The sequence below is a fragment of the Podarcis filfolensis genome (assembly GCF_964270895.1).
Source record: "Podarcis filfolensis genome assembly, chromosome: 7".
NCBI lineage: Eukaryota > Metazoa > Chordata > Lepidosauria > Squamata > Lacertidae > Podarcis > Podarcis filfolensis.
In genome coordinates this window covers 38,226,430-38,370,608 of record NC_139603.1, presented here as the reverse complement: position 1 = coordinate 38,370,608, position 144,179 = coordinate 38,226,430, and the positions used below count along the sequence as shown (strand labels likewise).

The 144,179-nt window shown below is 40.5% G+C and overlaps 3 protein-coding genes across 6 annotated transcripts in view; 1 reads left to right on the top strand and 2 right to left on the bottom strand.

Annotated features, from left to right (window-relative positions):
* The window catches only part of CBLN2 (cerebellin 2 precursor), an 8,478-nt gene extending 7,789 nt beyond the window's left edge, over positions 1–689 (bottom strand). The window contains exon 1 of one of the 2 annotated variants that reach the window (XM_083624170.1): positions 232–689. The gene's annotated coding sequence lies outside the window, so the exon portion shown is untranslated. Of the gene's footprint in view, positions 26–231 lie in introns of those variants that run through there. The other variant, XM_083624169.1, reaches the window with a different exon arrangement.
* A 42,259-nt stretch (positions 690–42,948) lies between these two features.
* On the bottom strand, positions 42,949–140,380 carry NETO1 (neuropilin and tolloid like 1). Of its 3 annotated transcripts, none has more exons than XR_014550135.1 (11): positions 137,579–140,376; positions 130,657–130,710; positions 128,778–128,915; positions 120,546–120,794; positions 80,712–80,753; positions 80,435–80,562; positions 69,529–69,757; positions 53,028–53,141; positions 48,814–49,372; positions 46,593–46,681; positions 42,949–43,537 (listed from the first exon to the last, which is right to left on the bottom strand). XR_014550135.1 is itself a non-coding variant. In XM_083622613.1 (11 exons), exons 1-10 carry the CDS (start codon positions 137,604–137,606, stop codon positions 46,607–46,609), a joined length of 1,602 nt encoding a protein of 533 aa, XP_083478739.1. In that variant the 5' UTR covers positions 137,607–139,836; the 3' UTR covers positions 42,949–43,537; positions 46,593–46,606. The 3 variants fall into 3 exon arrangements, 2 of the variants coding, with proteins under 2 accessions (XP_083478739.1, XP_083478740.1); XM_083622613.1 differs by having other exon boundaries at positions 46,593–46,667; positions 137,579–139,836; XM_083622614.1 differs by lacking the exons at positions 42,949–43,537; positions 46,593–46,681; positions 48,814–49,372; ... (1 more) ...; positions 80,435–80,562; positions 80,712–80,753 and having other exon boundaries at positions 69,626–69,757; positions 137,579–140,380.
* On the top strand, positions 55,213–61,428 carry LOC310767355 (tigger transposable element-derived protein 2-like; the record flags this gene model as incomplete). The annotated part of the gene is made up of 5 exons (XM_083624221.1): positions 55,213–55,518; positions 55,647–56,185; positions 56,216–56,465; positions 60,532–60,603; positions 61,307–61,428. The coding sequence occupies exons 2-5, from the start codon at positions 55,664–55,666 to the stop codon at positions 61,426–61,428; spliced, it is 966 nt and encodes a 321-aa protein (XP_083480347.1). The 5' UTR covers positions 55,213–55,518; positions 55,647–55,663.
* Positions 140,381–144,179: the final 3,799 nt, after the last annotated feature.

The window sequence follows — 144,179 nt, the reverse complement described above, 5'->3', positions numbered from 1 at the left end:
GCCCATTGCCAAGATCACCCCCTCCCTCCCTTCCTCCTTCCCACCCTCTCGCAGACACATTCACACCCGCCACTGCTTCTCACACCAGATAAACCCGAGCATGACACACACACGCGCGCACACAACCCAGATCTGCCCTGGACAAATTCCAGCGCGCGCACACACACCTCCTCTCTCTCCCCCCCCCCCCCGTCAATTTCCCCCGCTTGATGTCCTGTAAGCAGCGGCTACCTGGAGCCAGGCATAGGCTGAATTTCACCCAGAACGAAGGAAGCGATCCTTTTTGGCTCTTCTTTAAAAGAAACGCGCTCTCAGAAGCTGGTAGAAATAGATCTCCACATGTCTTCTTCCTCCCCTGCCCGCCCTCCCCTTGCGCACAGACCACCGTCAAATGTCAAGATCGGCCACGGAAGAAGAACGCTGGCAAATATCGGGAAAAGACTAAGCAGCAGCCACGGTCACGAGGCGTGGAAGTCGCTCGTTTACAGAAGTTCCGTTTCTGGTCTGGACAGAGAGGGGCAGCTGTAGCGTGTGAGCGGGGAAGAGGGGCTGTCGCTTTAAAAAACCTCAGGACACAGGGGTTGCTTAGGCGCAAATGCCTTATTAACTTTGGTTCCTGCGCCCCCCCTTATTTTTTTTTTCCTTTTCCCAGGGATACCCTATCAAGTCTGGAATTAGGTGTGCGAGGACTGGAGGGAGGCGCGTTATATTGGCCGGAACGGAGAGCGGCCTAACTCCAAAAGTGGTTGGCGAGCGCCACCTAGTGGCACTCGCTGCCGTTGCCTACGGAATGCTCTCTACGGGGCTTTCGGAATTAAAGGGATGGAGCGTGCCTTATGGATGTGGTTGGATTGTTTGGGTTAGAGAAAGAGCATCAGGAGCGGGATTCCCGGGGAGAACAGGAGGAGGATGAACTTTCAATTAAGCTCTCGCCTCCTCCCTCTCCCCCGCTCTTCCCTCTCCACCTCCTGCAATCAAGGGAATCCTGCGCTCGCAGATCTTTTACAAAGCCAAAGGCTGCCATGATGATATATGCTGCAGTCAAGGTTATCATCAGTTGTTATTGGCTGCAATATATATATTTCTCACAGCTCAGCTGGTGCAGCTGCTGCGGAGCAGAGTAGTTGGTGCTGAAAAGCTAGAGAAAGGGGAGACTGTGGAAGAGAGTGAGCCTTTTGTGCTAATGGCTTGTTTATCATGCCACCGGTTTCCCTTTTCTCCCCCAGGTGATTTTAGCTGCAATTTTTTTTACAATAAAAATAGAAATCGGTGCTATTCCTCAGAGAGAAGCATTAGCGAAGGTTTTTCCCAACTATCCATGATGCCAGTGCAGATAATGAACCTATGTCCCTTGGCCTTAAGTATCAATTTGAGGCACAATTTGCCCTGGACTCGCCTGCAGAACTTGTTAAATCTTGTGAGGGTTCAGCTCCGTAAGAATGAAAGTAACAGTTAGAAAGAGTAAATCTGACTGTGTGCAAAGTGTGTGTGGTTTTTTTCCAGGCCAGAGATTGACTCCAAGCGGATTTCAGAAATCTGGGGTGGCAGGTAGAGTAGGGTCTTCCTGGCATCTTGTTAAAAAACAACAACACCCTGTAATGTGATTGGGCTACTAATCCATCAGATGAGGAGCACTTGAAGGAGCTGGGTATGTTTAGCATGGAAAAGGGGAGACAGATATGATAGCCTTTTTCAAATGCACCTTGAGGGCTGTCACATGGAAGAGGGGGCATGCTTGTTTTCTCCTGCTCTGGAGGGTAGGATTCATGGGCTAGCCAGGGGATAGGGGGGCGGGAGGGCCAGTTGCCCCCAAAATCAATAAAATTCAATAAAAAGACATAGCAAACTGATGTTCTGTCCCCACCTAACAATAGGCCTGCCCCCCCCCAAAAAATTCCTGGCTACGCCCATGGTAGGACTTGAATTACAAGAAAGAAGATTCCGACTAAACTTTCAACAAAACTTTCTGACAGTAAGAGCTGTTTGGCCGTGGAACAGACTCCCACGAGAGGCGGTGGACTCTCCTTCCTTGGAGGTTTTTAAACAGAGGTTGGATGGCCATCTGTCATGGATGCTTTAGCTGAGATTCTTGCATTATAGGGGGTTGGACTAGATGACCCTTGAGTTGCTTCCAGCTCTAAGATTCTATGATCCTATGTCTTATCTCAAATTCAACAGTTAAATCCCAAGCAATTAGACCACTGACACCATTTGAAAAACTGATTTTGAATATGACTGAACATCCATTTTTTATCAATTTTGTACAAAATACTGACCTAGCCATTGGACAGTGTTTGGCTATTAAACTGTAAGGTGGGTGTCCCCATTGTACACACATAGTAACATTGAAACAGGTAAAGGTAAAGGGACCCCTGACCATTAGGTCCAGTCATGACCGACTCTGGGGTTGTGGCGCTCATCTCGCTTTATTGGCCGAGGGAGCCAGCATACAGCTTCCGAGTCATGTGGCCAGCATGACTAAGCTGCTTCTGGCAAACCAGAGCAGCACATGGAAATGCCATTTACCTTCCCACCGGAGCGGTACCTATTTATCTATTTGCACTTTGACGGGCTTTTTAACTGCTAGGTTGGCAGGAGCAGGGACCGAGCAACAGGAGCTCACCCCATCGTGGGGATTCAAACCACCAACCTTCTGATCAGCAAGCCCTAGGCTGTGTGGTTTAACCCACAGCGCCACCCGCGTCCCATTGAAACAATTACCTATGACATAGCTACCAGCATCTAAATATAGGGTGTGGAGGCTAAAATCTTACTGTTTCTTCTCTGAAAAGGTTCTATGTTGCTTTCTTTGACCCCTTATTTTTGAGCATCAGGAATTGTTATAAATCTTTACTTTCTCAAGCAGTCTGATGGGAGGTTTAGTACAAAACACTTAGAGGGCACCATGTTGGAGAAGACTGCCTAATACCACATAAAAGGTATTTTCCTTGAGGAGCTTCCAGTCTGAAATTCATCACAGAGGAAGCTGCAAAGAAAGGAGCAATTAACTTTGGGTTTATCCAACCTAAAAAAAAGCACAGTACTTCCTGAAATTCAGGACAGACATGAGGACCAGAAAGGAATCATTTTCAACAAAACTGTGGATTGCATTCCATGCATCAGTGAAAGAGCTTTCTAGACTGGATGTGGGCTGGACAAAAGTATCTTTAGCATTATGAAAGTTACATTTGACACAATAGACTGACTCATAAAAAAAACCCCTGCTGTATTAAGATAATTCTTGGAAGTGGCTGATCTGGGAATTGGTAAAAAATCACATCACCACGCAGAAGAGGGAAGAGCAGAGGCTACATTAAAAATCTGCCCCAGACCCCATGCTTCAAATTCACTTTGCCATATGCTCTGCACATGCTGTGTTCATAAAATGTAGCTCCAATGAGTTATAAAACTCTGCTTATTCTTCAGGAAAAAATGATGAGGGATCCACGGTGGGGAACCATTACAAAGCATTTACTACTTAGGTGCATTTCTATAAGTGGCAAAGTTCTTCAGTAAAAGTGAGTCAGCGCCAGAAATAAAAGAAAATGGTCTTTTATGGGTTGATCCTGTGGATGAATAACTTCATTGCACTGAACTGCTTTATGTTTTATTGCTATTGGTTTTTCAGTATACTGGACAGCAAGTTGCAGTCTATTATAGGCTCTTAACATCCAATAGTAAAGAAGAAGAAGAAGAAGAGCAATAGGAACCATCCTGGTCAAGCTCAATAGATTTCCCTTGCAAATCTTTGAATATGAGGTCCCCCCCCCCCCCAAACTGGTAAGTGATGGCATCATCCTATTCATATCTACTGAGTTCAATGGGCCTTAATTCCAGATAAACTCATATAAGATAGTACTCTGTTCACTAACAAGTGATGCTTACACAGTACACTATATGCTGGGTTAAGCACATTGTCACAAATGTGAATACTTTCAGGCCCATTGTATTGGAAGGATATTTCATCCTTATACTCTATAACTTCATTCTCATGCTTCCATGTTTTGCATTTAAGTGTGAGCCACAGAGATTCTTAAACTGCATTGCAGAGTCTTATTCAAAACCATTAATCTACCCAAACAAAGACACCTTAGTTGAGGCAGACCTGGACCCTGATACTCATGACCTCGTGCATTTGTGAGCTACTGGAAAGTTCTAAATTGCTTCCATGGTCAATGGGCACATTATGAACATCGGGTTAGTACTCCAAAAATCAATCAAATGGGTCAACGTAAAGGAATAATCCAAATGCTGTTTGCACATGGTATAACTTCACCACATGAACATTCAGCACAAATTTTCATGAAATTGGTTGGGGAATATAGTCTTTTACAATTATTAGAACATCCAGGCATTACATCTGGTTTTTGGTCTGGTGATAAACCTTTCCAAAAGTGATGAATACTGCATGTTGTTAGCTTTAACATCCACCCCTAATCATGGGCAGGGGGGCATTTATGTCACTGCTTATATTTTATCATCTCCTTTGGGGGAAAAACTTTGAAGGCAGTGGCTACTGCAAGTTTATTCTATCCACTCCTCTAAGCTAAGTGAGGTAGTACTCTGAGCTCCAGGAATCTGTCCGCTCTGCTCCATTGGCACATTAATCTGCAAATGTTTGCTTTAAAGAAATCTTCTCCAAATGCATATTTAATTTAGCATGTATTAAATTATGTATTTTATTTCAGAAATATGCCTTAAAATATGTATTTTGGTACGTTTAAGCTGACGAGGCCTGTGTCGCACAATATTTGGAGAGCTGCAAAATCTGAGTGGATAACTAAGTTTGGGTATTCACATCAGCCTATGAAGTGTGGGCAAGGAACCTTTTGCAGAAAAATTCACAAAGACTGAATTCCTCACGCCTTCCTAGATTATCCTATGATACTTGATGCATCAGTTGCCCCTGAACATCCAGCCTCAGACCTGAGGTTTCCTACCCCTGGAGCAAACGATGGGCTAGTTGAATTCTCTATTTTGATATGAACTTCTACAAAGGTCCTCTTTGGGTACCCCTTCTCCACCATCACATCTGCAGTATGTGATGACTATGACTTTTATGTGGTGGCATCCAGAATATACAATCCCCTTCCTCCACAGAGACGATCACCTGACACTTACTTAGATGTCATTTTAGCTTACTATTCCCACTGGTGTGTTCATTGTACCACCCTGTGTCCCAAATGCATCATTGTGCCTAGAGGCCAATCTCCCCTCGGTAGAATTATGGATTTGGCGCAGGTCACTTAACTTCTGGCTTCACCTAAACTCAACCCCCCCCCCCCGGTCTAATATCCCTAGTGCAACAAGACTTTCACAAGTGTCTGGTCTAAAATTGTCAATCAAAAACTTCACTCTTGTGGTTTATCCCCACAACAGCTACTCGCCGTGGGTTATAGTAAAGCAAACAGTCTAATTTGCCAACGCCTAAATGATATCGAGCGTCAGAACAACTTGGCCACAATAAGGAAATTTTGCCCATGGTATGACCACTTTCCATCCTTCCACTTTAATTCTTTGGCACCCTATCTGTATAATCTAGCAATTCCAAAATATAGATGTGCCTTTACCCTGGCAAGACTGAATGTGCTGCCCTTGGCTGTACTTGAGGCATGATCCCAACAGATTCCACATGAAAAATGCTTGTGTCCCTGCAGAGATGGCAGCACCGAATCAGTGGCACATGCCCGCCTGGCGTGCATTCTTTACAAAGACCTGAGGAATGAGATTATCACTCCTCTTTTATTGTCCATTCCGGGTCACCCAACCACTGCCACAGTGTCATTTCTCCTGGCAGATCAAGAGGAGCAGATGACAGCAAAGGCTGCAAGGTTTCTAGCTGGAGCAATCAGAATAAGGTCCACTATTTGATTGCTGATTCAGGACCCTATACTGTGTTTTATATAATCAACTTCTTATTTTGTTCTGTGTACATCACAATGTTCTTTTGTTGCTATGGGTGATGGCTGACGCAAATAAAGTTTCATTCATTCATTATGTTAATTGTATATCTTGTTGTTGTTTTCTCCAGCACCTGGTTTATATTCCAATCTTTTTTTTTCCTGTTGCTGATATTTATTTTTACTTCCTTTGTTGTAATATTCTATGCAGTGATCTCGTTATCAGCGTGAATCCCTACATAGCCAAAATGACACCAGCCACACATGAGAGGATGGTAGCAATCAACTTGGGAAGATCCAAAGGTTTGCAGAAGTACAAAAATCTCTAGTGGGGAAAAACTCTGAGGCATGAGACCTCCAAAACAGGTAAAATGAAGACTGAGCGTGCTCAGTTGCCACAGACTGCTGGATGTCTGCTGAAAGAAAGAAAGAAAGAAAGAAAGAAAGAAAGAAAACACACACAAAAAATAGGAATTGGGGGTGGAATTGAATATCCTGAAAGATGCACACAGGAATGTTATATGTTGCAGATCCCACTTCTTGTATTCTGTATTTTCATTGTAAGTGATAAGAATGTTTGCGGTGGGGGGGAATAACAAAGCTTCAATTTATTCTGCTTTACAATATTTCTGAAGTGGTCAGAAAGCAACAGCTCCCCAAAGGGCCAATACAGAAAACTTTGAAACCTTGTTATTAGTATTCCTCATACAAGGATGTATCAGCTTTTTCAGACTCCTGCATGTAAAAGCATATTCACAGAAGACTTTCCATGAGCATTAGCAGTGCATACATATAATCCCTTTGGCTTTCTGTGCTACAGAGATGCTAGATGTCGTCATAAGCATCACATAAATTCAAATCCGTTTGTTCATTGCTTGTATTCACAATCACTTTGGGGAGTTCTTTCTCCACCATTATTTTCAGTCTGCTATGTCAAGACAAAATGTATTTTTAGGTATATTGAAAGGGAAAGTGCAAAGTGAGCCAAACAATTAAGTGACGATGTCTTCAGAACTCCAAACTACATCAGTACTTGTTAAAATGTTCTGATCTGAAACACATTGCAAGGAAGGTAATGTACTTAACAGTGTTGTTATGTTAATTTGCTCCCTTCTCTGTGGTCTGCCAATTTCAGTGCTGCTTCCCATATAAAGCAAATCAATAATTTATTTGCTCCTAATAGGTGGGGGGGGGGGAGGAAGTCGAAATACGTTGTGCTAACTCACTGCAAAAGTGTGGGAGGGGCAAAAAGTTTGCTTCAAGTTTATTTGAATTTTCTGATGAAAGTTGTAAATTTGATTTGGATTTGAATGTCAAGATCAACAATTCACAATCCAAATATCTTAACAGAATATCACATTTCAATATATGGTCCGATTTTCTCCAACTGATATATTTTGAATTGCGCCTATACTTAAAGAACATAAACACAATGTCCTGCAGCAGAAATTGAAGAATTTTGATTAACCACTGAGATTTAAACAGATTGCAAAACCAGGCTCAATTCCATTTCAAAACACAAGACCAATTACTATAATTTTAGGACGAATGCATTGAGATTGTGGAGAAGGCATGATCTTGTACTCTACTCCACCCAAAGGGTCTCAGATGGACACTATTCATTCATTCATTCATTCATTTAGTATACAGGTACCTACTGGAATCTGAAGATCATAGGGTAGTTCACAACATAAAAATACAAAATGAGAGCACAAAATACATAATAAAACAAAAACAAACCAATAACTCGCCTCCCACAATAATCAATAAGATGAACAGAGTCAAATGAAATACAGTGGTGCCTCAGTTTACAAACTTAATCTGTTCTGGAAGTCTGTTCTTAAACCAAAGCCATTCTTAAACCGAGGTGTGCTTTCCCTAATGAGGCCTCCCGTCACTGGTGCCCTTCCACCATTCGGCTTCTGTTCGTAGACCGAGGTAAAGTTCACAAACTGGAACACTATAGTGGTACCTCGGGTTAAGAACTTAATTCGTTCTGGAGGTCCATTCTTAACCTGAAACTGTTCTTAAATTGAGGTACCACTTTAGCTAATGGGGCCTCCCGCTGCCGCCACGCAATTTCTGTTCTCATCCTGAAGCAAAGTTCTTAACCCGAGGTAATATTTCTGGGTTAGTGGAGTCGGTAACCTGAAGCGTCTGTAACCTGAAGCATCTGTAACCCAAGGTACCACTGTATTTCTTGTTTTTCAGAGTTCATAAACCGAATAGTTCGTAAACAGGGCTGTTCTAAAACCAAGGTATCACTGTATTGAAGCAGGTGAAATAAAATCATAACTGAATGACTCATCACAATTAGGGTTGCTATACGTCTGGGAAAACCCAGACATATCCTTTTGTTGGGGGGGACAACATGCCCATCTGGGCAGATTTTTACATGTTAGAGCAAATGTCCATGGGGGTGGAGTGGGGGAGCTTGGGAGGGCTTGGGCTCAGAATCAGGCTGCTCTGCATGCCTCGGCTGCTGCCAGTTCAAGCTGGGAAAGAGGCATACAGGCGCAATAACTGCAGCCCCTCATATCCCCGTGCCTCTTTCCCCAGCTCAGACTGGCAGTGGCTTGGGCTCTCCTTTTATTGCTCTTCAAGATATGGCAACTCTAATCACAATCTTCAACTCCTCCCAAAGGCCAGGACAAAGCAATGACTACTTACTATGTCCGGGGTGTGTGTGTGACGGTTGTGACTCCTTCATGCTCTGTCTTCTTCCTCAGAAACCAGACTATGCTTGCTCACTGGCTCCTCCTGGGGGGGATTCCCCAGGGCCAGCAGTATCAGAAGCAGCCTTCCCGCCAAAGAGGGCAAATTTGAATGGGCCAGTCATAGGTCCTGATCGGAGGGTGGTGCCCGGCTGGCCGGCCAGACCAGAACATTAATGATAAAGACCAAGGAGAAAGAAAGCCTTGCATCGAAAATAGGAAGCTGTTGTATACAGACTGAAATCATTGGCCCATCCCCATCCCTGTGTAGACGGATCTATAACAGCACAGGAAATCATATCCTGGCGAAATGGACAAAATGAGCTCTGGGTGATTGTGTGAGTTCTCTTTCTTAAGAGAAAGCTTGTGTTTTATCCATGATCCATCAAAGCACAGTAAATGCCTTTTGAAACAGCTTAAATCTAGGCAATTGCCAAGTTACTAATGGTGTGGAATTCCTCAGATCTATCAAATGAGAACTAAAATTGGTGGTCTTACTCCTTAGTGGTCTTGCAAAGTTCCAGCTGCTAATACATTATGGGATGGTATCCTGCTGCAATGTATTATCTGGATAAAGATAGATGCCCTGATCAACAGTGTACATAAAAGATTAACCAGTGTGACTTAATGGAGTCCACAAGTGACTATCTTTTAGCCAAAGTTTGCTGCATAAATCATAGATCCTTGCCTCTTTCTTCCAGCCACTCTCCAATTCACTTTGTTATTCCTACCGTAACCTCGAGAGACTTGGTTTTTCAAAATACTATTTTCTCTACAACATCATGGCATCTTAGAAGGGTAAACAAAATAATGTCAGCTCCTCCTTTCTGTCAATCAGCCTTATTCCCATTTTTAAAAAGCCTGAGCTTGCTAAACCAATGCTGTCATTTTTATCATCCTTGCTGAGCTCATTTAGTAAAAGGCAAAATCACTTTCCCATGCACAGCCATTATACTACTATGTTATGTTCCAATTAGAGCAATCTGAATCAGCTATCTCTTTCCCTTTTGTAAAACAGACAAAATCACATGTGCCGTCTCGCCTTGGCTTGTCAATTAAAGTATTAGCAACTGTCAATCAAGTGCTAGTCTTCACTCTCTTTGTGAATAATAGGAAGTAGATGTATTCCACAGCTATGGGTTGGAAATATGATTTTTTGCCATCTCAGAGCAGACATTCCAATAGAAAATTGGCAGGTGAAAAATCTTGCTTCCAGCTATTTTCTTTAAAAGCAAAAAAGAAGAGATATGCAGAAACTGAGCCATGGGAGAATGGTGAGATGGAGCGATTGAAGTCAATCAGCATTTATATTCAAATAGTATTATATTAAAGCAGGTGGAGTAGAGAGGTAGGCAAAGTAAATGACTTAATTGCTGATGGGTGAATGTTTTCCTCCATTTTTGCGTCAGATTGGCCCTGATCCACATTCCACATGGGAAGAAGGAGCTTAAATGGTTCTTTTTTATTGGTAAACCCAGTTTGCATCTGTAATACTGACCCTTTCAGCTGCAGATGGAACAGATATGTGCACACAATGGGTAGCATTCAATTTAATTTATATTCAGAGTAGTGCCATTGAAATGGACTTTAATTTAGCCAGACTACCTGAAATGACCAAAACTGTACCTATCCCCTCACAGCTTACCCAGACCTCCCTTCACAGCTAATCTCATCCCACACCCTCTCCCACCACAGCTTGCCCCAAGCCGTTCAATTCTCCTATCACAGCATTTCACCAACAACCAAATCTGTCCAAGCTACAAGCTACTAGTGAGAGCTGTACTTAAGTCATCTATCAGCAATTAAGGATCTCATCCTTGTAATTCCAAATGCTGTACAACCCATGTGTTTCTCATGGAGAAAGCTACCTTCCAAAGCACCAGGATGGGTAGAACATACTACATCAAACAGGACATCACCTGCAGGTCATGTAATACATTTAGTATCTTCAAATGCAGAAAAGTGTGTCATGCGACTAGGGTTACCCTGTCTCCTCTTTTTCCAGGTCATGCCCTCTTTATCAGGGGTAAAATTTGAGACAAATTGCATTTCTTTGCTTTGAATGGCCGTCATAGCATCCTTTTATTTGCACTTCAAAATATGGGTATGACATATCCAGTACATAGATAAAGCGAGTGCTTTTTTTCTTTAAAACTGTTTAGGGGCACTCTCATTATGATTCAAGAAAATCACCATTTTATAGTTCAAATTAGGGGAAATACCACACATTCACCTTCCACACTGCTTCACACATTAAATGCTCGCTTCCGTCTGAGACTCAGGAAACACTGGAAAAGGAAATGAAACCGCCATTGGAGGTGGTAACAACGAAAAGGGGTAGCAATGGAACTGACAATTCACAGTGCTAGAGAAGAAACCATTAAAAAAAAAGTTTTTTCTCCCATTAGATTCACAGAATGTTTAGGGGTATGTGTACCTCTGCATACCCCCAGGAAAAAAAGCACTGGATAAAGCTACAACTGACCTATGCACATTTTAAAAACAACAAATTGGTGATTTTGACCAAAAGAAAAATGTGGAGCAATCTGTTGCAATCTAATTCTGAGAACCATAGCCTGTTGGACTTACCAATAACTGCTTCTGGATGCACACAATGGACGCACTAACACCCCATGACCTCAAGGGGTGTACCAAGATCAGCTAATGAAGGCCCCCTGAGTATGCCAGCCTCAAATCTCTTTATCTGTCACATTGGAAACAGCATCCATTTTATCCAAGCAACTGATGAAGGTGGAAGCCAAAGTGTTTTGCTAGAAAAAAATCTAAAAATTCTGCTTTGTTAGTCACTGTAATAAAGATATGCTTGTCGTGATTAACTGCATCCTACCAGGATCCAGAACAAACTTGCCTGAAAGGATCTGTACACATAACCTTTAAGGAGCATTTGCAGAGTATAATGTGCATTAAGAAGGAGAGCCAGTCCAAAGAGCCTGCAAGCACTTACAGCGTTATATGGCTGTGTAACCATGGCCTCTCATTACAGAGCAATGGATGCCCATTAAGTGCTAAGACTGACCACATTAAAAGCATTATCATCATCATCAGAGCAGAGAGCTAGAAGACTGTTATTCATCAGTGACAACCAGAAATGAAGCTTGAAATGCTTAATGTTATGCATTAAGGAATGGAGTAATGTTGGCAGAAATCATATTGCTTGTGCTCACATTCCTGTGTACCCATAATTCACACATTAATCTTACCCAATGTACATTGCTATGTGCCAGGATGAGAAGTACTTGGCATTCTTGAAGCAAGCTCAGCATTGTATCAAACGCTGCATAAATCTTTCAGATCACTGAAGGTGGTGGAGAAAATTAGACCAATTAAATGTCACCCAAAAGGGTAACTGGTAAGAGCGGCTAAATTGGAGTTCACTCACATACTCAGTGCAGTTACAGGTGTAGGTTAATATGCAAGGGAAATACCAAAGGGCTAATATAATGGAAGCCAGGAAATTAATTTATATATGGGAGTGCAGTAAAATGATGACTTTTCTCGCAGTGACATTTCAGAAGCTGGAAAGTTTTGTTAATTTGATGGAGGAATTTGGTCACTGCACAATAACATTCCTAGAATGTCCAATTTATGGACTCAAAATTTCCCACCCTCGGTAGTAAGGGAGATCATCCTATTCCTCATTTCCTTGGAATCTGTTCCACGATTGCGTTGATCAAGTATTTAGTGCACTGGGGTGGGGCGAGGAGTTCTGTAGAGGGCTTTGTGTTGCGTACACCTTAACTCATCCACAAAACTGATAATGCTCCCCCCAACCCATCCTTTCTTATTTGAGCATGCTTGTGCCAATAAGGAACTGGTCTCCTTGTCACCTGAAGATGTCTGCTACACCCTTTAAGTGGATGCCGTTCTTTATCTTTCTTCGAACATTCTGCAATTTTCAAGGCATCTCAGTCTAATAAAATACTTGTGGACATACGAATGAATGGCATTGCCTTCTACAGAATCAGAGCCAGGGTCCATCTAGCCATGTCTACTTCAACTTGCGGAAGCTATGCAAATCAGACAGAGATCTTTCTGCTGTCTAAAATCATTTTCAAATAGAGATGCCAGGAATTCATCCAGGGGAGACTGGTCTGTTAGGGCAAATGGGGCACCTCCCCACCAGCCTCAATCTGCCTTCACCCAGCCCCTACCTGCCTGCCTGTCTTTTTTCTTACTACCAGTCTAGTGAGTGACATTGAATGTAGCCTTCCTCCTCATTAGTCTCAGTATTGCCCTTGTACAGATCAGGGAGGAGCAGAGGGGCAAAACTGAAGTTAGTTTGCTCCACCTATTGTTGGCCTCTCTGCCTTCTGCCCTACCAGCCCCAATGATCACAAGCCACCACTCGAATAATCCTAGTCCTTACTTGGCTCTACCAGTAAACTAGCATCTTTCAGCTGCTATCCTGCACAGCGGCTTGCTCCTTTTTCTTTCCCCCCCCACCATGGGCTGCATCCATCTGCTCAGAGTAGACCCACTGAAATTGATGAACCAAAGTTAGTCAAGCCCATTCATTTATATAGGTCTGAGTATGATTAGCATTGGCTATAACCCAATGTGTTCCTCCTAAATAGTGGTGCGATCCTTTCGCCTTGTTCCTTTTCTGTTCTATTTTTAAATGAGCTTGTCCCGATGTCTGGCCAATCATACTGTGCTGTCCATTTCATTGTGTAATCAATAGCAACCCTCTACCAATAATTTCAGGGGGACGGACTACAGCACCCCAATACATTTTAGGGATTGGTTCATTTCATCCCCACACCCATTACAAAATGAATAGGATCCCCCCCTCCCCGGAAAGTTCTGCTGAAAAACCACAGCAGCCACAAGCTGAGAAGGTCAAGTATAGCAGCCATCATATGATACCTTATATACAGCCACCCATAGCACTCCTTCAGTAGTGTCTTCAAAGTATGTTCCTTGGAGACCAGCAGCATATTCTGATGTGCTTTGTCTCAGCAATTTCCTATTGCTCATATTTTTCAAATAAACTTAAGGACATTTTTTTTTTATCGAATCATCTTTACAAGTTTGAGCTTTGTTTTCATTTAACATCCTTCCAGCTCTTGGTATGCTGTTCAAGCAATCTTCATGTACCAAGTGTGCACTGGGGGGACATTTGAAATCACTTGCATTAGGCCCAGTGAACTACTAAACTATGAGACATGGAGCAGATAGCAGTGAACTTTTCCATCATGCATACTGTAATGGTGTAAGGGTGCAAGAAAGGCTCTCCCTGTCCTTTTTAACTCTGAACACACCCAGCTCACATCAACATACTTTAAACCACTGTTTATATATACCAGGCAAGTCCAACAGGTAGATCGTGAGATACTGGTAGATCACTGGACATCTGCAGTAGATCACTGGCTCCCCTCAAAGAAGCTCAACAACTTTGGCTTCCCTAAAAAAAGCTTAAAATTTTTGCCCTGTACCCCAAAGAAACAGGGCTTTCCTCCCTCCTAAAAAAAGCCCTACAACTTTGACCTGAGCCCCCCAAAAGGGGGTAGATCACTACCAGCTTTAAACTGTGTGAGTAGATCACAGTCTCTTGGGAGTTGGCCACCCCTGATATATACAAAGGGAGCGTACATCATCGTGAACGATACTGTGTGATCACGACTACAGAGTCTTTATTGCTTGTATTCATACAACATGCCCTTCACTAAATTATCCCAGGGTGGGATTAGGGATTTATAAATCTGTTCATGTTGATTTCTCACTTATCTTTTTCTGTTTTGTAAAGTCCTCACAAAAATTCATCAGAATTTTAGTGCATTTCTCGTCTACTACATATATTTTTTGTATACATTTTTGTCTAATATACACATTTTTGCCAAGAAGTTACTTCAGTATGGTATATCTTTGTGTGCCATTTCCAATAACAGCTGCATTTTTATCCACCTTTTACCCCAGTGTATGAATTCTTATACATATGACTTGGCTGGAGAGCTGCCTTACACAATTTGTAGTAGTGCAAATTTCAAATCATGTCTGTCATTCATTTCACATACTTTTTCAGAAAGTGCAAATTAGAAGGTTCACCTTTACATGCGAATTGAACTGATTTTGTCTTCCCTCCCTAGCCAGGACCAAGGTTGGTCCCAGAGAAGGGCTTAGGAGACTTTCAACCAGCTTTCAATTCCTTGTGCAGCACAATAATGACTGGACCGTGGAAGGATTGGCCTAATGTGGAGGCTGGTGACTGAAGAGTCAAGCAGTCTTATGAGCAAGCCTTAGAAAATCCACCAAGGTCTTTACTAGGGCTTTTTCTCAGCTGGAACTCACAAGAAATCAGTTCTGCCACCTCTCAGGTGGGCACCATTGCCATTCTAAGAGAACAAGGGAGGTGTTTCTGGTGAGTTTCAGCACCTCTTTTTCTAGAAAAATAGCACTGGTTCACCTTCCCCGAAAAGCTATTCCTAAAAGTAACAAAACTCTTATTTGCCTCCCAGAGTGCAGAATACTTTAGGAAATAGCTAATAACCTGTTATAATTATCAGCTAGCAAAGTCAAGCACTTGATTAGGAAAAAAAACCTGCTTAGACCCAGGAGGCTAATGAAACATATTGCTCAGGTATTCACTTATTTTTGTAATTAATTTAGCATTATGAGGGAGATCTGTCTACTTCTTTGACATTTCTATGAACATATTATTTTGATACCCCATTTCACTAGGGATAGCTATAGGGGAAATGCAAGAGTCAAATTTTGATTCTGCTTTTTGGAATGAACTCTACTCCATAATTGAAGAAGCTGTCAAGATGCATGCATATATATGCAGCCGGCTGAGATGCAAAAAAAAATTAGCACTTCCTTGGCTCATCAGAAACATCACATCTGTTTTGAGGTGGGCATTAATGGTTCAAAACTTAAACACTGCAGAAAAGTGGTGCTTTGAGTTACTTAGCTATTGGAGTGGTTTGAAATGCATTATATCCTTATGAGCTAAGGACCATTGCAATAATATCCACCTGGAGAAAAAATTGATTTCTAGCTACAAGACTGAAAAAGCTGACTATTTCATGTTTTCACACAAGAAAAATACCTGTAGGATGTTTCGGTTTGTTTTATTCTTCATCTACCTATGTTCTTTTATGGGAGAAAAAATCACTGAAATATGAAGAGAGAGTGAATACCTAAGGCAAGGGGGGAACCATATGTCATATGTCATGGATGCTTTAGTTGAGATTCCTGCATTGCACGGGGTTGGACTAGACGATCCTTGGGGTCATTTTCAACTCTACAGTTCTATGATTTTGCAAGGGATATATGATAGATTATATTAGCAAAAACAAGGTCCCAACCTCACGTCTAATAACAGGAAATGTAGAGACAAGGAAACTTATCAGTTAAGATAACTAGGCAGAGACCAGGTTAATGCCCCTACCATCTCTCCCCTTCCTTCCACAATAAGACTGGAAAGAAGAAGAAGAACAAGAAGAGTTTGGATTTGATATCCCGCCTTTCACTCCCCTTCAGGAGTCTCAAAGTGGCTAACATTCTCCTTTCCCTTCCTCCCCCACAACAAACACTCTGTGAGGTGAGTGGGGCTGAGAGACTTCAAAGAAGTGTGACTGGCCCAAGGTCACCCAGCAGCTGCATGTGGAGGAGTGGAGACGCGAACCCAGTTCCCCAGATTACGAGACTACCGCTCTTAACCACTACACCACACTGGCTCTCTCTGGAAAAGGAAAGACAGGGAGGCTGGGGACAGTAAAGAGCTTCCCCTCCTGCTGGGCACTCAGCAGGGGCACCATCTAAGGGGGGCCAGCCCTCCATATTTTCAAGAAAGGAGCCACCCCTCCAAAAAAATATTCTGTGTCAACCCTCAAAAGGACTTGCCAGAACAAAGATGCGTGACTCTAGGGCATCCTTTTGAGGATCACCAGGGATGCAGAAGGGCGAAGTGTCTTAATCAGCAGTTACTCAGTATAAAATAGTAGTATGTCACAAGGCTGATAAAGAATGAGGAGGAGTACACAAACAGGGAGGATCAAAGTCTGAAACTAGCTGGTTGGTTATCTTTCATAGATGAGCTGAGAGTTTTGCTCATACTATTGTTTTTAGTTCAAAACCATAAGAGTATCTACAGTACACCCCTCTTTCCCAAGGAGGAATGTTACAGCCAATGACATATATAGGTGAATGTGCATAATACACCAATCAGCCTTGTCAGCATAATGCAACACTACACAAAACAGAGTCAGGAAATTAGTTGGGGAACACCTAGACCCAAACAGACCCTGAATCCCAGAGAAGGAATTTAGAAGCTAGACACAGAGCTGATAGAGATGTTGCACCTTGGATGTGAGGGAACATGTCCATTGCTGTCCAAGAGCCTGAACAACTGATGAGACATAGCAGAAGGGCCTTGCCTATAGCCTCATGCACAGTGTGCTGCTTTATGTCCTATGCTTTCTTGAAGACAGGTCTAGAAACAACTTAGCTAAGCTAGGAGTGGCTGCTGGGACCATATAACACTGGTCCTAAAAGATCTACATTGGTTCTCAGTACATTTCTGAGCAGAATTCATAGTGTTGGTGCTGACCTTTCAAGCCCTAAATGGCCTTGGTCCTGTATACCTGAAGGAGTGTCTTCACCCCTGTCATTCAGCCTGGACACTAAGGTCCAGCACTGAGGGCCTTCTGGTGGTTCCCTCATTGTGAGAGGTGAGGTTACAGGGAACCAGGCAGAGGGCCTTCTTGGTACCCATGCCCGCCCATCAGATGTCAAGGAAGTAAATAGCAGCTCACTGAGTTCTGGGGGGACGGACATTTGTGGTACTCCAGCCTTGATCACTGCTGCCTTGCCTACCAATCATGGTGGTATCTAGAGCATAAGAGAAAATTATGGATTATGTAGTGTGAACAAGTTAAGTCAGCATAATAACTGCAAGCAGTACTAAAATAAACTCTGCTCTGCTAAAGCAGCATTGCGTCTGAAGCTCTTAACATAAAATGGTACCACATAATCAAGATCGTTGATCATCATGACTAACACAACTCAAAAGGTAACTATCTTAAATAAAGATTTTTGTATGCAATTTTTATGTCCTTGTCTATTATTTGACTTTATTACAAATCAGGATTTTTTTATATGCCAACTCAGTTTAATATGAGCCATAGTTTCCTTTATAGCTGCCTTCTTAAAAGACAATCGCTTTGATTGTGCAAGGAAACATTTTTAACACTAGGAAGAAAATTAATGGGACTTGAGGCAGTTACACTCTAAGGTTCAATAGTCTCAAGTAATCGAAAATATTAATGATTACTTATGAAGCTATATATGTGAGAGAGCTCTGAACAGAATTATCTGTACAGAAGATGACACATTATGACCTTTCTCTGCTAGAATGGGGTCACATTAAAATCACATACCTTGTAGAACTTACTGTTATGGTCCGTCCTACCCTGTTGTAACAAGTAGAAAGATAGCTCTCTCTTAAGTTCCTAGATACTTGCTCCTTACAGTATTTAAAATTATTTAAAATTATGCTATTATTCTGGTAATCACAATCTCATTTCTCATAGAAACTTCAGACAAAGCAGTAAACAAAGCAATACAAAAACACAATTTAAAATTTTAAACCAGGGTGGAGATCATCTGGCCCACAGACCCACCTTGGCCTGCCAGGGGTTCAAATTTGGGTCTTGAGGCTGTTTTCTCCAAATCATAGCCACCCGCCCCACTCCTGACATCATATGTGACAAAAGGCGTGAGGCAGGTCAAGACATAGCTGGCAAGGCACAATCCAGAGCCCTAACATGTCCTCCCAATTATGGATTAGCAAGGGAAAGCAAGCTTTGGCTCTCCTGCCCATCGGGTGATGGGAGGCACTGTCAGGAGCCTGTCCTACTCTTGAGTAGGACTCTGGTAGAGACACATGCCTGACTGGCATATTCTCTCCCTCCTGGTTGATCGTTCGGGAGCTTCAAAGGCTTTCTTCTGCCTGAACATCACAGTGACTGATGCCAAAAGACACCAGCACACTCAGGGATCTGCAGAGTTTGCATAGTCCACGTAACAGAACTCAGTAGCTCAGCATTTGGCTAGGTAAAGGTAAAGGGACCCCTGACCATTAGGTCCAGTTGTGGCCGACTCTGGGGTTGCGGCGCTCATCTCGCTTTATTGGCAGGGTCATGTGGCCAGCATGACTAAGCCGCTTCTGGTGATCCAGAGCAACACATGGAAACGCCGTTTACCTTCCCGCCAGAGCAGTACCTATTTATCTACTTGCACTTTGACGTGCTTTCGAACTGCTAGGTTGGCAGGAGCAGGGACCAAGTGACGGGAGCTCACCCCATCGCGGGGATTCGAACCGCCAACCTTCTGATTGGCAAGCCCTAGGCTCTGTGGTTTAAACCACAGCGCCACCAGCGTCCCGCAGCATTTGGCTAATCTACGTTTATTTACATATAAAACACTTGGAGCATTCTGACTTAGCTCCATCCTCTTTCTCATCAGACAGCAAAGAGAGAACACAAAGGACAATAATCCCACTTCATGGAACGCAGTAACACAAACATCCTGTCTCCGTCACTTCTCACTCTGTGGAATGAAAACATACACCATCATGTGATAGACAATAATCCCATGACTGCAGACATGGGGAATGAATCTCCAATAGGCACAGCCAAAACCTCCTAAATTGACTGCATGAGCCAATTCTCCACAGAAAACTTCAGCTTTACTGCCCATCCCCTGGGGAATGTGATGCCTTATGAACAAAGTACAGGGTTGGTTTATACAGTTCTTCAAAGTCCTGACCCACCCCTACAAGTTGAGCTAGTGAGCTAGCTCTACTTCCACTGGTTCCAGCCCTACACAGGAGGATGACTCCAACTGCAGACAAAGTCACACGACCTGTCCGAAATCAGCTGCACAATTTGAGCCTATATGTATAGGACTTTATATGCATACATCGTTTATCAGATGGGCTGTCCCTTCCTGAATAGTTTTAAGCAGTGTGCTGGTTTTATGCATGTGCCATTTTTGAATTATTGTCTGACTCAGTCCCCTGTTAACGGCAGTAGCCCACCCATTCCAGTTAGCAAGCTGCTTTTGAAACTGGCCTTCTGTGGTAGACTTTATTATTATTACTGGCATCCAACTATCTCGGGAGACAAGAGTGCCCCCGCCCCGGGGTGGTAAAGTCAAACCATTGGAGAGTTACAGCACCTGCTTCTTATGTCAAGAAGTTCACTGGGCAATCTGTCAGCATGCCTTAGATACCTCTGTGAATCCTAGATGAAAAAGGTTTACTAATATGTGCATGCTCATTTTGAGAAGATATTTTAATGGTGCAATAGACAAGTTGTAGTTAATGGACAAAAATGTTTTACAATATTCACATCTCTTGATGTTTGAGTCTCAAATGTTTTCACATGAACTTGAATCCCAGCTACATACACCCCATGAGATGCTAGCATGCTCCCAATTCAACCTTCCCTGACAGCATAGACAATTGCAAACCTGTTGCAAATTTCACCACCAAGTTTTACATTGCTGCAATTACTAGTCATGCTCTGTCTTATTGGCTGGGTCCTTTATTACAGCTCTGACCAGTCACTGGGTGTCTCCACTTGTTTCTGTTTTGCAAAAGGGATTCATAAGCATACCGGAACATTAGCTTTGTGCAGTTAAAGTGAATCTAAGCATGTTCTCACCCAAGCACAACAAATCCACTTTGCAAAAAAGAAAGAGACTTTTTGCACCACAGGAAAGTGACAGGCACTGAAAGGGATGGGATGAACAAACAATGAGCAGGAAGAGCAAGCAAATCAGAATGGATGCTTGATAGAGACTAGGCATGGTGAAAACACAAAGACTAAATAAATTGGTCACCATGAGGAACCCACAAAATCTTCCCATCAAATGGAACAACTTGTTCAGTCAGAAAAATGTCCTTATGTGAAAGCTTGCTTAAATCATTCCAGTTTTAGGATTGCCACCCTATGCACCCATTCCTGAAATTGAGTCCCAATGAACATGATGTTCCTTTGCTTCTGAATAAGCATGGATATGATTGGAATGCAGGTTTTGCTTTTTCTTATTCCACAGAGATTTGAGACACTCACAAATGACAAGATTAGCATCACTGAAATTCAAGCACTTCACTGAGTGATAACAGCGGCCTCTCGAGAACCACCAGTTCCTTCATTTCCTCCCTAATGGACACTCAAAAAATTTGAAAGTGATTAATATTTTCTCTGAAATGTTCAATTACTTTCCAATACATTTCTTGCCTCTGCCTGGTCAAATCAGGAGGAGGCAAGTTAAAAACTGTGTGTGTGTGTGTGTGTGTGTGTGTGTGTGTGTGTGTGTATTTCTCTGTGTGTGTGTCACAAAAGCCTGCTTGGCACCCAAAACCATATTTGTCAGGACATTCCAATGCATATTTCCTTTTCTGCACCTAACCAATCACATGGTTAATCTCTCTTATGGATCATGTGGTTGGGAGGGTGGGGGGGAAATATATTCATGCAGACATACTTAATGTACATAAGCAAGACGCATTTTTATATTTTGGGAACAATTCATGTTCTTACGTAGCTGCATTGTTTTATATTTTGTGAATGTCCCATGATCATATTATAAAATAGCTGTGTTCTATGTTCAAGCATGGCTAGGAGTTGTTTCTTTTTGTTTTCCAAGCTCAGAAACAAGCTTATCAAGCACTTCTGAGAACTAAAGTTCAAACTTTTCACTTTTTTTTTTTACTTTGAATCCATGTTTCAGACTTGCGAGCTCCATTGATCATGGGAAGAGTTGCACATTTTAGCTTTTTGAGAAAAGACATCAGCATATGCTTACTAGAATATTAATTTGCAGGCTTTTGATTTATTTCATGTCCTAACATAGCCTCAGAAAAACGTTCCGGCTTTTGCCAAGCACTGACATGCATAGTTGTGCTTGCTGACAATAAGTTTGCAACATATACTCATTGAGCAAGCAGGTGCTGCCCTCTAGTGGAAGATTATCATCGCTTACCAGCTATTGTCCAAGCTTTCTCTCTTTTCTTGGCTTGCCATATTACACTTTGCCATATTTAGGATGGGTCTGCATGTGAATGACTTCTAAAATGCATCTTTGAAATATGTCCAACTAGAGTGGGGAAAAACACATTCCCCACCAAAAATTCTCCCATTTATACAGATCTGGAAGATTTCCAAAGGCCAGGCAGCTGGGAGACCTTTGGATGTTGTTTGGGCTAAAAATATTCTGAAATAAAATAAAGCACATTTAAATGCCCAACTGAATAAAATTTTTCTTAAGCTGGCACCCAAAAGGCCATAAAGAAATGGTCCCACATAGCAGTTTTAGCAGAGGCCTACAAGTTTCAGAAGATTGGCGGTACGAATCCCCGCGATGGGGTGAGCTCCCGTTGCTCGGTCCCTGCTCCTGCCAACCTAGCAGTTCGAAAGCACGTCAAAGTGCAAGTAGATGAATAGGTCCCACTCTGGCGGGAAGGTAAACAGTGTTTCCGTTCACCAGAAGTGGCTTAGTCATGCTGGCCACATGACCTGGAAGCTGTACGCTGGCTCCCTCGGCCAATAAAGCGTGATGAGCGCCACAACCCCCAGAGTCGGCCACAACTGGATCTAATACTTACCTTTAAGTAAAAAAAGGTAAAGGACCCCTGGACGGTGAAGTCCAGTCAAAGGCGACTACGGGGTTGTGGCACTCGTCTCGCTTTCAGGCCAAGGGAGCTGGCATTTGTCCACAGACAGCTTTCCAGGTCATGTGGCCAGCATGAGTAACTGCTTCTGGCGCAACGGGACACCGCAATGGAAGCCAGAGCGCACAGAAATGCTGTTTACCTTCCCGCCACAGCAGTACCTATTTATCTACTTGCACTGGCATGCTTTAGAACTACCAGGTTGGCAGAAGCTGGGACAGAGCAACAGGAGATCACTCCATTGCGGGGATTCAAACTGCTGACCTTCCGATCAGCAAGCCCAAGAGGTTCAGTGGTTTAGACCACAGCACCACCTGCGCTTAAGTGGAGAACTAATGGTACAGAATCCTGAATGATGGCAGTTGTCAACTCCATAATGATTCGGGCTCCAAGAGGAAGGAATCTGGGTCCGATTTGTAATGGAAGTTTGCATTCCAAAACCCTAAATTCCCTACCCCTCAAAAAAAAAGTCGCTGTCACAAACTACAATGCAGTTGTTTCAGAAGGCAGCTGGAGGACAAGAGAAGACTCATTCTGTAGACAAAGTGAGTCAGGTAAATATATGGATGGAAATGTGAAGAACATGCCACACATTTCTCGCACAGGATCTAGATGAAGAAGAAACCGGTTTGAGTCTATGATGAAAGGGCCAGCAGTCCTTGTAATTTCTCCTCATGTACCATAATCAGAGACAATTTTAGCTGAATGTTGGTACATGAAATAGTACTTCAGTATAATTTGCCAGAGATAGGGATTGGGGATCTCTAATGCTTTGCATTTTAAAACAGATCCTTGAACAGTAAAATAAACCGAAACACGTCTACTTAATTTTTTTGTAGTGCTATTCTCCAATGAAAAAAATTGTACAGAAATACATATTTTGGGTGAAGTGTGCATACAGATGCATACATTAAGGAATATAGCATCCACAAAAGACTTGGCCACAGTACTCAGTGCTCTGGTAACTTCCAGACTGGAGTATTGCAATGTGGTCTACATGGGGCTGCCCTTAAAGATTACTCAGAAGCTTCAAGTGGTCCAAAATGCAGTGGCCAAGTTACTGGCTTGGATTACCTTTTGGATTCATATAACTCCTAATCTAAAACAGCTGCATTGGCTTCCAGTTCATTTCTGGGTTCAGGTCCAGGTGCTCAGGTTAGTATTTAAAGCCCCGAATGGCTTAGTCCCCAAATATTTGAAAGATTGCCTCCTTGCCCATTGCCCCTCCAAGGTTTTAAGATAACCAAAAGAGGTAAATCTGACATCTTAGCTATCCAGCTTTCAGTGAACGCTGAAGACTCACCTCTTTACCCTGACTTTGACGTCTGAGATGTGTTTTCAGTGACCAGACTATTCCTGTGATTGTAATCTGTTTCAACTGCTTTTAATTTGTAATTGTTGTAACCCACCCTGGGACCTGCTGGTGAAAACTGGGCAGCAGCAGCAACAACAACAACAATTTGTAGTAGTGCAGTAAAAGGGATTGCAAATGTATATATCAGGAGTGAGGCATACTAAGTTACTGATTTATTTTTGTGACGCCTTAAAAAAAATCAGAAACTGAAATGGGGATGTGCAAACTGAACCTTAAAGTAAAGGTAAAGGGACCCCTGACCATTAGGTCCAGTCATGGCCAACTCTGGGCTTACGGCGCTCATCTCGCTTTATTGGCCAAGGGAGCCGGCGTACAGCTTCCGGGTCATGTGGCCAGCATGACTAAGCCCCTTCTGGCGAACCAGAGCTGCGCACAGAAACACCGTTTACCTTCCCCCCGAAGCAGTACCTATTTATCTACTTGCAATTTGACATTATTTCAAACTGCTGGGTTGGCAGGAGCAGGGACCGAGCAACGAGAGCTCACCCCATCACAGGGATTTGAACTGCCGACCTTCTGATCGGCAAGTCCTAGGTTCTGTGGTTTAGACCACAGCGCCACCTGCATCCCAACTGAACCTAAACTGAAACTTAGCTTGTAACAAAAAATGAGAAATGGAGATCAAACCTAGCCTGTGCAGTGTTTTCTTCTCTGTAGTAATCCCTAGTATGTCTGAAGTATCTCTGGTCACCTGGATACTCAAACAGGAAACATTAGTACACTGATGACACTAAGCTGTGTTCTTGTTTTCTGAGTCAGGTGAAGCTGTGGAAGTTCTGGATTGGGACCAAGTAACTGTGGATTAATCCTGACAAGATGGAGGTGCTGCAGGTAGATGCTTCTGACAAAGTGGACTTTGAAGTATCTTCAAGGATATCCCACATACACAGTAGTCTATCAAGAATCCTCTCCAGGTGCTGACACATGAGGTAGGGCAGTGGGGATGACTGTGCTAGTCCCATCCATCTCGTTCTTGTTGCCCATCAACTTGTTGCCCATCTTAATCAGTGAACTTAATCAGTGGGCTCCTTAAGCCCCTACCACTTGCTTTTAGAACACAAGAAAATCAGGATTGCAAAACTTGTAGGATGACGGTGGACAGAAGTAGCATGTTCACTCCCATTGACCCCCTTCACACAGTAACTTAGCACCTATTGCTAATACTTGAAAAAGACTAAGGATGCAATCCTAAAGCATACTCACCTGGTTGTAAGCCCAGTGGGACTTCTTAGTAAATGTGCATATGATTGCACAGTGTGCTACCAAGCCAAAATGACAGGATCTTGCAGCATCAGATGCAGTTGGTGAACCAACCAAAGTTGGTCAAAGGCGCCCCCATCTCAAGGTTCATTCCACTTTATTTCAGTACACTTATTTACTTATTGCTCCATAGGGATGCAATGTATGGGGACATAAAGTCAATTGCACAATGCAACATTATGTGGGGGATAAAATCCTGGGAGGATAAAGTATAAATGAATTAGAAATGCAAAAAGAAATGGTCCCTTGATCAATAAAAACAAAGTGAAATTTGTTACATTTTTAAAATTGACATTATCACCTCTCTCTGCAGAGCTTTTTTCTTTTCTTTCTTTCTTGGGATTTCTTGTGAATTACAGAAATATATCCCCTTCTTTGCCATTAGGTGTCTCTGCTCTACTTAGGAAAGAAGAGGACTTCCTCGCACCAAAGATATAAATTAATTATTGCTTAGAGCTATTTTCTTTTTCCTTTTGTTTTATCATATTGCACTCGATAGTTATGGAGAATTAACACTCACAGTCTTAGAGCAATTGTTTGAATAGAATCTTGCAGCACATTAACAAAACAGCTTGGAGGAACATGTAATAGCTGGGGAAGAAAGGTACACAAAGACCAAATTGATCTTTGTTTTGGTTCTTAGCTTGCAATTCTCTTAATATATCTTTAAAACAAATATCCTAGTGTATTCTAGAGTAGTTGAATAGAACTAGGGAAACCCTGTTTCCTCTCAGGCACAAAGCTTACTGGCTGACCTGGCACACTCTGGAAAGTATGCAATAACAATTGCTTGACACAACATTGTCTAACCTCCCCACAACAAATCATAGTAAGTGTTAAATAAACAGTTATTCTAGAAAGCAGCAAAGTGTTTATTAATATGCAGTCATCATAACTGAAGAGTGAACTGCAAAATTCACATATGCTTTTACTTAAGTCAGAATGATCCTGTCCCCTGCAACATATAAATGGATAGGATGTAAAGATTTATAGCATATTTACAGGCCAAGTTGATTGGGTCATAATAATTGTATACAAAAGACAGGCTTCATGCATATGTCCTTCATAGGGGTGGGAGAAAAAATTGATTTAGTTTTCATTTAAATGCAAATCTATATTATTCAAAGTTTTCAAAACAATATAAATCCCAAACCAAAGCTATCTTTTGAAATTTGCACTTTGCTGAATTTTTCAATGCAGCTTTCCATCCTTGTAATGTATATGCAAATGCACAAAGCAGGGTAAAGTGTGAATCAAAATGCATATATTAGTGAAAATAACATTTAAAAAAACCAAGCCTGCATATATTAAGCAAAATGCAAAAATGTGTATATTGAGAGAAATTTGCAGTAAAATGAGGATGATTTTTCATAAGGACCTTGGAAGAAAGAAGAAGTATTGCAAACTGATGAGGAAATGTGGATTCCTGAACTTAAGACTGGAGAAAAGGATAAAAGGAGATAGCAGTTTGGCCCAGCCTTAATGCTTCGCACTCGCTTCCTCTCTGATGTTTCTCTCAGATTTGTGGCTGGCAGTCAATTATTTCAGACTCCCTCAGTCCATAGTGATGAGGGCAGAGGAGAGACTGGATGAAGCAATCAGGAGAGCTGTTGATCAACAGCTGAACTTCCATGACCTCCCCATTTAGTCTCTGTAAGGCTGCCGGCATGAATTTCACAACCTGATTCCAGCCTCCCTAATCCATTGTTTAATTTGTTCAAAGTCTTGCTTTGAAATGGAAATGATTGGAGCCAATTGCTGTAGAAGAAAGAAGCCATTTTGAAAGCTTCACCTTTCATGGCACTGCACTTCCGTGGTTGGCTGTTATTTGCTCCAGGTTGAAGGGAGGGAAAACAAGCGTCAAGCACGCCATCTGCTCCTTTTTAGAAAGCAAATGAGCAACATGAACTGTGGTTAATGCTGTTGGTGTAAAAGAGAAGAGGGGTGTTATAAAACTATTCACTGACAGATATAACACACTTTAAAACATGAATGAGCCCAATCAGTACAAGATGTATCTTTTACTCACCATCTGTTCTTGAAAGATGAGACCACAGCAAGTTAATAAAATTCGTGCCAGCAAAATATTGGTTCTGTACACTGAGATAACAGATTGGCATCAGGCTGGGCTGATATTGGAGACAAGCAAATATAGAGGCAGGAGGAGAGGGGAGTTAGAGTAGAACAGATGGCCAGTGGTACATCAAGCCAGTGCCCTTGACCACAACTCAGGATGAATTTTGATGCACATTAACGACTCCTCTATGGGTACTGATTTCATGATTGAGAAGCTTGTTCAAGAATGCTGGGTCGGGCATAGGCAAACTCCAGCCCTCCAGATGTTTGGGACAATTCCCATCATCCCTAGCTAACAGGACCAGCAGTCAGGGATGATGGGAATTGTAGTCCCAAACATCTGGAGGGCCAAAGTTTGCCTATGCCTGTCCTACAATCATAAGAAACAGTCATGGTTTAATTTGTCTGGTGGAAGGTGGGGCGGAGCCAGAGGTGGGTGGGACAAGTTGGTAGGACTGAAGAGAAAAGAATGTAATTGACATCCCAAATAGACAAAAGGCGGGAGGTTTTCTTGCAGACTATCAAGCCTGAGATGGTAGCATCCTTTGAAAAATCTGTTAAGGTTGCCAATGCGAAATGTCATATGTTCTATCTTTTGCCTCAGTTAGATTGTTAAAGAAAAAGTGTTTTAGATGCATTGTCTATGCATTATAACACTGTGACATCAGATGGTGGTGTGGAGTTTCATTTTCGCCAACGCGATTTCTCATACAAAGTTACAATGCATTTTCCTGAAATGCTTCTTTGATGTGTCTAGATCCAGCCTTTGACCCGAAAAGTTCGATGGTAGACCAAGGGGTAGCAAAGGAGAGCCAGCAGTGCAACCCATTTAATCCATAGATGAAAAGCAAATTTAGTGAGCCGTTTAATCAACCAATGCAATGAGTGCTTTTGAAAAGGGTACGTTTAAAGGAACATCATCCTGCAGTGTAGATGCCAAAGTTACCCAGGGTTTGCTATCATTAACCACAGTAATAGGAATGAGCTGTCTCAGCTGACAAAAACCAACTTCCCCACTGCGAAGGTTGGCATAGTTAAGCTCTTCTATATGGGTGTTTGCATTGAAAAATGAAAGCATTCAGCTTTCTCTGCCAATTATTTTAATGTGACATAGGGAATTATACTGGCAACATTTGAAATAAAAATATAAGGAGTGGAAGGGTTATCATTTTAACTGCCATTACTCTACTCATTACCCTATAAATTAAGCTCATTCCACATTAACAGGTCATTATTGATTGCCCTCCAAATGCTTCCATAATTTACTGCATACTGTCTATTTAGGTTCTTTGTCACTTAAACACCCAAATATCTAAAATTTACTGCGTGCTGTTGGAACATTAGATACCTTGGAAAACTCTGAATTTTTGGGATCCACACTGTAGCATATCACTTCGTATTTGGAGTAGTTAACTTTTGGCCCCAATAATAAGCAAAAATTACTTAGTTCCTCCCTTAAAGCAATAAAAGTGCTAATGGATTTTGTTGTAAAAGCAGCCTTATCATCCATATAAAGCCTTTTGTCATTGATGTTAATCCTACCTGACTGCACAGCCAATTCAATTCTTGCTGTTAGGGGTTCCATAACAAGGGTGAATAATAACAGAGAAGGAGGCAGCCCAGCTTCATAACTCATTGGATTTCAATTTGTCTTGATTCCAAATTATTGATGCATATATTAGCCTAAGAACTAGAGTACATTTGTTGCAAAATTGATACAAATTTAGACCTGAGTCCAAATTTGTTTATTACTCTAGAACTGAGGTTGAAAGCCTTAAAAAAAGGGATTAGTATACCCATTGGGTCCATGGTCTTTCCCAGATTTAAGATTTTTAATGGCATCAGCAATGTCTTCTGTAGAGATATGCTTATCCAAAGATGCCCTGTCTACCTTTCCCAGCAAAGGAAGATGCCATTTTGAAATGGTGAATTTGTTCTAGGGAAGGTGAGCAGAATTTTGTGACCAGTTCGCTCACTGGGGCAAGATGGTTTGAGCATTGTTACGTTGATCCTGGCCCAATTGCACTGACTGCCAGTTAGTTAATGGGCCCTGATTTGGTGCTGTTTTGACCTATAAAGCCTTAAATGGCTCAGGACTGCAATACCTCAAGGACCACCACTCTTCCATATAAACCAATCCAGACCCTGCAATCATCATCTGGGGTCCTTCTTCATGTGCCACCTCCATGAGAGGTCCATAGGGTGGCCCCCATTTGTGAATTGCTCTCCCTAGGGAGGTTCATCTGGAGCCTTAATTACGTATCTTTAGACACCAGGCGAAAACATTTCTCTTCAACCAGGCCTTTGACTGATTAACATGTTATGGCCTTTTAAATGTGTCTGTATGACACTGGGTTGTTGCTTTGCTTTGCTTTATTTTGCTTTTGCTTTATTATGTATTTTGTGTTTTCATTTAGTATTTTTATGTTGTGAACCATCCTGTGATCTTTTCTGAAGCTGGATAAAGGTTCCAAGCTTATGGTTAATAGATTGGGGGGGGACCATCCTAGAATGGATGGCACCATAGGACAACTGGTACAAAATTTAATTCATCATCACAGATCTGCCAAAAGTTTGTGGATTTCTGTAGTTCTCGATATGACTTCTGTTATTATTTATTACCACTATTTATTACATTTGTATACTGCCCTTCATCCAAAGATCACAGTATGGTTCACAACATAAAAATACTAAATGAAAACACAAAAATTTCTTTCAAAAACAACACTAAAGCTAAAGCTTTCAACTCCTTCCATTTTTTATTTGCTTATGTATATTACATGATCCATTGACAATATAAATTTGTAATAAAAACTTATGGATTGCTCCAAGGATCTTACTTGTTCATTTGTCCTTTTCTTCATTAGAAACCTTTCTTTGAAGCATGTACCCCATTCTACCACTTTCATAGACTCCCATACCTCTGGTGTATTGTTTTCTATAAAGTGCAGAGTTAGGACTGCTGTATGGACTTATGTGTGATTTGGTCAGTAACCCAAATCAGATTAAAGCACTCTGTTGGGGTTGACCATTCATGGGGTGTAAGAGAAAATGTAGTTTCCACAGAGGCATATCATATACCAGTTTGGGCAGAGATGACTGTATGCAATGGAGTTAAAGAGATCAGGAGAAAACCATTGCAGGGCTGTGGCACACGTTTGAGGGAACTATATGTCAAGTTTGGTCCCAGGGTGCAGCTCACCCCATATGCCACAATCATCTCAGGCCTTCAGAATTTTCAACACCAATTGTCCTCTCCTCTTTTTTCTGTCTTCTGACCTTCTTCCCTTGTGCTGGGCTGCCCTCATCCATGTGAAATTTGGCTGAGACTTTGGGCTGCAGGTTCTTCACCCATGTTTTTAAAGAACAAGACATACAATGCATTTCTAATTTAATTCAACAGAAACACAGAAATAGTTGAGGCTTGAATAAGCCAGCTACAAGTTTCCTTTTAAAAATTGCATACCAGTCATACATTGTGTTTGAAGTGCATTGCCTTCAAGAAATATGAACAATTAGAAAGCAATCACTGATCACTCAGCAAAATTTATTCTCAATGAAATTCATCAGAATAAACAAACAGTAAGAAGTTTTCTCCAAGGAGTGATTAAGGACTTGTGGACCACTGCTTTTATTTGCTGCTTTCTAAGTGAGCATAGAAGGAATGGCACAGGGAAAAAACCTTCTGGTCACTACTGTCTGGTCAGCCATGCCTGGCCACAATAAGGTTTCTCTTCTTCATCAGCAGTTTCCTCAGCTGAACATACTTTACTGTATTAGGTTATTGGAACATATCCAATAAGAAGACACAATGGGCCATTTGGCTGATCTCCTGTCCTGCAAACTGCCCAGCAAGCAGATATCTGGCTCTTCAGCTACCACCTTGAGAAAATAAATACAGTTCATGCCAAATTAAAAAGAAAACATTACATAATTCAACATTTTAACAGTTTGTCATGCCCATTTCAACCCCTCGCTCCAAGTTGTGACTGGGGAAGGAATCTCCTCCCCTTCTGCTATCCCTCCCCCTGCCAAAGTGATGCCACTGTTCCAGAGGACACAATAGGGTGACATTCAGGACATCTGTGAATGAATGTCTCTGTCACAATCTCTTTCCTTTGAAACTAGAAAACAGACAAGAGTGATAATAGTGAATAAATTCCTCTCTCTTTATGCAGAGGGATTTGACAAAAAGCATATGGCATGAAGGATAAAATATTTAAAATGATATCTTTTTGTTCACAGAGAAATATAACAACATGCAGAACAAGTACATGAATCAATTTCATTTTCCACACACAGTCAGGATACCTCACTGAAAAGTTTGCCTTTTAAGAGCTTGTCTTATTTCAAGCACACAGATCATATAAAATGTTCCTTTTTATATTGAACTCACTTCCCTAAGGCTGCTTTCATACCTTAGCCCTTTATATGCCTGATTATACCTTTGATTGTTGTCTCCAGGGAACTTCAATGCTAACCATTTCATGTCTGTCTTTCCTCCGGGTTAGTGAAGAGAGCAGTTCCCTCTCACACTCTGACACTTCCTCTAAAGCCATCGCCTTGTCCTTCAGATGTGGCAAGTCTGACTGTGAGATCATGACAATCCTTCCTCCCACTTTAGAAATGCCATTGTCCCTTCCAATAAAGAGGGAAGTATGAAGGGATCTGAATTTGAAAAAGGTCGCTCTCACATCTATCTGTGTTTGGGAAGACTAAAGAATTTCATCTAAAGCAGATGTGGGGACCCTTTGGCTCTCCAGTTGTTGCTGAACTACAACTCACATCAGCCCCAACAAACACAGTCTCCCTCCTCTAAGCCAGTGGTTAAGAGCAGTGGAGTCGTAATCTGGTGAACTGGGTTTGCTTCCCCGCTCCTGCTTTGAGATTCCTTAGGGTAGTGATAAAGTGGGATATCAAATCCAAACTCCTCTTCTTCTTCTTCTTCTTCTTCTTCTTCTTCTTCTTCTTCTTCTTCTTCTTCTTCTCCTTCATCCCACCCCCAATTCCACTTCTCTTCCCTTGTGTGGCTCACCTTTCTTACCATAGAATCTTAGGACAGAAACTGTGTCTCATTATTTCATTGACATAACCCACTTTGGGACACAAAATTTTAGACTGCAAAGCAGGATAGAAATAGGAATTAAATTAATATGTTTTCCAACTTGAGAACAAGACAAATGAACTATAGAATTTTACGTCTTTGTCCTACAGAAGACATACCAGCAGTTCCAGGTAGGTATGCTGTTTGTCAATGGGTAAGGTTGGAATGAAAGGAATTAACTTTTGAGCATGGGCCAAATCAAGAATTGATGCAACTGAGATATTAAACGCATGGTCTGTCAGGATAAAACTGGTAATAAATTGACATAAGGAACCATCCATTCTATTTACTGCTACTTATTCTTTGGATCTTATTATATTAATCCTTTATGAGTATTAATTTTGGCTGTTTTATATTGAGGATGAGATATTGAAGAAAGTACAGGAGAGAAATAAATCTAAAAACAGAACTGGCAGGGTTATGTGAATCTATCACTGGGGTTACTTTACAGATAGAGTTCCAATGCAGAATTCTCTGAACACTTTTGTTATGCACAAATTAAGTTACCTTGGCTTGTATTCAATGCAATGCTAAGGCTAAAGTTCCATCAGTGAAAACTAAGGGCAAAACTAGATGTTCCATAAAGGCAAGCAATGTGCATGCTTTGGTTATGTAAATAAGTATTGCAAGCAGCTGCCTTGCTAATTTGAAATGATCTGGCATCACTGTATCCAGAGACCAAAGTATTTCCCACCAAAAATCCCCACCCCAAAGCTGCTATACACATTTACACATTTAAGAGAGGAAAGCTCTTATTTTCTCCAAGTTCCTATCAGCAGAGAGTTCCTCAAAAGGCAAATAACAACTTCAGAGAGGAGTTTTCCTTTTTTTAAATTGGGGCCATGTCAGGGAATGAAAGAGTTAAACTTTTCCCTCCCCATCCTCATGGTCCAGAGGCTTCTCAGGCTCCCCCTAGGTTGCTTTTGGCATAACATAACCAAAACCATACATGTACATTAGTTGCATTCCATCTCATCAAGCTCAGCCCCAAATTTACCTCTTTGGAATTTTGAAATAGTATCAGGCATGTTGACACAATTTTCTATAAGGAACAGTAGAAGGCAAAGAACTACCACTATAATACATCAGCTCTCTTATTTTGATTTTTCATATTGGGGTGCTAACAGAATAGCAATGCTCTTATTTATTGATTTATCATTTATTATATTATTTTTAATCCACACTCTCATAGAAGTGTATCAATGAAAGTATAGGAACATCAGGACCCACAGAACTGGAAAACCGGGACCTATCAGTGTTCTGAGTGAAAAGAATGTGACTGTTATTTCTTCCCCTACGCAGTATGAAATCAAAGAACTTCCTTCTAATTGGGTTAGGTACATGCTACAGCCATTTAAATGGAAATGAGACTGGAGTTATTTGTCAGCAGTGAAGAATGGTCTTGCAGGCAACTACCTTGCTAATTAGAAACCATCTGGCACCACAAGAGAACACCAGCACTTCCAAGGTATCCACAGGCAAAAAGGATGTGTTTTATCTGTTAAGATAATACAAACACCTAACACCATATGTTAGGGCTTAGGTAATTAATATGCTAAATTGGCTGGATCCTAACATATTTCTTCTAGGCTTTCTCAAGAAGTGGTTTCAGTTTAAATGATTGAAAACAAAATAATGCCATCCGAAAGAAACAGTAAAAGAATGCCAACATGGCAACATCAAGTTTATATTTTCAAGGTACACCAGGGATATCCTCCATTTGCGAAGCTTCCCAGAGCTAAGAGAAGGGGTCAGCAACCTTTTTCAGCCATGGGCCAGTCCACCGTCCCTCAGACCATGTGGTAGGCAGGACTATATTTTTTTTTGGGGGGGGGGAATGAACTAATTCCTATGCCCCACAAATAACCCATAGACGCATTTTAAATAAAAGCACACATTCTACTCATGTAAAAACATGCTGATTCCCCAACCTTCCGTGGGCTGGATTGAGAAGGCTCTTAGAATGGCTAAGAGCATTGGGAGGGGAAGGGAAAAGGATTTAGTTTACTAATGATGGGTTAAACCACTTCTGCAAATATATGTTCTAAAGGTAGTTCAAAGTAGACTGAATTATATAGTTTATTGGACCAATACAGGCCACTGCAGACACATGCAAGCTCTAAACTTTCTTTGTTGGGTAGAATGATGAGTTCTGCCATTCTGCCTAATTCTGCCCAATGAAGGGTTATAGGGAATTCAAATGCTCAACTATTTCTGCTCAACCTAAACATCCACAATTCAATATTGCCTGGATCCAAAAAAACACATGATTACTTCTGCACACCCAAGGGAGCTTTGACACTGGGCTTCTCCATGATGCACAGAGGAGGATTTTAAAAATAATTTGGACTATGGAATGTGGGTTTGCAATTATGGGGCACAGAAAAGACATTGGATGTCTCCAAGAATCGTATTATATGTTTGTACATCACTGAAAAAGCCAGCTAATATAGGTTATTATACACAATTCTTTTTACTTAGAGGGTGTACTGTATTATTTTAAAAACTTTTACTTTTCCAAATTTTGAATCCTGCACAAATAGGTGGCAAAGCCCCAATACTTAAACCTGTGCATATGAATTTAATCTATCTACATGCTATGCAAGAATGTAAAAAATAGAGATTTAGATAAGGTGCCAAGGTGCCTGTTAGATTTTAAATCAGCAGCTGAACAAACTAGGCAAAATTGATGGTGTCTTGCCTGCTATTTACATGCTGGGTTTTATAGTATTGTATTTGTTCTGCTCAGTAAATTTGAGAAATTGATGTCTTGTTCATTAGTCTGTAAACCTTTATTAACCGCAAAGGATGCAACTCATAGATATAACACTGACATTAGTTATATTTGTTCATAGAAGCAAAAACAAGAAGAGTCTTTTGGTGACTTATGACCAGCACATTTATTGTAACAATGAGGCTTACTTTCACAACACATATCCTTTCTGAGGTAAGAAAATTAGCACATTGCCTGGAAAATGCTGTGGTTCTAACAATCAAGTTACAAAACAGTTACTGTTAACTACGGAAAGTAAAAATCAAAGCAAAATAAATAGTTATTAATTTCCCAGTCTTCCTATAAGAAACCCAGGGGATGGGATCTCCTCGTGATGTATTACCCCATTTTAGCTCCTCCACAACATATTCTAGTAAGTGGGAGAAGCGCTGAGCAAAGGTCCCCTCTGACATTTGTCAGATATTTTTTTCTCCACGATGGTTGGGAAGGAAATACTAGGTGTTGGGGGAGGGGCTACCAGCTGTTCAGCTGTGAGTGGCAGTAATGCTTACATGTTAAATAATTAGGTGTTCTTAATTCCAACATTTATTTTTCTAATCCACGGGTGTCAAACACAAGGTCCGCGGGCCGAATCCGGCCCGCCAGACCTCGTCATGTGGCCCGTGTAGCCGCCGCCGGTCGCCAGCCTTCACCTTTTATTCTCGCTTCTTTTTTTTTTTTGACACAAGAAAGTCGCCTCTTCAGCGCATGCGCGGCAGCCTACAAGCCAGAGAATGTCTGCCCTCTAGCGGCGCCGGCCGTTCTACACAGGAAACCTCCACTTTACATGCATTCAGGAAACCTCCACTTGTTTTTATATTGAGCGCATGCCATCCTGTGATGTGACAGATCCAACGGCTGCCTGAACCCTTCTCTCCTGTATTGTAAGTCCTACAGATACAACCGGCCCTTTGAGGGTGACCAAACTGCTGATGCGGCCCCCGATGAATTTGAGTTTGACACCCCTGTTCTAATCTATAGAAGTTATGCCACAGCTCATCAGAGCACCTACTTGCCCTTCAGCTTCTGGGGTCTGAAAATGCCTCCAGGGAGACATTCCATGATGACCCTGTGTTGATCCGAGTGTTGAATATGAGGAAAAGATAGCTGTCCCCTGCTCTGTTCTCTGAGCTCAAGGCTCACAGGAGACTCAGCAGTTTCTCATTCAGAGGCAAAGTCAGTAGTTGAAGTCAATGATCTAATGTGAGGCAAGAATCCAAGATACCTCAACAATCAAGGGCCTTTGCTGAAGGAGCTGTATGCATTGTCAGTACAAACACCTAGATTCTTATATATCATGATTGGGCCTATAGTATAGAAAGCCCATTCTCTATCAACGATTGAGAAAAGCATACCCTCCAACATTTCTCCAATGAAAATAGGGGTGTCCCATTCCATAATGATAATTTTACTATTTATACCCCACACATCTTACTGGGTTGCCACAGCCACTCTGGGCAGCTTCCAACATATCTAAAAACATAATAAAACATTAATTTTTTTAAAAAAAAAAACACACCCCAAAACCTTCCCTATACAGGATTGCATTCAGATAGCTCAGGGGTCGGATAACTCCATATCCTCCAACATTTCTGCAATGAAAATAGAGACATCCTAAGGAAAAGTAGGACATTCTGGGATCAAATCAGAAACTGGAATGGCTTCTCTAAATCAGGGATGTCCCTGGAAAATAGGGACACTTGGAGGGTCTGGAAAAGAAATTGGTTTTGAAAAAAATATCAAAGGGAAATAGAAATATTAATTAATATCTAATGGGTGGAATAGTGCTTACCTTACTTTTGAAGCAGTTTGTAAGCATCCTTTTTTTCATTCTACAAATGTTTTCATCAGTAATCTATGCTGGGCAGCCTTCCTGGGTGCCCATGATTTTCATTTAAAGCCCAGGCAAAGGCAACATTGTTCCAGTGGGGCTTTTTAAGATCAGGAAGTGGAGGCAGCCAGGGAGGCTACAAAATGCTGGAGCAATGTTCACAGGAAAAGAAATCCTCATGTTCCCTCAGAATGAGGCAGAGAAATGAAAGCCTCTTCATAGAACAAAGCTTTCTAGAAATGAAAGGAGTTGGATGACTGTTAAGAGTCCTCACATAATCTTGTAGTCCTTAGCTCTTGGGGAGTGGAGAAGAATGTGAGAGACTCTTACTCTGAATTGGAGGACCCAGGAGGCTCCTAGCAGCTCTTCCCCCAAGGACAAATCCTCATCCTTCTCTGAGTCCTCTCTCTTAAGCTCCTTTGGGAAGGTTTTCCCCAGCATAAACACACACTTGTATAGGGAAGAAATCAGGGGGATAAAATCTGATGAGCCCAAGTTTGTAGCTAGTATCTTAGGCATGCCTCTGTTTCACTGGAGGGCTCATCATTTTCCTCACAGATCTATTGAAGATTGCTCCCATATTTCACACAAATGTCTTAATTCTGTATTATATCATTTTAAAAAATGGGGGAGGAGAGATCATTGAAAGCACTTTTGGTGTTTAACTTTCTATGCGAAACTATCACACTTTCATTTACTTTCATATTTGTTCTCAGCACTTTCTTTTTTCTGCTGCAGGTTTTAGGAAAGGTTTTGGCACAGCACTAATTAAAGGACTCTCTCTAAGCTCCCTTACTGTGCACTAATGTACATAAATGCCTTGCTTTAAAAACAGTTGTGGAATTAAAGCACTCTTAAGTCCATTATTGCATGTTAATGAGTATGCTAAATCTCTTCCTTAAAGTGCTGTTGCTGGGCGCTGGTGTGCATAATTGCCTGAGTTGTAACTCAATCTTTTAAAAATTTTTTTAGTGTGTATCACAAAAAAAATAGCCCTGTTTAAAAGTGTGATGATTTTGTAAAGGTCAGCTCACCAGGTTGAATCAGCAGGAATAGAAAAAAATGCACTTAAGGATTAGAGTGGTGCCTGTACATTATGGGTTTTTAAAAATAAGGATATTGGATTATTTCACATAGAATTGGGAAGAAAGAAACTAGGAAATAACTTTGTGTACACCTTCAGTTTTTAAAGCAAGAGGTTAGGAGCAACATGCAGTAGCATTTCTGGGAAAATTAGAATTCTGGAAAGAGGAAAAGAAAGTGGCAAAAACCACAGCTGCCAGTAACAGCAGACTTCTTAGTGGGTTGGTTACTGCTGCTTAGTGGGATGGAAAGTTGGAGGGGCAAAGTTGTGTGGTGTTGTGTTTGCAAACACACTGACAGGAGGGCAACATTCAATTATATATCAGCAAATTCAGAAAAGAAATACACTGGCAAATGTAGGATAATAATTGATTGATGCAACATATACAACCTCTTCACAGACATAGAATCATAGACTCATACAGTTGAAAGGGACCCCAAGGGTCCTGTAGTCCATCCCCCTGCAATGCAGGAATCTCAGTTAAAGCATCCAAGACAGATGACCATCCAACATCTGCTTAAAAACCTGCAAGGAAGGAGTCCATAACCTCCCGAAGGAGTCTGTTCCAGATAAGAATGGGTGTTCAACAAACAAAGGACATTGTGTAGCTTCCTCATAAACTTTATGCAAAAAAAATCAGGATTAATGTTCAATAAACAAGTCATTTAGAAGTATCCAGGGTCTTAGACTATCTCTTCTACTGCTATATGTCTCCATCTGGATGAAACACAGTTTATTTCCATACTCCAGTCTCTTTCACTCTTCTCTTGAAGGTGTTTGCACTGCACTGTACAGGAAGAACTGATGAGCAGTCTAGACCTGCATTAAAATAGGTGATGAACAAGCCCCTCTCTCTCTCTCTGGACTCTATTAAAGAAAAGTTAAAAGTACATTAGCTCAAATAACCAGGAGCCTCCTCAAAGCTTTGGAAATGTCACTGTTTGAATGCTTGTTTTGAGCAGATACGATGCTGGCAGTGGGATATGCTTGTCAACTGTTCTATAATTTGCAGACAGTTGAATAAAAAGAAATTAAGAACAAAGGAAAATTAATGCTGACTTTTCTTTTTATCATGTGTTTGTATAATAGATGCTTTCTGAACATTGAGTCATGGTAACTGAATGTATTTTCTGTCTGGATAAAACAGGGCTGATAGTTTCAGCAAATGGACCGGAGAATCCTTTTAAGTCATTTTCCTTCATCATGGCAGATGAAACACACTTTGCTATGTGTAGCATGAAATACCTGGAAACAGATGAAAGCTGCCTCTGTTCCAACCTCTCCAGTTAGTAGAAAGCTTCTTGCCAGAAGTCCTGGCACACATAGGCATTTTGAAGATCTGATGAGGGTTCATTGCGTTTTGGAGCAATGCAAATCCATAAGAAATCCAGGTATCCTAGGGCTGTGATCTCTCTCTCTCTCTCTCTCTCTCTCTCTCTCTCTCTCTCTCTCTCTCTTTCTCTCTCTCTCTGTGTGTGTGTGTTGCTATTCCATATACAATTTGTAGTTTTAAAAACTTTGTAACACATTACATTTGCTGCAACAGTTATGTGTTAGCACATTTGCAGAAGATTTTAAAGTATTTCTAACAAATCACGCTGCCACATTTATAAATCTCCTGGAAAATGGGGACAACAGAAGGTTAGTTATTTTTAGGGGACTTTAAAAATGTCTGTGAAACTCACATTTATTTGACACTTGCCCAGTAATTCAGCAATGTTACCCACAGATGGAGCATACATTTCAAAATGTCATTGAATGGTAAAACAGAGCTGGCGGAAAGTTGGCATTTTATACCTTATAACTTTGAAATGTTTTCAGTCGTGTATCTTATCCAACTGCATGCTTGAAACTTTCAAGTTTCAGTTTGAAATCTGCTCTGAGAATGCTCAACAAATCTGACTTCAAATCTTCAAATCCAAGGCACCCTCTTTAGCAGATGTACGGTGGGCAGGGCAGGGGGAGGAGAGGAAACAGAAGTCCTGGTGCTCAGGTGAAACCTCACTGGGTAGCTTTAGATACAGCCCTTTGATTTTGTCTGAGCTCTAAGTACCCATCATAATGGATTTTCCTCTGCTTGATGGGAGACAAACTCACATGTGGACTTTGAATTCACCCATCAACTGTGACTCTTACATTTAGTAAATATGATTCCACAGTAAAACAAACAAACAAACAAACATCACCTCATTCATATATCTATAACTTTTGAATCTGTTGCCTTCCATGGTTCTAGATTCAGGTAGGTAGCTGTGTTGGTCTGATGCAGTCAAAACATACCGTGCATATATATATATATATATATATATATATATATATATATATATATTGTCCAGCAGCACCTTAGAGACCAACTAAGTTTGTTCTTGGTATAAGCTTTCGTGTGCATGCCCACTGAGTCAATCACCCATCTCCTACTATCCTCCTGAGAAAAGCCCCTCCCCACCCTCCCACTATATATAGGGTCTGGTAACTTCTGTTTCAGTGTATCTGAAGAAGTGTGCATGCACACAAAAGCTTATACCAAGAACAAACTTAGTTGGTCTCTAAGGTGCTACTGGACAATTTTTTATTATATATATATATATATATATATATATATATATATATATATATATATATTGAATCTGTGATAGTCTTAAATACCCCAATACAAACTTCTGGAATACTGAAATTTGTCCCATTCCTTGCCTTTCAGAGACAAGCTAGATTGCTGTATATGATTCAGGATATCTCCAACAATGTTTAGCTGAATATTTTGGAGGCTCACGAACATGTGCTATATGTTTGAAACATCAATTGTAACATTTTATAAGACTGTGTGCAAACAGGCATGAGAATGAATTAAACAACTTACCACAATTTGCTATCTTCTTTGGGGTTGACATATCTTCTTTGATTCATGGTCTTCATTAGGCTATGCTGCTGTCTTATCCTGCAGTCCAAGAGAACGTTGGAAATACTTTCTCTGTCTCTAATCAATCAGAGGATAATTTGGTTCCTTTTTAAGAAGTATCCTTACTAGTGTGCCTTCACAGTGTCTTCAGTGCTGTTCATGTTCCTCGGGGCTGTTTGAGATGTTAACATTTGTTTTGCAAGTTCTGATCATATGGGTTAGGTTCTTGCTATTATTAGAGTGATAGCTTGGGCTCACCAAATAAAATACAAGGTTCGTGGCCTGTCCTTCATAGCAATCTTTCATCCTGTGTCATGAAGTTGCAAGAACCAGAAATTGTGTCTAGTGAAGCTGTAAAGCTTAAATATTAAAGATGTGCAAGGCTCATGTCATATTAGAAGGTGTGAAGTGGACATTAGTGTTGTACCTTGACTTCCTGTATTGCACTAATTCAAATATTTCCTAAAGAGACACTCTGTGAAATTAAAATGGAGATTACAAAGCTTATGGTTTTCAATATGTTAATGTAGTTGCAGTAAAGGCAACGCTACTGCCCATAACATCCATTATATAACCTCTGTTGAGGATTTCTTCTATTTATCTCAACCCCTTGCCATCACAACGTGCTGTGGAAAGAAAGGATAGGAAAGAGAGGTAGACAGCAATAGGGTTTTTATAGCACAATGGCATCTAAATCCTCTGGTTCCTGATGAATTCCAAGTTCTATCTTCCCCAACTATTGCCCATGTTGACAGGTTGTTTATGGGTGTTGGAGTCTAACAATGTCTAGAGGGCCACAGTTTCCCCACCTCAGAGATACACAAACTAAAATAGCAGCAAACCGTAATGGAAGACTTAGGTCAGGCATCCCCAACCTTCAGCCCTCCAGATGTTTTGGACTACAATTCCCACCATCCCTGACCACTGGTCCTGTTAACTAGGAATCATGGGAATTGTAGGCGAAAACATCTGGAGGGCTGCAGGTTGGGGATGCCTGACTTAGGCTTTATAAAACTTGCTGCTTAGAGATTTGACGCACTTTGGGCTCCACTCTTGACTCCCTTTAACAGCAGCAGGACATGCAGAAATGAAAGCAAGCAATGCTTTTACTATCACTTTCATCTTCCTTGCCAGAACCATTTTCTCTGTAAAAAAAAATTTTTAAATGTGTTTGATGTTGTATCCCACCCTGGAATAATAGGGTGAAGGGTAGATAATAATAATAATAATAATAATAATAATAATAATAATAATAATAATAATATGTTGTTGTTGTTGATGTGTCAAGCTGCTGTTAAAACACAAAAAGCAGGGCTAAATAAAAAGGTGGAAATTATCTAGATACTTAATCTTACCCTTTTGATTTTCCATCGGTGAGCTGAAGAGGAGAGCTATTTGATCAAAGTTAAGACTTAGCCAGCTTCTCTCAAAAAACCCAGCAATAATAAATTAAAAGTGAAAAAGTGTCCTGCTCTATGAGTCCATTATAATAATCACAATTTACTCAACTGCTTTATTTATAAAGGCAGACATTAATAATGACTACTAAAATGCAGTTAGAGAGTTAAACAAATATGCCCACCCCCCAAAAAAAAAATTCTTAAAACTCTGCTCTTGAATTTTCCATATATTATTTGGATGCCACATATTTACAGAATATTCCATAAATATATGATATCTGCATATAGCACCCAATGATATTTGCTTTCAATATTTTGGTAGATGTTATTTGAGAATAAATAAATAAATGATAATTAACAATGGACTACATTTAGTACCTGACAGCATTTTGTAATTATCATGCAGTAGTATGTAGAACATTATAGCTTATCAGAGTTCCTATCTGAAGCCTGCCAAAATCAAACCACCAAGAGTTACCAACAAATCTAAACTTAATTGCTCCAGTATCAAATTTTGAGTTAAAATTACGTGTTCAAAAATTTGATTATTATTTTTTTCATTAGCGAGATGGCAAATATCATTTCAGCTCTATATGCTGCTGCCCCAGTTCATTTGGGAGTCTAATGTACACAATGAAGCAGTCTAGTTTGAGGGGGTATCACACCTAATTCTTAGTGCACATAGCCCTGTACACAGCTGACATATCACCAATCAGCTGTTTGAGAGGAGAAGCATGAGGTATATTCAATTGGAAAGCTCACTGGCCATTTTGAATACGTTGCTGAAAGCTTATTTGTTTCAGTAAAAGAAAAGAGTACTACAAAACTCAGTGTAAGAAATTATTATACATTGTTTTATGTATCTTTATATAAAAAGTTACAATTAGCAAGCATATGACACAAAGAAATGGATAGGAACAGCAGTAAGTATGGATGCATGCTTTTTACAATGTATCTCATCAAAGGGATTTTTGTTGTTGTTTGCCAACTCAAATATTCAGCAACATACATGCAAATCAGTTCCTCGTTGTTGAGTTCAGTCATATTGTTAGATTTATATATCCAACAAATATATCTACTGAAGTGATTGTGAATGGATAAATAGTACCTGATTTAATCATTTTATTCCTGAAACTGGGTTATCTTTTCTTTGTAACAAAACAGAACAAAATAAATATAAAGAAATAAAGAAAACAGATGATGACAATAATAAGAATAAATGATAGCAATGATAGTAATTAGAGTCTTATTGCCATCCATTAATTTTACTCATTACTGACTGATGTGTGGGGTTTTTTTCATGAAATTGGAATAGCTGGTCAGAGTCCAGAACATCTCTAGCTTGCAGTTCCACGGTCGATATTTTCACAATTCATTGTAGTATATTCAAAAGCACCCAGGATCGCACTATTCCCAAGCAGTCTACATAATGAAAACAATGTACATATAACAAGTTCAATGTGAATAATTGTCTTTGACAGGACATATAATATACAAGTACACAATGAATGACATTATTTTGGTGCCTTTAATTCCCTCTCTTTTTCTAAAAAATCAATTTGTACTCATGTAAGCCCCTTTCATACAAATGTCTGCATATTCCAAGTATTTGTGGTGGTGGCAGTGAGAGGCTCACTGCACATGTAGAATATCCACACTTGGGCTGTTTGTAAACTGCTCTATATTGCAAAATAAATGTGCTCTTAATTAAGATGAATGACTAGAACCTTGAAGACAGCTAGGCATATAAGTGCTTCATTGACTTCATTGTCCAGAAGACTGCAGGCGGCCTGATTGTATGACCTGCTTTTAAATAGACAAAAGGGAAATGTTGTAGACAGAAATGTGGCACCAGGACACAAAGTCATTTAGGGTGTTGTTTTGGTATGCCAGTAATTGGAAAAAGTGTGATCGCAGTAGTACAACGGTAGTCTGACCTCCAAAATCCAAAGCACAGGTAAGTGATTGTGACCAGCAACTCGACTGGCTGGTAGGGCAGTGCAAAAGTTCTTCAGTTTCAGGTCAAAATAGATCTCAGACTAAAGCACATGTAATTCCATCTGAGCCAAATTCCAGAATAAAAAAATAGCTGTCAAATAGAACTATCTATAAGAAGGTAAGAAGAAATATTTGAAATTTTTTGGTGTGAATAAAAATAGTTGACTCAAAGTGAGAATTCTGTCTCTCCACCACCACCACATTCACTCAAGGCCTGAAAATCCTGGCTAAGTATTTTTTGTAGTCAAAATGTTTGTATGTATAAAGCAAAGAATGACTTACGACTTCTCCCTTCTCCTGAAAAATCAAAAGCTTGTATGTCTTACTAATAGTTATACATTTTGTTTCTATGTGTTTCACTACATAGAATACACATCCATCTGAAAAAAAACACCCAAACTGCAGCTCAGATACTTATAGTGACTATTTGGTGCTGTTATGTGTGGGATAACCAGCCTCATATAATCAACATGCTTAAGTCTAATTAATATATGAAGGAGTTAATATCATAGAGTAAACTGTCCTGCCAGACTCAGCTATATCCACTTCCCTTACCTTTGGAGAAAATGGGTAATCAAGCCTATTGTTCAACCCCCAGTCTACCTGAGAAGTTCAGGGTATAAAGAGGTTTGAGCTGGTGGCTCCAGCTCACACTGCATGGCTTTCATGAGTCACTCTTGAGATCCTATACCAATAATTTAGGAACTTTCACCACTCTATAACTAAGTCAAGTGTTACTGCCTGTGCAACTTTTTATGAATGCTATATGGAAAAGAATATGAATCTGACCTTTGGAGAGTTTGTAAGTAAACCATTTTTAACTTACCAAACATGGTCATTTTCAACGCTAGGGAAGAGGGAAACTTTGGAACTCACTTTAAAGGGCATATTTTAAAGGTCTAATAGCCTATAATTCCATTCTTCACTTTGCTGTATGTTTTGTGATTTTTAAACCTCTGCTGGGGTTCTCTCACCAAGGAATACTTGCCCAAAGTTGAATCCTGGCATCTAGGAATTATCCTTTTATGCCTATTTTTCTTCCCCATGTACCAACATTATGTTTCCTTTCAATAAGAGGAAAGGTCAGTGTGCTCAACAGGAATAAACATGGGGAGTTTTCCCTAGCATAAAAGTTGTTGTTTTTGTGTCAGTCCACACCTACAACAGAATAATATGAAGCCTTAGGTTGTGGCAGTAATAGTTTTGTATAGAAAACTGTCAACTAGATGCTGACTGTAGGGATGTTAAGGGGGAAATAAAAAAAATAAAATCATGTGTCCAAACCCTCCAGAAAACTGTAATTAGTACTAGCAAAATGAAAGTGCACATCAGTATAAAAGGAACAAGTAGATTAAATTCTTACAAGCTGTTAACCAAGCCCTTTTCCAACATCATAAATTCTAAATGACAATACAGTGAGATAGCAGATGTCTTCATATCTTAATTTAACTAAGCATTTAAGTGGCATCAAACAAACAGCCTGATTCACAGCTGTTGGCAGCAGAGTGTGACCTGGTACCAGTGCTGCTCTCACAGCAGGGACAAAGCACTGTGCATGATCCCCAGCTGGGAGTTACAAATTTATCCCCTGGCAGTTCCTTTCTGGTTGGTTATTCAAGGTAGAAAATTGTTGTTTAGACTGGAGATCCAGTGAAAATTTTGCTGCTTCCTACATATTCCTAATAGCTGGGGGCCATGCATATAGCACATCCAAAACAGTAATGCAGGGAAGAGACAATTCAGGGCATTAGACAGTTGTTGATCTCACTGCAACAACATTGCAAATATATGCTTTGTCATGGTCAGACAGCCAGGGTGGTGAAATGCATAGAGCACTGAGCTTGAAAAGGAAATACTCTGGTTTAAATCCACACTCAGTCCATGAAATTTGCTAGCCAGTCCTGAGTAGGACATCACCGGTCTTATTTCCTTATGGGGCTGCTATGAGGATAAAATTCTCCATACATTCCTCAGGAAGCATTGGGTACAACTATGGTCGATATACTGACAGATCTAAATTCAGAGCTCCCTAAATTTAGAACTCCCACAGCGTGGATCAGGCTGGAAGTTATTACCTATTGAAACACTTTACACAATCATTTTCTTAAATAAAGGGGGATGTTCATGCCAAACACTTGTTTAGAATTCAAGCTTGAGATGCAGATTATACTTAGCAAGGATGGTCTAATGCAACTGAGGGTACCAATTTAATTTATTGTATGCATTGTTTAAGTTATAGCAGCTTCCTGCCTATAATTTTAAATTCTTTGTATGCCGAAAGCTTAGCACCATTTTCAAGCAAAGCAAAAGAAAATGAAGGAAAAAACATCAACCCCACACACAGGCACACACACACAGGCACACACACACACAGGCACACAAACACACACCAAATGATATACAACTACTAGACATTTTCAAAGAAAACAAATGGAATGCAAGAGATGATGAATTGGGAACTATATATTTGTTCACTTACCTTCAGTTTGCCTTTTACACCCTAGTTGTGTTGTACTCAGATTCATGTTTGTTTAGAGACCCAATGAGGCAGAACCTGGAATGTTATGGCTATTTCATTCAACATAATAATGTTTGCATAGAAAAAAAAGAAATATATGCATATACATTCTTAAATGAAGAATACTTTACAAACCCTGATCAAATTGATCCAAGACACTTAAAACTGGCATGCAGATTGACAAAAGTAATGATCTCATAAACAAGGTCAACCCTCAAAGTGCCCCATCAACTCATCCCATTTCAGGTTGGCAGGGCTGAAGTTGACAAGATGCTTTGAGGTTTTTGGATACCCCATGGCCTAGACGTACAAAATGAAACATTGTGGAACACATGAACAGAACATTAAAACACAGAGAAATAAAGCATGCATATGAAACACAAATCTATTTTTTAAAGTTCTGGCTGTTTCCAAATAAGTTGTAACATAAGTATTTTTCTTTTTGCATTTACTTGCAAATTTTTAATCATTCTTATTTACAAGCATTCAAGGTGCAATACACAGTAAAAGAATCTCCGTGCTAGTCATTAAAACAGAAATCATGCCAGACTTGAATCAGAAAACTCTTCTCCACTACATTTTTTTCCATAAGCAAATCTAAAAGAATATCAAGCTGAAGCGATAAAAATTACCCTGTGGTCTAAATGCCAAATAAATATGACAAGCAGTGGTACTATGGTCAGCTACAGAAATCATACTGTATTACTTTGAAATATTGTCATTTATTACATAGAAAACCATGTTTCATGGAAAAGGAGTTTCTCCTCATCAAACTATCCAATTCAGGTTTTCTTGAATATAACTGAAAAACTGTAGTGGTTAGTGTTATACTAGGAACTGAGAGACTAGGGTTCAAATTCCCACACAGCCATGAAACTGACTGGGTGACCTTGTACTAGTCACTAACTTTCATCCTAACCTACCCCACAGGATTATTGTGAGGATAAAATAGGGGGGGGAGAGACTTTTGTACACCACCTTGAGCTCCTTGAAGAAAAAATAGGATACAAATGCAATAAGAAATAAACAAAAGTAATCATGTGCATACTGATTTTTAAAAAGAAATCCCAACTAATTTTAGCAAAGAAAAAGTCTTTGGTATGGTCCAAGTACCTGCATTTTCTTCTAGTTTTGTATTTAAATAAAATTAAAACATGAAAAAATATTGACATCAGTATGGAGATTGAGTTATTTATCATGAACTGAAAGAAGGGGTAGAAACAGATGACCAAAATTGTGTGACCTGAGAGATCCATAATTAGGAAAAGGCTTAACCCTTTCCTCCCTTTCCCCCCACTCAAATGGCAGCTTTTAGATCTGGATGTGGAGAGACAGATACAAATGCCCCCCATTCCTGTCATCACAGAGCTCATAGCTGCTTTAGGATAGGAGGGAAAGGTCATCAGGAAAAGATGAAGGAAGGAAAGGAGTAAACTTCCTTTCCTGGATTGCCACTCCCTTGGTTGTCAAACCAGAAGTGTGGGGCTGCTGATTAGGAAAACAAAACAAAACAAAAGCTAAGGGTTGAATCCAGTGCTGAGTACAATGGGACTTCCCCATCCTTTCCTCTCCCTGTGGACCCTCAAAACCTGCTCTGGAGTGTCCCCAATCCATTTGGAGGAGATTTTGAGGGTGTAGCAGACAGGAGAGAAAAGTTTCATAGCAGAAGCCTCATGCGCTAGCAGAACAGCAGCACTAGGTGTGATCCCAAAGCTGCAACTGCATAGGCAATCCTTCACATGGGTTTCCTGTTTCACATCTAATTTGGCCCGGAAGTGAAAACAAGCAGAGCGAGAAAGAGTCCAAGAAGCACATTCACACAGCATGTTTTGATCTGGTTCTCAACTATGGCTGTGAAGGGGTTCCCATGCAAAGCTGTCATGGATCAGAGTGACAACCGCTAGTCGGTGTCTGAGGATATAAACGTTTGCCAGGACAGCTTTGAATTCTTGGCAAGCAGTTTCTCTGCCATTGCTGTTTCCATGCAGTGTTTGCATGATAACTCCCAGCACTCCTTTTAGAGCAATTGCTACGGATAAGCTCATCACAAGCTATGTGAATGGATCTTAGAAAGTAAAAGAAAGTAAAGAACCGATATAAATTAGAGAAATAAAGAGGGAAGAGTTAGGCTTGAACCCAGTCCTCATACAATAGTCTTCATCAAAAATCTATTGATACTGACCGCTGGACAGCTTTATCATGTCTGGATAGCCTGTGACTCGTGGTTGGTACCTCTTCGATTTCATCTATCTCGCACGCATCTGCAGCATCTTGTGAGTAGCTATGCTTCATTACGAGGATATTTCTTCTGTTCATGGGCTGTATGAGAGGCTTTACAGGCTGGGGTTGAATTTCTGTCAAGATAGGCGTATCTCTTGTGCTGAGGTTACTACGGCTGCCCTTAGTGCTAGATAACTGTGATCCACAGTGGTGGTCATGAATGCATTTTGAAGATGATCTCCGCAGTTTATGATAATTTTCAAAGTCATCTGCAACGTCTGCAAGGTCCGCTGAAGCTCCTGTCCCTCTAAGAGTGCATAACTCATAGTGAGGAGGCTCAAACACCTCCTGGAATACTGTTTGATCAAAGTCTGCTTTCCTCTGGACATATTTTTTACGAGGCTGCTTGATTTGTACTATAACAGAGATAATGATAAGGAGGACCACAATACAAGAGGTCACCCCAATTATTGTCCCACTGGTATTAGTAAGCTGGTCCAGTATGTTGGCTTTTCTTTTTTCTGTTTGATGGGGAAACATAAAAACAAACAAAGAAAGAATTAATATTCTTTGTAAATAAACAAATAGTTGCCACATTGCTTTTGGCAATTATCACCATGATTCTTTGTAAGCTAATATAAGAATGGCTAACTGGAACAGAAAGTTGAATAGGCAGGACAGTCCTTTATCTTGATGGTGAGGTGATTCACAGTGCCAAATTCCTTCATGCAGTTGGAAAATTGATCTACCTCTATAGTGGGATTCACATGAAACCGTGCAGTTACAGGAAGGAACCTTTCGATTTTTCTGTCTCAAGTATTTCTGCCCTGCTTTTCTTTACAAAAATGTTCAAAGGACCTAACAAAAATAACTAAGGGTGCTTCCAGACAAGTGTTTTTTGGAGAGTGTGGGTGGATTTGGTGTTTTCCAAGCATGGAAATTTCTTGCAGCGTCCAAATGATGCTGTCATCAAAATTTCAGCAAAGATCCTCCCAATTTAATCCAGATTTACCCTTTCCATTGAGAATCTAAGAAGTTAAAAAAAAAGCCATCTCAGTGATCCATTTACACTATTAAGCCCCTGTCTGGAAGCACCCTAAGTTTGACAATATAATCTGGTTATAGCTGTAACTTTGCTGTCTAGTGTGAGTTGCTTATTAGCGATATTCTTAGATGTATGATGACAACCTTCAGTATGCGAACTAGCAGCAGCTTACGGTGATTTAAATAGGAATGCTTCCTTATCCTTGAAAACCACCTCAGCTACTAACATTGATATATATGAAATCACTGGTATTAGTTAACACTCACCTGTCTCAGGTGGAAAAGCAAGAATTATTACAAATAAGATTTCAAGTAAAGGGGGTGGGGAATCTTTTACTATGAGCCGTTGCATACCTTTTTGTTATATCATACATTCCAAGCTTCATAAATATAGATCTTCATAGCATCACTGCTCTAGACCCAAAGGATAATCTTCACAGGCTTCTTGTCTCAGCCTGTTCATTCTGGTAGCATAAATTGCACTTGCTCTGCTCCACTGGCTATGTATTATCACTATATGCTGAACTGTCTTCCAAATACTGCCAAGTTTTATTATAAGAAAAACAGAGGTTTTGCCCACAAAACTGAGAAGTCTACTAGACTGAATGACTCATTGACACATTTCTGTTGACACTACCATTGCAGGTGCCTCTCAATGGGAGGAGGAACCACTGGTGTGAAGATATGGGGAGCACTAGGAGTGCAGTCCAAGAGGAATGCTGGCCAGGAAAAAGCACTGAACTTTCAAGTCTACCTCATAGCTCTATGTGAAAGGTTGAACCCAGAGACTATAACTAGTGTAAGTCCTCCTTAAAAGGGCATTTTTGGAGGGTGGGGAACAGGACCATATAGGGAGGACTTGAGGATGCTATGTTTAAGGTTGAATGCTATGTTTAAGATCAGTTCTTTGCACAGCAAACTAAAATGGTGAAGGATTTCTATTCATTCAGAGTGATATCATATACCATTAAAAATGTTTTCAATTTAAAATAAGTAGCAATGCTTAAAGTGGCAGGATGCTTTCTTCTCCCTGCAGGAAGGAAAAAAATCAATATTTGGCCCTTACTATAATTTATTTATTACTAGAATGCCTAAGGAAAATGAGTCAATGCAACCCTAAGTTCTGTGAACAGAGATAAATCAAGTCTCTTAATGTGCTTAGCATATTAGAAAACAAAACACACAGAAACAAATAGAAAAGTATGTGGAAATTAAATTACTTCCTTGGGGAAAGTTAAGGCGTGTACTGATAGGAGATGCAGAAAGATAGGAGATGAGGGTGCAAAGTTGGTTTACAACTAGCTCTTTAGAAAAATTGTGAAGCACTCCTGAATGGCTTTTAAACAACGGAAACTGAAAGGTTTATCAGGAGCTCTGTGATAATTTGAACACAGGCATTGGTGTGTTTATCTGTGGTCCCTGCCTCTGTTGCATTTTTTTACTTATTTGACTATGCACTTTTATATCCTATTGTGATTTTAAATTGTTGTAAGATGTCCTGAACCGTGCAAAGGCACTATGAAGACAGGACTGAAAAACTTACATACATACACTTTGGCTTAGCAGACAGTAAGAACAGTATGCCATGAAACCCTTTTCATTGAAGGAAGCCATTTTAACAGCCAGGTATGCGATTCCCTGTTTGATCTGTCCTTTATATCCCTTCTCACACTCAGTGAAAATATCAGACCAGCACATAAGGTTCACGCAGACATTTATCTCCATGTACAGACTAAATGCTTGGAGATGGATAAATGCTTGGAGATGGTTTCCTCAGCCACTCTGGGTGGCTTCCAACAAAAGATTAAAAATACATTAAAACATCATTCGTTAAAAACTTCCCTAAACAGGGCTGCCTTCAGGTGTTAGATAGTTGTTTATTCCTTTGACAACTGATGGGAGGGCATTCCATGGGAGGGCCATGCCTACTGGTCCTGCCAAAATATCATGTTCCTGAGTCCAGCAACTATGCATGTGGCACTACATCTGAAAAGACATAGGCTTTCACATGTCCGTGACCTGCTCACAATGAGTTCCTAATCACACCTGACTGCTAATTCCTCCTAAACCCAGTCCTAAGAGCTACCAGTTACAGAGTGAATATATCTGAAGGGGAAATAAAAACAGTATGCAGAATTCATACATTCCCTAATGGGGTAGTTAACCTCCCTGCCTCCGTACTATACTTCCTAATTAAAGAAGAAATAAGCTGGTGATGTTTGCCACTTTTCAAGAACAAGGCATGCATTTACACAGCATTTCATGGCATGCTGTGAATATGTTTCAACTTTTAATTCAGCTTGATATCCCTAGGAGACACGTCTCTGAAATGAAATGCATTTTTAGAGCAAATATTGATAGCTGCTGACTTGCTGGCAGGCACCTTTACTTGTGATCAGCATGATATTTTAAAATGTATCTCCATGACACAGTAGGCTGCTGCTGCTATTGCTGCAGCTACAGATTAGTTTCAGGGTCTTAGAACCATTTCATGAAGGTTTGGTAACATCATCAGCACCACTTTTCAAAAGGAGAAGGCAATTTATGCGACAAGTCTGTTTAGTCCATGTCACGTGTGAATTGTGTGGAGGGGTTCTACATGTTGAAAGGGACAGATACCATGGACTCAGCTACATTAGGAAGAAAAAGCATTTTATATGCGTTATTACACTGTGACACCAGATGGTGCTGTGAAGTCCCATCTTTCTCCAACATGATTTCCCACTTTGATGTTTACAACACGCTTTTCTGAAACACTTTTTTGATGTGTCTAGGTCCAGCCCATGATAGGAAATGTGTATCTGAAATACATGAACTCATTCAGACAGAATGGAAAGAAGATGCATGAAGCATATAATTGTGCATCTTTTCTGTCACTACTGTGTTAAAGCTTCCCCACTGCTCTACATTTATCAAATCCCTGTTCTGGCTTTGTTCTATATAGCTATACAATCTTTATATATCAGCTGTTTACCTGCATCCCATCACTATCATGAGTTTGATTGGCAGGACCCATTTAATAGTGGCATACATTCATCACAGTCAACTTCCACTTGATAGCAAAGAAAACATGGCACTAATGAGCGTAAAGTAGCATCTTTCTAATTCCATGTCCCTATACTTATGCATTACCTTTGCAGTGGTTTTCATCCCATGGATACACACAGTTCTGGAGTCCATTGCAGACCAATGTATTATTAATACACATGTTACTATGGCAAAAGAATGTGTTGGCTTCACAGGGGGCTAAAAAAAAAAGGAAGAAAAAGATGCATCAGTAGGACTCATAGAGTACTTCCAGCCTCCCATTCAATACCAATAAAGATATCATATAATCCAATACACCGTAAAGCAGAACCTGGATTTTCCAACTCTTTTTTAAAGGTGTTTAGCCCATGTAATTGTAAATAGAGGCTTGAAAGTGTGTAGACAATTCTAGTGTAATCCCACAGAACATAAAGGGTCCCAAATAGAGAGAGAGTTCAAATATAGTGGCTTCACTCTGCCCTCTGTAACTCTTTACAAATCAAGTCCTTTATTATGGTTGTCAAGGCTGCCCAAGGTCCCAGCTCACAAAGGACCAACGCTGCTTTCTAATTAAATACAAAAGTCTTTATTGAAGTTCAGTTTCACTTCCAGAGCTGCAGCGCGCAGCCCCACGTCTCAACTGTCAGACCGCTGATGACCCTTCTGAATCTCCTCCCCCTGTACACCAATTTAAGACCCTAGCCTTGCTCCACCTTTTCCGCTGCTCCTTCCTCCTCTGGGTCCGCCTGCCCGCCGGGGTCTCGCCCTTCCTAGCCTCCTCTGACGCTGATTCCCCTGAGCCTTCTCCCTCCCTCCGGCGGGCTTTAGGAGCTGGTTCCCCATCCGGGTCTCCTGCTGTCCCGCGCGCCTGTACATTTGAACTTGGCGCGCGCGCCCAGCCAGCCGTTTTCCTCCTAACCGTTTCACTGCTGCTGTCACTGCTTCCCCCTTTGGGTGGGCTAGCTGCAACTGACCTCCCCTCCATTCCCCCACTCTCCGATGGAGGCGTGGTCAGCCCTGACTTACTCTCCCTCCCCTCCGGAGGAGACGCTGGCCCTGACACATGTGACTCTTCCCCCCCACTACGCTCTGGTGGGGAAACTGGTCCCGATCCTCCACTGCTGCTTTGGGGGTTCCCCTCTGGCTCCTTGTTTCTGGTGCGTCCCCCCTGGGACCCCCCTTGCCCTGACCATCGGAGCCCCCTTCTGGGAATCTTCTGATTCACTGGAGAAGCTCATGGAATTTCTCGGGCCACTGTCATAGTCCCCTACGTTTCCCTCGGATTCTTCCCCTTCGCTCTCCAATTCCTCTCTCCCCAGTGCTCCTGCTCCTGATTCCCTGACAATGGTCATAGACCAGCATAAGCAAAACATCTACATAAAAAACTCTTTACCATGATTAGCAGAAACAGAAAATATGAAAAAACAAGTAATGCAGATTTACTTACTTTGTATCATTTATATCGACTTCAGAATTTCTCAGCACAAAATTCATTTCATAATATATAATTCATGGCCCTAACAACTCACATTAAATGCCAAAATGAATTGCAAAGGTTCACCACTTCTTAAACTGTAGTTCTTATAATGGCCAGCTGGCATTATGAATATGTGTGTATGGGAGAGAAGGGGTAATAATAAGGCTTTTCTGGAATTCAAAGCAGTAAGTTTCGCCACTGACCTCAGTAGGATGCAATGCTTGTAGGAGAAAATTGGGGTCAATGAACTAACAGAGTTGAATAGCTCGTCATAAGGAGTCCTTTAGTGGCATGTTCAAGCACATATATTTTATAATAAGTACAGCTACAATAAATGTTTGCCCTTCTGATATTGCAGGAACAAAGATTTTCACAGTCCCTGAGCAGAAGGTAAAGCATAGTTGCCTAAGGCTCACAAACTGGTAGAATCAAGTTGCTAATATTACTAAAGCCCCAAGATGAAAGTGTTACTGGAGGCCATATACTTCATTTCAGTCTTCACAGGGAAATCCAATGTCCTCAATGAGAATTTTACAACCCAGTGGAGATTGTTCAGCAATAGAAAATTCCCAGATCTAAGTTAAGGTTATACCTTCAGAATGACAATCCATTTTTCTCTTCACAGAGTTAGATTGTACAGTAATACTGGCTATCATTTCCACAGGCAGCACAAGGACAAATAATTAGAATCTTTTTTTATAAAAAAAAATGTAATTGAATGCTTTTATCCAAAATTTGGGATGCAGTTATCCAACCAACCAATGTTTACAAAAAATCCTATATTGGTGGGAAATGTGCATAAGATTAATACAGTGGTACCTCGCAAGACGAATGCCTCGTAAGACGAAAAATTCGCAAGACGAAAGAGTTTTTCGTTTTTTGAGTTGCTTCGCAAGACGAATTTCCCTATGGGCTTGCTTCGCAAGACGAAAACGTCTTGCAAGTTTGTTTCCTTTTTCTTAAAACCGTTAATACCCAGGGTGCATTGCTTGAAGAGGTGCAGTTGTGACTTGACTTCAAGGAGCAACTCATAGCACGCGGTGTGGTAGCCTTTTTTGAGGTTTTTGAAGACTTTGGTGATTTTTGAAGCTTTTCCAAAACTTCTTTTGCAGCCATTTGGTAAGTTAAACTTTTAAAACTTTTTTGAGGGTTTTTGGATTTTGGGTTGGGGTGTTTTCTAGGAGGTTTGGTGCTTTTGAATTTTTTGGATGTGAAGCACTGATTTTTTTGGCGGGGGGGTTGCGAAGGTAGGAGCTGTGCTGCCATGGGGCCCAAGAAGACTGCTGCTGCAGAGGCCGGCGAGAGGAAGAAGGAGAAGGTTACGCTGGAAATGAAGAAGGAGATCATCCGGAAGCACGACGGTGGAATGCGTGTGACAGACCTCGCCAGGGAGTACGGGAGGAATCCATCGACCATCGGGACCATCCTGAAGATGAGGGAGAAGATCCTTGCGACTGATGTAGCCAAGGGAGTCACCAGGATCATGAAGAACCGCCCAGCTGTTCTGGAGGAGGTGGAGAAGTTGCTGCTCATCTGGTTAGAAGAGAAGCAGCGTGCAGGGGACACAGTGACTGAGGCCGTCATTTGTGAGAAGGCCAAGGCCTTGCACGCAGACCTCGTCCGGCAACAGCCAGGAACCTCAGGCGAGCCAGAAGTCTTCAAGGCAAGCAGAGGCTGGTTTGACTGGTTCAAGACGAGATCTGGAATCCACAGCGTGGTCAGGCATGGAGAGGCTGCCAGTTCTGATGTTCCTGTGGCTGAAGACTTTGCAGCGGAGTTCCTGGAGGTTGTGACGACGGAGGTCTACGTTCCACAGCGGCTGTCCTCCAAAGAACTGAGGGACATTAGCCAGAAGTGGAAAGATGTGCAGGCTTTTGCACAGCGGCACCACCCTGACAAGGACCTGACACGTGACCTTGCGAACACTTTTGATACGAGGGTCATGTCGTCTTTCAGGGAGGTGCTGAAAAGGCGGATGAAGCAGCAGACCATGGACAGGTTCTTCAGCAAGAAGCAAAGAGTGGAAGAGGAACCTTCTTCGAGTTGTCCCCAGAGTCTTAGAAAATGTATGTACAGTACTGTACACTTTGGTGATTTTTAAACTTTTTTTGACCATAGGCACGCATTAATTGATTTTCAATGCATTCCTATGGGAATCCGTGCTTCGCAAGACAAAAAATTCGCAAGACGAAAAAACTCACAGAATGAATTAATTTCGTCTTGCGAGGTACCACTGTATATAGATGGCAGGAATAGGGGGGGAAATGCATTATATTAAGAGAAATTGTTTGGAAATATGTGTACACTAGTCAAAACTGCATCTGAAAGGGTTTATTAGAAGAAATTCACATTACAATGCAGAAAATTAATGAAGTTTTTAAAATTCATCATCATCATCATCATCATCACCACCACAAATTCCTGCAGAAAAGTGGAGAACTGAATTTAAGATTGGAAAAATGAGAAACTGAAATAATTTTTTTAAAGTTTTCCCATTCTCAACTGAGACCAAACCCCTACTTTCACATATTTGCTATTGGGACTAAATTTACTTGTGATGATGTACAACAAAGATATTGGGACCATAATCAGTATCATGTTTTCATGCTTTCATGTTTTGTGAAATCGCTCACATTTTGCACCATTCCTCAATGTTAATTAAATTTATGTACCATGTGATTGTATATAATGTATAGTTCAGGCAAATCATTTTTTTATTGGACAGAGAAAGCCTCTGCAATAAATTATGGCGTGATCATGCAGTTCCTGTGCATAAGTAGCTTCAATTTTATCTACTTATAAAATAAATTTGCCATAGTTTACATTGTTCAATTGTGTACTTTAATGTGGTTTGCTTATTTGCTTTGTGAGCTGGCTAGAGAACCTCCGTTATGGAACTTCTATGTAGTTGTAATAAAAAAACTAAATAGAAATAAATAATGGGAAGGATGCTGAAAAGGCAATTCCTTTTTTTCTTTTTTTCCCAATCCCTAAATTTTGATTCAGCACTAGGAGTTATTAGGAAAGGAATTTAGGTACCATTATAGAGAATGAACTTTTTTTCTAAATAAAAGCTAAAGAGTGGAAGCTTTTCAATTAGGTGATAAAGGCAAGCAAATGGAAATTAGAGGGTTATGTTCAGAGGCGGGATAGCTTTGATTAGCAGATGTTGGCTACAAACCACAGATGATGGTTTGTGAGTTTCCCAGGGGCTTCTTGCTCAACACTACTAGAGAGAAAAGAGTAGATTAGACATTACTGCGGTTTAATCCAGTACAGTAGTTCTTATTATGTTCTGTTGCAAACATCAGACACAAGGTGGCAAACTTACTCTAGAGGATCCAAAATTGTAATTTAGCCCTTAGGATACGAATTAATCTGATCATCCCGTTGAAAGAAAAACAGCAGTCTTTGCCCACAGCTGTTTCTTTTTAAATCTCTCCCTATGGACAGTGATTAAAAATATGAGTGGTGCTCCAGGTCTGGATCCTGTTAACCACTGCTTAGCCACCTTGATGACCTATTTGTGTTTTTTCCCATCAGTTACAAATACACTGTTGAGATCAGTTTCGCGCGTGCACACACACACACACAATTTTTATTACTGCTAACTTCCACTTTTAAAAATAAAACATTTACCTTTCAATTTTTATATTTCCCTCCTCATTTTTTCTCCACAGTATACAATTCAAAAGCCTTATATTTTCACTCAGTTACTATTACTCTGAACAACAGCACTGCATAATAGTGTTACTGTCCCTGTTAGAAGGTAGCTATGCACAATTACAATTTCACCCCCTAACCAAGTCCTTGCTAATCACCCTATCACTCTCCTTCCCCAGGAAACATACAAGTCACGAAACTAGGAGAACTTGGTATGTATTATTCAACTTCACTCGGAAGTCCTTCAGGCTTCTCTCAAGGTGCAGCCATGATTTTCAAACTGGTCCAGCGACAACTATTGCCTCAGGTTCCCAACAACAAGCTGCACAGAGCCTTGCTCACTACTTGACACATGTCGTTCAGCTCTTTGCGCCAGTTTTATCAGATCCTATGTTGGATCTTCAGCTTCCCTTCAGCTATCAACCTCAACTCTTTCTCCTGATTCCCTTGAGGCTTCTGCCTAAGTCCTTCAGTGTTCCACACTAATAAACTTCAGCTCCAAAGCTGCTACCCTTTTTGACCAGTACTGAAACTGCCCTTATATTTACACCAGATTTAAAAAACCCCACATTTAAAATGTACAATGAAACAAGCCCATTAAAAAGCATAAAAACCAAACACTTAAAAAGTAATTAAAACAGTTGGATCAAGAAGCTGAAGGGAATGCTGTGCCTTTCAAAAGCCAGCAGAATGCCAATATGGACGAACCCTTTAATATCTCAGCAGAGAGGGCATTGCACAACACTGGCACCACCAGCCTGCCTCCATGTTGCCACAAACAGATAACTATCAGGGCACAGCAAAACTAAGTGGGCCTCACTTAATGCAGTGGAAAGGGAAAGGGAAATTTTTCAGGTAACATGATGTTATGAAGCCAACACTGGAAATGTAGGAGAAGAGTAGGGGAATGGTGGTAGGTGGCAGTGGCAGACCTTGGGGTCTCAAATTTCAGTGATGTCTTGTGCAATGCCAATATACACCTTCCATTGTATATTGTTGAAGCACCCCCTGCAGCATCCCCAGGGCTCTGCACCAAGTGCAACCAAACCAGTTGCACTCTCCTAAATCCACCTCTGTAGGTGGTTGACTATTTATGGAAATAAAGAGCAGCTACAGGTGAAGAGATGTCTCGTTTCTCCTCCATAACATGAATACCTGTATCTTTTATACTCCCTTGATTGTTTTCTACGTCACATTCTTTAACAAAGATTCTGGTTTGTTCTTATAATTTGACTTGGAGAGAATAACAATCATCAATAGTATCAAACGGAATAATGGGAGGTTCAGATTTAGGTCATCCTTATAGGGGTGCTATGGCTTATACTTTTATACATTTCCTTCCTAGTATGTAGTCATTTATACTTGCCTTCCTTGAATTATTATTTCATTTTCTGCCCAGCCTTTTAATTTATCTAGGTGCTTCTGAATTTCAATCTTGTTCCCTGTGCAGAAGAAATCTTTTCATAGAACGGAATAATGTTATAAAATGTAAGTTAATGCAGTGAAATTCCAATTTAATAAAGGTGTTTCCTGGAACCTATTCAATTCATATAGTACAATACAGCAAACAATGAACCGTAATTCTGTTTTCAGAAGTTATATCGAAGCCTAATCAAAATCAGCATTATATCTGCACGAAGTCACTCTTTGAAGAGCATGCCCTACTGCAACTTTCCCCAAACTGGTGCTCCAGTTGGCTGGGGGCCGATGGAAGCTGTAGTCCAAAATATATGGGAGGGGCACTATACAGGGAAAAGGTGTCCAAATACTGATTTCTGAGTTTCTACCGTATGTCCCCCTCGCTACAATAATTCATTACCAAATATTTTTCAATTAGCATGCATAAAATACATTGTTGTATTTGATCCAAAATTGGATCAAGATACATCTTGCAAGATCAGAACGGCACTTCTACTCCAGTTTCTCTGCTCCAGTGCAGCTCCCCATCACTCACTTTTCCAGCAGTTCCCTTGACCCTTGGGAATGTTTTTTGACAATGCAGGAAAATGAAGTAGACAGAGGAGCCAGGAAAGTCCACTGCACAAGTCCACTGGAGTTTCCCTCTCTTTCTATTTCTGGTTTCAGCCCTATGAGTATGTAATAGCCTTCAAATATTTGCAGGGCTTTATTTCTGACAACACACCAAATACATGAGCAAACAAAGAACTTCCTCCCAAACTGCTGGACAGATTGGCAGTAAATCAGACTGCCACAGAAGGTAGTGGTTTTGTTAGAGGCTTTTAAGCACATAGACACCTATCAGGGATACAGTGGTGGTGGATTTCCTGCATCAGCAATTGGTTGGACTAAATGACTTCAAATGTGACCTCATAATTTGAATGGACTTCAAATTTCTTTTTTCTCTTTCTCACAAATTGTTTGTGTGTGTGTGTGAAAATGGTGATGTCCTTGAGATGGTATTCTTAGAATAAATTAGTGTTAATTGTACTCATGGAGTTGCTGCTTTAGCAATGAATGCTTTGGATGATCCTTTCCACAACATGATCATAACTGAAGAATTTATGCTGCTGGAGAATAAAGGTAAAGGGACCCCTGACCATTAGGTCCAGTCGTGACCGACTCTGGGGTTGCGGCGCTCATCTCGCTTTATTGGCCGAGGGAGCCGGCGTACAGCTTCCGGGTCATGTGGCCAGCATGACTAAGCCGCTTCTGGAGAACCAGAGCAGCGAATGGAAACACCGTTTACCTTCCCACCAGAGCGGTACTATTTATCTACTTGCACTTTGACGTGCTTTTGAACTGCTAGATTGGCAGGAGCAGGGACCGAGCAATGGGAGCTCACCCCGTCGCGGGGATTCGAAATGCCGACCTTCTGATTCTCAAGTCCTAGGCTCTGTGGTTTAACCCACAGCGCCACCCGCTGGAGAATAAAAGGGGTATAAAAGAGTTCTAGAGCCATATAAAACAAGAACCCTCAATAGTTCATAGTAGGAACTTGATCAAATTCCTTCTTGGGATTTCACATTATGCAGATGATGTGCACATGAGTTGTGCTACGCATTTTCCTTCCACACTTCTGTGGTCCCTGTGTGAAGTGGAAGCTCAGGCATCATTCTCCACGGAAAAGATTAACAAGTTCCTCTTCCTATGATATTATAGAAGGATGCAAATAAAGTATACCCAAAGAGGCCCTGAAACATTCTTTGTTCCTGGTAATTATCCAATTTTGATGTGCTCAGCTCAAAAAAGTTCATCATTATTTTGTTTTTCCTTTAACATCAAGAACAAGAATTAACGGCATCCTCTGTTTATAAAGTTGCTTCTTCCAAAATGAATAGTACACTGGAAACAAAGGACACAGAAGCTAACCATGTTCCAAGTTCAGCATGCATTGGATTTTCTTAGTGATAGCAAAACTGTGAGAACTTAAGAGTTACGATATATATATATATATATATATATATATATATATATATATATACATATATATATATATATATGGCTGAAGAAATTAGGCTTCCAGATAAGAGTGAGCTTAAGGCAATTCTTCTAAGTGGCAAGAAGGTCAAATACTTTTCGAATGATAGGTATCAAGAGACTGACTACTGCTAACCAACTGTCAAAGGTAATAGAATGGATGTCTGTTCTGTGGTGCTAATAAAGGGATTTCCTCTGATCCCCATGCCACCAATGTAATAATTTTCCTTTAGATTTAAGTGTAGGTGTTTGTGCTCAGAAGTTAAGCGCTTTGGGGGAGCTGTGGATGTAGCATGTCTGTCATTAATCAGACTGAAAAACAGACAAAGGGAAGAAGAAAGTGGGGGTGGTGGAAACAACTATAATATTTTTGAGAACAATTTCAAAGTGTCATAATTTAAAGAGGCATGTCACCTCATTCCTTCCCTCTTTACTTCTCATAGGTTTCAATCAGGGATGTGGGTGGCATTGTGGTCTAAACCACTCAGCCTCTTGGGCTTGCTGATCAGAAAGTTGGCTGTTTGAATCCCTGTGACAGGGTGAGCTCGCATTGCTCTGTCCCAGCTTCTATCAACCTAGCAGTTCGAAAGCAGGGCACTGAAAGTTGATAAATAGGTATACCACAGCGGCAGGAAGGTAAATGGTGTTTCCACGCACTGCGGCACTTGTCACAGTCCTCCATGCGCCAGTAGCAGTTTAGTCATGCTGTCCGCATGACCTGGAAATCTGTCTGTGTACAAATGCCGGCTCCCTTGGCCTGAAGCAAGATGGGCATCGCACCCCATAGTTGCCTTTGACTGGACTTAACTGTCCAGGGGTCCTTTACCTTTTTACCTTTTACCATAGGTTTTGGTTTCAGGTAGTGGGAACAAATGTTTCAAATAATGCATCAAAGTTTTTCACATGTAGAACTTCCTAAGTGCATGGAAATGGTAAGTTTAGTTAAATGGATTAGATAGTGCTTGGAACATTAAAACTGGGGACAGAAACTGATGTTACGTAGTATCATCAACAGGAGCTATATGAGTGAACTATGCATCCTCTGGCAATGCTTCCTTTATAATGTATGAAAGGAGAATTCACACTGAACTAGATGGTCTTCTAGGTCCCCTTCCAACTCTACAGTTCTATGATTCAATAATTCTAAGTCTCTTTCCAAACACACATGGAATCCATGCATTTCACCACAAGATAAACAATTTTGCAGTTTGCAGACTGTGTTATTATTTGCACAACATGCAGACCCATGATTTTACCAATAGTCCATATACCCAGCTTCCTCCTCTTGCTTTGTTTACCACCCAGCCTGATGGAGAATTTAAGAGAACTTGTAAGCTTGCACCCTATTTTGTGACATTCTGGTTGGCCTAATAAAGATACTGCCCTACTTTGGATTTTGGAATGTTTCTTATGCCTCATCATAGCTATCTTTACATTTTTATGTATTGTGTTAAAGGGTACTGTTGGTTGGAGCCAGATTTTATATAGCCAGTGCTTTTTTTCTAAAAAAGAAATGTTTAGGGGTACTCTCATTTTCCTACTCATATTGAAATACTGCCCCTCAATGAGGCCAAACTTAGATTCACAAAATGTTTAGGGGTATGTGTACCCCCGCGTACCCGCACAAAAAAACACTGGACATAGCTGGTTATACTTGTGAAATAAGGACTGGTGATGGGGCTCTTGCCCAATTACAAAACCATTTTGTCCTTTAACACTCATTTGCAGACACTTATCAAAGCAGATATTCCTTTTTACCATTACCATTCACAAATGTCAACAGCAGTTCAAAAATACAGGCATTCATCCATAGACACAGATGCCCATTCAGACAGGAGGATATGAATTCTAAAACCATCTGGGCTGACATGTATCCTTTAGGTTTTAAGCTCCCCCCCCCCTTTTTTTTTCCTTGAAATATTTATAGCCAACCCTACATTTCTACAGACACCAGAGCGGAGTTCAGAGCATGAGATAAGCATCATATGATGACCAGCTATTAAGCAAATAATCAAAGACAAATAAAGGCAGTTAAAGCAGCACCATGAGCTAAACTATCACCAACTTAAAAGCCCTTTGAATGCACAGGAAAACAGATTTTAACTTGGTGTCAAAATGATAACAATATCAGCACCAGTCATACTCCTAAGGGAGCTACTGTGACTGGAGCATTTTTATCCCTTCTCCTCGCATGGCATCCCGCCCACAAACAAACCCTGCTGCTAGCAACACTTTAGTGAGTATTTTTGAGTCCTGATTCAACTTTTGGTAAACAGTTCTTCAGGCCATTTGGATAACAAATGTTGCACTGAGCATTAAAGAGTATCTGGGGCTTATTTCTCCAGATGTAACTACAGTTTTGGGGTGTTACTAAAAGAAAGAGTGTTAAATGTGTTTTGAAATAGCAGCTAAGACAGCCTTCCCCTGCCATCCTGCTCCCTCTGCGTCTATTTGAGCTCTATCAAACTGCAACAGTTAATGAAGACAATTGATAGAACAGTGAAATGCCATCTGTCACTACTGTTGCTCTGAATGGTCCAAACCTTCTCTCTCTCTTTCTCCCCTGAAGTCCCCTGAAGAATGGTGTGTGCCTACGGAAGCAGAAATTCCCACACTTTTGCTCTCATTAATACAGCAAGCCTCCCTGGTGGCATATCAGTCATCTGCTTTATTTTCTAGCACACATCATTTGCAATTAATATTCAGTACAACTGACACAGAAACAACTAATGGTGTCATTAAGTCCTTCAGACCAGATCTGCCAAAATACACATACAGATTTCACTGTGGTCCGAGGAAACTGAATGCTGTGGGTTTATCACAAAGCACAGCCAAGCAGGTAACAATATGGCTCCATAATACAAGTGACTTGTAAACCTTTGCTAAGATGGTCATATGCCCTGAAAAGAGCATGTGCCTACTGGACTAGTAACCAGCAAAATAATAAATAATACATGGTGACAAGTATTTATATAAAGAAAATGTTATTTGTTTCAAAACATACAGCTGAGGTGGGAGCAATCCCTTAGAGGATCTCTCAAGAGCAGAAAACAAGAAGATTCCTGTGCTCTTTTTTTGAAATTGAAAGCCGTGCAAAAATATTCTCACTTACATCCCAAGCATGAACTGGTGACCGTGTGCTTACGCTTCAGTTTTTCATAAGTACTGAATCCCCCAATGCCGTCAGGGTTGTTTCTAAGGTAACAGAATATGATGCCTTTGATTTAAATGAATCAGATTCTGGATATTCAGGATTGCTTCAAACACAGAAATAAACAAACAGCAATGGCGTCAGAGTAATACAGAGTATTATTTCTGAAGCCAGCTTGATTTATGAATAGCAGCTTAAATTACTTTTCAATCTGCACCATACAAGAACAGGAAGAAACACAATTCCTGTGCAACAGGATGCATCAGATTCAAAAATAAATAAATATCCAGTCCAAATCTAGTGAATATGATGCTCTAAAACAGGCATCTTCAGAGACTTGCTCTCAGTCACATACAAAATGCCAGAGAAAATTTCATGTCAAATGATTATGCATTTATTTAAACACAGATAGGCTTCATGCTAGTCAGTTTGCTGGTATTTGCACCTTGGGACTACCACTTCTCATTCAGAGAACCCTCAGTTGGATAAATATTGATTCAAAATACTAACATCAATTTGCATGGGACTCCCCTTCCCAAGGAACCAAATCATATTATCTGTTCACAACTGGGTCAATATCTTTTGCTCAATGACTGCATCCTTTCAGTCTCATTTACACTAATTATTTAAAGTTGAATTGCTTCATTCCAGACATGGCAACTCTTTCCCTTTGGTTATTTGACTTCTAACTGCCTGAAGACAGTTTTTCCTAAGTTTGAACAGTATGTGAATTTCCCCACTAGAGGAAAGAATATTTTGGATCATGTGTATTCCAACCTGAAGCAGGCATATAGGGCAAATTCCCTCCCCCACTTAGGTTCATCTGACCATTCTTCACTTTTTTATGTCTGAAGTATATCCCCCTTAGGAGAAGAATTCAGCCAGTTATAAAAACAGTTAGAATCTGGCCAGCTTAAGGTGGAGAATTGCCTAGCTGATAACAACACGAAACAAGTGTGGCAGGGACTGCAGTATCTAACCAACTACAAGGGCAATATGAGGAACACGGTTAAGGTTGATGATTTGTTGGCAGAGGAGCTGAACATTTTCTTCACCCACTATGAGGTAAAAAGATCAGGTATCATAGCGCCTGCCTGCCAGCCTACAAACTCTCAGCCCCTTATTCTATATGACCATCAAGTGAAAGCTGCACTGAGGGTGGTGAATCCCAGTAAAGCTGCTGGTCCATATGGGGTGCTGGGGATAGCAGTAAAAAACTGTGCCAATCAACTAGCAGGGGTCCTGACAAGGATTTTTAACATCTCTCTGCAAACGGCTTGTGTTCCATCATGTTTGAAAGCAGCCAAAGAAAACAGCAACTAACTGCCTAAAGGACCACAGACCTGTTGCATTAACATCTGTAGCAATGAAATGCTTCAAGAGATTGGTCCTTCAAAACCTTAGGACATGTTTTCCTCCAGATTTTGATAAACATCAGTTCGCCCATAGGAGAAATAGGTCAACAGATGATGCCATAGCTACAGCCTTTCACCTTGCAGCGAGTCATCTGGAGAGACCGGGGAATTATGTTAGAATGCTATTTATTGATTATAGCTCGGCTTTTAATACCATTCTTCCGGACATTCTTATCAAAAAGCTGATGGAACTAGACCTTTCTTCTACCATCTGTGAATGGATTAAAGACTTTCTGAGGGATCGGACACAAACAGTTAGGATTGGGCCTGAAGCACAGCACTGGCACCCCACAGGGATGTGTGCTGAGTCCCTACCTGTACTCATTGTATATATATGGCTGTATTTCATCTGATCCATCCACTGTAGTTATTAGGTTTGCAGATGATACTACCATAATGGGTCTAATTACAGGTGGAGATGAATCAGCGTACAGGGATGAGGTTCAAAAAGTATGTACATTGTGCTTAAAGAATAACTTGCACTTAAATATTAGCAAGACAAAGCATATGGTTTTGGACTTTCAAAGGAAGAGAGGGGAACTAGCCCCGTTGTATATCAGGAGGGGGTTGTGTGGAAAGAGACTCTTCCTTTAAATTCCTGGGAGTTTACCTTAGTGAAGACCTCACTTGGAAAAACAATATAACTCAGGTGGTTAGAAGGCCCAACAGAGACTCAATTTCCTCAGGGTCTTGCGAAAGAACAATATTAAACAACAATTGATGACCTCCTTCTACCTGTCCACAATAGAAAGTGTCCTCTCATATTGTATCACAGGGTGGTATGTTGGCTTGACAGCCACAGACAGAAAGTCTTTACAGAGGGTGGTGAACACAGCACATGATATCATGAGCTGTCCCCTGGGCCCGCTAGATGACATCGCAAGGGGTCGTTGCCTTACGAGAGCAAGAAAAATTCTCAGGAACGATTCACACCCCGGCCAGCACCTCTTTAATCTTCTACCTTCGGGCAGGAGATATAGAAGTATAATCAGTCGTACCAACAGGCTAAAAAACAGTTGCTACCCGTGGGCTGTTAGGCTGCTGAACGGAAAATAATATAGTGCAGCTGACTTTCGGGGTCGGTGTGTTGTGCAACAAGCACACAGAGTGCAATGAGATTGAGTGTTTGGGGAGGGAGGGAGGCTCGGTTAATTTCATTGTACACAGGTTTTACATTGACAATAAAAAATTTTTTTTTTCCTTCCAGTAGCACCTTAAAGACCAACTAAGTTAGTTCTTGGTATGAGCTTTCGTGTGCATGCACACTTCTTCAGAGGAAGAAGAAGTGTGCATGCACACGAAAGCTCATACCAAGAACTAACTTAGTTGGTCTTTAAGGTGCTACTGGAAGGGAAAAATTTTTTTTTGTTTTAACTATGGCAGACCAACACGGCTACCTATCTGTAATTGACAATAAAGGTATTCTATTCTATTAAACATAATATTTTGCTTTAATTGTAACTATCTATATAAATTGCACTAGCACTGAATCTCTACTGGCACAAAACTCACTGGATGACCTTGGGCCACTCACTTTCTCTTGGCCTAATCTGAGCAAAAAGTAAATAAGTCCCAACAGAGACAAGCTAATTAGCAACTAGGGCCTACATACCCAGATAATGCAAATTTAAAGAATATAAATCTGGCACTGTAAAATTATTTTATATCACAAATATAAACAATTACAAACATAACTTGAAATTATTCAATAAAATAAACTGAAATGCATTTCATCCTTATTCAGGGCTATTGCATGAACCAATGCATTATGGAAATTTTACAGCCTAACTCCGCCTTAGATCCCACTAGTCTTAAAATAGTCTCTTTAAGTGAATCAGATGGTATAGAAGGATTTTTTTCCCCTCCAATCGCTCTTCCTGCTTTGCTCTGGGAGCAGCTTACATTCATCCCAGATTTTAATTATCAAATTCTTTGAAACGTTACCCAGGGATGTTGGGGAAATGAGATTTTATTTTATGTTAAGTTGATCCACAATTAGGTTAGCTTGAAGAAGTTGATTAACAGTGAATCCTGTGCATGTTTACTTTGAAGTAAGTCCCATTGAGTTCAGTGGAGCTCCCTGCACAGTAAATGTGTGCAATTCTGTACTCATTTACCTGGAAGTAAGTCCAATTGAACTCTGTAGGACATACTTCTGTGTAAACATATAGGACTGCACAATAAGGCTACACTCCTATACACACTTACCTGGCTAGGAGTAAGGTAACTGAAAATTAAGATTTACTTCCTAGCAGATATATATATGCTTGCACTATAACATTTGGTACAGCCCAGCTGACTTCAGTAGTCTTGAAGCACATTAAATTTAAGTTTTATGAATTTAAGTATTATGAGCTATAGATGGAACATTAGGGCTGCAGTCCTATATATACTTACCTGGGAATAAGTCCCATTGAACTCCATATGGCTTACTCCTGAATATGTATGAACCAGATTACACTGCATGTCTATAAACCACAAAACATGGCCTACTTCTGTAACATGGCAGCTACTTCTGAAATAGTCTACAAAGTTTGTATTTCTGATTTTAGAAAGAGATGACATTACAGTATTAAGTGCACTTAAGATAACTGATTTCATTGGGATTTAAGTATGTCCTATATCTGTCTGCTTTAAACAATGGAAACAAAACTATAACTTCATTATCTGCAGCATGATTCATTAATGGAAAAGATAACAGTATCAGTGTGAATATCAACAAATAATGCTTAACATCACTATAATTCTACAATATTTGCAAGTTTTATCTTGCACAAGCTCTGTATACCACCCTCAGTATATAAATAATATGGGGAAATATAGAGGAGCCTAGTAGCTTGTTCAAAATTACAAAGGTCACCATAAGCATTAGAAATCTATACTTCATTTTAGCCACCCCACCCAGTGGGTGCAGTTCAGAGGAATGTGACTTCACAGTAATTCCCACAGTGTCTTTCCCCTATGGCTCATGAACATGGACACCATTGCAGGTGTGGAGAATGGCAGGATAGCACCCATTGCTCATATCCCCATCCTGTCTTCTCCTTCCATTCTGCAAACTCAGAGCAAAGCCAAGGTGCTATGGATGGGGATTTGGATTGTATGCCTGGGCTCCTCATCTGCATAGCTGCCAACTTTTCCCTTTTCTTGAGAGGAATCCTATTCGGAATAAGGGAATTTCCCTTAAAAAAAGGGAAACGTTGACAGCTATGCTCATTTGCCATAAGACCTGATGCATGTATCACCAGGTGTGTATATCAAGGGTAGAAAATCCAGGTTCCTTGATGCCATATGGGGGATCCTTTCGTGTTCAGGTACTGTACCTGTGGAGAATTGGATATTTAAAAAAATCCTACTTGGTTATTTCATGTTTGGGTGCTCACTCTGTATGAAAGAAAACCATTAAGTTGTTTTTTTTTTAAAAAAAGACTTGAATCATTTGACATCCTGATAAAGCCTTACGTTCTTGGAAAGATGTGAAGAGCATCTGGAATCGGCTGCTTCGGCTGCCTTCATCTGCCCACATGCGGATTACTCCAAGACCTGTGCGCAGCATCACATCATTAGCAACAGTGCTGCAAAACTTAGCTTTTAAATCCTCCACTGAGCTACTTCCATCATAGACAGCCACAAAATTCCTTTTGCATTCATTAGAATTCTGCATTTCATAGTCCAAGAACCGTAAATATATCTACGAAACAAAAAAAACAGTGAATATGGCAGTGTAAACCATCATTGGAACAAGAGGCATTTCAGCAACATTATTTCCCTTTAGAAAAAAAATCCACAAATCCACTGTTGTGTAATCGAACACTGGTTGTGTTTCTGCTCTGGGGAAAGTGCAGGATTATTAATGGAACTGAGCAATATTTTTAAAAAAGTAATTTCCATTGGGATGACTATTTATTCTCCCTCTAAATATGCATATGGTCAGCACATGCATGATCATCACCTGCTGACACATCAAGTAATTACTTGCACGTGTGAATCAGCCATAATAGCAACAACAAAAATCAAAATGGAAGGCTTTATGTATTACTGAATCTGGAGCAGAAAGCTAAAAAGCTTTTTACTGTACTTTTTAAAAATTTGTGGTTTTTGCACTCTGAGAAAAAGAACCAGGAATGCAATTGCAATTTCATCCCTTTATTCATGGGGAAAGTATAAGATCTAATGTTTGAGAACCCAGGAATCCTTTGGAAATAAGACATTGGTTTTCCTTTCATATTTCCTCAAGCAGGGTGGGTTCTAAAGGGTTAAAAAAGCACCTTGTTGTTAACATCTCTGTAATTTCTGATGTAGTAAAACATCAAAGCTGTTCCATTGACATAACTTAATTAATTATTTCGTACATTTTATATATTATGAACAGTTTCCAATTCAGTTCACAGAAGAAGAAGAAAATCATTACAAATCAAAACAGAAATAACAAGTAAGCAACCGTAAGACTGAACAGGTGAGCACTTAAAAGCAGCAGGTTAAAACAATTAAAGCTGCAATCTTACATACACTTACCTGGAAGTAAATCCTATTTAATTCAATGGGACTTACTTTAGAATAGATATTGATATGATTGTGCTCCAAAACTGAAAACTTTAAAAGTGTTGGTTGGAAGATTATTATTTTTTAAAGATTAGCATCAAAAAATAGCAAAGAGAAGAGGGCACTACAATAAAAATGTCTTCTCTCCAGTTTCCACTCACCTCACCTCAGAAGGCGGGGCATGTGGAATACAACCTTGTTTGATGACCTGACACAAGCAGTTTGACGTAGGAAGAACAGACATTCTTCCAGATACACAGGCCCAAGCTGCAGTGGCGTAGCGTGGGTTGTCAGCACCCGGGGCAAGGCAAGTAATTTACGCCCCCTAACCCGTGGATTTGCACCCCCTAACCCGTGGATTTGCGCCCCCTAACCCGTGGATTTGCCCTAACCCCAGATGTTGCGCCCGGTGTGGCCAGCCCCCCCCTGCACCCCCCACGCTATGCCACTGCCAAGCTGTAAATGGCTTGAAGGTAAAAACCAAAATTCTTGAGTTGTATTCAAAAATAGACAACCAGTGCAGTAGTTATGCAAACAGGTGCATCTGAATAAAATTTACTGTCTTCTACCATTTTTAAAGCCAAGTTTCAAAGCAATCTGTCAAGCTCCAGCAGAAGGCTATTGAGAAGGGCTGCAGGGCTGCTACATTTATGATAATGATAGTTGAGAGACAAGCAAACTTTGTATCTACTCTCCTTGAACTGTTTCTATCCCAGATCTCATTAGAAGAACTTGTAACAAAGTACTGGAACCCGAGTTTGCTTATTTCCTCCTCTCTACCAGTCCATTTTATATTTGTGTCATGTTGCTTTGGGTGTGTTTTTGTTGTTGAAGAGCCAGCTTAAAAAAAAACACCCAACTTCAAATAAATAAATAAATTTATAAAATCCTACATACAATGTACATAATTTGTACAAATTAAATATCAGATTTCCTGCATTCAACTGTATCATTTTATAGTAAAATAAACTATATATTATTGTTTTAGCAAATTTGCTTTAACTGTTATCCAGAGTTGTCACACATCTGTATGGTGTGTGTGTGGTTTTTTTAAAGTGTAAATGTACATGGAACCAATTGACACACAATAATCAGTAAACTGTATGACCAAAATGAAAGAAATGAAAAGATGGGGGGGGGGAGAGAATGTGATCATTTGCTTCTATGGAGTATAGATCAGGCATAGGCAAACTCAGCCCTCCAGATGTTTTGGGACTACAACTCCCACCATCCCTGACCACTGGTCCTGTTAGCTAGGGATGATTGGAGTTGTAGTCTCAAAACATCTGGAGGGCTGAGTTTGCCTATGCCTGTCTTATATCCTGTGTCTGATTCTGATTATTAGACGGGTGTGCCAATGAAATGTATGAGACTTCCACATATTTCAGAGAGGATACCAATGTAAGGAAATGTAGAAGCAGGTGCTAGGCAAAGGAGAAAGATGAGGGGGTTGAGAGAGAAGGGGACAGAGGAGGTGTCCAAAGGCAAAAAGGCTTTCACTTTTCCTTTGCTCTCAGCATCCTCTAAGGAATTTCATCCACAGTTACCTACTTAGATCTAGCAGAGTAGAGGTTTGTCCAAGAGCCCCACTGCAGTTAGCTATGCAAGAATCAGAACTTTCTTTCTCTTGTCTAAGCTTAACACACTCCCTGTGCTGCACTACACTGGGCCCTGCAGAGTGAGCTGGAGTCTTTCCAGCTGACTTCAGTGCAGTATGTTATGTAGCACAGAGCTAAAGGATGAAAACTGCCTTATCACAAAGTCATTTAAACTAAACTAAGCTATGCCCACGCCCAGTTTGTCTTCTACTGGTGACTATCAGATGCAAAATTTAAGACACTTGACCTTCAGCCTATCCGTAACTGAACTGTGGCAACTATTTTAGGGGTGGGGGAATCTACTGCATTTATGTTGATGCATCTCTGAGATGATCTGTGTATAAGCAGGAAAAGAGAAAGGTAAGCAAATAGGAATATAGGAACACAGGGAGTTGACCTAGACAGAGTAAGGCCTTTGGTCCATCTAGCTCAGTATGATCTGCATTGATTGGCAGAGGTTTTCCAGGGTATTCAGACAAAAATCTTTCCCAGTCTTCCTAGAGATGTTTGGGTCTGCTACAGCTCTTTCAAAGAAGGGAGGTCTCTCCCTCAATGTCCCTTCTTCAAAGAGCCAGAAGGCCTATGCATAAAAGGAGCTATCATGATAAATTTCTCCCCCTAATTTGCACTTTTCTTTTGGTTAGATTGATTACTTAATTGGGGTCATTGCTCACCAGTCTTCAACTTCTTTTATACTAATTTTTAAAAGCAGTTTAGTACCTAATTTGATAGCCATGTCACCACCCCAGATGTACACCCTGTTTTTCCTCCTATATTCATCTGAAATCTTCATTAATGTTTTGCCAACTTTGCTCTGTAATGACAATTCCCAAAATGTGTTTCATCTCAGCCTAGGGGGTACGAAATTAAGTCACCAATAGATAGACAACAGCACAGCTATACAGATGAGGTATGCTTTATTACCCAAAGTTCCTGACTTGCAACCTTAGTCTCAAGTCGCTAGACTAAGCTTTTACCCCATGGCTGCTGGAGATAACACTAGTAAGCATGACAGAGAGGATTATGTTGCAAACAAACTGGTGTTAAGGGAATCCTACTCCTGAACAATCTAGCTAGCTTTAGAAAAGCAGCATAAGCTGATCAAACTCTTACTTGTGTTGCTCTGTAAAAATGGAACACTTTGCTTTAATCCACAAGCTCTTTAGCCTCCACAGCATTATAATAGATAGAGCAGTATTTATTCTGCATATCACACATTACTAATCAAGTGCAATTGACTCAAGATTTCAAGCAGTATTATTTGAAAATATTTTCTTTCAAAAAATAGATTATTTTCTAATAAAGCTTGTGCAGTAGAGAAAATCCTAACCACTTTAATCATTTGTCCTTTTCATGCATTTGTGGCAAACACATAGAATCCACAGCAATTGCTTATCTTCCACTAGGTGTGCATAAGCATATGTATGTGCGCGCACCAACCTACCCAGGTATAATGATTTTTTTATTTAAAAAATGTAGAACTGGAAAGGGGTGGGCAGACTAGCCTATGTATCATGTCAGATTTACTGTCTTTTGCTCAACCATAGGCCTGCTCCCTCCCTTTTCGCTCGCTCTCTCCAAAAGAACACATGAAAAAACTATGTGTGAATTGTACACATTTGTACTCATGTATTATGTTTAGATTGTTTCTTTCACAATATTTAATTTATTCTGCTGGTTAAATTATGGTTTGTTTGTTTGTTTTGTCTTACTTGAATTTATTGGTGTGTTGTGAACTACTCTCACACCCCGCAACTTCCACCACAATTCCCACTGGTTTTTTTGTTTTGTTTTTGATAAGCCCACTTTGGACTAAAAATGGGTGAGAGATTTTATTCAAATTTGAAGCTGAATCTATCAAATTTGCACTGCCTGAAACAATATGAGAACTAAAACACACCCATCCTTCAAAATTCACACTTATCTGAACTTTGTGATGTGGGTCTCCAACTAAACAATGCTTTAAAATACATGTAAATTAGGAGGAATGTGCATAAAAGGAATATATTGGTGAAAATAGCATACTACACTACATTGTATTTGGATAATTTGCTTTAAAATCAAAACTGCAAACAAAAATTGCTTATTAAGAGGAATTCACACTAAAATTCTGAAGAATTTTCACAGGAATTTTTTTTTTTTTTTTTTACATTGCAAACAGCTTCAGAAATGTGGAGAACTGGATTTAAGATTGGAAGAATTGGAAATGGAGAACCAACTGTGGAAAGGTGGCATGCAAATAATCTAAATCAATCGGTACCTCAGGTTTATTATTATTAAAATTATATTTTTATGTTCCATTTCAGTGGGTCACACAGCCTCTGCACAAGCAAAGCAGGATTACGAAAGCCCAATAAACAGGTCTTCTGGAGGCACGCTTGATTATTCCAAGTGGTGATTTCACAGAGAGAACCTATTGCAGCAGGATATCAAAACATGATGTTTCCTCTTACATGTTACTTCCAGAAGTTAAAGTGCAAATGTACTCTCCCCTCCACCTAAAGTTCCTCCCTGAATCTGCACCCTCACTAGGCTTTTTTTTTTTTTTTTGATAGAAGCCCTAATTCAGAACTGTGTAATTCATGGCAGGATTCAGCCACTTGAGACTACCTACTGTTAACCAAGCTGAAACAATCAGAGAAGAAGCTGTGTTCGTCTGTTGCTGCAACAGCGAATATTTTGTGCTTCTGCTTCAAAAAGAGCACTACTATTTTATAAGCCTGCATTTGTGCATTTGGCATTGCAAGTGCTATCTTATAAAACATAATTGTGTGACAGAAGGGAAAGAAACAACCATCGCATATTATGTTTTCATACTTTTGCTTGAAAATTTCACTGAAAACCTCTCTCCAAACCATCAATTCCATGTTGTTTTGGCTAAAATAAATGAAAAGTTCTGGAGCTGAATGCTGGTACTGCTTGAGCTTTGGTATGTCACGCTAAATGCCAGTGCCATTAGCAACAAAAGTGATAAAGCATCACTGCAGCTGCAGCACATATAATTTATAGCCCCTGATCACATTATGGTTTAAATTATTGTCTTGTCACGTTTATGATATAGTCTCATCCTAATAATGAAAAAAGCAATGTAGGCTGAATTGGAGTTTTTTGCTTTTTTAAATGAACACAATAAAAAGCCCTGACTGCATACATCAAGAGAAAAGAATCACTGCAAAGGGTGAATAACATATAACTTCTGTAACAGTAAGATCATAATTTCTTTATAGCTAATCACTTTTGATGAATTCTCTTTTTTCATCAGTCACTGAAGGTTTGTTCTGACAACAAGATTGATTGGGCAGGTCAAGAAACCATCAGAAGACTCAGCCAATATCCTAGAAAAGCTCACTGAATTTTTTCATTCTTTCATCCAAAGCAGAAAACTACATTTGGGCTGAGAAAAATATATCCACTCATATGGTTATAAATTTTCCCACAAAGAACTTAATAGTTGTACGTTTTGAGAAACAAATAGCTTCATGTCTAATTGGAATAATCAGTGTTTAAATTCCAAAAGAGAGATGGTAAAATTCACATATGCCAAACAGACACATGTTTCCTGGCTTGGAAGTCTTGTCTGCTAATATAGTCTGTATTTGGACCATCTATATTTGACTAGGAGAGGGCAAGAATGGGAAACGAGTAACAGCGATTAATGCTGAAGATTTACTATCTGTAGAGAGACTTGCTCCTGCTGCATTTTTATCAATACTTTCCCCTGATATATATGAGAATGATGTTGTTGTTGTTGAAGAAGAAGAAGAAGAAGAAGAAGCACCGCATCACAAAACTCAGAGAAGTGTGATTTTCAATGGAAAAGCTGCATTTTAGTTTGCATAGTATTCCAGGAAGGACAAATAATTTTCTCTCCTGTCCCTAATTAAAACTAGCAGAATTGGTGCGGCCAGGTGGGGATTTTAAGCTAAGCTGCCCTGATCAGACTATCTGAAGCATCTTAATGGTGAAGGGTTGTTTATCTGGCTTACTTTCATTGCCAGCTGGTTGGAAGAGATATTGAGAAAGGAGCTATTCTCAGGCCCTGGGGGCTTTATGACATCTACAGATCTATGGTTGTCGAGCCAGGATGAGATGGATCAGTCAGGTGCGTCCTCAGCACACCTTTAACATGAGCAAGTGGGGAAAGATATGGATCGTTTAATTTACTGATTTAGCACTGGGAGCCAGAGTAAAGTTGCCCATATAAGGGAGGTTCTTCCAGCTCCCCCAATAAGTTTGCAGGAAGGTGCACTGCACTGCAGGTTAGATATGGCCAACAGGTTGTTTCTCATTACAAAACCTTAGTGATGTGCATTCCATGAATGAGCCATCTGCCATGAGGTGATAGGGGAAATAGCGGATGCGTCAGATCTACCCATATTAACTTATCATCATCAGCAAGCTTCAGACCACAAAAGCCAGCCAGTAGATCCTGGAGTCTCTTTACCAATAAACCCCAAGTGTTAAGAAGAATTAAAGTAGTATAATGGCATAATGTGCCTTTCAGGGCAGTGTTGACATACATAGCCAAGATTACTTTAATCAGATGTCAACCAATGAAATCCTGAGAATGTGTCCAAATCAGAAATCCTCACTTGCATTTTGTTCAATTTTATCTTTATTAGGATCTCCTGCAAGGATCGCCCTTGTTGCACCTGAAATTCTCTTCATTTGTTTGCTGTATGTGCACTCTTTTTCCTCTTGTTTATGTGGTATGTTTTTTAAAAAAGAAAAGTGTCATTTGTGAGCAAGTGCAGCTATACATACCAGTAATTCTGAGCAAAAAGGACGGACAAAGCCTGAGAGCAGAACTACATGTCTCTCTTCAAAGCTTAGATCAGGCATAGGCAAACTCAGCCCTCCAGATGTTTTGGGACTACAGTTCCCATCATCCCTGACCACTGGTCCTGTTAGCTAGGGATCATGGCAGCTGTAGTCACAAAACATCTGGAGGGCCGAGTTTGCCTATGCCTGGCTTAGATGCAACTTCTCCTTTGCAAAAGAACCAGGAGCCCACAATTCTACTGGAGTTGCAGTGGGTAGGAGCAGTGTGCTTAACTCTTTGTTCATCCTCTGTTTATCATTCCAGTTCTCCACCATCAGTAGGGAGCATCAGTGGCGTAGCGTGGGTTGTCAGAACCCGGGGCAAGGCAAGTAATTTGCACCCCTAACCCGTGGATTTGCGCCCCCTAACCTGTGGATTTGCGCCCCCTAACCCTACCCCCCAGATGTTGCGCCCGGTGCGGCCGGCCCCCCCTGCACCCCCCACGCTACGCCACTGGGGAGCATAGGCCTAGAATCCATGATGGGAAGAAAGTGGCTGGGAGAGAGTTGAAAGAGAAAAACTCTGGTTGAGGGCTTTCCCTCCTGCCTGTTGCTCACCTGATGGAAAGGGCCACCTTTGTGAAGCAGCCACTGCCACAGGGCTTTGAAGACACACGGTGGAGGAATAATGTATAGTTCTGCCCTGAAATATCTCCTCCTGATTGTGGAGACAAAAAAAGGTCCTACACTTCATCCCCAAAGGAGTTAACTGAGGAAGATTCACTAGCAAGTGCTTATTTAATAAAGTACAGACTGCCAGGCAGAGAAACTTGGGCTACACTAACAAGCATTCAGTGCAAAAATAAAGAAAAAATTACTTCTATGTGAAGGCAGAGAAGAGGGGAGCTATTTTTATATGAGCAATGTGGAGCGGGGATGTGGGGAGACGACCCATGGTACTATGGCATGGCTCCAAGAAAAGCTTTAGCTCTGTTTTCATTATTTCCAGATAAATAAACAAAAGAAGGCCCCCAGGCCTTGGTGCATCCTGTTTACTAGACCCTCAATTTTATTATAGATATTCAGGGCGGGTTTACCTATTCAGCCTTGTCAGCAGAAGCCCTGTGAAAGGACTTCCACTTGTGCATTGTTGCCTCCCCCCCTCCCCTCCACTGCATTCCCTAAATTTGCTGGGTGGGGGAGAAGAAGCCCCAGAACACTGTGAGAAAGGAGGGAGTATTGATCCATTTGGCAAGCTGTAATGCAGATGGACTGATTGGAATAGCTCAGTGTTGAATTCCTGTGTGTGTGTGTGTGTGTGTGTGTGTGTGTGTGTTTCAGCTCCTCCAGCACAATTAAAACAACTTGCATTGTAATCTACAGGTGAAGATTTCCAATCAAAATAACTAGAATCAGGCAAAATAAAAATCCCCAAAGTATATTTAAAATCAGCCTACCATAGAACTATTTATTTTGGACCACCTAGAGAACTTCGGGATATGTGGTGGTATACGAATGTCACAATAAATAAACAAAAACACAACACCTGACTAATTAATCTCCATTTTCCATATAGTATGCCACCACACGACTACATAAGAATTATAACTTACAATAAAATATAAGACTGATAGCAAATAATGTTACTGATTTGAGCTTCCACATTATCAGACATGTGCATGTCTACTTAAAAGTAAACTAATTAAGGAGAATGTGATTTATTCCTAACTACACATGCATAGGATTGCAGCCTTACAGGGCAATCATATACAAGTCTCCTCAAAAGTAGGTCCTCTTGACTGATACTGCAATCTCATGCCTCTTAGCTCAGAGTAAGCTCTATTAAAATATATGAAATTTACTTTTGTGTAGATATGTACAGGATTTTTTTGTTAACCTTTTTAAATTTATTACCATTGTTCCAGTTGATTAAATAAAAGCAGAGACAGAACTGAAAAATCAAAAAAGTCCAGAATCCTTTCTCTTTTTGCCTTTTATATCAAACTAGACATGTTCCAGATTTGAGATTTGAAAGTGGAAAAGCCTGTGATAAAAGTGGAACTGCGTATTTTAAAAGAGGGTTTTCCGTTTAGTATTACATTATACAAAATGGATCTGAGTGGTAGAGACAGACAAAGTGAGATACAGAGATTAGACTTGTTGCAAGGGCAAGCATACTAGTATCTACTACCATCTTTTAAAATGGTAGACATATGTCCTTGGTGCTAGACAATATAAATCTTTTGAATAGTTAAAATAAGGTGGTGGGACATTTAGCTGTGCAACTGTACACATTGGCTGTAAAACAATAACAATAAAAGTTCACAAAAAGATTAGGTACACGTGGTCTGGTCTGCAACATAGCTCAATACTCTGAAGCACATACGTATCTACCACAACACACTTGCAGACAAATTTTGCAGCACCAGGGCATATTGTTACTTGAGGTGAACCACCAAATAAATGGCAGTTCCCTGTGCTAGGGAAGAAGGAGTGAGTGAAGATCTACATCATGAACAAGGTAGGAATAAATATCTTCATTGGCATCTGCTGCCCCTGTGGATCCTGTCGCCTGAGGCACTTGTCCCCCCCCCCCCCGGTCTCATGGATGGGCCAGCCCTGCACAGCACTACCAAGCACAATTAACTGAGCTACCTACAAATCAGAAAGTTCTTAGTTTGAGTCTCATTTCTCCCTTTAACTTATCAGGTGATCTTGGGCAAACCACTGTATACCATCCTCAGCTCCCCAAGTGTGCTTTGAGAATAACATTAGCGATCTGCCTTGCATAACTGTTGGAAGAGTTACAGGAAACTGATTATGAAGTGCTTTAAATATTTTCTAGTGTTACAGAAACAATAGCTATCAAGGCTAGTAGCCATTGATTATGTTCTGCCTCCACCATCAGAGGCAAGTATCCTACTGGATATCAGCTTCTGGAAACCACAGGAGAGGAGAATGCCCTTGTGGTCAGGTCCCATAGGCATCTGGTTGGGCACTGTGAGAACAGGACTAGAAGGACCATGGGTTTGATCCAGCAGGCTCTTATTATGTTCTAATAATAAGCCATCTTTGTCCCAGTGATAAAATGTTACTCTTTAAGTGCTGGAAAAATGAGGTATAGAAGAATGAATTCCTTGCAAGAAATTGGGGGAAAGGGAAAGGGGAAAAGTGCATTTGCTGTGCTGTGAACAAACTAGAAGGACCCACCTAAATCTAAAACACCCCTTTAGCTCAAAATGACCGATTTATTATACAGCCCAAATAATGGTTTAGAACACGTGACGGTTATTATTCTGTGTGGTGACAAATTGCTTTTCCGTCTTATAAAGGAAAATAGCAGTTTACAGGTTCAATAGTGCAAGTCATATTAAGCAAAGCCTGTCTGTACAAAGTAATAAATGCTGTATTAGTAAAGCCACTTCTTTAAATTAAGTTCCCAAATCAGAGAATGGAACAGGACTGACCTTGGATCTTGGTGGTGCTCGGATGTACCATTTACAATCAACTGCCTCAGTGTCCGAAGCTTTCCCTTCTTTCCCAATTTGCACAGATTCCACAATTCCTTCAGATCCTCCCATCTCAAACTCACAAACTGAGTAACAACAATAACAACAACAAAATCAAACCCAATAAAGAAGGTGGAGGGGAAAGGAAATATATATCTATATATAGATATAGATATATATATCTCAATTAAAATTTGTAGACTTCCATGTGTTATGAAACACTGAACATACCAACCTGGCAATGGTTTCAAAACCCCAAGGTCCTTGAAATCCGGATCTTAAAATAAAATTAAGGAAGAAACAATTAATTTTTTTCTTCAAAAATTCAGTTGCAAGCTAGCTTAGTCTTTATTTAGGGGGCCCCCTGTAGAAGAGAGCTACTAATGTGCATTCAAGAATGTGACTTGATTTTAAAGAACAAAGTCACCCACTGAAGGATAATGTAGCACAATAAATTGCTCAAACAAGCTGAATTTGATTCCCCCCCCCCTTTATATGAACAACTGGCTGTGATAATAAGTTTTCCCTCCCGTGAAAATAACACTTGCTAAAAGAAGGCTTAGCATTAAAGGCCAGTTTCACCATTAACAGATTAGACATTTAAATATATATTAATACCAACAATACAAATACAGTATGCTTCAGGGACAAGAAAGGTTCCTTCAGAATTTTACCCACTTTGTAGACAATGCTTTGTTTAAATGACAACCATATCAGTTACAAGAGTTGCAAAACTTACTTTCAGCTTTCGTTTATACTCAGAGAACAGGTTACAAATAGTAGATGTTTCATCTTGATACAGGATGAATGCAATGATCAAAACAAGCACAGGACTGAAATGTACAAGATAAGGGATCACCAATTCTGTAGTATTACAAGTGTGTGATTTCTTGGAACTTATGCTTCCACAGGAAGCGTTTGGAACAGGGGCAGCACTGATATGTAAAAGTCTTTTGAGATCACAAAGCTCTAACCATTTAATTGTCTTCTGATAGGGATCAAATGTTTAATTGATGCCTGCTGGGTCTCCAATTGGTCTCAAGAAAAAGAGTTTATGCCAGGAATGGATCTAGAGCTTTCTGGTGATATATGAGATAATGCGATGCTGGTGCTGAGATTTGCTAGCAAGGGTATGGGTTAAGAGGTTTTAGTGCATAGTGGAGAATCCTGTTGCCCATTACTTCAAGAAAGCAGGTGCTCAAATTATGTAGCAAGGCATTCTCATCAGTGACTGACTGCTTCAGAGACACAGAAAACCACCCCTTTGCAAAAGCCTGGGTAGCCTCCAGAATACTTTTAGAATGTTGTGAATGCTAATTTTATGCTTGCATTTTGAAATTGTTATAAGCAGCAACCAGGTTTCAGGATACAGCATGAGGGAAAAAACCAAATCTGAAATATTTATAAATAAATATACATTTATTCACCTTTCTTCTTTGCAGGCATGTCTGATTTTTCACCTTCATAAGCAGCTATTCCTCTCCCCCCCCCCCATCACACACAAAAAATTGCTGGCCTAGAAAACTTGACAGAAATCTACTGGGATTCAGCCTACTAAAATTGATGATTAATACTTTTTAATTGGTTCAATGAGTTTATTAACTTTACATTGTTTGTCACCCGTCAGAATTACACTGCAGTATGTCAGCCTTGGAAATAATGTTTCAAAATGTGCAGATAAAGAAAATGCACATGTGCAATTATAGAAATTAGATACTGGAATCAGTTTAAGTAAGAGCATACAGTACAATGTGTTTATTGCATTTTATGCTTACTCTGCCTCCAAGCAGCTCAGTGTAGCATACATGAGGCCATGCCACAACTGTCCTCACAACAACCTTGTAGTGTAGGTTATGTTGAAAGACACTGACTTACTGTATTTTTTGCAATATAAGACTCACTTTTCCCCTCCTAAAAAGTAAGGGGAAATGTGTGTGCATCTTATGGAGCGAATGCAGGCTGCGCAGCTATTCCAGAAGCCAGAACAGCAAGAGGGATCGCTGCTTTCACTGCACAGCGAACCCTCTTGCTGTTCTGGCTTCTGGGATTCAGAATATTTTTTTTCTTGTTTTCCTCCTCCAAAAACGAGGTGCATCTTATGGTCTGGTGCGTCTTATAGAGCAAAAAATATGGTGCTTTATTTATTTGTTTGTTTGTTTGTTTCATGCAATCTAGATACCAGTTGATTGTAAAAAACAAAACAAAAAACCTCAAAGCTTGGTTTGTTTGTTTGTTTGTTTGTTTTTTTAAAAAAAGTCTTAACTCAAACCTCTCCAGTCAGATTCATAGCTAAAGAGGGACTAGAATCCAGAACTGCCTCAAAACACCACACTGTCTCCTATACCACCATCCGTACAAGTACTGTACTACTGCATCCTCCTTTCCAGAAGCAGTGCTTAGTAATTGTAAAACTGTTTCCAGAGCGATAGCTGTGATGTGCTAACATTTGTAGATTGAAAAAACACAATGGGTTTTGAATCACACTACATGTGTGAATTGGCTTAGCACATGCCTGACAGAATGTCTGGGTTTTTGTTTTGTTTTTTGTGAATGGCCACTGTTAATAGCATCTGTACTTTTCTGCATTTCGTATCCTTCTGACCTCACTGTTTACGTCTCCCAGCCATGTGTCTGTGCACCTGCTACTCACTTGATACTGAGTTAGATGGACCAATAAACTGACACAGTTCTCTGTGCAGCAGCCAAAGCCTAATTCTTTATCACTATAGTGCAATTCCACAATAAGGAAACAAAATAAAAACCTGGTAACGTCTGGAATTTGCCAAACACATTTATTGGAAAGATCATATGATATTTTTTTAAAAAAAAATTTAAAAAAATATTTATATGCAGCTTTTGTGGGGGAAACCCAAAAAGTGGCTTACAGCAATAAAAACTACCATCCAACATTACTAAAACCAGAATTCATAAAAACTACAATTATAGTATTCCAGCCTCTATTATAACAAAAATTAATCAGGGGACTCAGCTACATTAGTCAAAATACAGGGTTATGAATGTTGTAGAGCTGAAATAGCAACTCAATTATATTTTCAATTGTGAGCTTTACAATGGTTTTTTGCAGAGCATATTCAATGCATTTTTTTATAGCTGTGTAGATCTAGCCAGAAAAGGCCAATTGAAACAAATGAGCATTTAAAGCCTTCCCAAAATCTGAAGTGTAGCTGTTCACTGTCAATGTGCTGGGAGGGAATTCCAAAGGTCTTGTGGTCACCTATCTCACAGATCTGGGAAGTAGATACATAACTAGGGCCTCCGACTTAGATATCAAGGTCCACCCTGCTACCAGAGTAAAGGGGACATTCCACACATCTTCCTTAAAGATAGGTGGTGCAACACCAAAGTGCACTTTTCAATTACACCCATCCTGTGCTAATAAAGTGGGAACTAGGCCATTAATGCCACTAGTTGGAACACTACTATATCCCATTCACTGAGCATGTGGCTATGTGTAAGATCGGACCGTCTATTTTCCATACCTTTAACAACAGAGCTACTTATTAAATCCTCCTCTGCTGAATTTCTTTCCATATTTGGGATTTCAATATTACTGGGAACATTAATAAGAGGGGAACTGATTAATTTTGGTATCTGGGGTTTTCACTAAAACAAGTGCACATAAAAATTGGCTGATGCTGCTATTTTCAGGGGACTAATCTGCTGCTGTTTTCACATTTTCGCAGGAAATATGATATGCTCCCATGGTGGGGGTAGCCAACGTGTTGCCCTCCAGCTATTATTGGATGACAACTCCCATCAGCCTAAGCCAGAAAATCCAATGATTAAGGATGATAAGAGTTGCATTATGTAATATATACATTATTCACTAAATAATTTTTTTAAAAAAATCTGGCATGTGGCTCCTTTAAGAGAAACAGCTATGACCCAAGAGGCCAGATCTGAGTCAGAGGTGTATCCTAGTATGAGGAATTAGATTCTATGCAGGCATACTCTTAGGCCTCACTAAGAATAAAGCCTGATTTACCATTCACTCAGTTTTCCATGAGTTCCTGCATAAGCAGCACAAAACAATGCATATCTACAACCACTTCTGCAGGACATTATGTTGGATATTCTTGTCCAGTGCTATTTTTTTAGAAAAAGAGGTGCTGGAATGCACCATGAACACCCTCCCTCTTTCTCTTAGAATGGCAATGGCTCTCACCTGAGAGGTGCTGGAACTGAGTTCTGACAAGTTCCCCCTGTAAAAAAGTCTTGCTCCTGTCCTACAGGAAGGAAAAACTTGCCAAAATTCAAAGGCTGTTGTCAGAATGTTATTTTTTTGTTTATTTATTTACTTGTTTTTAAACCCAGCAGTGGGTCAGGGTTCTAGCTACTGGAAAAGAGTAACAACCAGAGTGAAGAAATGTGTCAATTGCAAGGAAACTGTGGTTGTCCTTTCTTGTAACAGTTGAAGGCCTGTTAAAAAATAAAAAGGCAGGCAGGAGGGTAATCTGGGTTATAACCTGACAAATTTGCCTGCCTGCAGCCCATTAACAGGAATACATCACGGCTGAAGCCAGGGAATCCTGGCCTACAGGAACTGCGTTTCCCCCCTCTAAGTTTCCACTGCATAATTATAACTATTTCAAGCCCTGACAGCTTCTGAGAGACCAGCACAGTAGTCATGCAGTTTGTGAACATCTGCATTGCTGTATCAATGGTGAAATATAAATAGACAGGGAGACATCACTGAGTGCAATAGAAGTCAACTTTTCCACATCAACCACACAGTAAAGGAAAATACCACTGCAGCACATGTGAATATATTGGCCCTCAGCACCACAGCAGGATTTTACTTCATCTAATGAACTGCTTAGCAGTGAGCATAGCACGAGACAGGCAGAAATGAAGGCCCGACTATAGACTGGCTCACAATGCCATCTAGTCCCATCCTGGTGCATCGCAAAAGTCTGCTGCTCTGACTTACGGGCCACCAATGACCTAACATATGCAACAATGACTTCCAGTTAATAATGCCACAGAGTATGTCAAGAAGTGGCCACAATGATGAACTTATCTGACTTGCTGCATAATACATGCCTGAGGAGTTCACCCATCATCAAAAGCAACCAAAGTCAGAGCAAAGGCTCATTTGTCCCAGCAGGGCTTTAATTAAATCTTCCATCTGGAAGCAAGGAAGCTGCTTAGCCTGATTTTCAAAGGCATTTGTGAAGTATGTTCGTTATTTTGAGGAAACAAACCATAGCTGCCCAGAACACTTTTTAATTTTTTTGCCATATCAGGACTTGATGTTATTGCAAAAGGCTATTTGTTAAAATCAAGGATGCCTTAAACCCTATAAAAAAACAAATCCAAAACAATGCCTGTAAGCATAGACTGGTAAACTAGGCAAGAAATTACATACAATATAGCTAATTACTTTTGGTTGACTTGCTGTGTGCAATTCAGTTAAGTACTGACCGTAAGTCATTTGATGTGGACACACCACAAAGAGCCCTGGCCAACTGAGAACTTTCCAGTGTATAAAGCCATATAAAATCTGTATTTGAAAACAGGTGTTTTTAAGCACTACAGCAACAATAATGTACACTTAGGTTTGCCATACTGATTGATTAGCTGGGTTTTATCAAGTTTTGATTGACAGTTCATTTCTAGGCTCAATTCCAGCTGTTGAACCCAAATAGGCCCCAAATATCTGAAATACCACTTCTTTCTATATAGGCCCTTTAGTGTGCTAAGATCAATGGAAAGGGTCTCTTGGTAGTTCCACTGCCCTCAGAAGTTTGGGTGGTGGTGACCCAGGAGAGGGCATTCTTTGCAGCAGCCTCTAATTTGTGGAATTCCTTCCCCACAGAGGTATGTCTGGCACCTTCATTAGAGTTTTTGGTCTATGCTGAAGATAAACCTATTTACACTGGTAAATACATTCTGTTGTACCATGAATAGGTCCCAATTCCCATTGTCCTTTTTTTAAAAAAATGGAAGCCTTCACCCCTTGTAGAATCAGAGATATGACGCCAAATATACAGAACCTATTCTGCTCACTCATTTTGTGAGAAATGAGCCTACTCTCTTTTTTAAAAAAATAATATTTATTAAAGATTTTTTTAAAAAATTATAAAAAAGAGAAAAAACAAGAAAAAAGACAAAACAGAAAAATCAGAAAAAAAATACATCCATCATTCTCAATTTTTTAACTTTCATTACCTTCTTTCTTTGACCTCCTCCTCCTCCCCTTTCTTGTGTCCTGGTTAATAATTATTACAGCAAATCCTTTCCATATGAGCCTACTCTCACCAAGCATCATTTTTAGCTGATTAGTGAAATCACAGCTATGATTGAAATTTAGGGGAGCGGTGCTAGCTGTGTGGTTTTTAAAAAGTTGTTTAAAAAGGCTGGCAGATCAGGGGTTACTTGAGTCGGGTTACTATGATAGGGTGAGAGAATACAACTCTGCAGACTAATCCAGTAATAATAATAATAATAATAATAATAATAATAATTTATTATTTGTACCCCGCCCATCTGGCTGGGTTTCCCCAGCCACTCTGGGCGGCTTCCAAAAGACCAACTTCCCTGAACAGGGCTGCCTTAAGATGTCTTCTGAATGTCAGGTAGTTGTTTATCTCTTGGACATCTGATGGGAGGGCATTCCACAGGGCGGGCACCACTACTGAGAAGGCCCTCTGCCTGGTTCCCTGTAGCTTTGCCTCTTGCAATGAAGGAACCGCCAGAAGGCCCTCGGTACTGTTATTTAGTCTGTTTGGCATGCAATAAGATTTACTGGCTGCATACACACCATACAGCATATTTAAATAAAGCATACCCCCCCAAAGAGTTCTGGGAACTGCAATTTCCCCTCATAGCACTATAATTAATGTTTTATGTTTTATTATGTTTTTATATCTGTTGGAAGCTGCCCAAAGTAGCTGGGGCAACCTAGTTAGATGGGTGTGGTACAAATAATAAAATTATTATTATAAATCCCAGTACCCTTTACAAAATACAGTTCCTGGAAATCTATTGGGGGGTGTGCTTTAAATGTATAGTGTGTATTCAGATATTGTGAATGTATGTCAACCCTGCAGTCCAGACCACTGTTATTACTCTTGGCATGTAAACAACCCAGGGAAACTGGTGTCTGTAGATGCAGTCGTGACCTTGAAGTCTTCCCTAGCATTCCCAAAGTCTCTAAGCCCCCAACCCCAACTTATTGCCCCTTTGCTTATCAGGTGGTGAGAGTTTACTCCCTTGAAAAGTACATAGCTGAAGGAGGAAGTTGGAAGAATGGCTCCATTTTCCTTTCTCTTTCAGCTCTCTGTAATTTTCAAGGCTCAGATTAATTCTACTGGATCTGACGTTTATCCATGTCCCTTGGAAAAGCGAAGTTGGTGTGCATGTGTATTTCCTGTATTTCATTGGAGGAGGGCTGTTCCAAGGAACGGGGGAAAGATGTAACCAGAGGGGGTGATGTCCACGGCACTGACTCAAAAATCCAAATTTGCCGAGGGACCTATGAGGGTTGGCAAACTCTGTCTTAGCCTGGCCTTTGAAGAAGAGCAAGTTCTCTAGTTCTCCATCTTGTCCAAATGGAGAAGTCATGTCTCCCCTCCTATACAGATGCAGAGGAAAGACTGGCAGGGAAGTTGGACAACTTTGACAATCTTCTTCTTCTTTAGTGATCACTCGTAGCCAAGTAAGATTGTCTTCCATAAACACGGTTTTAACAGTGAGTCCGTAAGTGACTGTGGAGGCCAATTCTTGATCCACACATCCTTCCACAGTGGGGACATTGGTTCCTGGGTGGGAGTTGATCATGGTGTGGATTTGCCAAGCGTGCCTTCCTCTTAGCACATTTCTCTCTTGCGTCCTGAGTTCGAGTGTCCTCACTCAAACTTTGGTAAAAGCTGTTCTCCAATTGGAGCACTCGAAGGCAAGTCTTTCCCAGTTGTTGGTGTTTATACTACATTTTTAAAAATTTGCTGTGAGACAGTCTTTAAACCTCTTTTATTGACCACCAGCATTACACTTTCCATTTTTAACTTTTGGAATAGAGTAGTTGGACAACTTTGACAATAGTGAACAATGACAGTCCGATCTCCCAGTTTTCCAAAGATGTTAAGCTCAGTCTCCTGAAATAAATGCCTGCCTTGTGATTGGTTAAGCCTAGCAACCTGTCCCTCAAGGCCTCCTGGGCACACAGGATCATAAGTATCAATACGGTTCCTGTGTTCTTTTGTCCCTCATCCACCTACCATTATCAGAGGTGGCCATAAGAATGTGTTTTGCTACACTATGCCTATATAATCAGACCAATATTCTGGTTTGGTGTTTTGTTTTGCTTCTGCTTCTGCATAGGTGTACATAGCTGCTGCTTCTCCTCTTTTTATACTCCCCCTTAAATAAATTGCTTAGTTATATTTCTGGGCACACTCAAGGGTGGTTTGGTTCTCCCTGATGCCAGACTACTTAACTTGTCTACACTGATGGTATAAATTACCTGGGGGGATCAGGAGGGCTGAGGGACTGAAGTGACCAGGTAGTACACCAGGTAGAATTTGGGGGGCAGTCTCCACTACTCCCAAGTAGATCACTGTGGGTCAATGGGACTTCTGCACCCCCTAGACCTAGGTGCAGCTGGCAGTGGGGAGGACAGAGAAGTAGGACAGGTTACACATTGCTAATGAGCTACCCCACTGGGTTGTCACTGGAGTGTGGTGTTGCTGTCCTTCACAATGCCAAGCCATCTGATTTTATTTTATTTTGCTGATAGAACATTTCTGACATAAGTCTGGGTTTGCTGCCTACCTACATAACATTTAACAGAAGATTCTGCCATTTTTTAAATTAAACAATCATTCATTTTCAACATGGTATTTAATAAGAAGAACAAAATGCAATACATAATGCTCATTTCTATGATGGAGCTTCTTCCTACCCAAGAGAGATTTAAACTTCCCCAGTTATATAAATCTTTTCTTAGTTCCTGCATTAATTTAGAGTGACTGTATTGAATTAAATTGTCCAGGTCCTGGAACTGGGGGGATTTTACGGGCCGATTATTACCCACTCCCAATGCTACCATTAAAAAGCTTCACAGTCCCCCATCTGCTACATTTCCCTAAAAAAACCCCAAAACAACAACAACACACAAGCAGAAACAACCACATGTGGTTTGTCATAATTGCTGAATAGTGCTTTAAAATGCTGCGACAGAAATTTCTACCACTTCTCCCCTTTTGATCATTTTCTAACAGTGCAGGGTTTTTATTTACAGCCAAAAATACCTACCACAAGTACCTAAGATCACAGTAAAGCCCTTTGAAATCAAGCTACCGCTCAGTTGCATGCAGAAGTGTCATGTTCAACTGACCTAAGGCAACCACATACATATCACATTTTTATCCCAGCAAAATCATACCAACTCTCTCTCACTGTTGTTCCTCAGAGCTAGTATTCAGAGGCAAACAGCTGTCCTGACTAGCACTCATAGATAATTATGAGTTCATGAGTGCATCTCACCCATTCAAAAAAACTTGAAGTGTTTTCAGAGGAAAGTGAAAAAGATGGTAAGGAGCTTGAAGACAAAGCCCGGTGGGAAATGGTTGATGTACTTGCATATGTTTATTCTGGAGAAGAGATGGTTAGAGGTGATGTGGCAGCTATCTTAACATGTTTGAAGAGCTGTCACATAGATGATGGAAGTAATTTGTCTTATGTTGCTTCCGAGAGTGAAACCCAAACCAATAGGTTCAACTAACAAGAAAAGGGATGTAGACTAAACAATAGGAAGAACTTGCTGATGGTAGGAGATCTTCAGCAGTGGGAAAGGCGGTCATGGAAGGTGGCAGACTCTTATTTGTTAGCTTAGCAGTTATTAATCAGAAGTTGAATGGCCACCTATCAGGAATGCTGCATTGGCAGGGACTTTAACTAGATGACCTCTTAAAGGTAAAGGGACCCCTGACCATTAGGTCCAGTCGTGACCGACTCTGGGGTTGCGGCGCTCATCTCCTTTATTGGCTGAGGGAGCCGGCGTACAGCTTCCGGGTCATGTGGCCAGCATGACTAAGCCGCTTCTGGCGAACCAGAGCAGCGCACGGAAACACCGTTTACCTTCCCGTTTACCTATTTATCTACTTGCACTTTGACGTGCTTTCGAACTGCTAGGTGGGCAGGAGCTGGGACCGAGCAATGGGAGCTCACCCCGTCGCGGGGATTCGAACCGCCAACCTTCTAATCGGCAAGTCCTAGGCTCTGTGGTTTAAACCACAGTCCCTTCTAATTCTATTATAAGAGCTGTTCAACAGTGGAACAGACTCCCTTGGGTAGTGGTGGACTCTCCTTTTTTGGAGCTTTAGTTGAGATTCCTGCATTGCAGGGGGTTGGATCAGATGACCCTTGAGCTCCTCGCAACTCTACAATTCTATGATTCTATAAGTTATACTCATAGCATATGCATCCAAATAAATGGACTTTAAATGACTATGAAGTCCAGCCTTCATACACTGTAAGCATAAGCAATTATGCTGTGTACACATTTAAAGCACCTTCTCTCTCCCCCCACTCCCTGGCAAAAAAGAAGAATTATGGGAACTGTAGTTTGTTAGCTCTATGATGGTTTTTGGCTTAGCTTATTTTATGAACTAGGACCCATGCTTAAACTCCCTTCTCACTAACCATGAACACTCAGTAACCAAAAGTCCCAGCTCAGAGGACATTGGCTTAACTCAGTACAGCATAGCATTAAAAAGAATAACAGCTGTGATCTCCTTTCCAGGAGCCTTCACCTTTTCAAAGCCTTCGGAAGCCATTGTTTGGCTTCCTGTGCCTTGTGAACCAGTCCAATAGGAAACATAGTGCTGCCATTTACTAATATTGATGTGATGTGCTCCCGTCAAGCTGCTGTAGGGACCAAAATAGTTAAATCATTCAGTTAAGTTGTCTTGAAGAGAAACTGCTAGGTGGAAAGAGGGCAAAGCCATGTTTGATGTTATTGGAAGGGAGTAAGCAGGCTAATGTTACATATAAGGAAACATTCAGAGTCATCAGGAGACTTGGAAAATGCAACAAATCATGCTGTAGACGCTTCAAAGAGAAATGCAGATTAAGCACTCTTGCATAGCTGGTGGTGTAAAATATGGTAGCAACAAAAGGGACTAACTGCACATGTCAAAAGGTGTAAATTGCTAATTGGTTAGTGTCACTTAAATAATGCTTTATGGCTGAATAAACTAACATAATGAAGGGAGCCATTTTAGTTAGAAGTAGCTGTTTCTGACCTACATTCAACAGTACTTAGCAGCATCAACGGCTGGTTCAGAGCCGTAGGGACAACTGAGCTTGGCTCTCCCATAGTTTGAAAGAATGGAAACTGTGGGCAGAAAAGATTAAGGTCAGGGCTACTAGAGCAATCGAGGTGCGGAATGTTAACCTTTTTCCTTCCTCACTATTTTCCTTGTAGAAAAATGTGATCTGTGTGTCACGCATCAAGGAAAATGCTATCTGTATATCACCTAACAAAGAAAACAGCAGTAGGAGGAGAGACACATATTTCAACTAAGAAAGCATGCTGGTATAAGTTAAGCTGTTGTAAAGAAACCCCCAACCCAAACCCTGTTCAGCGGTGGAGCATAAAAATGCACATCCCGTATCAGTGGGGGGAATAACATGTTTAATATTAAGGGACATTGCTTTGCAAAAATGTGTTTAATAAGAGTGTTTTGTTTTTGTTTATAAAAAATGCAAAACTGATGTGGAAATGTTGAGAACTGAACTTAATTTGAAAAATAAGAAACTGAAAGAAATTGAGATGCAACAGATGGATCAGGGCACTGGGCTCTACTCCCATGCCCCATTTTTATTTATAATGTGTGTGTGTGTGTGTGTGTGTGTGTGTTTTGTTTTGTTTCTTTGCTGCCACCAACAAAATACATGGCATCTTAGTGGGGCAGAATGCTTGGGGTGCCAGATCAGGGCTTGGCCACCCCTGCCCTAGCACATGTCTAAAAACATAGGAAGCATCTGCCTTATACCAATCAGACCAGTGGTCCATCTATCTCCTCATTCTTTATACTGACTGGCAGTGGCTCTTCAGAGTTTTAGGCAAGTTTTTTCCAGCCATACCTGGAGATTCTGGAGATTGAACCTACATACAAGGAAGATGCTCTGCCATTGAACTACAGTCCTTCCCCACAGCTCAGATACATTATCTATTAGTTGTGTTGTCTAATGAAGAACTGCAACAAAGCAAATCAATCCCAATTCTACTGGGAAAGAAAGGGGTGAGGAAGAGCAGTGGTTGTTGTAGTATGTCAAAGTTTTAAGTTACTACTAATTTCACTAAAAGCAAATTTCTCAATTTCCAATTACACTGTTAGCTCCTTCCACAAATCAATTAAACTGGCGTATTTGGATTTAAGCTGATTCTACAGGCTACAGTGGAACGAATTCAACTAATTCAAGTATCCAGTTTAATTGGTTCGTGGACCAGGCTGGATATCGATAAAACCCCATCAAAAAAGTTACTAGAGAATCAATTATAATAATTATTTTCCTGCAGGAACATGAAGTCCTTTAAACTGGCAAGGACAGACTATTCTGTTCCTTTTCTCCTTTACTTCAGTGTTGAGGATTGAGGTAGTGAACGTTAACCTGAGAATGAAGGAAGGGTGGAAGGGATTGATGAGCAGCAAATCGTGTCCACTCCAAAGTATGACATACAGATGAGCATGCAAGTGGGTCTATGCCAGGTCACCAGACTACATGACTGAGCTGAACTGGCTGGGATCCAGCCGAAGTCCTCCCTTTCTGTCCCACTACACTCCATTTTGGAGATCTACACCAGCCTTGCTCACCCAGCTTTGAACCAGGATGAGCAAATTACACTGGTATACTAGCTAAGATGGGGATGGGGACATAACGCCAGCTGAGCCATGAATCAGTCAGCTGAGGTAGAGATCCACTGCATCCTAAGCAGCCCATCCCAGTGGGTCTTGCTGTAGGATTGCCTCCTTAGTCAGATGCCAAGTCATGGTTGGAACCCTAGCACACCCAAACCACACATTCTCATGTGTGCAAAAGACATCTATTTTTGAGTCAATTCAGCTGAAATACAAACAAAAACTAGACTTCTAACACTCTCATTCCACCACAGTTAAGCTGAAGTATGTACTAGTATATTAGCCAATGTTAGGCTTTTCAAATTCAGTTCAACTGAACAGGCTGCACCAGACTTGGAAGCTGCTATCTCAAAATCAGCTGTTCCAAAAGAGCGCTATTGGGTCAGAAGAGCAAATAATTTCAAGAATGAATCAATCTGAATTAACACCTTGCTATTTCTGTTTCAACAAATAAGACAAAAATCACAACAAAATGTTTTAATTATCACAAAACTATGAGACAGGTTCCTTTTAAGATTGCCTTTCAGGTCCCTGAAAGGTTTCTTTTTTTGTTATTAATGTGATTATAACTCATATCAATCAAAACACTATTAACAGGCCTAAGAATTCAATCCAACATACACTTTCTGTAAATTCTCAATGTTGCTTACTTTCAGGTTTATATAAATAGGATCAGGCTGTACTTCTGCTTTAGAAACCAGAACATCTATGATTTTCAGGGTGCACAGTTAACACTCATGAGCTTGTGACCAAACTCTACTTAAAGATTAATTGCTTTATTGATATTTATCTATTGTCAATATAAGTTCCTGGGGACTTTTTTTTAGTTCATGGAAGCTTTACCTATATATTAATAAATACTATAATAAATAAGTTTTATTAAACTCAATAGAACTTACTTCTGAGTAAGCATGCATAGATTTGCACTCCTTAACATCTTTGAGTAAGGTATTTACGGGCAGATCTGCATATTGCCTTGACAAATCCATCCTCCCAAACAGTGATTTGCTAAGATAATTCACAAGATGTTTCCCTTGACACATGGCTGGGCTAGTTCATTGGATCTCACCTTGGGGGAGATGAGTAACAACAGCATTGCAGAGGAGAGTCGGGGGGGGGGGTTAAGATAAGGTTACCAGATTTTTTTCAATGAATCCGGGGACACTTTTCAACTTCAGTAGGAATGATAGGATTTTGTATGGGGACTGATTTGTAAATCCGGGGACTGTCCTCGGGAAACGGGGACATCTGGTAGCCTTAGGTTAAGAACACCATGAAAACACTGCCCCTAAAATGCATGTTGCAAGAGAAACATGGTGTTCAGGATCCTGTGTATCTTCTTATATGAATTTATTTGAAACTTATTTGTATTTCTGTCTTACAAAATCTATATTTTATATAGGTTGATTTAAATTTGCTTAATTTAACAGTGCTTGTTTCCATTAACTGAAAAAAGTTATGGTTTTTCTATGTGTTCAGATAAATTCTGTTTTGCATTACTTACCAAATTATTATTTTGTTGTCTCAGCTGATTGGATGCTACCCTCTTGATGTGCCACCCTGATGGAAGATACCATTGTTTATAAACATTTTTTCCCTTCCCACTTCTGGAGTTTGCTGTCCATCACATTAGCCAATCTAATGCAGTTCACATAAAAACCACATCCTTCTTACCACTCTCCTGTGAAAAATATGCTAGAGCAGGGGACAGGCTTTGCAGGATCAGAACTACTTAAGCTTGGCTTCAAATCACTTATGTTCTGTTTATTTTCTACCATGCACAGAATAAGGGGAATTACAGTAACAGATGTACAATATGCATTTACTTTAGAGGGTCAAATAACACATTTTTCACAGTTCCACAGCACATCTTCTTAGAAATTCTTCTCTGTCTCTCAAGGGATGGAAACACTTCAGCAATGATGAAATGTCCAAAGCCAAACAACAGGAGAGAAGGAAGGTGCTCAGTTGGCTGTATTGCAGGCCTTAAAATGATAAATCATAATCACACAAACTGTCAGAACAGTCTAGCCTGGCTATCAGAAGTCTTACTTAAGCAAGAAATATACTTTTTTTCTTGAAGCAGAAGAAAATCTGGAGACAGCTAGTTATCTAATCAACCAACAGCCTGCATGCTTGTCACAGATAGCACTAAGATGATGTTACAGGACAGGAAGACATGACAAGATCCACCAGGAAGAAATGCCCATGTAATTGAAAATACTAAAACACACACACACACACACACACATACACACACACACACACATTTCTGTCTAGATGTTTGCAAGCATATCAAACACTAACACAAAGATTCATGAGGAATCATTATCGAGAAGTAGCATATGCTGTATAATGGTGGTTTTTCATATGTCTATACATCATTGTTTTTAATTTCAGTCATAAAGGAAGCATTTGCTCTTCTAAATGAATGAAAAGTCTTCCGTCCTTAGAAATTGAGCATTGTTGTAATTGATTATTTAGGTTATTTGAACTGTGATTTTGTCAGTTTTTTAATGGAATTTATTAACTGTAATGTAATACTGATGTGAACCCACTTTGAGTATAGTTAATTGCAAAGAGGAGGGGGAATAAATAAGCATGATGTGACTTCATACCCTTATTATATTTTATTATATATTGTAATAAATATACAGTGGTACCTCGGGTTAAGTACTTAATTCGTTTCAGAGGTCCATTCTTAACCTGAAGCACCACTTTAGCTAATGGGGCCTCCTGCTGCCGCTGTGCCGCCAGAACACGATTTCTGTTCTCATCCTGAAGCAAAGCTCTTAACCCGAGGTACTATTTCTGGGTTAGCGGAGTCTGTAACCTGAAGCATCTGTAACCTGAAGCGTATGTAACCTACCAGCTAACCATGACAAACACAGAAATCTTTCTTGGCTGGCCTATATAAAAAGCCTTCACATATGAAAACTATCTGGAGTGCACAGCAGTTTACCTCTGAATTGCTGGGTATTGTAGGTGGGCAGAGTGCTGTTGCAGTCAAATCCTCTTCAGTTCCAGCTTGCAGGCTTTTCACGGGTTGTCCACTTTGAGAACAGGATGATGGACTAGATCAGGTCCAACTTTTCATGCTAAGTGGGCCGCAAGAGTACTTCAACATGGAACCTGCAGTCCACACACTGCTATGTTATGCAAGGGGCACATGAAGCCAAAATATAATGCCCCCTAACCTTCCTAAAGCTGTATAAGTGAGGTCCTGGGCTTTGGGAAGGAGGTGTGAGGCTCTGGCAGAGTCCTAGAGCCTTCCCACCTTCTTCCCAAAGTTGGGAAAGCACTAACTAGGCTTTAGGAAGGAGGCTGGAAGACTCTAGGATGCTGCCAGGCACACATCTTTCCAGCTGGTTCATTCAGTCCAAGGCAAATATTTCTGTCCCCCTTACAACAGACAACAGCTAGCTTTCTCCCTCAGGTTGCTGGTTGGCAGACTATTCCTAGGAAGCTTTGACGCCTCAGCAAGAACAAGTTTGTAAGTGAATGAATGGTGGAAAATAAGTTTGTGGATGCTTGTAAATTGTTAGTGAGCTCTGTTTTGGGGCAAACCTGCATGCATGGTGGAGCTGATCACCCCAGAAGCTATAGAGTAGAAGGGAAGAAAAACTTTGCTCAAGAAGCTCTGGCTCGTGGCTGAAGGAGGCCTGAATGTCTGTCTTCAGCGCAGAACTTTTTGCAGGTTTTTGTCCCATGACTTATTAGTTTCCAGCACAGAACTGATTTTGTAGAAAGAGACAGTGGGGAAAGAGAAAGGGACAAATCAAAATGCGCAAAATCGGGAATGTCAAGGGTGATTTTTTTTTTTTAAAAAAAAAAGACAGCATCTTAGTCCTGGAGCTAATTTTCACTTTACTTTTATTTTTCCTAGTTTCAAGTTTTTATAATAGATTTTTGATGGAGTTAATCTGGCATAGCATGGCTGTGCTGGGAACCTGCCAACTCAGCCAGAGATCTGCCGAACCCAGTGCATCTTGCCATAGGATTGCTCCCTAATACATTGGTACCTCTGGATACAAACAGGATCCATTCCGGAGCCCCGTTCGCATCCTGAAGTAAACTTAAGACGTGACTGTGTGTCTGCGCATGTGCGTGTTCCGTTTCGTCGCTTCCGCTCATGCGCGTGACGTCATCTTGAGCATCTTTGCATGTGCAAGCGGCGAAACCCAGAAGTAACGCGCTCCGTTACTTCCTGGTCGCCGTGGAGCGCAACCCGAAAATATTCATCCCAAAGCTACTTCAACCCAAGGCATGACTGTACCTGATAAATATCTTCATGCAATTTGACAGTTTAACAGACATTAGACAAGTTGTCACTGCAATATATATTGCAATCAGTGAAAAATTAACATGGAATTAAAAGGTCAATCAGTGCTCAGATGCACCAAAAAGCATGTATGTGAGAGTCTAAAAGATGTGTTTGCTGTTTATATGGTACAGAAGTTAAGACAAGTACTGTAACTTACAACAAGCTACACACATGTAGAATAACATGCAATACTATATCCCCATTTCACATGCAACTGAGTGCAGCGTGCCATGCACAAAAACATACAGAAAAAAATCACATGCAAACAAACGTGGCTGGGATGAGATCTGGAGGCACAATCTGACACATCAGGTAAGATGTAAATGTGAAGTAATTCATTTTTATGGGCTGCTTTTATTGATGTTTAATGTGCGTTTTTTGGCAAATGTGTAGCAATCTGGCACATGCAACCGTGAGTTCCAATATATCAACAGGAACATGCACAGTGACAAGTCACACACAAACTGATGAAGCAACACATTACATGCAAACACAGAGAGCAATACAACACACACACACACAGTCGCCTGGTCAGTGAAATTATTGCTTTTTTCCCTTTGGAGACCAGGTTTCACCAGGCAAAAATGAAGAAAATGCCGTATTCCTATTGTCTTTTGCCCAAATAGTTGTGTGCCTATACCTGAAAAGTGAATTAGAGCTATATTCTTTTGGCTAAAGATAAACCCATCTGTTCATACTCTAACCACATCAAAATCCTGTAGAAATATTATTATCTTAATGTATATCAGAAGAAGCTGTGAAGGAACAGAGCAATATTCTCTGTAGAGATTCAAATTTTCTCCGGTCTATCTCCCAGAAGATTTTATCATATCAGCTGAGTAACTTCAGTCTTTTCCATTTGAAAGCAAAATTTACGTTGAAAGAAGCATGCTGTGCTTTTACCTAATGTATTCAGCTTCATCTGTAGGCAAATTCCCCAGGAAAGTACCACCAAGAGGCTTCCTACATCTTCTTGTGTGTTCTTCATTTCTCCCAATTGTTGTCAAATAGTTCTGTGCTTTGCTTCTATCCTTGCAGAGAGTTAGGGCAGCTTCACAATGAACCAGTAAATCCAACGGCTGCATGTGCACTAGCATTATATCGGAGTTTCTTTAAGCAACCTTGTAAAATTTGAACAACGTGCACATTTATTAAAAGCATTTTCACACTGCTCTTCAGCCCCAAAGGGTCTCAAAGTGGCTTACAAAGATTAATAATAAGACTGTCCTTGCCCTTAGGCTTACAATGCAAAAGACATGCAGCAAAAAGAAAGGGGATGGGCGGAGGAGGAGAGAAGCTCAGGCACTGATTCTTAGTTACAAAGTTCTTATAATGTCCACCAGCTGAAATGAAAATCGTTCTGGCTGAGAGTGTTCTCAGATGTATGTAAAGGCTAAGGATGGATGAGAAATGCATTTTAAATGTATTTATACATTTCGTTTGGTGGTTCCAACCCAATTGTGCATTGGACTGCCTCTTTCACTGAGCACCTGCTCATGTCTGAGGAGCTCGTAAAAGTACACATTAAGTCCTTTTATACAGACAACACCACAGATATCTGTTTATGTGCTGGTTATTTTAGGAAACCTCTACTGTATATGTGCACAATATGCAAATAATATTATGCATAAAACCAAGGCAGTATGCAGTACTAGTACCCCATGGCAGCCGTGTTGTGCTGGCATCCACAGCACATATCAATATATGAGCACTGGCACCTTAATTCTTTTTACAAAAAAAAAAGCATTGCCTGTAATAATGTGTATGTTTTGATCATACGCAGGCCTTTGCAAAGCTCATCTGAGGCCTGGGACAGGAGTGTTGTTAGAATAAAGTTACAAACTAAAACAAAAAAGCAGCTGGTCCCTGGCAGCATACCCTGGCCAGTTTAACCTCCAAAGTCTGAGGCAAGTGTACCCAGCTACTCCCCACTCTTGCATGGGCCTGATCATATGTGTCATGGGCCCCTTGTAATGGGCTCCATCAAGATCTGACACGACTTGTCTGTCCCAGATGCAGGAGGAGGAGGAGGAGGAGCAAGGAGGAGGAGTAGAATTGGGGTGGAAGATGAGCATCCAGGGATGCAGGAGAGAGGATGTCGAAGGGGCTCTATCTCTTGCCCCTTCTGTGATTTCAGAACATCTTCAGGGAGGTTTGGGGACTTTAACTAGCCAAAGGAAGGGTCTAAACGGGAAGAGGTGGCAGTGGAGCTGGAGGCAACAGGGAAGAATACAATAGTGTTTCTAATGGGATAAGACAAATTTGCCTGGGCGGTGTGCATATGTGTGTGAGTCCTACAAGTGAGCTCACCCCACCTTGTATTTAAAAGTTTGGTAGGAGGGGCATATCAACAGTTGGGATATCTTTGTAGCTTCTGTTCAGTTGCCTCGCTCATATACCTTGGATCCTTGACTTCTGGACCTTGTGCTTGCTGCTGAGCCTACACTGCTATCAGCCTGAATAAAGATCTCTTCCTTACTTCCAAGTGAAAGTCGCTGTAGTTGTGTTTTGGGGTGGAAGCCTGACAATAAGCCAATATGTTCAGACATTTGCCCAGAAAAGCAGCATAAAAATATTTTTAATAAACAAACAAATAAATGTAATACTGTACATAATATGCTATGATTACTCCTATTTTTGGTTGACTCAGAAAAAAAAGGTGTGAATTAGAAAAACTCAGTGCAGAAAAGCTTGACAACAATATTATTTTTTTAAAAAAAATCCATCCCTAGCACACTAATGTATAGAAGATCCACACTTAATTATAATATATTTTGTTGCCTAAAGTGTGGCACTTCCTCACCAGTCTTAGAAATTTAGCTTCACATTGTCTAAAGAATAACTAAACATCAAATTCACAGTCACCATCTTTGATTACTTACATGCACTGATATATATTTCGTTAGCTTTACAGATGATTGCAACTTGGTGCAAGTCCAAATTAATACTGCTACAAGACTGGAAAAAGAGTAATTATGACCACATAATGTGAAATTAGGGCCACTGCTTGTGCTATATCTACACATTTGATCATAGTTCACTTTTCAATAAGTTCTGCAGGGGCCAATTTCAATTACAAAACAGCAGTGTTTTCTTCTTTTCCTACAATGTGATGTTGAATAATTCCATATTAGTAGCCCAGAAACACCTGGCATATTGTGCTGTTTTCATGCTATAATTTATATTGCACACTGCAGACCGTACAAAATAGCTTGTCATTATGCCCTCATTTTTCCATATAAGAGAATGAAAAAAGGTAAAGGTAAAGGACCCCTGGACGGTTAAGTCCAGTCCAATTAGACCAGGCATAGGCAAACTCAGCCCTCTCTCAGCCCATAGTCTAATTCAGTGGTCAGGGATGATGGGAGTTGTAGTCCCAAAACATTTGGAGGGCTGAGTTTGCCTATGCCTGAATTAGACTATAGGGTGCAGCACTCATCTCCACTTTCAGTCCAAAGGAGCCGGCGTTTTCCGGGTCATGAGGTCAGCATGACTTCTGCTGCAATGGGACACCATGACAGAAACCAGAAACACCAGATCCAAACACTTTTCAGCAGCTTGGCTACTACTGGCTGAGTCAACCTAAGCCTGGCAAAGGCAGAACAAGCCTTTAAAAAATACTGTTTGAGTTACACCACTCGTTTTGCCAGCTTAATTTCTTCTGGGTTGCCAGGTCACATGGCCAAGTTGAATGGGCTTATGATCCAGCATAAGTCCCTCCCTCTGGTTTTGCTATGCTACATCCCTTTATTCAAGACTTACATGTGTTTTCAACTTCAATGAAGTGGGAAGATTCAACATGTGATCACAATAAAGGAACTGGTGCTCTAGTTAAAGCAACACAGAAGTGGTTTGGATAGGTTCTGATCAAAAAAATAATAATACACAGAACTTAAGGGAGGACAGTTTTTCATTTTCAGCATCAGGTTAAGCACATTGGTCAGTGCAAGCATCCAGGATTTTGATGTGTAGGTCAGCAGCTTATCCAGCAGGCAGGCAATAATTAAATTTCACTCAACTGAATAAAAGTTTTGGCTGCCAAATGAGAGGATTTCTCCTAACCTAATCAAAAGGACTCGTTTAAAGCTGCAGTAATAATGGCTCCCATTTAAACAGAATATTTCATTCGAAAGTGTGTCATGAACTGACACAGTGTCATCCCTGTGCCAACCTCTGATCAGATAGCAAATTCAGCCTGCAGAAATCCTATGCATGCTTACTAAAATCAGTTGGTATGTCTTAGTATGAGTACACATACATAGGACTTGGCTGTTATTGTTGCTGTTACTACACTTTAAAACTCTGTGAGAAGTATTGTTGTGTATGGTGGAATATGTGAACACAGAGCTCAGTGGGAACACTTTTAGTATCCCAGAAACATACCATGTTTAAGTACGGAATGTGCTTTGAGCCAGAAAGTCATAGATGAAATTTGAGTGCCTTCAGCCTTATGGCAAGTCACTAGCTCTCATTTCCATATTACTTATGGGGAGCTGGGGCTAATAACACTGCCATCCATTAAAGGCAGTTGCACAGACTACTCAGATGTGATTTTGGCACCCATGAAAAACAGAATATAAATTCTAATGCACTTTTAATCCCCATTGAATTCAGTAGATAGGAGTTAAGCATATACTTAATTCTCCAATGAAATAAAGGGAACTTAAAATCAATGCTTAACTTTGAATTAATTATGCCATTATTATTATTATTATTCCTGGACTGTAGCCAACAAAGTCATTCTCAGAGTAAATTCAGTGAAATGAATGGAACTAAATTAGTCATGTGCATTAATTTCAGTGGGTCTACTTTGAATACTACCAGGATTGGACACAGTTCATTTTTATTATTACTACTATCTGAGTGGAGCATTTCTGAAAACTGAAGTAAATGAAGTAGCCTCTAGCATGATGCATGAGTGAACAGAACCACCAGCTCCTTCTTGGGGTAACTAGAAATGAGACTTGACATATACTAATTGTTTATCCAAACATGGCATTATATGCACAAGGTCATTATGAACAGTCACTGCACGAGTCTTGTTAAAATGAATTAAAGTGAGCAAAATATTATAATACCCTGTACAATTTCAGTTGAACATACAATAGGAACAATTCCTGGTACAGCATAATCTTTTCCCACAATATAGGCTATATTTATTAGATACTATTTAAATCCATGCTAGCAAGGCACTGTTGCTAGTCTGTAACCATTAATAACCAAGTTGCCTGATCCCTCTATTAACCTCTTGTACAAGACAGTGAAATAATAAAACATTTGCAGGCAAATAGTCATGTACTCTTATTAATTTCCACGATTCCAGTATAAAATTTATACAGAAAACAGAACAGAAATATCATCATACTTTAAAAACTCTTATTCTGAAACATATTTGATAACATTGTCTCTTGAGCCTCAGCTAGCAGATACCATCTGGCAAATAATGTCTGTAAGTCCTGTTACACAACAACTCTGGCTCCCCGGTGCTATCTAAAGGACTGATGTGTGAGAAGAGTAAGATATGTTAACACTGTTTTCTTCACTAGCCTTTTATAAACAGTGAATGTGACAGTGTGATCAATTTTTCTGGTTCCTGCCCCTGTTCAAATTACATAGCATTGCTATCATCACCATCATCAAGTACTGCAATCCAATTAGGTGCTGGAATCAATGAGACAAAGGTTGCCGTCTTATGCACATTTACTTTGTCCCTGTAAAGCATCAGGCTGTTAATAGTTAAAAAACTGTTGTAATGATCAGTGGTTGTAAACAACTAAACTAAATTACAATTGCAGCATTTATGTCGCATTGATTTCATTTGAACTTTAACGTGCCTCAGTTCTTTTGGATTGCATTTACTGCAACAATCATTTCTAAACATCCTCAGTTTCTAGCGTGGGGCCAGTTTTTAATCTGAAGACATAAAACGCCAAAGCACACGCAGACATCCACATAAATATGCAAGTACAAATATTTCCTGTGCCTATCTAGCCACTAAAAAGACTGCTTGAACACAAAAGGTGAAACTTAACTTGAAGGTGACACTTTCTAATCGCATAAATGCTAAGAGGGAAGTAAACTCTCATCATTTTAAATCGATTACTATTTTATTAATTATTAATGTATATACATTGGTGCCTCAGGTTACATACGCTTCAGGTTGCATACGCTTCAGGTTACAGACTCCACTAACCCAGAAATATTACCTCGGGTTAAGAACTTTGCTTCAGGATAAGAACAGAAATCATGCAGTGCCGGTGTAGCGGCAGTGGGAGGCCCCATTAGCTAAAGTGGTGCTTCAGGTTAAGAACAGTTTCAGGTTAAGAACAGATCTCCAGAACGAATTAAGTTCTTAACCCAAGGTACCACTGTATAGCCTAATTGCCTGAAGGTGGCTTCAAAGTGGTTTAAAAATGCATTTAGTTACAAAATACACAGAATTAAAAAAAAAAAACAATAATTTTGTCAAAACATTCAGAATTAATGTGTACAGTGTAACACATTTGTTAAAAGGAGCACAGCAATTAAAAGAGTAAAAGCAGCAATTAAAAGAGTTACACCAGGAGGTTCAAGTCAGAAGATCAGGGAAATCATGTTTAAACAGGTAGGTCTTCAAGGGCTGCCAGAATGCCAACCCCAGTAGGGCATCTCATATTTCAGCAGGACAGGCATTATGTAAAACTAGTGCCACCAGCGAGAAAGAAAAAATCTCCATGTTGCCACCAGCTGATAAACATCCATCATGGGGGAACTAACAAGGTTAAATATAATGGTCATGACTCTTATTAGGCAAATGAGGGAAAAACAGGTTTTCAAGTAACCTGGATAAGTATAATTTAGGACTTTGCACATACATAGGAGTATTGTTAGCAAAGTCATATAAGTAATACAGATTCTGGAGGTGGCGGGGCGGGGGGGAGGGAATCCTGATAACGCTTTACTGAGGAACCCAAACAAAACAGCATATCATTTGAGGAGAAAGAACAGAGAGGTGTTGTCCTTTTTACTTCCGGCCTTGTACATTTCAAGGAAACATTCAACCAAGCACACAGAAGAAAAAAATCCCTCAGAACTACACAACTAATCAGGGTTAATGCTACCTCAGTAAATTTCTATGATTCCGTATAGCAGGCCTACTGTAGCTTGCTACCTCCTAGTATGAACTTGTATGTATCAGCAGTTATAGACAATATGTATTAAAAATGTCCCCTTTCCAGGCTTCTCTGATAATCACACTGTCTTGGATTGTATTTGTGCCAAGCATCTGCAGTATACTTGTTGTAGAAATGCTTTAACAGTTCTGATACATTAGTGAACTATTTGGTGGTGGTTAAGTGTCTTAACGTAATTAGACAGTGAATGGCATCCAATATAATATACTGTTTTCATCTTGTGTTACAATCCCCCACTGAAAATGGGTGCAAGAACTAATGATCTACATAACAATTTCCATGTCCTGCCATCATGAAAAGCAATTTAAATGTGAATGCAACTGAGCTCAGCCATCAGAGTCTGAACAATTTTGAAGAACCCAGACTCCAAGCAAGAGCAAATATTTGTTGAAGTGATATCGGTAGGCATTTTAATAGCACGGCAAAAATCTGCTGCCTCTGCTTTCCAAGAGCAAGAATAATTCTGCTGACAGTAATATTACAGGGTTTGTTTGTATGCGTCTGTAATATTTTGAATGAAGCAATATGGATTGTACTGTGTTGTACAGATTGTCAGCCCACATAGAAGTATCTCTGACAGGCAGGGATAGATGAGCATTTAACACATGAATGGGCTTGCAGATAAAGTAAGAAGAAAGAAAGAAAAAGCACTGCAGGGTCTTTTCATTCAGCCTTCTATTCTTTTGTATGCTTTTTGTCTCTTAAAAAAATAATATATCTGAGCCAAATTCATTATTGGAAAACATGGCTGCAATGATACATTTCCCAGGGGAATTTAACCCACTAGTGCTAGCAAGAACTTGCCTATGCTTATCTCGTGTTTTGTACTATAACAATTTAGGAAACAGTTATAAAATTAAGGCAGCAATGCAATACCTATTTACTTGGGTGCAAACTCCACTGAACTCAGTGGGGCTTGCGCCTCAGTAGTCATGCCCAGGGTTGCACTAAATGGGTTTAACTTACACACTTTACATTCAGCATTATCAAAACACTTGGAAAATGAATGCACTTAAACCCACCATACATAGGAATCAGGGCAGGATTAATGGGAAGCAATGAATGTACTTTCTGATATACACAAACTTTTGGATGCATGTTGGCTGGTCAGACTGTATGATTCCAGAGAGACTGAACAGGGCCATTCCCAAAACCTGAAATGACTCAGTGCTTTGATTCTTGAAAACGTCCACAAATCATTCTATTCAAGTTGTAACTCATAAAACATCACACAAGAGATAATTGCATATGTATGCAAATTAGTCCTATAAATAAACTACCACTAGCCCACAAATATGTTCAGCAGTCTACCTGGGGACATATACAATATACCTGTTAGTCATTGTAGTTCCTCTGTGGTCCAGATAACTAAGTAATTCTCTTACAATTTATAAAAGCTTTCCAGCTTGGTCATGTGGAGGTAATTTGTTGACCAGGCTAGTGGCTATTTACAAGTATGTTTTGAGTGTTAAGCAAAACAGCTACTACTGCATCCCCACTTTGAAAACTTGTGCATGAGCAAATATTCAAAAGTACCATGAGCCTGACTAGAAGATGTCATATTTTACTGCCCTGTGGAAGTGAGGAAGTTGAAGCCAACATTTGTTGCATTCAAGCTGTATTGCTGCTATACACAAGTGCTAAACAAATAACATGTATTTGTATTTGTATCTACTTTATCAAGGAGCATAAACATATAAATACTATTTAAATTATCTTTTAACAGGAAATATAATAAATGTGGAAGGCAGATTACTATGTAAACAGGATATGTTCATGGTTACTATAAAGTTACTCTGCCTTTTTCCAGTGTTCCTTACTCCTAGTATATTTAGGCCTGCAGTCTAAACTGGGTTTAGATTTCATTTTCATTTCATCAGGAACTATTATTTATTTAAAAATGTATGCATCACCTACAATCATAGATCTCTAAGCACTTTACAACAGCACCTGAGCACACAATCAGAAAGCAGTGAGACCATAATAGAAAGCCCCCAGTAAAAAATCTTTTAAAAGGCAAACAGAAAAGGGTAAGGAAGGAACAACAACTAGACCCAACACAATGGGAAGGAGGGATGAAGCCATCTAAGGAGGAGAAGGAAAGAAGTAGACTTCCTTGTTTTTCCTCTGTGGGATTGGTACTGTGCTTCTCTCAATGTGCGTTTGCGTTCCCTGAGAGAGTTTGCCTTCTGTTAAATGGGTATTTTTGTAGCTGGCTACACATCCATCATAGTCATTTTGTGACAGTGTACAGGGTAATCTCTCAAAATTCCAAATAAGCCCCTTTTGGGCATCCCTGCTTTACCACTTTGGTGGAGTTTCAAGTGGAAAGGAAAGAAGTGTGCAGATAAATGGTATTGCTCTCTGAAGCATGACTAGTTTCACAGTAAGCTTGGTTGGCCAAAGTGTGCAGTGGTGTAATGGCTTATTTCCTGCCACCTTAGAACTATTAACATCAACCAAAAGTCCACAGAAGGGGCAAAGGATTGACCAGATGCTCCTGTCTTGCAAGAACAGACAATCAGCAAAACTGGATCTTCCCAAACAGAAAAGCATTAGGATAGGACTTATCTGAATTTCAAAATGCTTTGAAACATTATTTCCAAAGATGCCTGGAAAACCAAAGAATAATCTAACCTCTCTATAAATTCTGCTGATTTTGTACTAGATGGTTTAGAACAAAATGCAGTACTGCATGCCCCCTAATGTTTTTACCTTTACATTCCTAAAATCAGTATAATCCACATTTCTAAAAATACTTCTCATCAGAAAATATGGGGCACAATCCACCCAAAGTTCAGCAGTTCTAAAGCTATTGATTTTCTAGCTCCCACTTGACTAGTAAAATTAAGTATGTGCTTATATCTTCCCTGCTGAAATCAATGGCACTTATAAGTGCTTGCTTGGGCTGTGTCACAAAAATAATCAAATAATTGGTCTGCAAAGTTGTCAACTTTAATCATTTTTAGCTTGCTTGCAAAGGATTTAACAATCTGCTTATTCATTTTTTTCTTCCATATGGCAGCCAAATGGTACAAATTAAAACAAAAGAGGACTGCTTGCTTGTCTGCTGGTGTTGGAATCATTATCAGCTTATTATGCCAGTGCTTGAAAGCTGTAATTTCTTTTCCCAGAAGGACAACAATATTCCTGCCACTTCTGTTGAGTTGCTGACCTGCACCATTGGTCTTGGAAGCAGAAAAACAATATAGCCCTCTTCCCCACTTTCAGCCAATTTGATGATAACACTTCATCTGTGCTCATTGGAGGAAGGATGGCTGACAAGAGGAGCAAACTTTTTGTCTCAGCACACTGTGGGGAATGTTCAGTGGGTCCTCCTGAGTAGACATGGCATATGGATTGTCTGTGCTCTTCTCCTGTCACATTGAACCAAGTACACTAAGGGACTAGTTGTTCACCATTCAGGGAAACACTTTTACTACTCAAACATTTTTACTACCCAAACAAAAAATGGACTACAGAAGTTTTCTTTTAAAAAATATGTCTGAAAGGTGTTATATTTGGCAGGTATTGTGAGGATATCTTTTTTTTAAGGGTTTACAAAAGTGAACAAATTGAGTCATGATGATCATTTGCTTGGGATTTGGTACAGGAACCATTCGGTGCCAATGGGCCAGAGTTCATCAGCTTGGAGATATAGAAGCTGTCTGGTCCTCTGCACTTTTAGTATGTGATAGGCTAGGAGGAAGATGTCTTAGTACTTGCTCTAGGCTTGGGGCCAGGGAGGTAGAATCAAGAACTGATGTGGTGGGGGTAGATGTTATATACATGCCCATCTGTTAACAGGAATCAATGCTTGCCCTGGAGCAGGAATAACAACCGGCTATTGCATATCCATAACATGATACACAAGATCAGTCCAGCTACACTTATTTTTATTGTAATATACAGTTGCTAACTCACACTTGCATCCATGAAAGGGTTAAGGTGAGCCCTGAGCTCAAGTTACAAATGTGGGTGTGGCTTAGAAGGCTTCCTGCAGTCTTTTGTTTCCCATTCTTTTTCCCCCTTCAAGCATCCTGGAACAAGCGAAGAAGGAACTGCATGGCTGACGGCTCCCTGCAAGTGAACTGAACCTCTCTAAAACGAGATTTTAAAGCCTGCATCTTTGCTAACAAAAAAGATTGTATGATCCTTTTTGTAATACTTTAAAAAAAATCATTTGGAATATTTTTTCTGCTTTTTTTTTTACTGCCAATGGATGGATAGATGGGTGCTGTAATTTCTGGAAACTGAGTACACCACGGGGTACGCTGACGTCATGGGGCATGCTGACATCGTGCAGCCCTGGGCCCCATCAATTGTGGGGGCAAGGTGGCACATGTGGAAGCTGGCATAAAACAAGCCAGTGTAAGTTAAGTCAGTATAAAGTTCCACCAGATCCAAGCTCTGTTCAGCAGCTGGCTACATCTAAGTCTTTAACACAGTATTTGAGTTACAACACCATTTTTGCTGAGTTAGCTAACAGCTAGGTTTCTGCTGAGCCAGGATGGGGGAGATCTGGTGGTGGATCTCTGGTTCAGCCAAGGATGAGGGAGTTAAACCAGCATAGTTTGGCTGCTCTGGGAAACTCATGTCCTAGCCAAAGAGCCATTGGATCCAAACCCACTCATTTTGGTTGTTGACACAGGATTACTCCCACAGTGCCTGTAAAGGTTATCTCAGAAGACTACAGTGTTTGGTCACAAGTAGATTCACTATCTGGGATATCATAACCTACTATGAGACAATATTTTGTAGCATATGCCCAAACCTTCCCAGTAATACTGTGAGGGAATTGCTGCTCCATTAACATGGTACTTACTTCTCGATGACGTGGGACACAGCATGGACTGAATTATCTGTTAGTAGAACATCTAGTAGGAAAAATAAGATCCTTCCTTAAATTCCAAGATGAAATGTCACACAGTTGACCATTTTTTTCTGCAGAGATTTTTCCTTGTTTTGAAATATTCTTTGCTATCTTTGGAATGTCTTCAGAGTATCCTCCTGGATTATTCATACTTTTTTGAAACAATTCTGTATATGGAGGACTCTTTATTCTTAAAAAAACCAAGCATGCCTGCATTGCAGGAGTGGGTAGTATATAAATATTGACTATTTGGGAATAGGAAAATTTCTCAGAATATGCATCTCATTGAGAGCAATGCAATGCAGATGAACACCATCCATGCTTATTTGTTAATTATCCCATTCTGAGCTGCATTGGGGCTTGTGTAAGTGTTGTGCATCAAAACTCTATTCCCCTTCCTCTTTTAACCTGATGTTTATTTCCTGGAAAGGGGACTACATTTTTTTAAATGATACTGATTCCACCAAATGGTCATACATGACATCTGAAAAGTGTAACCATAATCTGTCTTTCCCAAATGGCTTAAGATGTTGCTATACTCTTCTTCGTCTTCTTCTTCTTGTATATTTTTTATTGCATTTTCTGTTTTACATTTTAGAATATTTGTTTAAACAACCTTAAAATGTCATTGACTTCCTTTCTTCTCTTTCCATGGTTCATTTTGCATATCATAAATTCCTGCATAATTTACATGAACTAAACTATTCAGTAATCCATTATTACATCCATCAAAATTTGTTTACACTGTTGAATTTAACTCAATGCAGTCAATGTTTTCAAGTGTACACAATTTCCCCCCATATATTCAATAAACATTTTCCAGTCTTCTTTAAACATATGTTCTTCTGGATTAAAAGCATTATGTGAGAAACATGCATATCACTTCTAAGTCATCAGTACCCTCTAAGCATGAAATAGAAAGATTCCCCAGAGAAATTTGCAATGATGCCAGGAGTCTGTCACTCAGGCAGTTGACTGTTACTGATCCAGGGAAACTCTCATGTTTTGGAGGCCATCATTTTGATTGACTGCCGTTGTTGATTTATATAGAAGTACCTTTAATACTCAAGCAGCAAAAACAAACCTATGCTTTTCTCAAGGGAAATCATAAGGCAAGAGAGCCACATCTTTTTAAAGAGACCTCTACTATCCTGTGTGAAGTTAAAAATTGTCTAAGTACTACAAAAGGAAAAAGGTATCCACTTCCTTAACAAAGTGTCCACAGAGCAACAGCCAAAAGAATACGTAGAGTGTTAAAATTGTGTTAAAGAGAGATGTGCATGTCAATTAAAATGCTAGAAATGTATCAATGAAAGAAACAGATTTTCCCAGAACAGACGAGTGGAAATATGAACATGTTTATATTCCCCTCTCCAAAACAAATGACAGATTTAGAAGAGCAAATGAAGACAAAAATGCAAACATTTTAATTATGACAGATGCACAATAGCTAGCCTAATTGTGTAAGAACATCAAATAGCTCTGTTTAAGGAACAGTTGCATCCAATCCTTACAGAAGAACTTCAGTATGACACAGTGATCACTGCATTCTCAGAAATATTAACAATTTTCATTATCTGGTGTCATTCACCAAACATCCCAATCATCAAATTATTGGGTTGGATCTCTTGGTCTGCAACAAATCTAAAACTGGCACAGATTTTATTCTTATTTGATTTTATTCTGCAGCTGTTTTGAAAGTCCATTATCAACATTTCTCTTAGATTTTCAGTACATTTGTTTATGCAACAGCAGGATTAGTCTTAATCTCAAGGCAGTGTCCAGTATTATTGGGATATTGTGCATTATTAATCATTATCATGATTGGTGGATTCTCTGTTTTTATTAATGTATTTAATTGTATTGTTGCTTATATGTATTTTTTTCTTATTGAATGATATTATTGTGCTTTATGTAAATGAATTAGATAGTTTACATCTCAAGCATTATACAAATATTATTAATAAATAAATGAAGTGCATACACTGCAACTTTGGCATGGGTCAAAAGTTGCAATGTATGCACTTCATTTATTTCTTCAAAAGAAATTCATATGCACCAGTTGGAGCCACTTACAATGGCAAGTAAAAGTTCACATGACCTTTGAACCAACCCTATGTAGTATCTCATACATTCCTTGTCATATGAAAGATCAGATGAAATATGCTCCCCAAAATGGAGAAGAATAGTAGCCCTATAATCCTATGACATTTGAAGGGGGGATGAAGTGGGGGGGGGCACCCAGCTGCAGTAACCAATACCGCAGCCTGGGCAGGCTTGCTTGTAATAGCCCTGTTTATTTCAGTGGAATTTGCTTCCAGTTAACTGTCCACAGGACTGCAATCTACCGGTAAATGCAAGAGTGTCAAAATACAGACTGCAGCATTGCAAATATTAAGATTTAATATAGTTAACACAGAAGTACCTCTGATTTAGGAAACTTGATAGACCCTGCATACAAATACATTAAATGAGAAACAAAAGGGATTGACTTGGCTCATTTTTATAAGCACCATGGGTGACATTCAATATTGTGCATTCTACTCCCGTGTGGTCCTTGGGGGCCTCAAGAGAAGATTTTGGGGCATGGGATGGAGGGCTATAAGGGAAAGAGAAGTCCCACTGTGCAAACAGAAATATGTTGTGCAATTGGATAAGTGTCATTGGCTGTCACCCAATGAGCATTCTCAATGAACTTTCCTGTACATGGATGGGTTCCAGGTACCATTTCAGTGTGCAGAGCAATTCCTGTGGTTCAGTCTGAGCACCTCTGGCATAAAGTCTGACACAAAAGCCCTCTGTTAATGCTAATGCTCACAAATTAAAACAACAACAACCTGGCCAGAGTGAGAGGACCAGGGGGAGATGAAAACCACTGCTGGGCTCAGTGTGTGTGTGTGTGTGTGTGTGTGTGTGTGTGTGTGTGTCTAGTCACCCAATAAACAACTCAGTAAGGTTTGAAGTTCATTTAGACCCACTAAAGCCATTTCCCCTTCTTTCATGTGAAACCAATTTTTTTAAATCTGAAATTTAGCAAGAACTTCAATGTAATGGAAGAAACGGGGGGGGGGGAGAGTGTTATTTATTTTTTTAAAAAAAACTCTTAATAAATAAATATGCATCTAAACACAATTTGGTTATCACACAAGCCACATACAGACAATATTAGGAAAATGCAGCAAAAGAAGCAAAAGGCTTAAAATATAGAAATAATCAAGGCACAACATAAAGGTGTATGTATGTGTGCACAAATTAAAGGTCCTGATCCTATTACTAGAGCCATTCTGGTCCAGGAGCATCTACAGATGAGAACAAGGATTCTAGCAGAAAAGTACAGTTTGTGGCATTTTGTTAGTGGTAGGCTGCTCTCAGACATTCTACAGCATAAACGGATACCATTTGCCCTTAATACACCACATGGGTGCCCCATCATGCAGCACCCATTGGCCCTATAACATTAAGTCGGGATAATGCAGTGACAGCTTTTCTGTAGCAAGCGCCCAAGTCAGGGGGGAAATGACCCGGCAGAAAGGATAACTGCAGCACGTGTCAAGCACTGGATGTTGTGACATCAGAACAAGCTGCTCCTTACTACATGAACAAATATGAGCTAAATATGTATATGTCTCACCTTCAGAATATCATAATTCAGACACATAGAAATGCAACACACATTTGCAAAGGTAATGAATATTCCATGGATGAATAACAAACCAAAAAATGTCCTATAATCACAGTCTTACTTTTCTTATTACTCAGAGGAACATTACCATGAAGGTTCAACTCCAAAAGGGTTTGGATGAGGACAAATGAATTTATTCTGCACTCCGAGAGCTATAAGGCATCCAGAATAGATACTGCAATGCACTCCATGCATGCACAAAAGGTGCACACAATGTCACTGCTCCCCTTGATTCAGCAGAGGCCATGGAGCACCTCAACAGGGCATGGCAATGTAGTAGTGACAACAAGACCTTCCTGGGATATAAGCCTTAGCCTAGGAATGGTGCCAGCCCAGGCACTAGTAAGTGTGTAAACTGCCCCGGTGAGTTCCCTGAATAATGATGCAAATTGGGGTGATTCAAGTCAGACTCCCACTTTCCTGGATCAGATTGTAAAATTACCAAGATGCGTTGAGCTGTATCAGGGAGTTCCGCACCTTCCGAGTAGCTCTTTTTATAAAAAGCTAAAAGCACAACCTTTTTTCCCCTCTTCTGTTATGAGAAAAGAAACTAAGATTCAGAAATAAACCTTGTAACAACTTCTCTGTCTTCAAATGCCTGGCTTTAACTTGCTGGTGTTAAAAGTGGGAGGAAATGCAATCACAGGAAAAGGCTGGCTTGCCACAAAATCAACCTTCCTTCCTTCCTTAAATATTGCTGTCCGGTCATGTTTGTAATTTCAGATGAGCTCAGCTATTTTCAAAACTACAGTTCAAAATTAATTTGTGCACTTATTTGTTCACATTCTTACAGTTTACATATTATCTCATTGTTGTTCAAACATTACAAGTTTTGGGTTTAGACCCAAAAGGATCACAATACTGACACTGATCCTAAGATGTAAAATTTGAAGGTCCAAAGCTCAAAATCTCTAGAATTTCCTAAATGCTCTGCAAGTCCTCGGGAGCATACACGTTTGCTTATATTCCTATGATTTCCTAGCAGTTAAGCCTGCTGTTGTTCATATGTTCCACATATCTTTTCGTTTCTGATGAGAGGCAATATAGTTGACTATACAGTATGCTGACATTCACATCAATGAAGCCAAACAGAAACACAGATGGTTTCCACCAACTGATGGAATTGAGAATAATAATGTGCCATCTGAGGCCACAGCCTTGCAGATTCCAAGAGGGAGAAACCAAGATAAAAAGAAATCTGATTATTCCAGATGAATAAGAGTGATCAGCTTAGAGCACAGCCTCACTCTGTCTGGATCTCCACTGTCTGCTGCACTACAAAATTGACTCACTGCAGAAAATGGCTCTGAGCAACAGATGCCTTCAAAACATCTGTCTGTGTAGACAGAAGGAAACTGAATTCCATGCCATTTGGGAGGAAATTATTGTAACAAGACAAAATGCCCACACCAGTGGGCCACCTTCCCAAAGTAGAGGTAACTTCAACAAATATCCCACCAACATCATTTCCTCTAATACTTCCAGACAGGACAAATGCTAAAGTATTAGCAAAATAAAATGCATGCACTGTGCGATGTCTGACATCAAGCTAATCCAGATCAGAATCAGTCTAAAATATCTATCAGCATCATACAAGCCTGGCATCAATGAAAATAAGAAATAATTATCAGTTTCCACACAGGCAGATAGATTATTTCACATATTTACTGGGCCTGTATTACAATGGCATACCCTTCCCCTGTTGCGCTTGGTGGAGCCTGGTGGAGCACTGATTACCTGACCGTCTGTCACCATTGTTGCTGTGGCATACCAGAAGGGTGAAGGGGAAGGCTGAATCAAATGCAAGGATGGTGGAGTGCAAACACACTAGCAGAACTCCTGGATTGTCACCACAGTAACTCACCCTTCCCACCATGTCACAGGGACAATGCTGACAAGAGGTCGGATAAGCAACAGTACCCCACCAACTGGTACTGTCCACCCTTCTCTCCCCTCCACACAAAATGTGAATTTCATATATGGAGGCCCAAACATTTGGTGATACTATTTGGGCAACTTTTCTCCTACAAAAAGTAGGGCAAAACTGCAGAGATCAGGCCATTGTAAATAAAACTGGTTCGTATACCTGGTTCACTTAGGACACTGTTGCATGGTGGCAATGGAACTATGTGTACATAAAAGGTGAATTGAAAGTAAGAAGGAAAAATTCCTCCAGCTAAACCCAGACTAGACTGTTTCCCTAACCAAGCCAAATACTTATGAATCTGCATCCCTCAGTTTAGCTCCTGCATTCTTTCACCAGCCTTCTGCTGACCTATTGCTTCTGCTTTGCTCCAAACCTCAATTTTAACATCTTCAATCTGTTCCAGCTCTATTTTAGGATACCCTTGTCCAGAACAGCTGTAGCTGGGAAATTTGCCTAAGCTGGGCATAAGCACCCCTAGTCAAAGAAGCCAAGTGGCAACTTGGAATCCAGGACTCCCAGACCATGAACCTATTCTGTCAGGTGGAATACAACCAATCCCAGAACATGTCATCCACCTAATTCCCAGACATAGAAACCACACACACACACCAATTCAATATTTTCACAGCCTTTCCTGATTCAGACAGAGAGAGATGTGTGTCATCAGCATATTAATGACACCATGCTCCAAATTACTGGATGATAAGTCCCAACAATTTCATGTAGATGGTGACTAGCATAAAGACAGAATTGGCCTTGTGGTGTCCCACAGCGTGAAAGCCATGGAACCGAGCAACCATCTCATACTACTTTGTGGTGCCGACCCTGCAAGTTGGAGCAAAATTATTATAATACAGTGCCTGCAATTCCTATGTCCTTGAGTCACTCCAGAATGATACCATGGTTAATGGTGTCAAAACATGCTGAGAGGTCAAGGAGAACCATATACCCTATATCTTCCCCAACAAAGGTCATTAATCAGGGTGACCCAGGCTGCTTCAGTGCTAAAACCAAACCTGAAAGGTGACTGGAATGGGTCCAGATTACTGCTTCCTCTAGGCACACCTGCAGCGCCCCTGGGCCATGTTGGCTGTGGCTGACTTGCAGTCCAACAACTGGAGAATCACAGGTTACCCACTCCTGCCTTAGGTGAAGCTCCTTAGTTCTTTCTAGTGATGGAAAACTTCCCCTAATCAAAGACAGAATTTGGCTTAAAAATTAAATGGCTTCATCCAAAATATACCAGTTGTTTCACATCATATCCCAAGTCTATTTCAGAGCCTGTTGTGCCCACAATGATGTAACTAAACACAGTGTGGTGATCCCTACTGCTGAACATCCAGCAGCCCGCTCACCCACCCATTTGCTTGCTGGCCTTCTACCAAGTCCTTTCTCATTTTCACTGACCTTTAATTTGCTTTGGTAGCAATGGTAAGAGGAAGGAGGGAAGTCTCTCCCCCCCTGCCCCCATTCCCGTGGCTGCATGCCAAATTCAATTAATTCCTGGCAACAAGGTTTTTCGAGTGTTATTGATATGAATAATTTCTCACAGTAGCTCCATAGCCATTGAGCCACATTTCCAACATTGGTGTCCCTGTTGCTTACCTGGACAGGGTAGGTGGCAGAAAAGGTGCACCATCTGGGTATACGAGTGGCAATGGTCCCACTGGTGCAACCACATACTCATGACCTTGTCACTCCAATGTCAAGAGGGCAGCTCTGCACCACTGCACACCACTACTGATTTCTCAGCACTCTCTGCATGTGGCACACAGCCATTACAGCATGGCAATGTATTAGAAAGGAGGAGAGAGACTGATTCCCCTTCACTTTCTCTGCTGTCAGAACAGCAAAAGCAAGAGCAGGGGTTGTGTGTGATTGTATAGGAGGAAGGCAGCGACAGTTTAAATTCCTCTCTGTTTCAGATTTAAATGAGGGCTGAAAAAGAACGCTCAGGGTTTAAATGCTTGCTTCATATTGAAGTGAGCATACAAGTCTACGTATATGCACCTTCTGAGTTGTGCTCCAATAATATTTGGATCAATCACTAGTTCTTTCTTGCAGTTCTTTATCCTTTTTTATACATAAAGTGCTGGCAAGTAGCTATCGTGGAAGAACTAACTACTTGTATAAAGAGATCATTTACTTGTGCTGTGTAAGCCAAAATAAAGTTCACATCCACAGAGACAATTCAGCAGATAGTCCCTGAAACCATTTTTAAGGACATATAAGCATTTAAATTGTAATTGCAGGCAGATCACTACTATCTGGGGATTTAAGGAGAAACTTATACAGAACCTAGAAATGGAAAAATGCAAAAGACTGAATGAAAACACTCGCCCAAAATGCAGAAGTTTAAGTCATAGGCTGACTTAAAGCATTTACAATTATTCTTCCGCTCTGTGATGGGTCAAACTGCTATTGCTGGGACTCAGGCTGCTTTAATCAAATATTACTGTGTGCATTCATACTACACACCTTTATAAACATGAGGAGTCCCATAATCACGAGGAGTCCCATAATTTTGTTTCTATGCTCCTGCTACTTATAAGTTGACTTTTAGTTTCAACTTCCTCACTTGGAAACAAAGAAAAACAAATGTGTTGTCCCACCTAGTTACTGACTACAGCTGGATCTACTTTCCACCCATACTCAGTGGCTATGGTTCTTGTGCACCATATAAAGAGTTTGATCCACCACAGCTGCTATGCATGCCTTCAAAACAGTGTAGAACTGCTCCTGTTCAACCCAATCTTGGATCCATACCATTATTAGGTATCCCTCCTACTTCAGGCTTCTGCCCCAAGGTGAGTGGGGGAACAGTTGACCTTGAGAAGGAGAAGGTGGTGGTAACTGAAGGTGTAGGGAGTGTTTGCTAGATATAACAGAGTTCTTCCTGGTGAGAAATAAGTCAGGGAAATGGGATTTGTACTATACAGTCCGATGATCCCTGGAAGGAAAGGATGTTCCTGAGTATGTTGTAAGCATCTTTGCCAGTCAAGGCCTACTATTTTGTCTCTATCAACTCTTCATTACCACCAATAACCCCTCACCCTTCTCAGTGATAATTCCCCACAGGGTTGCCATATGCCCTCTTTTTTCCAAGACATGTCCTCTTTTTCATGGGTATGTAAAATGAGAGTTGCCACAGTGACCCATAGTTAAAAGTAGAAGTCGGCAAATGTGTCCTCTTTTTTGCTTTTCAAAATATGGCAACCCTGTGGGGCAGAGTCGGCTAGCAGTGTGGACAAGCCACATTATGAACTGCATCCAATTTCAGAATGATATGAACCCAACTCATAACGTGGGAAAGCTTTCTAGTTCCTCTTATGAATTTCTCGACTCTGAATTCACTTGTGCACAGAAACTGGACACACCTTTTTGATGGAGGCTGCTAGACTGGAGTGCTAAACAGAGTTGTCTTAGATGCAGCTGAATTTGGCAACCTGTAGTGCCAATGCAGAGGCACGTTCAATTGCCACTATTTACTATTGCTATGAGGTCCTTTTCAATCCCTGCTGAGATGCAGGTTGTTGGACTTATTAATAAGAAAGGTACTTGAAGGGTCTAAATGACTGATGCTCAGTCAAGTAATGATACATAATTAAGATTAGGTGCCTTTTAACACCCTAATAAATTAGGTACCCTTAAACATCCTAGTCATGTGTGGACAGTTGAAAAATACTTAAGTGCAGACCTGGTATTTGGGGCAGGTGCTATAGATTAAATAACTAAAAGAACTTATAAAATAGCATAAATTATCAAAAGCATATCCCTCTCAGAACAAACAATATTCATAAATCTACAAAACCTACTGAATGCCATTCAATCCTTTGAAAGTTGCTGCACTGCAGTCTGATTGCAGTGCACAAATTAAAATAAACTTATATATATATATATAATGAGATGGGGAAATACTTCAATACTAAACTTGACTGCAAATCTCCATTTTAGCCTCACAAATTAAACCAGATGATTTGACAAAAGGCATAATTGGTCCACAGCAATTAAGATTAGGAAAATCTTTCATGGAGGCACTTAATTGAATGCATGCTATTCTTTGGATCTCAGAATCCTTTGGCAAAACATTTTGCTTTAATAGACAGAAAGGGGGGAATTACTCCAGCAGATTCTGCCTTTATAAAAGGCAATGTTCAAAGGAAATAGGAACAGCATAAGTAGCAATCCAAAATATTTTTACTAGTAATGTTCAAATGCTATTCTGTTGAAATCATTTTAAAACAAACTAATGACATATTTCCACTTTTGTTGTATGGAGTGCATTAGTGCACTTATTCTACTATCAACAGCATAAAGGCATTAGGTAAACTCTAATAAGCCTACCAATAATCTGTTCACCAAGTGACTAAGCTTATTGCGTGCAACTTCCATCCTTCTTGCACACAATAAAGATGCTATAATGGAGAAAGCCAACATGTGGTGAAAAGTTTGAACCAACTTGGCTATTGTGTGATCATAATATTCCCTGCATGAAAAATATAGTTACATTATCCAACATTTTCATCATAAAAGGAAGATGATTACAGCTTTTTCAACCATTATAAGCCACTCTATAGCAATAAACAGAAATGGTGTGTATTAAAAAATGCACTGTAGAAAGCCAAGAATAAATTCAGAAAAAGTGCTGTTTTCTGTTTTTTAAAAAGGAAAGGAGAACACACATATTTCTATTTCCATTAAAACTATCTGTTTAAGTTATATCTCTCTACTTTGCGCAATTGGTTGGCCAATACACACACTGTTAGTCCAAGTGTGGTTTGTTTGAAAGTGCACCCAATAAAGTGACCACAGTCTCTTTTTTACCAACAAGCTACAAGTGAGATCATGGTTTCTTATTAGTTTATGAATCATCACTTGTTTTTAACTATGGTTTGGCATTATGCATAAACACAACAGCCTTTTTCAATCATGGTTTGGCCACCGCACCCCAGACACTTGCCAAGGTACAAAAGTACAAGGCAAGATCAACTGGAAAACAAACTAAGCTTTGGAGAAACAACCCATGGCTTGTTTGCTTGTTTGTGAGATAGTTCACAGTTTGCTGAGCAAACCATGGCTTTATGTTAAGTCTGAATACAGCCACTGCCTTAATATTAAAACCATGTTATGTCATTATATCACCAAATTCCACTCAGTATAAATACCAAAATATTTCCTCCAAAATAATTAGAGGTTATACTCACCAGGTGTAAAATTGTATCGTGCAGAAAATCCCAAAGATTCAAGTTCACCATCAGCAAAAAATTTAATCCACAGGAATCTACCACTGGATTTTATTTTGGGTGGGTTTTGTTGTCCACAGAAACGACCAATTATTGGGGAAAATCCAAAAGGTCCATCCCGCACTTCAATATGATCAAATTTACACTCCCACGAAGGCTCTATGGAATATTTTTCATCAAAGTGTAACTCAATACACTGTCTTGGGGCAGCTGAAATTTAAAATTAAAACAAAACCATTAGTTTTATAGTCTATGTTTGCTTTCAAGTGCAGAGTCTGTCTGACAACTATCTGACACAATATATTCTTAGGGTTTGTTTGGTTTTTAAGGAAAAGTAACTTAGTTTATGTTCAGAAGCTACAATGTTTGGAGTAGACAAAATACATTTCACATTATTAATTTGCAGGATCTGTTGATTTTCCTATGAAACTCTATTTTGTTTTCGTTTGTTTTGTTTTTTTAAACCCTACTGGATTTTATGTTCTGGGACAACACTTAGCATCTTATAATACAACCATCAGGAAACTAAGAACCCAAAGCTTTCTGTTCATGACCCTGTGCTTGCTTGAGCTCTTCTCATAACAGCAGAGCAACTTTTCTAGCGAGCTTTGACAAAGCAGAGGAGAGGCACCTGCTATAGGAAGTGGTCCTCGGAATTCCTGGTAAAGGTGAATGGAACTCTAAGCATAACCCTGGGCAATGATTCTACAGTTGTTGGCATCCACCTGTCTCAAGAGACAATGGAGTATGCCTCCGGGGATGATGTCAAACTGCTGCATTTCCAGCACTGAAGTGACACCCCCAGGACTCAAGCCCGGGCAGTGTGTATGTAGGTCCTGAGCTCCCCAGATGATGAGGCCCACCTCTTGGCCTTGCTGATGTGGTCCAAAGGAAAGCAGAGTAATACAATTGGCACCAGCTTGGCTGCAGAAGCTGTGAGAAGGAGATGTACAAGGCACCATCCAACTGTCTTAGGGACTCCATTCTGGATTTGTGTAGGGTTTACTCCCTAGACTTTCTTCTCTCAAAGATATCCTGCAAGGCAGTGGAGGTTTAGGACCAGAGTTTTCTTTCTTCTAGATGGGCTACCATCTCAGGCTGAGTCCCATCTGCCTCTATAGTAGCGCTCCTAATAAAGAACAAGGGCAATGCTCATATATGAAGGCCTAGTCCTTCATTCTATTTAGCAACAGACATGCTGATACTTATGAATGAAAGAAAATGCTACCATAAAACAGACATGTACAAACAAAGCAATTTCCAAATCTGTTTTGTAATCTGCCACCCACCTGCCTGCCCAAATCTAGTAGTAACTGCCTCAGAAAGTGGCAAGTTGTACCTGTCTCTGTTGTGGGACATGCATGCAGGGAACAAGGTCTACTTGTTCAACAGGAATACCAGCTCCTTCTACACATACCCTAAACCTGTTCTGGGTTTAGAGGGCACAGGGGAAGGAGAAGGAGGGAAAGTCCCATTGCACAAGCAGATCTCATTCCACACATGCAACAATTTAGTTGTATCTTGCCCTATGTATATGGTCACCAAAGCACAGCACTGCTTTGGTGCAGAAATTTCTGAATCAATTATAATTTTCAGCATCTATTCTGACTTCCTAAACAATGAAGAATTGGAATTTCACTCCAGAAAGTTAAAGACAGATGTAATACAAAAAGAAAAAGCTCCAAGGATGTCTTCTCAGGGTATCTTTCAGGTATTTGCAGCCTGAATCATTTAGGGTTGAATGCAATCCCATCCCAGGCAGGCCCTTGCTCCGCTTCCTAGACATGAGAATTTGGGACACATAACACCTATGTCTTTTCAGGATTCAGTTTATTGGTCTACATCCAACCCATCCCTACTTCCAAGCGCTGGTCCAACACCTCAGCTGGTTCTCCTGATTCATTTGAAGCAGAGAGACAGAGCTGGGGATCACCTGCATATTGATGACACTTCACTCCAAATCTCATAGTGACAGCTCCCAGAGGCTTCCTATAGATGTTAAATAGCATGGGGGACACCACAGGACAACTCCAATGGCACTGAACGCTAGCATTCTATAGCTACTTTATGGAAACAGCCCTGGAGGTAGGAGGGGAACCACTGACCTACAACCCCCTGAGATGCTCCAAAAGGATACCATGGTCAACAGTATCAAAAATCAATGAGGAGAATGAACAGGGTCACACTCCCCTCTCCCAAATCTCCAAGGCAGTTTCAGTGCCATGATTGAAGCTAAACTTGTCTGAAGCTGGACTGCTACCTTGTCCACTGGGCAATAGATGTTTAACACTTCTGGATCCAGGGAGGTCTTCCTGATCAGGGGGCATACCACCAACTCCTTCGTGGTAAATGGTACTGACAATAGCAAAATGAATTAAGATACTGAAGCGCTAATTAATTATACACATTATGTAAATGTTTCACTTTAACTCCTAGAGCTGTTCAGGTTTCATCTTCTTCTATCTGTAACAACTACATTAACACCAGAACCCTACACATGTCCTCTCAGAAGTAAGCCCTGTTAAGTGAATCCAAAGTTAGTGTGAGTTGGACTACAGCCCACGAGGCTTTAAAAAAAAAAAAGATTAATATTATTAAAAAATTAATATATTACAGATTTTAACCCCTGCGTTTTATGGTTTACCCTGTAGGAATGTTTAAACTATACAGCCATTCACCTCATAGCTATGCTTTGGATTAACAAAATAGATTGAGCTCCAGAGAAGCACTATGTGATGGCTCAAAGGATTATTTAAGAGCTTCCTATGCCCTTTGCCAGAGAATGGGGTCACATGACAAATTAAAAACAAGAAACAGAATTAAATTCCCTGTTTTAGAAAACTTTATCTCTTCATCGCCTAAATCTAAAATAAAAGTTATCTTGCCAGAAAATCCAGCCAAAGTCTCTTTTCCAACAAAATGTGATTGAGCTAAGTATCCTTTTCTTTTCAGATGATTTTTGACTGTTTGTTTCCTGGTCTTCATTTTTACTTCTATTTCAATCTTCTGGTGTGCATGCAGGTGCATCCACAAGACAATACTTCAGATTTTGTTGTTCAGGCTCGGAAGCAGACTTATTTGAGGTCCCATCAGGTAAATTCTAACACAGCATGGATTTTGCACAGATGATCTGTAAGTTGTCATATGCCAAAAAGTGGTCACTTTTTAAAGATCTTGGAGTGCAAAATACATGTGTGGTATTCTACAGTAGACACAAATACAAAAATCACAGTTGATTCTAATCCTGTTGCCATCAGTGCAATGGACTAGAATTATGTTGCATTGATAGCAACAGCATTAGAATTCTAGCACTTCACCTTCACTGAATTGGAGACCCTGGGCACAAAATACACAAACAATTTACAGTGGTACCTTGGGATGCGAACGGGATCCGTTCCAAAGCCCCGTTTGCATCCTGAACAAAACGTAAGACGCGACAGTGCGACTGTGCATGCGCAGGTTGTGTTTCACCACTTCTGCTCATGACATCATTTTGACCACCTGCGCATGCACGAGCGGCGAAACCCGGAAGTAATGTGCTCCGTTACTTCCGGGTCACCGCAGAGCGCAACGCAAAAGCGCTCAACCTGAAGCGTATTTATCCCGAGGTATGACTGTATTTATTTTTTACTCCATTTAAAGTGAGCAGGTACAGCATGAAAGATTGCATTTCGCCTTGACAACACAACACAACTCAGTGGATGGCTACTCAAGATGTCTAAAACATTAACTTCAAGTTTACAGTGGCAGCTTATTCAATAAAACAGAAAATACCACAGTGTATACACCCTCAGATGTGAGAGGACTACCAACATATGAACCAACTTGGACCCGGCATTCGTCATCTGAGGTCTTTCTTTGTGTGCCCCCTTCCATGAGAATTCTGGACAGTGGCAACATAAGAATGAGCCGTTTTCTGTTGTGACTCCCTTTGCAGAATGCTTTTCCCAAAGAGGCTCACCAGTGCCATCATTCTATATCTTTAGGGGCAAAAACTTTCCTCTCTAACCAGGCTTTTGGCCTTTAACTATCTGTAGCTTTTATAAGTGGGGGTGGCACTTGGTCTTGGACCTCCGATGCTTCTCTCCTGGCCTTACAAAACCCACCAGACTCTGCTGCCTGATCTGTCACAGATCAAGCACTTTCTAACTCTGGCCATGGCTGGAATCAGAGACCAGGCACAAGTTTTAAATCACAAGTTGGCTGCTCTAGCTGAAAGCTTAAGCAAGCAGTTTTCTTTTCTTTATTTAAGCGGTAGTTGAAAGAGCTGTCCAACTTTCCCTAGCTTGTCTCTCATAGGATCCTGGAGTTCCTACTGCAGTGGATTGTCTCTGCTTGTAATACAACACTTGCAGTTCAGGATGATATTAAGCTGTTCATGTGCTAACAACCACAGAGGTTACAAAAGAACCAATTGTAATTGCACCTTACTTGCATTGTACCTTATTGTTGTTTCTCCATAACTTTAGTGAGAGAAAAGGAAGAAAGTAAGAGCTGCATGACCTCAAACAGACATATTATTGGCTGATATAGTTTGCTGTGGCTGAGAAAGTCTATTTAAGTTCCATTATTTTTTTTAGGGGTCGGGGGCTGAGTTCTGTACCAAAAGTAAAAGCCTAAGATGCAAGGAAATGTTGCTACAAAATTTAAAGGCTATATAGTGCAGCCATTCTGTGATGAGCTTTTACTACTTGAACTCTTAGCAATCTTTTTAATTTAGGTTCTAATTACCTTTCTTCAAAGACTCCTAATAACATGGGAAAGACTGCTTAATGCTTGCATGTCTTGTCATCTTTTTCATCTAATTATCTTATACAAGTGCCATCTTGAGGTTTTACATCTGCTTAAAAAGGCTTTGGGTTCTAACTAGAAGCAGAGGAACAGTTGCAGTGAAATAGCCCCATACAATTAAGGCTTTAATTCTTACCAGCCTGTAATTTCATGTAGCTGACAGCTGAAGCTAAGCAAAAAATCTGTTTCAGTTTAACAGAATGTCTGGAAAGGAGAGATTGATCTAAAAATCTCCCCTTCATAAATGTGAGCTGGTTCCCTACTAATGGATTGGAATAATCCTTGATATCTCCAGTTGCTCAGCAATTGAACAGAGGAAGCTAGGGTCATTTTTCTTTCAAACGGATATTCTCTGCTGGCTTTGAAGAATGCATTATGAATACAAGGAATGTGAATGGAATTAGTGAATATTATTACTCAAGCAGATAATTATATAGATGTGCTTTGGAACAGCAAAATATCATTGCTCTTCAACACAGATAGTGTTACAAAGGAAGAAGAAAAATGTTATTAGCTTTACAAAAATGGAGATGGTCTTCAATGGAATGCTGCTGCTAATTTTGCATGGCTTATAGTACATCAAGCCCAATACATCAAGTTCATCCACATTATAGAAATGTGCAGAGTGGAAGGTTTAATTTGTGGCTGCTACTGCAGTTTTAAAGCATTCACTGTTTATGATAACAAACAAGAATTTAAGTGGAAAAGAATGACCAAGCATACATAAAATATTCTGAATGATACAACCCTACATTTCTTTCCCCTTTTTTTTGTAGGGAAAAGGTCCACTACACATGTTACATATTTTTCCTAGTATAACTAAGATGCTTTCTATCTAGAAGCATCAAAGGCCTGTATCACACAGACACATGTGGCTGCAGCTCCCAGTTGGTACACTTGGTGGCAAACCTGAATATGCTGCCAAGAACTGTGTAAAATTGCCCTGAATCTAGGCATATTATGTCTTTTACAACATAAAAACCCAGCCACATTCAGCATTCAGTATTGTCCTTAATACCACACTATTTATGGGAAATGATAACTTCCATTCAATTACCATCTTGCAATTTTGTGTATTGCACAGTTTTTCTTTCAGGAATATTTCTAAACACACACACACACTCACACACACACCCCACCAGACCTTCATCTAATAAGATCAATGCAATGCTGTCCATTGGGCTTTATATAAGATGAATATGAAATTATATATCCTAATTTACCCTAATCATCTGAGGAATGTTCAAAACATGGTGTACTCAAAAATCTGCATTAAAAGAAGTAAAATGTCAAGTGCACTATTTAACCAAAGGAAGGGGTAAATAATGATAATAATGATGATAATTACTAGAGTTGAAGCAGGGGTATGAGATATGGTTTCTAAATTGTTCATGCTCTCTAGTCTGTCTATTATAGATTCAAGTTCTATAGTGTGTGAATGGTAACTTTCGGAATGAAAAAAACGGTCCTTGATTATTGGGCTTGGCAAAGTCAAAGGGTAAAATAAGGTACTCATCATATCATGGTACTTGGACTTTAGATATGGAAACTGATGTCTCCCAATCAGAGCTCAAGGGTGACTGGAGATGCTGTGAATGCCAAAATTTTGGAATTTTGGAATGTCATGGTGGACAAGTCTGTCAGTGCCTTTTGGCCACAGAAGCTAAAACTGCAACCTCTTATGTTTAGAACAACAGCCTACCCCTAACTACAGATTAACACCAAATCTTAGATAGAACTGTTAGTCCCTTCATGTGACCTGAAATCTCTTTCAGGCCACTGTGGTTAAACAAAATTGGGTGCCAGATGGACCACTGGTCTTATGCAGCACTGCAATTATTGTACTGTATGCAATTTCTCACCCTTGATCTAAGTATTTCCCTATTCCCCAGACTCCCATTGCAGAAGAAATGTAGATTAATCACTACTTGGGGTTTTTGTGTGTGTGTGTGTGTGTGTGTGTGTGTGTTTATAAAACTTTACTTCCTCCAGGCATAAATATCTAGGTAATCATATGATCTTCATCTCCACTGAAGCAAGCTGAAGCCTTTCAGACTCTTCTTTTAAAACAGTCTCAGCCTGAGGGCCTACTGATTAGTTTCTTGTATTCTGAAACTTAAAACCCTGGCAGTCACTCATGTTTATTATATAGAAATATATTACAACTAACATATTGCCTCAGCTTTCCTGATGACGTGTAAAGCATACAAATCTTACATCATATCTCATGCAGACATTTTATTACTGATCTATTCATGATGCATTTTCTTAGATTTAAGTTTAAATACATGTTATTAATTTAATGATGATTGACTTATTTATGTTGTTTGATTTGAACTGTATGGCTTCTTTTTTGGAAGCCAGCTTATGAGGGCCCTAAATGGTGGCTTACCTGAAAGAAAGAATTATAATATAGAAAAACTGAATTATCAGTTGCTTCATTTACTCTACAGGATTTTTAATTTTTTTTAACAATGTGGGGACTTGGACAATAGGCATCAGGAATGATCCGTGTTCTCAGAATTCATTCTAACATTTGTTGATACTTCTGTTTTCCCAATACGCCTAGTTCTGTTCATCTATTTGTAGATCACTATAATCAGTCATTTCCAGACTGGCCCCAGGAAATAAGAGATACTCTTCTTACAAACAGTGATACTCTTTCTTTTCTTTTTAAAAAGCAATTTATATTGATAAACTAGCATTTTAGACTCAATATTTTTTTTATCTGTCAATAAGGCAACAAGAGAGATGAGAAAGACTAGTAAGTATATTGCCATGCCATGTATCACCTACTGGAAATGAAGTATAGCAGCTGTTACTCTCAGTGTTTAATCTTTTTATTTTAGCAGTACTCTCTGTTGGCCAAAAGAGAGTGAGTAACAGATTGGAAGCTGCCATTGCATGGTACTATATGTCCTTGACTGTGTAAATTGTTTGAATATGGCAGTTTCCAGTGCTCTCTTACTATCTTCAGGCAGAGAAAGAAAGACGAGGCTGAGACAAAGCCAACAGTTGCCATAATATAGCTTTTCTTTTCTTTTATAATTGGCTGTGAAAGCATAGTAATGACCGAGGCCCAAGAAGATGGCTATTTTCCTCTACCAATAAACCCCCTCCCACTTTATTAAGTCTTTAATTAAAAATAAATACAACCAAAGCACTGCTCTTTTTGCAACACAGGCCTGTGTGTATCTCAGAAGCGTGTGTGTACTCAGAGTACTGTGTGTGTGTGTACTCAGAAGTAAACCTAATTGCATTCAATGGGACCTGCTCCTGGGTATGTATAGGATTGCAGCCACATTTGACCAAACTGTCATTATCCAAAGGTAGATATTACAGAAGAAGATACATTAATTATGAAAAAAGGGTAATTTAAGAATGAAGTACTTGGGTAATCACCTTCTATAATGTAGACACACTCTCTCTCAGGAGGATATTTGTTGGGGTAATTGGGAGAAGTGAAGATGCCTCCTTCTGGGTATTTTGTCCACGTTCCACACTGTACTGTCTTTTGTCCTTCTGACGTGGTTTGCTTTTCTGGTGGGGAAAAGATTACAATAATGATAGCAGATGTAGCTTACACTTTAGTTCTGATTTTTTATATATATATAAAAATACCATGGGTCCTATTACCATCTTGTTCATTTTTTAGTCTATGGCAGTTTTCCACCACAGCCGCAGATGCATATGCTTAGAAACTCAGCTGCCAAATATATGTGCCATAGGATCTCCCTTCACAAGAATTACACAAGCAGGTGGGAGAGGAAGCATTCTAGAACCCAAGGCTCTGGTGAAGATTACAATGGGCACAATATTGTTGCATGCCACCCCAATCTCCGAGCAGTGCAAGATTCCAGGGGTTCCAGGTGCTTACCCAGAATTTGTGTTTCCTTCAGAATGAGTCACAGTGGAGACTGTGGTGTCTTTATAATATATGGTTTATATACATATATACAATCTGAACCTATGATGTAGGGCTTCACAGCATTAACACCCCAAAATGTCTTGTTTCTCCCATAGCCACAGCCTTGGATTCAAACAATTCTCTGACTCTTTATTGATTCCCACTCAGACAAGAAACTCATTTGGGTGACTATGGGCCAGTCAGTGCCTCTCAGCCTATCCTACCTCACAGAAGCTTTGTGAGGATAAAATGGGGAAAGGGAGACCCGCACATACCACCATTGTTTTTTCAAGTGAAGTGGGATACAAATGAATAAAATGGGAGAGTGGAGGTGAAAGGGTAGTGTTTTAGTTTGAAAATTTTAAGATAACATTTTAATTTCCTGTTGATTATGTTGCTTTGAATGTATACTTTATATTTAACTTTCCTCAGTAATGTTTTGTTCTGGATTGTTTTATTTGATGTTTTAATGTGTTGTAAACTGCTTTGAGATTTTTCTTCTTCTTCTTAAAAGTATAAAGCACTATAGAAATGAAACAAATAACAACAGTAATAATTTAAGAATAGATCACTAATTACAAGTATTTTTAGAGAGCTCTCAGAAAAATCTCCCGCATTCCCTACCATCACCTGAAAATTCTACCGTAAATGGGCAAACAGTGTTGGATACACTATATTAGATTGATATAAGATTGGACTACAATGGACTGCTTTGTTTTTTATTATACTTGACTATGAATAGATTTAAATTTAAAGAACACTCTCTGTTCTTGTGGAGATGCTGAATTTGTATTTCCAAGTCAGACAAGAACTCTCATGGATGTAATACTCACTTTATATTTGAGGTGGACAATACAAGCCAGGAAACATGAATTTTAGTGACATCATAAGTTGTACCTTGTACTTGGGGACAGGGCTACATTGCTTTCTGCATTTTCCAGATCTGTGATTCACTGATTTTATAAATGTAGCCACCACAGATTTACTTTGCCCAGGTGTTTTATAGCTATCAGCTAATCATTTCCTTTTCCTTTCCTTTCTTAAAAGGTGCTCTTGTTTCTTCCTGTGTCCTGGACTTTCCTTACTTCAGACCAGCATTAAATAATCTGATCAGTATGGCCATTATCCATACTATCTATAAATAAGGAATCTTGTTTACTATGTTTTTAATTATTATTTAAGCCTTAAGTAGGCCTAAGTTTTTTTGTTTTTGTTTTGAAGTTCCATAATCATTTTTAGTTGTCAAGGATGCAAACAGTAAAAGAAAATCACTAAGCTGAATAAAAACATAAACATAAACCCAGTTTATGCCTTAAAGGCTTGAATAATTTAAAACACTCTAGATAATGGAAATATTCTCCATAAAAAACATACCTGCTCCTTTTTTTGTTGCCCCAGCCCAATGTAGGATGATAAAACTTGCTACAACTGAAAAAATAAAGAAATATATTAGTTATAATAATAGATTTGTAACAGCAATCAAAAGAGCTACAACATTTCACAAATAATAAACAAAGAAGGAGCAATTTCTGTATATCTATCTTGTAGTTGCGCTTGGCTATGTGATCTGATTTTTGGATATGAACAGTGTTGAAGATCAAAAGGCACATTGGTGACAGGAACACAATTTAATACTCTTTGATTGAACTGGGTATTAATTTAGATAGAAGTTCCTCATAGTTGTATGCACACTAGAAACCATTACTATTGGTGTTACTTAGATCTGACATTCCACTTGCTACAAGGACACATTAATTGACTGAATTATCTTATTTGGTCTACTTAAGCCAAACCAAGTTATTAGCATCTGTTTGGTTCACAAACAGGCGAACTGGTGAACTGGTGTACTACAGTAAATTCTCCAGTGACCTCTGTCTTTCAGTATAATTTTAATAAATATTATGGTTTTGTCAACATGGTCTATTCTTGGTCTATTTTTGTAATTGGCCTGTCCACAGGGGATGCTTCTCTGTTGGGCAAAGTGGTGCATAACCCTTCCAAGAGCCCCCCAAAATCTCCAGAGCCATAGTCCAGTCTTTCTCTTGTCACCCACAGTCATTATTAATACATTTCCACTGACTGAGGGGCTTCTTAAATGCTTCTGCCCATCTCTGCTTAGACAATCAAAATAATCACTACTAGCTGGTCACACCCCTGTAACAAGCAATTCTGTCCCAAAGAAATGGCTTGGGTAGGATGGTGGATTGCATTCCTGCCTTATTTCCTATGAGTGCTCAGGCCCTGTCCCTCCCAGCCCACTCCTTTCTTTCAGTCTTTCCTCCCCACAGCCTTTTCACTCCCATCCCGACTCAAAAATCAGTTAAAGCTGAAAAGCGCATTTCAGACTCTTTTCATGTTGTCCTGTGTTATGTATAGTGTCTGTATGTTGACATGTATATTCTTGGGAAAGTATTAACTTAACTTTTAACAATGTTTTAAATTGCACATTAATGATGTTTTGATTTTAATGCACTTTTTTAGCTGTTGTGTTTTGCTTGTGAGAAATCCAGAGAACTCCTGTTTGGGGAGGTGATGTAAACACAGTCAATAAATCAACTCTGTTTACCTTGGAGTAAACTCCATTGAATGTAACAGGACTTATTTCAGAGTAAACATGGTTAGGATTGCACCCTAAGGCAGCCACCAAAACCCATAGAATTGACTTTTTCATGTTGCAACCTGCCCATGACCAACTTTTCTGGGTTGAACCAATTCATTATTCTCCTCTTACATATTCTATCCTCACAAACCTGAGACATAGGCTGACAGTGAATAGCCCAAGTTCACCCAGGGAGCTTCATAGATGAGGGATGACTTTAACCCTGGTCTCCTGCACCCTTAGTCCATTTAAAAGCCCTCCATAATCTGGAAAGAAGGCATAGAAGTGAAAAAAATTGGAGTAGGGGGGAACCTTTTTCCATAATGCTGAAAATTTAGAAAGGTGTTCTATGTGGCACCTTTAAGACTAACCTGAGGATTCAGTCCTATCTGGTAGCCATCCCCATAGAATTTAGTGCTGCTGACTTCTGAGTAGTGTGTGGTTATTGTGACATTAACCCACACTAGAAATTGTGACAGCAGGAACCCCTTCTAAAACCAGTGTTAAACATTTTTCAGTTTAGTTAGGTATTAAGGACTTATACAACTGCAATCCTTTTATGTCTACACCTTTGCAAGGTAGGAAGATGGGAAGAAAACCAGAACAACTTGTCTCTGCCCATGTGACCTCCTTTGTCTCGCTCATGTGACCATATTGGCCCCACCTACATGACCTCCTTGGCCACAGCATGCTCCACCAGGTTCAGTAGCTAACTCTACTACTGCTCAGTTCTCAAAAAGTTTGTTGTGTTGCGTCTGGTGTTTTGTAAGTGCCGTTGGAACTATTTTGGTAGCTCGCCTTGTACCTCAGCTAATAAGTGAGAGATCATTTGTGGAGTGTGCCAGTAATATAACTGACTAGACTAAAACATGGACCACAGGAAATCAGTTGTTTTCTGTTAATTAAATATTGTTAGAAGCCTGCTTAACTTGCGGTATTGTGAGCTTAGACGTGTGAATAAGGCCAAGCTGGTTTCCAGCCAGTCCTCGAAGCATGCCTCCAGCAGAAATCCTGTTTAGTGGGGTTTGTACTGGCAGAGCACTTTGGCATCAGAAGCTGACTCAGCAGAGAAAATACTTTGAGATAATGAGGACTTAATAAGAAGGAAGAGCATAACCACCCTTTCTGTAAGCCGCAGCATCTGCTGCTGTTACTCCATACATTCAGTTTACTGAATATCATTTGCATGAGCAATTTGCAAATGATACTTGGAAGTTTTTGTTTCTTATATAAATCCTGCATGATTGTCAACATACTTTTTCTTCAGAGATGGATTGCTGCAATGCATGAGGCTCAGTAAGCCTTCAGAGCTGTTACCATTTGAAACATGAGCACAATGAAGTTACCCATTTACTCATGTGTATTTTATGTGCAAAGAAATAAGAAATTGATTCTGTGCTTATTGAAGGCACTACATAGTATGTCTTTTCTAGATAAGGGTTCACATATTTGTGAATCAGTGCAGCTGCAGTTTGAGGGCTTGAAAAATTGGTTACTCTACGGTGCATTTAGCACATTTAGTTCTCCACAATCCCTATTACAAGCAAGGTGGTAATCATGTGATGGCGTAGTTAATTGTTGTTATATTTGATGAACAAAGACTAGGGGATGTACTTGTTTCTTCAAGGTCATCCAATGAGCAAATTTAACAAAGCCTCCATCAGTCAGGCCATATCAGTTCTACTGCCTCCAAGCTAGTGGACATTTGGATAAAATGAGAAGAAACTACTGAAGATACACATTATCCTGAGCACTCATTCATCCTTTGTGGGTACCAAGAAACATTGCTAGACATGCTTTAGGAAGACTCAAACTTGGGTTTAAATAAATCAGATAAAATATTAATTGTACCTGCCCTGCTCATACAGACACACTAGTTTCTAGAGTCTTGAAGTGCTGAGTCTTGATGGAGCATCTTTCCATCCTTTCTTCCATGTCTGCACTGTTCCAGTCAAGATGCATGTGTGCCCATACCCTGCTAGAGCCCAAAACCTTTATCTTAAGATACACATATCTTAGACCAGAGAAACTATATTTCACATTTGTCACATGGATGCCACTAACAATGATGGCTTCGATCTTAAGATAAATTAACTTACTGAACATCACAGAAAGAAAGTTTTTCGTTGCCTCTTCTCCCCTGCAGCCACCTGCAATCCACTCCCCATAAAAAACCCCTCTCTGCAGGGTTGGGGGCCCTTTCTGAATAATATTGGGGCATCAGCTATATTAGCAGTTCAAAATATAGTCACACCTCATTTTACGCAGTGTGGGGTTGTCCTACGGGTGCCAATTTAAAAGCAGTACTGTGATTTTCATAACGATTCAGCAGAAACAAGAGAGCTTATATATATTCTCTGTCTGTCTGTCTGTCTCTCACACACATACACAGATGAGCATGTCCGTCCCTGTCCCCCCGCCCCCCCCCAAAAAAAATACTTAGATGAATAGTGTTTGACAGAGGAATGCTCAGCCTGGAAAAGTCTCACACAGGAGTTGAAACCTTATACATAGTTTCAAGACAACATTTGGAGATGTCACACTAAAGAATCAGTCAGTGCACTGGCTACAAGGAGACCTGAACTCAGGCCTCTGTTCATTCACAAAGCTCACTTGGTGATCTTGGACCTGAGTTCCTTGGAGGCAGGGCAGGATAAAAAATGTAATTAATAAATATTAACAACTTGGCAGTTTCACATACCTCGTCCAACCAACTTCAGACTATGCCTTGAAACTGCATCCTAAATGGCTGCAGAGGTGAGAAGGATGTCAGGGGACTATGTAGCCAATAAGTGTCCATGATGTCACTCCGAATTGCAGTGGTCCTGCTAGATGGCGAAGACTGTGTTCATTTAGTAGCGCTCTCTCTCTCTCTCTCTCTATATATATATATATATATATAGTTTGCCTTTTGATATAATGTGTGGCATCCTTGAAAGAGAAGCACTGCCTTCAGGTGGCATAGCTGGATTCTATGCCACAAAGGTTAGTTAGCACTCTAGGACAACCTAGCAGCAAGGCCAATTCATAACTCTGTAAGACATGGGCAAAACTCTTCATTTAGCCGATGTGTGATTTCAAGCACATATCTTTTGCTGCCTTGGAGTCCCAAAACACTTTTTAGAAATTCTGTGGCATAGGAATTGCTTCATGGCATTTTAGAAATGCAGAGACCAGGACTCATAAAACTTATGTGACCTGCTGGAGGCCACAGAACAAGGGGAGGGGTAAAATAGGGACTATATTCCAGTTGCATTGTTCTAATAGCTGAAAACATTTGTTCCAGCATGCCTGACATAACTCCAAAGAGGTCAGAATGGAATGCATATGCCAAGTTACTCAAAAAGTTTTACATGATTTCTAATAATATAGGAAAATGAAGGCATAATTCTTAGCAGTGTGCAAAACATTTTCATTTCCCTAAGCAACACTTTTTGGTCATGTACAGCCAGTGATGTTTCAAAAATTCCAGAAAAGTAAGGAACAGTGCTGTTCTTGGAAGAAGATATTTTGAAGAATGCATTGTGAATTGGTGGCTTTAAAGTCAATGTTAACAGAGAGAGTGTGTGTGCAAAGCCATATAATAAAATGCATTATGTCCTGTGCCCTCTCATGCATGCTTAACACCATTCATTAACATGAATTGGGATGGATACCTCAGTTCTAATTGCAGTTAGTCACCATTCATTTTAATAGACTTCCACATAAAATACCAATGACTGAGTCCTGAGTTTAACTACATCAGATGTTGTGGCCTTGCACCCTGATCCAAAAACTCATGAACTTGGTCATTAAGTCTGCATGGAATCACAACCTCAGTTAGTTCTGGAAGTCAACTCCTGAAAATTATAAAACTGAAGGGTATCATACAGTTATTTCCACCCACATCTGAAAAATGGGCATAATGGTGATTTACTGTTGCAGGTACAATAAAAGGAATACTCACATCCTATTAAATTGAATGGCAGAATTTTCTTTGATTCTAATCAAATGGAGCTAGATAGCACAAACCCATTTGCACATTAAAAAGTACTGTAGATGTTATGCATTCCTATTAGCTACTAGGCAACTGAACGCTAACAACTTGGCTGTGGTTATACATAACTGATTTTTTAAATTAATTCCATTCACATGATTAGAAATGTACTAATACAAAATCTATCTTCCCTTATTTTGATTACTTTTTCTATGGCCTCCATCAAAAAGGCAAGCTGTGCAGCAAATGGGGAAAGGGACAGTCTGCTATCTTGACACAGAAGTCCCATTCACTGAGCTTTAAAAGAGGTAAAACAAGAGTTGTTCTCATTGGGTCATCCTTGTCACTATTTCCCCACATTCCACACTGCTCAGGAAGCTTAGATTTTGTGTGTGCAGTTTGTGTAGACTCCGTGCCTTCCTGTTCATTATTTAGATACAACTTAAGTCAATTTAAGACACGAACAGGGCAAATAAGCAGAAGACAAAGGAAAGTTCCCTGGCCATTACTAATGTTCCAAACTATTTTGATACTTCACAAAGAAGACAGATATCAGAGTCATTTTACACAATGTTTGTGGGCACACTCACATAAGATTAAATTGGCTTAAATCCTAGTAGTTGGTCTCAACTGCGTGCCCTCTGTATGTCAATACGTGCATGCCCTCCACTTTTGTACTATTCTCTCTTTTAAAAAAAACCAAAATTGTCCACTATTAATGAATTGTGTGTATGTGTGTGGAACCACTCATCTCCCTTCCATTACTGTAACTTTTGCTTAACTGCAATGTGCTTAACACAATGCGCACACAATAACAACTTTTTTAAAAATTTTAAAAATCCAGTTAGTGAAATAAGTCCAAGAAAGATTGCTGCTCCAAAACTGGGTGAATCAACAATCACCAGCTTGAGTCCAAATACTTGGATTTCATCCTTCCGTGATGATGACTACAACAACTACTGTCCGAATTCAGTACTGGCACTAATCCCTAGTAATTACAGTAATCAATGAGTTTATACTTCGGATTAATGCTGATGTCCTAGAACTGGCACAGAAGATGGATGTGTCATTTTGGTTTGGTCAAAATCTCAGCATCAAACCTGAAATGGGGCTGAAGAGTTAGAAAATGTAGAGGGCTCTGGACCCATTTACATGGAAGTAAGCTCCACTGATTTCAATGAGACTTATTTCCAAGTTAATGATTTAGGACTGCAGCCAGACTGGTAAACGTCTAATCTCTGCCCCTACACAATTACGTGGTTAAGTCCCATCGATTCCAGTGCTGCTGACTTCTACCGTAAGGGAGCTTACCGCGGCCTGAAACCTCAATAGCTCAAGGAGGGGTGGGGGCAGGTAAAGAGAGTTTTGCAGGGCATCCTTCTTTCTCTCTCCCCCCCCCCACCTCTTTCTTTTACGCATGACTTTGAAAGCTACAAGCTCTAGGATTGGAACCTCCTGAACTCCATCCTAGTCAAAACAAACAAATCTTCAGTAGCTACATTTTTAAAATTTATTTATATTTTTTTTAATGCGGGGGGGCGGAGGAGGAAAAGGAGGGGAGTATTTACACCTACGCCATTAAGCTTTCCGCACCTGATTCCTCTACTAGTTGGGTCACACACAATGCTCTCTGCCCAAGAAGGTGGTGGCGGCGGCCAATGTGGGCAGCGGGCAGCACAGGGCACGGTTGGCCCTGAGGGATCCGGCGGAGATCTACTTACTGTGAAACAAGCTGCGCCCATGGATCATGTCTGTTCCTTACACAAGGGGCTTCGATCTCCACTAATTCCATTTAGAGACGAGAGGGCTTCCTGCGGTGGGAAGAGGAGGGAGACCCGAGCAGCAGCCTGAAGCCCACGCGCGCTTCGCGCTGAACCCAAGTGGATCAGCGCCCCCGTCTCTCCAGCTCTTTCTCTCCTTTCCCCTCTCACCGTCGTCTGGCGATGATCAGCCCCCCATCTCCATCCCCTGGCTCCGGAGCGGCCAGCATCGGATCCTAGCAGCAGCAGCAGCAGGAGCAGCAACAACCACCACAGGGAGTCTGCATAACTGGCCGAGAAGGGCAAGGCGGGGAAGGGAGAGCAAGAGCCCTCGACGCACAAGCTCCACTTCCAGAGATCGCAGTCCACCACCGGCAGGAGCCACTAGGCTCGAGAAAGTGAAGGTGGGGGGGGAGGGTTCGTCTCCTCTCCTCCTTTCCAGGCTCCCCCCCTTTAATCACCAGTTTCATACAACACCAAAAGCAGCCCCAAGTATTTCCTGGAGAATTTCGAGGCCAACCTTTCCCGGCCCTGGAGGTTCTTTTGATGCATCGAAGGGGGGGTGAGCGATGGGTCCGTCATCAGTTCCTTGATCTCGCTTCTCGGACGGGCAAGGTGGTGGGAGAGACACCCAAAGAGGGGAGAGGCTAGAGCTGAGGGGAAGGCAGCAAAAGGGGGTAGAGGGTGGAGGGGGGTGGAGGAAGAAGAAAGAGTCACCCAAGGAGGGGCTTAAGGATCTCTGCGCGCCATTCAGTTACAGCCGAAGTCTTTCCAAACCGGCCAAGTCCATTTTGCCTCCCTTGCGACACAGGATCAAGCCGGAGCGGAGGGTTGGAAGAAGCCCATCGCTCAGCAGCAGCAGGGCAGGAAGAGAGGAAGAAGGAAAGGAAAGCCGGCCCGGGGGGGGGGGTGTCCTCTTCAACAGTCCAGGACAATAATCTGGGTGTGTGTGTTTTCCCCCTAGAGAACCTCCTAAGTGGCGAAGGGCGAAGAGAAGCCAGGAGACTCGCGGAGATTAAAAAAAAAAGATTAAAAAGAAAAAAGAGGGGCCGCCTCCTCTCTGGTCGCCCTTTAACTTGTGCCTTGCTCTTCACCACCACCTCCTCCTGCTGCTTCCCCCTTTGCCAGTTTAGACCAGGAATCTTCCTGCGAGCCGCAGTCCCTCCATTTGCAAGCGCGCAGGATGCTGTCCGGGGGTGAGGATGGCTGGGGGATGTGTGGGTGGGTGGAAGCTGCAATAAAAGTTTCGCTGTGGATCCTCTGGCGGCTGATCGCACGCTTGCCTCTTCCCCTCACTCCAGAGATAGGCGAGGAAGGGGGGGAGGGGTCCTCTCTCCTACCCGCTTAGGTAGGCGCCTTTCTCCGCCGCCGCCGCCTCTTCCCCATCAAGGCAGCACCATCCCAAAGACGGCGAGCGCGCTCCGGCAGCAGCAGGAGGAGATGCTGGTCAAGGGTGAGAAAGGAGGCGGCGAGGAAAAGGGGGCATCTAGAGACCTAGTGCGGGAGCTGGAAGGGGACAGAGATGCCCTCCCCCCCGGCAGGGCCCAACTTCCTTCTTTCTGGCTCCTGCCAGCGGCTCCCACAGCTGCTGCCAAGGGCAAAGTCCGCAGTACCAGCTTCTTTCACACACAAGGATTTCCCAGCCGGCAGACGCCGCCGCCGCCGCTGCTTCCTTCTCGATCTCCCTCTCCCACTGGCAAAGGCATCCACCCAGGAAGAAGAGGGAGGCGGGAGAAGAGAGAGGTGACTGAAAATAAAATCGTTTGATAGTTAAGGAGCAGAAGGGAGGGGGAACCATGCACCCCCTTCCGACCTCATCCTCCTCCTCCGGCTGCTGCAGCTCCTCCTCCTCCAACACCTGCTGCTTCCAAAGCTGATGCAGAGAAGGGGAAGAGTCTCTCTTCTGTTCTAGATGCCACTAAGAGAGGATGGGGGTCCTAAGCGCAGGAGACAACCTGCAAAGCAAGCCCTGTTTGAGCGCGGGAGGGATGGACTTGAGGCAAACAAACCAGGGGGCCTTTCTAAGCCCTCTTTCCCCTCCCGTAAATGCTTCCGACTGCACTTCTGCTTGCAAAGGGCTCCGCGGCTCTTGAAACCTAAATCTTCCTGCTGAAGTAGTAAGCCCTGCGGATTTCCATGGGCGCTTACGCCCAAGTAGGGGGATCTCAGCCGAAATCGGGCAGCTTGCTTTGGAAGAGGACTTGATGCCAAGAAAGACCCAGGTTCAGATAACTGCTTTTTCTTTTTAATTTAAACTGGTTCCCAACTGGTGTCAGTTGCCCAAAACAACATGGATTTCTTGCAAGCGACTTTTCTGAGCAAAAAGAACGGTTGTCTGCTACTCCAAGAAGCCCAGTGGTGTGTGGTCCCTCGAGAACAGAAAGGGCGTTCTCAGCTGGGAGAAAGAGACAGTCGGCTGCAAAATATAGAGATCCTTTCCCTTGTCCCTTGCGCCATTGAAAAGACGTCGATTTGGACAGTCACATCTCATGCATGCTTTGACTCAAAAGTCAGACTCCAAAGCCCGATCCATAATAACCAGTAGCCTTGAAAGAAGACGTGACAGCGGCCCCATCCACTCTAAACGTTCCTGATCTTATAGACACGTATATTCAGAAGCCCCTGTTAACTTACATGCACGCTAGGATTGCACCGTGCAGGTACACTCGGAAATAAGTTCCACTGGGTTCAATTATGGGGCTTACTTCCACTCAAAGGTAGCAGCCAAAATCGGATGTCACTTCCGTTAGACAGTTGTATATACACAAAGAAGTCGAGAAGTGTGTGTTGTTGTTTTTTTTAAAATGGTGCTCACTCCAGAGTAGATTGAGATCCGGCTTGCTTTTGTTCCCCCCCCCCCTACACTTTCCAAGTACCAGGTGGACTCATCCCATATGTAGCCATGAGCCATACACTTACAAGCCGCAGAGATTTAAGGATCCACGCTGTCAGCAATAAAGTTCCAGGTACATGAGGACTGTGAAGTCATCTTGGCAGATGGTATCATTTTTCCTTCCTTTTCCTTCCTGAATTAGAGGTCTCAAGCCGGCTCTGCAGCAAATGTCTCCTTCCACGATACTTTCTTTTCTTTTTTGATCGCGTTCAGCTTGCCTCCTGTGGTTTGCCGTATTAATCTTATAGCTATCAATTAAACCAGGAGTAAAAGTGCTGCCTTAATCTTTCGCCCCCCACCCCCAAATTTAGGGTATGCCTGAGTGACAGTTCACTCATTCCGGAAGATCAACTGTCTCCCCCCACAGTTGTGCAGCGTCTCTCTCTCCTCCCCACCCGCTTCAGCAGCCCCCGCAAAAGACACAAGCAACAACACGGATCAAGCAGAGGAGCCAGAAGGCTCAGGTTGTAGCAAACGCTGTGGAGCGGGGAGGGAGAGGGATTGACAACACCTTCTGCAGGGCAATGCAGACAACCTATGGCTAAGTTTCAAGTTATAGTTTGCTTACAAAAGATTACAGTTTTTTCTTTTTTAAAAAAAGTAGAAAGGGAAACAGCTGAATAGGCTGTTCTGAAGGGAAATGTGCTGCGTTGCCTTTTCTAACAGCAAGAAATCCACACAGCCTCCTCTTGCCAGATGGATGCTGTACATTGAGAAAGGGGAGGGATGTGTAGATGCACAGTGCAGTGTTATCTGGGGTGGGTGGTTGTGTATGGCGTGCCATCTGGTGCACCAAAAAAGTAATAGAGGGCTACTGTGTGGTCTAGGAGCTGTAGCATTAGGCCTGGAAGGCAAGGTTTCAAATCCCTGCTCAAGTGGCCTTGAAACAAGTCATTTTCTTTCACGCGACCTCAGTTTTGTGGGATGTGATACATAGGTAGCAGTCAAATACAACATTCCTTGTTTTCCTAGCGTGGACATGAAAGGGGATGTTTGGTCCAGCCAGTCAGAACTTCCTGTTTCCTCCTGGACTGGGACATACTTCCTCTTGCATGTGACTAGACGTGGGCGTGACCTTACCTGCGCAGGTAACAAAAGCACAAGGCATGCAGCATCCTCCCTCTCTTTTTGACTTCCTCACTTTGTTGGAGTGGCTCTTTTTAGCTAGAGATGCCCTGTTGGCTTTCAGCCAACAAAGAGACTATCTCCATATGGGATAGACTCACATGTATATCTGTCACTAAGTCTGTCTTCAGGGATCCAACTGTGAACTGATGATGCTGTGAGTAAACTTCTTTTATACACTTTAAAGAAGATTGTGGCATGATGATTCTTTTAAGAGGGAAATAAGGGATCTTACCAGGGATTTATATTGAGAAGCTTAAAAAAGCTTGCAACCAGCTACCCACTGTGTGTTTAAAAGGGGAATGTTAAAACTCTGCTAAGTTATAGAACTTGCTAGCACAAGTTAGGAAGGATATTAATAAACAATATATCCTCTCCTGCCTCCCTAAACATTCCCACAAGTTTCCCATCTGTCAAAGGGAAATTGTGTTCACATGCTCAGTTGATTTTTTTATTAATCCGTAAGGTGTGTTTCCAACTTGCTGAAATGGATGTGAGCATTTCAGGTCGCAAACATAATAGCCCAATCCAGTTCAGTAAATGGTCAAAAGTACTTAAATATGGTTTGATTCTGCCCATTAAGTTCAGCTACATATGGAGATGCCAGCATGCCATAAATCGAAGACCTAATTGATAACTGAGAAACTTCTTTCACATTTAGATCCAATTACAGGGTGATTATAATTACACAAGACCAAGTGTATTATAGTCAACTTCCACACTGTTACATCACCCAATATTCTTCTTAGCACCGTAACTTTCTGTCAACAGATTAAGATTCTTGGATAACTCAGGTAAGAACCATACTGATATTAGTGCTGTTTCCTGTTCTCAATTTCACTTACAGTCACCCTAAAGAATGTTACTGTGGTTACTGTGGAGAACAGAGAGAAGACAATTTCCTGTAGGGAAAATATAAACTTAACAAGAAGTGTCTGCTAGAATAGCAGTCTACCTGGAGCTAGAAAAAATATGAAAAGGGCAGTCAAAATCATCAGGAGGCTGGAGCTATGAGAAAAGGTTACAATATTCAGGCCATTTTGTTTAGGGAAAAGGTGAATATGTAGAGTTTGGAGAAAGTGAATAAAGCTTTTCTTCTATCATAATATTAGAACCTGGGCTATCCAATGAAACCCAATCGTGGGAGAATTAGGACATCAAAAGGATATAGTTCTTTACAGAGTGCATATTTAAAATATAGAATACCACAACTTGGTATGCTTTCAAAAGGGATTTGTTCGATTCTTGGAGGATAATATTACCAATAGCTACTAGTCATGATGGCTATCTACTGCAACCAATATCAGAGGCAATATGCAACACCAGTGGCTAGGGATCATGAGTGCACTCATGTCCTGTTTGTGAGCGTTCAATAGTTGGCCACAGTGAGGACAAAGTGCTGAACTAGGGCTTCGCACATACACCCAATCTAATTTGGGGTCCAGTTCTGGGCTTTGGAGTGACTCTGATGATCCAGGGCCCAAACTAATTTGGGGACTTTGCAGTGTGGTCAGAGGGGAAGGAGGAGATGCATGTGGACTATCTGCTCACTTCCTTTTCTTTCCACTGCTCCTGCTTTTGATAGCCCTGGATTGCTCCAGGTGGACCCCATTTGACCCAGGGTGATTCAAGGCTTCGTCAATCCAATCCAGCTAATCATAGGCTGACCTGAATTGGTTCAGCTTTTAGCATTCATCTGAATCCAATCCCAAACCCTATGATGAGCCATATAGGTCTTTTGTCTGATCCAGCAGAACTCTTCTTAGCATTTGTAAAAGCAGAGTTGAATAGGTGTAGGATCTATACAATGCATATGTTGAAAGTATAAAATGCATATAGCCTGATCCAGCAGGCCAAAAGCAAAAAATATTTGGATTGCCATTACAAAAAAAGGCTGTAAGCTGGTCAAGAGGAATATCAAAATCAATATACAAAGCAGCATTTCTCATGTTCTACTTGCAAAAATGTCCATACAGTATTGACAAAAATGCAACAGGTGAATTTGCTTATGACAACTCATTTTACCAGATCATGTGAAGGCAAAAACAAAAAAGATTGCAAAATGCTTAGCAACTTAAAAGTGCTTTGAAAAGCTTGACACTCCCAAATTGAAAGACTTTTTGAGAGAAAACATCAGCGTGCATAACAGGAAAATTGTGGAAATGGACAAGGAGAAGGGATTGAAAGTGTGGAATCCCTAGAAAATGCAATACATTGAACAATGTATTACCATCTTACGGAAAGCAATGCATTCAGAAATGAGGGATTCTGTAAGTAGTGGAAAACAGTATATTAGCATTATCTTTTAATGAAATGTCTCTGGTGGGAGGGGGGACACATTTTATAAAATTAACCAGTACAAAAATGAACAATTTCATGGTGAATAAATTTTTGCGAATGCTCAGTGACATATGTTTTATGAATGCTGTCTCTACCAAATAAATACATGTGTGCTTTCTAGCCCTTTAGCTAAAGTGTCCTTAACCAAGTCTCTCTCATCTGAATGCTGCTAAGGCGCCAAAAAAGAGCCGCTGTCCTGCACCT

Bases quoted from the DNA above. Each gene is read 5' to 3' on its own strand.
- NETO1 (XM_083622613.1), bottom strand. From the start codon at position 137,606: ATGATCCATGGGCGCAGCTTGTTTCACA. The intron at 80,563-80,711 runs GTTGGTATGTTC...GTTGTTACTCAG, and splicing joins GGTTTTGAAACCATTGCCAG to TTTGTGAGTTTGAGATGGGA. The intron at 53,142-69,528 runs GTAAGGCTTTAT...TTTTTTTTTTAG, and splicing joins CTTCACATCTTTCCAAGAAC to CCCCCTGTGAAGCCAACACA.